Below are 144,179 nucleotides of genomic sequence, written 5' to 3'. Positions count from 1 at the left end.
CAAGTTCGACCACTTAAAAAGATGAGAGGCGTCTGTAATTTACATCATAGGTAGACCTCAACTATGGGAGACAAACTGAGAAAAAAAAATCCAGAAAATCACATTGTCTGTTTTTTTTTCATTTTATTTGCATATTATGGTGGAAAATAAGTATTTGGTCAGAAACAAAATTTCATCTCAATACTTTGTGATATATCCTTTGTTGGCAATGACAGAGGTCAAACGTTTTCTGTAAGTCTTCACAAGGTTGCCACACACTGTTGTTGGTATGTTGGCCCATTCCTCCATGCAGATCTCCTCTAGAGCAGTGATGTTTTTGGCTTTTCGCTTGGCAACACGGACTTTCAACTCCCTCCAAAGGTTTTCTATAGGGTTGAGATCTGGAGACTGGCTAGGCCACTCCAGGACCTTGAAATGCTTCTTACGAAGCCACTCCTTCGTTGCCCTGGCGGTGTGCTTTGGATCATTGTCATGTTGAAAGACCCAGCCACGTTTCATCTTCAATGCCCTTGCTGATGGAAGGAGGTTTGCACTCAAAATCTCACGATACATGGCCCCATTCATTCTTTCATGTACCCGGATCAGTCGTCCTGGCCCCTTTACAGAGAAACAGCCCCAAAGCATGATGTTTCCACCACCATGCTTTACAGTAGGTATGGTGTTTGATGGATGCAACTCAGTATTCTTTTTCCTCCAAACACGACAAGTTGTGTTTCTACCAAACAGTTCCAGTTTGGTTTCATCAGACCATAGGACATTCTCCCAAAACTCCTCTGGATCATCCAAATGCCCTCTAGCAAACTTCAGACGGGCCCGGACATGTACAGGCTTAAGCAGTGGGACACGTCTGGCACTGCAGGATCTGAGTCCATGGTGGCGTAGTGTGTTACTTATGGTAGGCCTTGTTACATTGGTCCCAGCTCTCTGCAGTTCATTCACTAGGTCCCCCCGCGTGGTTCTGGGATTTTTGCTCACCGTTCTTGTGATCATTCTGACCCCACGGGGTGGGATTTTGCATGGAGCACCAGATCGAGGGAGATTATCAGTGGTCTTGTATGTCTTCCATTTTCTAATTATTGCTCCCACAGTTGAATTCTTCACTCCAAGCTGGTTGGCTATTGCAGATTCAGTCTTCCCAGCCTGGTGCAGGGCTACAATTTTGTTTCTGGTGTCCTTTGACAGCTCTTTGGTCTTCACCATAGTGGAGTTTGGAGTCAGACTGTTTGAGGGTGTGCACAGGTGTCTTTTTATACTGATAACAAGTTTAAACAGGTGCCATTTCTACAGGTAATGAGTGGAGGAAAGAGGAGACTCTTAAAGAAGAAGTTACAGGTCTGTGAGAGCTAGAAATCTTGATTGCTTGTTTCTGACCAAATACTTATTTTCCACCATAATATGCAAATAAAATGAAAAAAAACCAGACAATGTGATTTTCTGGATTTTTTTTTCTCAGTTTGTCTCCCATAGTTGAGGTCTACCTATGATGTAAATTACAGACGCCTCTCATCTTTTTAAGTGGTGGAACTTGCACTATTGCTGACTGACTAAATACTTTTTTTCCCCACTGTATGTAGTATGTATGTATGTGTGTTGTATGAATGTAGTATATATGTAGTATGTATGTATTATGTAGTATGTATGTATGTTGTATGTATGTATGTATGTTTGTATGTTGTATGAATGTAGTATATATGTGGTATGTATGTAGTATGTATGTATGTATGTTGTATGAATGTAGTATATCTGTACTATGTATGTATGTTGTATGAATGTAATATATATGAAGTATGTATGTAGTATGTAGTATGTATGTATGTTGTATGCATGTTGTATATGTAGTATGTATGTAGTATGTATGTTTTTTTTTTTTTACATTCAGCACATTAGCCGGATGATGGGACTACTACTGTCCCATCATTAGCTAATAGGTCATTCACTGTCATTGTAGCAGGCATAGCCCGATGGGACTTGAAGTCCCATCAGACGATGCCTGCACACACACACAACCCCCGGCAGGCCTGTACAGACCCCCGGCATGCCTGCTCAGGCCTGTGCGCCTGGACGCAATGGACATACAAAAGGAAAAAAAGAGTTTGAATTGAAGATGCTTGGTTGCTGAGCTATAAAAGTATCACGCTCAAAAATAGCAAGAATGGGGGCGGGCGCGGTCTGAAACCTAAAATGGCTGACCAAGCCAGTGCGTGTGGACACAATGTACCTAGAAAAGTTAATGCTTAAAAAAAAAAGCAATGGGGGTGGGCACGGCACAAAAAAAAAGAAAATTACGTATACAAACATAATAACTTTAGACACAAAACAAAACCTTCCTTTGATGGTGGCAAAAATTCAAAAGGTATGACGGAGGGAAAAATTAAGAAGATCTTGTGAAATCTTCAGATGGAGCCAAAAGTGCAGGTCTAGGAAAATTTCGCTGATGCGTCTTCAACAGGGTCGCTGAAGAAGGACGAATTGCAAATTCAACAAAAAATGCTCTTGTGTGTCAAACGAGAGCAATGTTGGTTTTGACGTAAACCACAGCGCTCCAGAGATATAAACTGAAGCGCTAATACATTCGCTTTAATGATGCCGTCGGCCAATGAGAGCACAGCAGTGACCACCAATCAGTGCTGGGGGGCGTTGAAAAGGAAACGCTGAAGCACGCCCACTGAGGTCGGAATCGGTTACAATTAAGTAGTGTGAAAAGGACTCAACGACCAACGAGGTCGTTATGCAGATCGCTGATCTGTCTTGCGTCGTTGAGGAGATCGGACAGTTTGAAAGCTAACTAACGATCATGTAACGACGCGCCAGCGATCTTTGCCAGGTCGGATCGTTATCGTGATCGCTGGTGCATCGCTATGTGTGAAGGGGCCTTAATTCGCATGTTTCAATGTTTGATTAAATTTCAGTTTCTGCAGTTCGGAGGCTGCGATTAGATCATTAAATGTTAGTTTACACAGACCGTCCGGTGGCCTGTTATGACCGTCAATCAGTGAACTTATATCGATTTGCAGTCATTTGACTGTTTACACAGGTAGAACAAAGCAAACGATGCACGCTGGACGATCAATAGAAGGCTGCCATAGTTCTCAGCATTTCGTCTTGTTTACACCTGACGATGCTATGCAAAGAACCATGATCTTTTATGCTGCACAAAATATCATTTCACCCAATGAACGTTTTTAACCCCTTTCCGACGTGGTCCATAATAATACATCCCTGCGTCCTGGTATTTATGGACACGGGACAGATTATTACGTCCATTAAATCGTATGCGTGTGAATGCCGCCGGGTGCAAGCTGATTCTGACAGCTGATACACAGTACTAAGTGCCAGGAGCAGTCCCACACCACTCCTGCCACTTTAACCCCCTAACTGCTGCGATCGAACTTGATTGCAGCATTCTGGGAGCAGACAGAGGGAATACAGCACCCCTGCCCTTGGATCGGAGGCTCCACAGCGTCATCACGGGGTCCCAATCATTGCCATTATAGCTCGATGTCATCATGATGACATCAGGGTCATCACAGCTAGTAAAGTTGCTAGATGATGCTCAGAGCATGATCAGCAACTTTATCTGTAAGTGCAGAGGCGACAGTTTGCATAGCATGGGGATGCTGCTGTATCTCCATACTATACAGGAGATCAGCCTGCAAAAAATGATAGTACCATAATGGGAAAAAGTAAAAAAGGTTTAAAAAAAATGTTTTAAATAAATGTAAAAAAGAAAAATAGAAATAAAAAATAATAATAAAAAAATACTGCACCCATAAATAAATATTTGTATGAAAAAAAATATAAACAATAAAAGTACACATATTTGTAATCGCCACGTCTGGAACGACCCGACCTATAAAACTGTCCCACTAGTTACCGTAACCTCTTTAGTGAACACCATAAAAAAAGCAAAAAAACAATGATTTGTCATCATATCACCGAACAAAAAGTGGAATAAAACTCGATTAAAAATATGGATGTAAATAAACATGGTACCACTGAAAACGTCATCTTGTTCTGCAAAAAAACAAGCTGCCATGCAGCGCCATCAGCGAAAAATAAAAAAAAGTTATAGCTCTCAGAATAAAGCGATGCATAAAATAGTTTTTATTATCTAAATGTGCCAAAACATTAAAAAAAATATAAATGTGGTATTGCTGTAATCATACTGACCCGAAGAATAAAACGGCCTTACCCATTTTGCCACAAGTGGAACGACATAAATCTCCCCCCCAAAAAAAATCCTGAAGTGTTTTTGTTCATTCTGCCTGCCAAAAATTGGAATAGAAAGCGATCAAAAAATGTCATTTGTCTGAAAATGGTAGCAATAAAAACGTCAACTCGTCCCGCAAAAAACAAGCCCTCACTTGACTCTGTGGGCCAAAATATGGAAAAATTATAGCTCTCAAAATATGGTGATGCAAAAGCTAGTTTTCACAATAAAAAGTGTCTTTTTGTGTGTGACAGTAGCCTAACATAAAAACCTGATATAAATCTGGTATCACTGTAATTGTACCGACCTGAAGAATAAAGTTGCCTAATCACTTTTATCGCATGACGAACGGCGTAAAAAATAGATAAAACCTTCTATTGATTTTTTTCATTCTGCCTTCCAAAGATCGCAGTAAGGCTCGGCGCACATTTGTCCTGCGTTCTGCGCTGAGCGCTAACAACGGGGCTTCCGTGTGAATCTCTGAAAAACGTGATTCAGATGGAACCCTCAGGAGAAGATTCCCTATAATGAGGCAGATGGAGGCACTGTGGATGTTGACTGACCTGTGATCCAGCAGTGTCCGTCTTTTTAGGATTGCATAAAAGTGCAACCAGCAACTCTGTATAGTGAATTGATCTCTCAGGGGTTTCCTCTGAATCACATCACTCAGAAATTTGGATGGAAACCCCAAAGTAAATATTCAGTATAGAGCGCCAGATAAATGTGATCCCAAGCATTATCTAAAATGTTCCCAATAAAAGCTTCAAATTAATCCACAAAAAAGTCAAGTCCCCACTCAGGTCTGTCATCTGTTAATGGAAATATAGGGGGCTTCCATGTTACTGGTAGCACAAAGGCTCTGGAAAAGCAAAATGGCTCCTCCCTCTCCAAAGGAAATCCAGCAAATTCTATGCTCCCAAGTCCCAAATCCAAATGCTCCCCTCCCTTCTGAGTCCCACATCGTACCTAAACCACATATAGTTCCCACATGTTTGGAAATTCTGAAGTGATGAGAGTCCGCCTAACTTACGGGTACATGTCTCTCAAAGCATGGGCTGGGCATAATGTACTGGTGACTACAATGTACTGGACATTACAGCGTACTGGTCACTACAACGGAAGTTTGCAATTTTCACTCTGCATCATTCATTGCTGCTTGTTTCTGGAAAATACCCATGGAGTCAAAATCATCACTACATCTGTAGATAAAATCTCAAAGGAGTATAATTTCCAAAATGGGGTCACTTGAGGGGGATTCTGCTCTCTTGCAATTAGGGGCTCTGTATATGGAGTCCACAAACTGTTCTAGGAAAATCTACGTTCAAGGAGGCAAACAGCGCTCCGTCCCTCCCGAGTTTCTCCATATGGCTAAACAGTACTGTACAGCCACATATGGGGTATTACCACTTTCACTAGAAATTGTGGGACAAATTATGGTGCCATTTGTATCCACTCCTTGTGTGAAAATGTAAAATCTGGGGCTAAAGCAAAATTTTTGTTGTAAAATGTAGTATGGTACAATTTCTCCTATTACCCATATGAAAATGCAAAATTTGGGGCTAAAATAACATCTTTGTGGGGAAAATGTGGTTTTATTATTTTCACGGCTCAACATTATAAACTTCTGTGAAGCACCTGGGGGTTCAATGTGCTCACCACACATCTAGATGAGGGGTCTAGTTTCCAAAATGGTGTCACTCGTGGGGAATTTTCACTGTTTCCGCACATCAGAGGCTCTCCAAACGCGACATGGAGTCCGCCAATTGCTACAGCAAATTTTGCATTCAAAAAATCAAATGGCGCTCCTTCCCTTCCAAGCTCTGCTGTGCTTCCAAACAGTAGTTTTCTCCCTCATGTGGGGTATCGATATGCTCAGGAGAAACTACACAACAAATTTTGGGGTCAATTTTTCCTGTTTCACTTGTCAAAATAAAAAAACATTTGGATCTGAAGTAAATTTTTTAGGAACAAAGTTAAATAATTTTTCTTCCACATTCCAAAAATTAACATTCAGGGTCAATCAACATCTTGAATCTGGTTTTGATGAGCTTGAGGGGTGCAGTGTTTAGAATGGTGTCACTTTTGTGTATTTTCTATCATAGACCCCCCTAATTTTGTTGGAAAAATGAAAAATCACTGGTCAACTTTTAACCCTTATAACTTCCTAACAAAAAAATTCTGGTCCCAAAATTGTGCTGATGTAAAGTAAACATGTGGGAAATGTTATATATTAACTATTTTGTGTGACATATATCTGTGATTTAAGGGCATGAAAATTCAAATTTTGAAAATTGCAAAAATATAAACATTTTCTCCAAATTTCCTTTTTTTTCCACAAATAAACGCAAGTCATATTGAAGAAATTTTACCTTTATCATGAAGTAAAATATGTCACGAAAAACAATCTCAGAATCAGCGGGATCCATTGAAGCATTCCAGAGCTATAACCTCATAAATTGACATTAGTCAGAATTCTAAAAATTGGCCTGGTCATTAACGTGCAAACCACCTTCGGGGAAAAAGGGGTTAACAAAGCTTGTACCCAAATATCTTGCAGTGTAAATGCCCCTTAAAGGTGCAATTATTATACGGGCGACTGTATATTCCCAATACTGATATAAAAACTGGTGAAATGATGATGCAATGCATTGTGAATCCAAATTACAGGCGTATAATAGACACCCCTTTTGTAAAAGGGTATATTGAGGGAATGGCTGTATAATCTGATTTCCGTAAATTTCTGCTGCAAAGCTGGTTCTAATGCGTCCTATTAACCCCTGAGATAAGATGCGCAATGATACAAGCAGAAAGTAGTCTCATTTTAAATCTTATAGTCACCAAAACGTTGACACAATTGAAGTAAAAACAAGCCATTGTGTGAAGCTGTAGATAATTCCATACAGTCTGTCCATTTAATACCGATTAGTAAACAATGTCCATTATTAAACTGCTGCAGGAGACAGGAATACTCCAGAGCCTTCACCTGACAACTAGTATCGATTTCTATTCACAATCCCTAGGAATGTTAATACTGACAACCATCAGCAGGGATTACCACAATAGCTAATTGACACTGCCAATTAAGCTTAACAAAGTCTGCCAATAATAATTTAAGAATAAAGGTGCTGTCACACTTAGCGATGCACCAGCAATCCCGACCAGCGATATGACGCGGTCAGGATCGCTGGTACATCGCTAAGTGGTCGCTAGTGAGCTGCCACACAGGCAGATCTCACCAGCGACATCTCTGGGGACGGGGGTCGCTACTTACCTGTCACACTAGGCGATCCTGCCTTCTCCTGCCTGGCTCCACGCTCGTCGCTCGTCTCTCCACAGGAAGCCCAGCAGGAAGCTGACGACGAGAAACGGTCCAGGATGTTCTCGCGCGATCAGCGATAACCAGCGGGGGAGCGGTCGGAGGTAAGTATCAGACACAGCGATGTCGCTAGCAATATCGCTGCAACGTCACAAAACCTGTGACGTTATAGCGATATTGCTAGCGATATCGCTTAGTGTGACAGGCCCTTAACTGTGGGTATGTTTTTCACCCATCTAATAAAAATAGGTTTAATTATTTCTCAGTGCAATATATTCTGTTTGAACTTTGCTTTTCCTGCACCACAGTAACCAAATATACAAGACAAAAAAAATCACTGTATAAGTGATATACAATGACTTGATATGTGCATTGCTTAACCTGGACAACCTCCTTTTAAAGGGAATCTGCTGTAAGGAGAAGAATCGGGAAGTGGGTACCTGTCCTGTGCCGGGTCCGTAATTGTCGGGGCTGTCTCCTCCGTTGGCCGGGGGAAAGAATAAGAGACTGGACAGACATTTGCACTCAGAAGCAGGGGGTGTGGCTAAGCAGCAGCAGCTACAGCGCGTGCAGAAGCAGTCAGTCTTGGCGGGTACAAGCGCCGCGCAGCAGGGAGAGAAGAGTGGTCCGCTCCTTGAGCACCGGGACTGCGCTGGCCCGCACCCGTGTACTCCCGCTGTCACCAGCGGGGTTTGAGAGAGAGAAGTGTAGTGTGCCCGGTAATTGCCAGTGAGGGAGGTGCCGTGCGCTTCGTGACCGTGAGTACAGCGCATGTGCCACATTGAGAAAACCGGGTACTGGACAGATGTTTACGGCCTACCTGGCCAGTTTAAACCCTACCACTCACGTTGGATCCTTGTTTGCTCCAGCCAGGGCCGGACTGGCCATCTGGCAATTCTGGCAAATGCCAGAAGGGCCTGCCTGGTCATGGGCCTTGTCTGCTACATTGTTAACAGAATCAGTGTTCTCAAAACACCCATACTGTTAAGAGTTGTGACGGAGCACAAAGTCACTGACACCGTCACTTACCCCAGCAGACCACGGTTATCATCAGAAATATGGGTCTTATAGTAAATCTTGCTTTCCTCCATCCAGGGTAATATTAGTAATATATCCCATCTGGTGCTTGGGGACTGGGACGGCATGGACCAGTGTGATTTCAAATGCCAGGACTGAATTTCAGCCCCAGTATGTACCTGGTTCCGGCTACACATGCTTATGATCTAGGGGCTCAGCGGAAGGTGCCAAAGACCGACCGCTGCCAACAGAAGACAGACTGCCATTGCCAGCAGGACCTTTTTAGACAAGCACTGCGCCAGCCGTTATTGGCGCTACTAACTACCAAGTAGTATCTGCAGACTGAGGAACTTCGGACATGATAAGTGTACAAAAGAACTGCCGTTACCTTGTTCATTAACTCTGCATATCCTTTGCAACTGAACTGTTTATTCCTTCTTTTTACTATTCATCTCCCTGCGAGGAGTTAACCCCAGTTCAATTATAACTGTTAAAAATTGTTAAACCTTGCTCTGCCTCCTGTCTGTCACTGTATCTCAACCCTGCTCACACTGTCACCAAGTTTTTTCTGTCAAATCTAACAGCAGCATAATGTAGAGACAGAAGCCCTGATTACAGCGATGTGTCACTTACTGTGCTGTTTATGTAAGGTTCTATCGGGAATGCGGGATGCAGTGATGAGCAGGAGGCAGAGCAAAAGTTAATGGGTTGTTTATAAAGCATTATTATAACAGTGAATACTCCACGCAGGGAGAGGGAGGACAAGGGAGTATAGGTGAATAAAGTGTATACAGTTAAAGAGCAATAGTATGGGTTCAAATAATGGGTTAACTTATCAGTCTGTGATTCCCGGACGGAGGAGGATGGAAAATCCCACGATGACGCCGTAGATGACGCGTGAAGTTGCCAAACTGTTCCCGGAGAAAGAAAACACTGTCTCTTAACGAAGGCGACATATCCTGGTCTTCTCACCCGTATTCTTGAGGTCCTGGAACAGGGTACTGCTCGAGTGGGTATCTGCGACACCGCGATTAGTGAACGAAGTCCCGGAATGGAGGCCGCAATCACGCTACCTGCTTCAGCATGCACTCTTTGGTGAGCACTGTGTCGCGGCCAGGTAGCAGGGACGACAGGAATAATGGTCTCTGGAGGGACACAGTCTGTATGCGCGGGGGATGAGAGAGCGCAAAGCGAGCCTGCTACTTGGCGTCGGTCTCCAGAGAGGGAGTCAACCTTCTCCTGTAACACACATTGTCTTCCCGCCAAAGGCCTGGTTGTGGTGCACTCTGTCCCTTTTATCTCCGCCCCGCCCCCTACTGTCAGGTGCAAAGGTCTCTTCCAGTCAGAAAGTCCTTTCCCCGGCAACAATGGTGACAGTCCCAACAGTTCAGGTCCTGACACAAGAGAGATACCATTAGCCCGGTCCATCTCCCTACATTTACTCAGGCAGACCAAAGCAAGTGATGTGCACTGAGTGATCTGTGTAACACCGTCCCCACTACTGATTGGCAGCTTTTTGCCTATGGACAGTGTACACAGAAAGCTGTCTAAAAGTGGTGTGACCTGAGATATACACAGCTCAACATTCAAAGAAATGGCACATACCAAACCTTGGGACAAATTTCCTTTGAAGCATGCATGGGCTTAATAAACTAGAATGTTGGGAATAAGAAGTCCTTGTGCTGCTGCCTTCTTCTCTGCTCCTCCCATTTGTGGCAGTGTCAGACACAGCCCAATGGAAGACTTAGGGTCCTGTTTCACATAGCGATCCCAACAGCGATACAACCTGGTAAGGATCGCTGGTGCGTCGCTACATGGTCGCTAGTAAGCTGCCAAACAGGCAGATCTCTTCAGCGACGCAGCAACGATCCGGCAATCCGTATAACGACCTCGGCGGTCGTTGGGATCTTGTCACACAGCAGCTTTTCTGACGACTCACGCCTGTGTCCCTGAGTTCTGCGTCGCCAACGAGGTCGCTCATCAGCATCAAACACAGCGATGCATGCTGGCCAGCGGGACGCCAACGATGAAAAATGGCCAAGGACATTTGAGCACGATCAGTGATATCCAGCGGGGGGGCGGTCGCCGCTGCGTGTCACATGTAGCAAGATCGCTGGCGAGGTCGCTGTTGCATCACAAAATCGGTGACGCTTCAGCGATCTCGCTAGCGATCTCGTTATGTGAGATGGGGGCTTTATGCATTTTTTGACGTAAGAGAAAAAAAATACTCCTCTTCTTAAATCATACGTCTCATACACATCTGATCCACCTTTCCTGATGGTATCCTGAGGAAATGCGCCTGAGCGAGGCAAATTTGTGTTCCATGTCAAGCACTGAAAATGCAGGAATCTCTCTAGTATTATTAATAATGAAGTCCTGAAAATAGTATCTAGCTGAAGCAACCCCATGAAAAGGGACAATAAATAAAAGAAACCATGACTGGTTGAGGGAAGGGGCACTCAAAGGCTTTCTTTGTAATTGAGTGGCAGAAGTAGTAATCATGAACACTCTATGAGTATTAGGGAGCAGGACTCATAGACTCTCTCTGAGTGAGTGAGGGAAGGGCTCACAGACTGTCTCAAGTGGGTAAGGAAAGTAGGACTCGCAGGCACTCTCCAAGTGGTTGAGGGAAGCAGGACTCACAGACTCTCTCTGAGTGGGTGAGGGAAGTACTCACAGGCACTCTCTGATTGGATGAGACAAGCAGGGCTCAAATGCATTCTCTGACTAGGTGAGACAAGCAGGGCTCACAGGCACTCTGAGTGAGTGGGTGCGGGAAGCAGAACTCAGGCATTCTCTGAGTGGGTGATGAAAGCAGTTCTCACAGGCACTCTGATTGTGTGAGGGAAGCAGGACTCACGGCACTCTCTTGGTAAGAGAAGCAGGGCTCACAGCCACTCTCTGGGTGAGAGAAACAGGGCTCACAGGCACTCTCTGAGTGGGTGAGAGAAGTTGGACTCACAGGCACTTTCAGAGTGGGTGAGGGAAGCAGGACTCACAGGCACTCTCTGAGTAGGTGAGGGAAGCAAGGCTCACAGGCACTCTCTGAGTGGGAGAAGGAAACAGGATACACAGGCACTCTCAGTGGGTGAGGGAAGCAGGATTAACAGGCACTCTCTGAGTGGGTGAGGGAAGTAGGTCTCACAGACACTTTTGATAAACAGAAATGGAAAAGTATGATCTGCAAATACAAAAAATACAAATGAAAAACTATCCCTCAGCTTTGCAACCACCTTTTATTTTATGCTACCCTCATATGAGTCATATTAGAAACTTGACACGGCTGCTTTCAGGCTCATTTACATAAATGAATAAATCGGACGAGTATAATACGATAAAAAAAATCGGATTGCATTTGGAGCAATGTCATTCAGTGATTCAGTGCTCATCTGCAATTCTTTTTATCAGCTCAGATCGGATTGCGATCAGACTGTTAAAAAAATTGCAGCATACTACAAGTGGATGCAAATTTCAGATCACAATCGCCAATGCAAGTCAATGGATAAGAGAAAAATGGCACAGCACGCAGAACATGCACCCATCTCATAGGAAAGTCGACATTTCATTAGCTGAGTACAGTAAATTCACAGTCTGAACTATCATAATAGAATAGATAAATACTGTAGAATAAAAGAAAAAAATGGCATGTAGTCCCCCTTATTTTTCTTAACCAGCTGAGGGACACCAACATCTGGAGGCTGATATTTGTAGTCTGGAAAGGGGGTAATAAACATGGAGCTTCCCAGGCTATTAATATCAGCTCACAGGCTGATATTAATAGCCTAGGAAGGGGCCATGGATATTGGCACCCTCCCAGACTAAAAGCATCAGACTTCAGCCACCCCAGAAATGGTGCATCCAGTCTTCCCACTTGCCCTGGTGCTGTGGCAAGTGGGGTAATAGGGTTGGGGTTCATGTCAGCATTGTAATGTCAGCTGACATCAACCCCAGGGGTTAGTAATGGAGAGGCGTCAATAAGGCACGCCATTACTAACTCTATAGTAAAATGTAATAAAGACAAACACAGGAAAAAATAAAGTCCTTAAATTGAAATAAAAACTCATCTTTTACTCATTTATTAATAGCCAAAGAAAAATAAAAACACAAAGTAATCCTCACCTGTCCACAGATAATCCCTAAGTGAAGCTGTCCCACAAAGAACTCCAGCTATGCAACCTCCGGATGCGACTGCTCAGCAAGTCAGCCGGAAAACATTGGGACAGCAGCGTGAGATCACTCATGCTGTGTCTAGTGCTGATGTGAGTACAGTCACTGGAGTTCATAGCCGATGAACCCGTTACCTTACTGACTTGACCACTCACATAGTGTTAAAATTTTCATAAGAAAATTTTCTAATGGATGTGACATTTCTGGGGTAGATGAGGGCTAATGTTTGTAGGCTGGGAGGAGGCCAGGCTATTAATATAAGCCCACAGCTGTCTGCCTAGTCTTTGCTGGTTATTAAATATAGGGGGGATTGCGAGCTTATCTATTTTGGCCAAAATATTAACCAATACCTCATTTAATGTATTTATCATATGCATTAATTTTTTGTACTTCATATCATATCGCGTTGCAAGATGCAGCTAGGCCTCTTTCCTTTGGCTTGGTTTAATAGGGCCTCTGTCTCTGTGTGGTGCATATTACAGTGCTGCACAGCCCGCCTGATAAAACTATGGGCGTCACTAATAGGCTGTGAACCTGCGGCATCCTGCTAGTAGGTCATTTGTTCATCAGACAGGGTTTTGGAAAGGCCGCATCTGTATGGTATGTGATTTTTTTTTAATTTTTCATGTTAGCAGTTTTTAAATATAGGGGTCCCCACCCTGTAATTCACTGTCTATTCCAATTGGACTAAAATATAGAATTATAAAACCTAACTTTTAGTGTTTAATTTTAGAATAGATAAACACACAGTATAACATCAATGCAAATGTACAAAAGTACAAAAATACTCTCAGTACACAACTTTGAATGATCCTATTAATGTAACAAGGTATTAGTTGGGCCTATGTATGGTTATTATATTAATATTCTGACCTCAATAACACTGGTCAAATATAACCCCTATTTCACATTTACTTGTTTCATCAAACATAGTTTACTGCCTTGATTCATCAGGGGCTGGCAGTGTGTCACAATAATACTGAAAAGCAATGACCTTGTAATAACCAGTAAAGACTATGCAGACTGCTGTGAGATGATATTAATAGCCAGTGAAGCTCTATGTTTATTACCCCCTCCCCAGGTTACTAAGATCAGCTCTTAGCTATCTGCTTGCCCCCAGCTGGTTAATAAAATTCAGAGGATACCCGCGCCATTTTTTCTTTTATTTATTTAATTTTAAAATAAATACAAGTACAGAAACCTACACACGTAAAGCACTGATTATATTTCTCAAAGACATTTGTCTATCTATCTTGAAATTACAGAGAATTACTGCATGTACAGTCCTGCTCTTTGTTATTGGCACTTCTTTTTTCATAGATTATAAAATATCTTCAGAAATAAATATAAATGTACCAAAGTTATATCCTCAGGATTTTTTAATTAGTGTTCCTAAGTAATACAACAATAAAACATTGTTTTTCAACTTACATGTTGCAAATTCAAAGAATAAACAGAATAAACAGCATGTGCAGTAATAAAGGCACTAGAGATGAGCGACTTTGAATTTTTTAGGGTCGAGTCGGGTTTCATGAAACCCGACTTTCTCAAAAGTCAAGTCAAACGAAATCGGCCAACCATAGAGAAAAGTCGTGAAAAGTCGTGAAACATGAAACCCAATGCAAGTCAATGGGGAGAAAAGTCAGCAGTGAGTGGAGGACTGTAAACACACCTGGCATGAATTTTAACCCTAGAGGTGGCGAAATCTCTCTTCTCTCTCTCTCTTCCTCTCCCTCTCCCTCTCTCTCTCTCCCTCTCCCACTCCCACTCCAGCTACGCTCCTGCTATGCTACGCTCCACTTCTCTCATTGGCTGAAAAAAGTCACGTGCAGGCATTCGGCGAAACCCGACTTTGGCGCTTGGGTCGCCGACCGCATGGCCGACTTCACACTGTGGTCGGGTTTCGTTTCATGAAACCCGACTTTGGCGAAAGTCGGCGACTTTTGAATCTGACCGACCTGTTTCGCTCAACTCTAAAAGGCACCCCTAATTAATACTTGGTTGCCCACCCTTTGGCATTGATGACAGCTTCCAAATGTTTCTTGTACCCATCTGCAAGCTTCTTGCACTTCTCAGCTGGTATTTTCTCTCACTCTTCCTTTGCAGGGATTGAGGTCAGGACTCATTGCTGGCCACTCTAAAAAAGTAAATTTTTTCTTTTTCTACCATTCCTGTCCTGTGTACTTTTGGATGTGTGCTTTGAGTTATTGTCTTGTTGGAGGACCTATGATCTTCATCTTCAACCAAATTTTCTTTCACTGGGTAGGACATTTCACTCTAAAAATTCTTGATAATTCTCTGATTTCATGATTCCTGTGATAAGGTCATTCCCTCCAATACCAAACGCAGCAAAGCAACCCTACAGTATTATGGATCCTCCACCATGCTTAACTGTTGGTAGGGGTAGTGTTCTTTTCCTTATAAGCCTCATTGCACCATCTGTAAGCAAACTGTTGCTTTGCATTGCCAAGTAGCTCTATTTTTGATTAATCTGTCCACAGAAAATTTTCCCAGAAGCATTGTGGTTTGTCAAGGTACTCTTTGGCAAAATTCTGCCTTTGCACATAAAAATCTGGTTTAGTATGCGGCATGTGGTACTTGTTGAAAACACAACCCCAGTCTGTTCCAGGTTGGCCTTCAGGTCTTAGGATGTTTGTTGTGGTGTTTTTTCCATCATTCGCACCAACCTTTGAAGACATCTCTTGTCAATTTTCTTCTTTCCCTCATGTCCAGGGAGGTTCTTGGAGGTTCCATGGTTGACAACATTTTTAAAAACATTGCACACTGTTGAAATTGGGATACCATGGTTTTTGGAGATGGCCTTATACCCTTTGGAAGTCTTGAGTTTGCTAATAATATCTGATATCCTCAGACAGCTCCTTTGTCTTAACCATTGTGAAAAAGGAACAAGGCCTATATACCATCATTCATTGGTGTTGTGTCCCACGAATGGAAACAACCTGTAATGTAAAATTCTCTGTGTTTAGTTTTTCCTCCAATCAACAAAATTCCCTGTTGTTGCTAGGTAGAATTAGACTGTGAGAAAATTGTCCCTGTCCCTCCTGTAGTGGAGCTCTGTATTAGGTTGCTCCTCCCTTCTTCTTCAGTTTAGCCTACAGCAGCCATTACTCAAGATGCATGTGTACTCCCCTGTAAAGTTACTCCTTTTTACCTACTGTCCATTGTAAACTAATACAAGATTTGGAAGAAAACAGCATCGTTTCTCCTGGTCTCTCTACAGTTGCATTGCCAGTGGAGTTAAAACTACTGAGGACGCCTGGTGGTGTAAGTACAAGTTACACCATTATCTAAGAAGCTGATAGTTAGAACACTTGGGATTTACAGCCAGCAGGAAGAATCAGAATAGTAAAAAGGAATAGCTGTGACCAGGAACAGTATAAAGCTGTAATCCAAGAAGAGGATTGTTTATAAGGCTAATGTAAAGCCACAACAGCAACAGCTTACATAGACTGCAGACATTCTGTGCACTTCACATCAGAAAACTGCACAGTGAAAGATTTAACCTGTTACTAAGAACAGTTCAGAGCCTGTAATCCAGAGAAAGGATCCTGTTGTGAACTCATTTTCTGGTCTACCAGTTGTGAGTTCTCATTCTGGGCTCCCTCTGGTGGTAACAGGAGGCAGTGAGGTTGATTTAATTAGTAGAGATCTGCCACCTGATGATGAGGATAACGATTGGATCTCTGGAATCTCAGACTGGATTTAAGACAGCCGACGCCCTATTCAGTTAATGGTGATTCCTTCTGGCTTTTCAGGTCTTGGTTTTCAGCTCTGTTCAAGTCTTCTCAAGCTAAGTGTTTCTGCTAATGTTCACACTTGATTTTGTTGGTCTATTCAGTTTTTTGTGTGGTCAGCCAGCCCCGGCTGGGGCTGTGCTGAATTTCCACTCTTATTTATCTGTATTTGCCCATTTGCTTTTTGTCCCTTATTAGATTGGCCTCTTTTTGCTCTGTCTCAGAATATTTCAGAGTGCTGATATAGTGGGAGAAGTCTAGTGACTTCAGGGTTAATTTTGTTATCAGAAGTGTTGGACATTATTTTTGTAGGGTTTTTTTGGGCAGATTGCAGACAGTGTCTTTCCTTTCCTGTCCTTTCTAGTTAGTTCGGGCCCCATCGTTTGCTCAGCCTATTTTCCTGCCTGTGTTTGTGCCTTCATCTTGTTTCACCGTCAATACATGTGTGGGGGCTATCTATTCCTTTGGGGTCTGCTCTGGGGCAGTTAGTTTTCCCCTTTTCTTGCTTTAGGCTTATTTAGTCCTCCAGCTGTGACGAGGCATCTAGATTCATCGTATGAATGCTCCACGGCTGCTGCTAGTTGTGTGGTTAGGATCAGGGGTCTGCAATCTGCATAGTTACCAACCTCTCTGGTTTTCTGTGACTTAGCTTGTTTAGTTTTCCTCCTCGGTGACCCATTCATAACAGGATCCATCTATAAGCTATTGAGAAGCTGCAGTTTACATAGATTTGTTTTTTGCTCTGAGCTCAGCTTGTTGCAACTTTGTATTGGTCTCCTTGACAACCAGGGGCAGAACAGCCCCCACCCTTGCACTTCTTCCACTCTGTCACAGGCTAAAAGAACCCTTTCACTGCCAGTTCTGCAGCAGCAAGAAATGGAAACAGAACTTCTCACAGTTCGCAGTGAAATATCCAAAAGATCAACCAATCCTACATGGAAAGTCAAAGAGAAGCTAGAATCCACCAAAGGTGATTTGCTACACCACACAACTTCCCTATGGAAAAGAGTACTAGACCAAACTACTGTCTTGACTTGTGCCCAGCTCTCACGAGTTACCACCAGAGGGAGCCCTTGAACAATTGTTCTCTGCATACCAGTCTTATAAAGACACTTGTAAAAAATGCATCTCTACTCTGCTGAAATTAAATATGCAAGAGTCTGTAAAGGAAATCCAGGACTTCCAACAGCTCAATGCCAAACGAGCCTGCACTGTGTGTGACATTATGGACAATACAGAAGCAAAAATCACACAGATGTCAGAAGCTGCATTGCACAGATCCAGGTCTGCTAAGAGCTCAAAGCACTCAGTGAAGTGAAGCTCATCAAGGTACTCAACCCTCAGTGAGCAGTTCATAAGAGCGCATGCTGAAACAGAATCTACAAATGCGCAAGACATTTTCGCTCAAAAGAAATCAGAGATAGAAACGGAATCTGCACGCAAGGAAGCAGAGATGGAAGCAGAGATTGCACGCAAGGAAGCAGAGATGGAAGCTGAATCTGCACGCGAGAAGGTGGAAATGGAAGCCCTGCAGAAGGAAAACGAACATGCAGCAACCGTGGCAAAGCTAAAGGTCTTCGAGCAGGTTCTAGGTGGGAGCCAAGGAGGCAGCCTCAATTCGTACGAACTTGACACAGAAGACCCACTTAAGCACACAAGAAACTACGTGCTGATCCAAACCAATGAACCCCTGACCACAAACATTCCCGTCAACACCGACCTCTCTTTAGAGCATCAGGATGTTGATCCGCCTGCAGCTCCCATCTTTCAAGGTCAGTCCAATGTACCACAAATGTTCAAACCCAAACCTCCTTCATGCATCAATACACGGCCTGACCCTACACCTCAGCAAACGCCATATGCGAACGTCTACATGCAACTTAACATGCTGACAAGGCACTACGTTCCCGAAAACTGTGTTGTTCCAGCAACGCATACAACAGAGATCACATGCCACAAACCGATGGCTGGTTAATATGCCTACGCCACTTCGTATCTTCCCATGTTCTTGAACCAAGAAGCTGTGACCCACGCTAACAGCATCACTCAGCCAGCAAATGCTTCTCCAAAGTCAGAAAGAACATACATGTCCGATTTTGCGAGGTGCATAATACGCCGAGAACTCACCAATACTCGTCTCACAAGGTTCGACGACCAGCCTGAGAATTACAGAGGTTGGAAATGTTCCTTTAAAGTCACAATTAGTGGCCTTGGCATCACTGCTGCTGAAGAGCTGGATCTGCTAATCAGGTGACTTGCACCTCAATCCACAGAGCGGATCAAGAGGTTTAGATCCGTCCACATCAGCAATCCAGCAGCTGGTCTCATGGCTACTTGGGAAAGACTAGAACGTAGCTTTGGCAGTCCTGAAGCCATAGAGAATGCACTGTTTAAGCGTCTACAGGATCTCCCCAAAATATCCAGTAAGGACAGTTCAAAATTCCTAGAGCTCAGCAACCTGCTCCTAAAGCTCCAGTTAGCCAAGGCAGACACGCACCTACCTGGTCTCAGCTACCTGTCTACCGCTCAGGGAGTTAACCCAATAGTTTCTAAGCTGCCATACAATATACAAGAGAAGTGGACCACTATCGGGTCAAAATACAAAAGAGCCAATAAATCCTCTTTTCTTCCATTTTCCTTCTTCTGTGACTTCATCAAGGAGATTGCAGAGTGCAAAACCGACCCCAGCTTCTGCTATGAAGAACCCAGCAGCTCTGCAGCATCCCCTAAGTACAAGAGTTTGTGCTCTCACAACAGTAACCACTGCGGTCCGGTGTCTGCAAAAAAGACAGAAGTTCTGCCTACACCGACATCAGCGCCAGACAAAGGTGAGAAGGTGGAAAATCCGAACCGCCAGTGTCCAGTTCACAAATTGCCACATCCCCTGAAGATGTGCATCAGCTTCAGGAAGAAACCCCTTCAAGAACAAAAGGAGCTCTTGAAGAAGTTTGGAGTATGCTTCAGGTGCAGCGCCTCTACCAAACATCTTGCGAAGGACTGTGTCATCACCATCAATTGTCTAGAGTGCGACAGCGAAGATCACGTACAAGCACTCCATCCATCACAGCCTGACTCTGCGTCTACATATTCTCCTACTACAAGCCATGGCGGGGAGAATTCAGGCCAAGCGACAAGCCAAGTTTTAGTATCTTCCTCATGCACCGAAGTCTGCGGAGAAGGTCTTCGAGACAAGTCCTGCGCGAAAATTTGCCTGGCAAGGGTGTATCGCAAGGATCATCCAGAGAAGACAGTCAAGGTATACGTTAGTCTTGACGACCAGAGCAACAAGTCACTGGCCAGGTCAGAACTCTTCAACTTGTTCGACTTAAAAGGAGACATCTATCCTTACACTTTTGGCACCTGTAGCAGCAATATATAAACCTCTGGAAAAAGGGCTGGTGGCCTCATAATAACTTCTCTTGAGAAGGATGCCATTGAGATACCACTACCCACGCTTGTTGAGTGTAACCAAATTCCATTCAACAGGGAAGAAAGCCCAACGCCAGAAGTAGCTCTTCAGTATCCTCATCTCAGAATGATAGCCAAAGAGATGCCACCCCTGGACGGCAAGGCAGACAACCTAATTCTCCTCGGCAGAGACATTATACGACTGCACAAAATGCATCAACAAATCCACGGACTACTCAATGAACCGTATGCCCAGCACCTCGAGCTAGGCTGGGTTATCATCGGCAATGTCTCTAGTGACCAGACAGAGGATCCAAGCAGCATCTCCTCTTACAAAACGCTTATCACTTCAGGTCACCACGACTTGTTCCCCCTGCCAGACCCACATTATTAATGGACGAAGGAGAAATCAAATGACACTAAATGTCAACAACAAACATCTGACACTTCAAGTCCGCTTGATCCTCGACACTACAACCTCGAGACAACAGCATTCAATTCTTCAACCAAGGACAACAACTCACCACCTACAGAGGAAGACAAGGTGATCATCAAAGTCATGTGCATCAAACCCACTGACGACAACTATAACAGCTGGGTAGATACCTCACTTTCTCTTCCCACAAAGACTGAGTTGCCAAGGAATTCACAGCAAGCAACTGCTAAATTTCCAATCTTTGACGTCTATCTCCATCACAAGCCTGGTCAAGCCGAAGACATGCTAGACTTCAGTGCTCAGAGTGAGAGCCCCTCTCTCAACAGCCTACCTCTTACTGATGGTGCTAGCGTTTGCTGTTGTGAGTTCATTCTCTGTTTCCCCTTCTGAACTCCCTCTGGTGGTGTCGGGAGGTGGTGCGGCTGGTTTGAGCGGGGGAGATCTGCCACCTGAGGATGGGGATGATGATTGGATCTCGGGATTCTCAGATTGGATTTAACACAGCCGACGCCCTATTCAGTTGCTGGTGATTCCTTCTGGCTTGTCAGACCTTGGTTTTCAGCTTTGTTCCAGTCATCTAAAGCTAAGTTTTTCTGCTAATGTTCACACTTGATTTTGTTGGTCAATTCAGTTTTTTGTGTGGCCTGCTAGCCCTGGCTGGGGGCTGAGCTGAATTTCCACTCTTATTTATCAGTATTTTTCCAATTGGCTTTTTGTCCCTTACTAATTCGGTCTCTTTTTGCTCTGTCTCAGAATATTCCAGAGTGCTGATATAGTGGGAGAAGTTTAGTGACTTCAGGGTTATTTTTGCTATCAGAAGTGTTGGACATTATTTTTGTACGTTTTTTGCTGGTTGCAGACAGTGATTTGCCTTTCCTTTCCTTTCTAGTTAGTTTGGGCCCCATCATTTGCTCAGCCTATTTTCCTGCCTGTGTTTGTGCCTTCATCTTGTTTCACCGTCAATACATGTGTGGGGGCTGTCGATTCCTTTGGGGTCTGTCTGCTCTGGGGCAGTTAGTTTTCCCTTTTCTTGCTTTAGGCTTATGTAGTCCTCCGGCCGTGAAGAGGCGTCTAGGAACATCGTAGGCACGCTCCACGGCTACTGCTAGTTGTGTGGTAAGATCAGGGATCTGCAATCTGCATAGTTACCAACTTCTCTGGTTTTCTGTGGCTTAGCTTGTTTTGTTTTTTTTCTCCTCGGTGACCCAATCATAACAGTTTGCCCCACGCAACGCAGCCTCAGCATACTGCCGGATGCTGAACAAGACACATTCACTTCCCAAGCATCACCCTGTGATGAACTTCCTATCGAATGAGGAGCCTTGCCTGTTCAAAACAGCATTTACGGTCCTCCTGGATTCAAAACACCCATCGCAGTTCAAGGCAGGACTTCACTGAGACAGCTCGCTACTCAGGGCATAAACAGGAACACTATGTTGCCATCTCAGAGACAGCAAAGGTGGAAGACAGGGAAGAAGTCCCTAAAGGCCTTACAGCAACTCCAAGTCCTGCATCGCAGTTCTTTAAAGATTCTTTCAACCGTCGTCAAAAGACAAGTCTATGTTTCTTACGACGCATCTACAAAGACTACAGCTGCAGGAGCCTCTCCAAGTGCTTCAGTTTGCTGGCTCCTTCGAACAGGAGTCACATGAATGTAACTTTGTCGCTGGACTCTGCCATGGCGGGGAGCATACCTTTGCATGCTACTGCTGTGCTAGGACACAGGACTATCAGTGTCCAATTGAACTTTAAACTTCCCCTTGTGGACTGGAACTTCTACTGTTGGGTTGGTGGAAGAGTTGGCATATTGCGTCTTCCCCAATCCAAAGATGGGTTTTCTATTGGACTCATTTTTCATTTTTTTTCAACGACTATGTTTTACTATAAGTATGGACTTGATTTCTGCATTACATTGCTTTGTTTTTCTTCTCTCCTCTCATTGCAGGTTTCACATCGAGGGACAGAGTCATCTCCTTATCTCGCACAAGGACTTATGAAATCTGACAATTTCAGATGGAGAGTGTTGTGTCCTACAAATGGGAACAACCTGTAATGTATATTTCTCTGTGTTTAGTTTCTCCTCCAATCAACAAAATTCCCTGTTGTTGCAAGGTAGAATTAGACTGTGAGAAAATTGTCCCTATGTCCCTCCTGTAGTTGAGCTCTGTATTAGGTTGCTCCTCCCTTCTTGTTCAGTTTAGCCTAAAGCAGCCATTACTCAAGATGCATGTGTACTCCCCTGTAAAGATTACTCCTTTTTACCTACTGTCCAATGTAAAATAAAACAAGATTTGGAAGAAAGCTGCATAGTTTCTGCTGGTCTTTGTACAGTTGTATTGCCAGTGGAGTTAAAAAAAAGTACAAGTTACACGATTATCTAAGAAGCTGATAGTTAGAACACTTGGAATTTACAGCCAGCAGGAAGAGTCAGAATAATTGGCTTATTCATGTCACATTGGCACCAACAATTAATGACAGGCGATTCTCATTTGTGATTTACCACAGGTGAGTCAAAATGTGTTTCCATACTAATTTCATGCAAAAGGTCCAATACCAGTGTCACAGCAGCTTTAAGTTTTTCTTTTACTCTCCTTTTGTTTTTTGTTTTAAATTATTATTTACCATTTGCTCTTTTGTATTTAACATGAGTGCTCTATACAAAAAAAACTTTCATGTAATTCATTTTTTTCATGAGATATTCCACATTATGTGCTTAAACTTCATTGGTGCCAATAATGATGAGCAGGACTGTAAAAGCTAATATTGAAAAGGCATTGCATAAGGATTATAAACGAATGTCAGACAGAGGCTACTTGCTAAAAATCGCATTGTACTTACATGACACTAGCATGACACTTGTCCTATTGTGCTAGTGCAAGTTTTACTAGCCTATTTGAGAGCAGCAGGATGAAGGGGAACAGACTCTGATTCTAGTGATATATCATTTCAGTAGTTGCTGCAGTTTTAATTAAAAGCTGTTTTATTTGCTATAGATCCATTGGCCATCTGAATGCTGAACTCTGGATAACAAGAGTGATAATCTCTTGCTGATAAAACAGTGATTTTACAAAAACTAAACTAAGCAGATAAGTAAGGACTCATTCCCACTTGCGATGAAATCGGATGAATGGAATTCAATTGCATTTGGACCAATGTTATTTTATCATTGTGTGTTCATCTGCGTTTTTGTTTTCCAGCTGAGATCCGAACACGATCGGACTGGAAAAATCTTGCAGCATGCTGCAATTGTAATCAGAAATCGGAACGCATCGCGCAATAGAAGCCTATAAGAAAAAGATCGCACAGCACTCGGACCATAAAAGTGCTGTCCGATTTTTACACACCGATCTCCTTGGAAAAGCCGGCAATTCATGTGCCACGTACAGTAAACTCAAAGCGTGACAGGTTAGAATAGAGTGGGGTGATAGTTGGTGGGGTTGATATCACCTATGTATTTTCAGGTGACATCAAGTCCTGAGGTTAGTAATGGAGAGGCGTCATTAAGCTGCCCCCATTAATAGCCCCACAGTCACATTGCATGAAAGCAAGGACACCAAGAAGAAAGTCTTTTAATTGAAAGAATGACACAGACTCCTTTAAGAAATCTTAATCCATACTTACGACCTCGTCCATTCTACTGACGCCCTTGTCATCTGCAAAAGAGTTAAAAATAAAAAACAACAATATTCCTCACCTTTCTACATTCAGATGTAAATTGGTTGCTAGGTGTGAAAATGGTATTGCACTTGCATGAAAAAACGCATGACACTCATCCGACTTTGCAGGAACAAAATTGGATCGATTTTAAAATCGCTAGTGTGACTCCAGCCTAAGTGACAAATCGCTAGTAATGGAGTCTCTTCACCTACATGATGCTGCTCTCAGATTAGGTGGTAAAAACCTTGTGACTGATTCCCTTTAAGCAAGAATGTGACTATGTTGTGGGAATACTTCCGACCTGCAAATATCAAAACTATTTAAAAAATAGGAAGGAACAACCACGGGAAGGGCAGTCTCCAATGAAGGAAACCACCTTTGCCAAAACATGGTATCCATCCACAGACAACTGTTTCGGAGTATTGCCCCTCATCAGTGTGGAATAGGAAACTGGCCAGTAGGAGCAATGCCTAGTAAAAGACTGTGAAAAATGAGGATGAATGAACTCATGGAGATCAACATCCAACACTGCGGAGACACCATCACATGTTTCTCAACGTGGTTGTTCCTTCCCGGGGAAAGACCTGGCTAGTCATTGCTTGCGTTGAGAAACATGTGATGGTGTCTCCGCGGCTTGTGTTTTGCATGTTTTTGCATATTTCCCATAAGGGATGGGGGCATTGCTCTAGAATCACTGTGTTGAGAAACATGTGATGGTGTCTCCGCAGTGTTGGATGTTGATCTCCATGAGTTCATTCATCCTTATTATTGTGCATAGACATAAATGTTGTAGATTTTTTAGCATGCTTGCAACATTTGCACACATTAGCTCCACACCCATAGAAACCTTTGGTTTTTAACCAATTGGTGTCCTGTGAGTTAAGAGAGACAAGGGATCCCTGAAAAGGTTAGAAGATAAAAGTGAACTTAGAGTGGGGGAAAGACATCTCCATGAGTTCATTCATCCTCATTTTGCACAGTCTTTTATTAGGCATTGCTCCTACTAGCCAGTTTCCTACTCCACACTGATGAGGTGCGGAGTTTCCTGAATACCTTGAATGCTGTCTCTTGGCCTTCCAGCATCGCCACTTCGGTGGCTTAAGCTTAAGCTTTTGGGAGATAGCCAGGAGGTTTCGGGGAGGAGACCCTTGGAGTTGTGGACGATGGGAGTTCGACTTCAATTCTCTGGGACCGGTGATAGCCAGGTCAAAAATGGATTCAGGATAGACATCGCTGAAGATAAGAAGTTGCATTTTTCCCTGGGATATTTGGTCAACATGGTGTTTTATGACATCCTGAAGATTCGGAAGTCCGATATAATATGCCTGCAGGAGTTTAGGAGAGAAGGCAGGTATGTACTGGTGCTATCTTTTATGGCGGCTTGCCAGAATTTGTTTACTGCCCTGAAAAATGGAGTGAAAAATTCTTTGCTGGAAGGTCTTATCTTTACTGTGCTGTACTCTAAGGGAGATATCCCACTTGTAGTTTTCATGCACAACCCTTTTGTTTCCCTGGAGGACATTGCTTTATTTTTGAAAAGACATTGCATTTATGTTCAGTACTCCCACAGGGTCCTGAATGGAGAAGGGCTCTGGACCGGGAAGTACAAATTGTTTGTGAGATTTGGGATGGATCCCCAAAGGCCCGGGAGGCATCCATTACCCCCCTCTTAATTTTTCAATTGGGAAAAATACTGTTTTTTTGTTCTTTCCAGATGCCCTGATGTATTGCAGGAGTTGTAAAAATTTCGGGCATACCCAGGATAGTTGCAAGGAGATGCCAACTTGCAGGAATTGCAATGCTTCTGGCCATATTGCAAGAGACTGCACAAATCCTGTTATGTGTAATGCTTGTGGTGAGGAGGGCCATAAGTATCGGGACTGTAAGGCCAGGATCAGTCCTAGGTCTTACGCTGAGGTCTCAGGTGGGGCAGCTGCACCCCCTGCTGCTGTTGTTGACATTCCACAGGTTTCAGACCCGGAACTTATTGAGGAACCTGAAATCATGGATGCACATGAAGAGGCCCTGCCCCAAACGGAGTCTCCCAGCCCAGAGATGGCAGTTTTGGAAGCTACTGATGTTGAATGTGAGCTCCCTCATCAGTCTGATGTCTGTGGGGAGGGGGAGTTGGAGAGTACTCTTGGCAATACCCCCAGTGTATCTTGGTTTGCCACTGAGGAGGAGTTGGCCAGTTGTGGAGATCAAGGTGACTTCAGTCTTGCAAGGTCATCTGATGATGAGAAGCCTGGAAATTCCTGTAAGAAGCCCAGAACGGATTGGGAAGACCCCGGTGAAGTTGGTTTAAGTCCGGTGATTGAACGTAGTTACCCTCAGAATGTCTTCTCTCCTGACACCAATGCTTTTTTAGGCATTCCCGCAGACATAAACAGATTCAAGGAGTTGCAGTTCCAGATGGAAGACGAAAACAGCTGAAGAGGAAGTGGCGTGTTTGTTGTCATGTAAATAACACAGTCATGTTATGGCTCCCCAAGCTGGTTGGGGCATTGCGTCCCTGAATGTCAGGCAAATTAGATCCAAATTCAGGAGGGCAATCGTTCTAGATTATATTAAACAGATGAATGCTCACATCTTTTGTCTTCAGGAATGTGGGATTGTGGATGCTCCAAGCAATAAGGACTGGCCTTACGGACAGCATGTATGGTCTGGCTCATGTGTTAATAGGAATGATGGTGTAGGGATATTAATGGGTAACAGGGAGATTAGTTTAGATAGCTACATGGTGGTAGAGGTGGGTAGATGTATAATTGCACATGTTAGCTATAGGGGGTGGCGGGCTAGAATTATTAATGTGTACTGTCCATCAGGACACGACAGGAAAAAGGACCATCTGGCTCTTTTGGAAAAATTAAGTTTGTTTCTTCCGGGCAAAATGCCTACAGTTTTAGTTGGAGACTTTAATTGCACCACAGAAGGGAATTGTGACATAACTGGTAAAAAGTTATCCAATCTTATTTCTGATTTTTCCCTTCTAGATGCTGCTGCTCTGAAATTTGGCATTCCACCACCGCCAACATACCATGCTGATAGGGGTGGTATTGCATCCAGGATAGATAAAATGTTGTTTTCCAAAAATATGTTGTGTATGAATTTTGAACAAAATGCTGTACCTTTTTCTGATCACGAGTGTTTGAGAGGTGTGTTTAGTGCGATTAATGACAGTGTGTATGGGGGTGGGGTTTGGAAGCTGAATGTAAGATTGTTAGAAGATGAGGATGTGATGAATGAATTAAAAATAAAGTATAAAGAGTGGAGAGTATGTAAGAGGGATTTTGCATGTTTACTGGAACGGTGGGACTGGGTTAAGGTGTGTTGCAAAAAATTCTTCAAAAAGTGGGGCTATAAAAAAGCTGCTATTTATCGGACTAGATTTAATGATTTAAACAGGCGCTTAGACTGGTTAAGGAAGTGTGGAGAAAGTGGCATGGATGTGTCTGATCTGCTGGCTGAGACAAAGAGTGAATTAAAGAGTGTTATGGAGGGAAAGAAATCATCTATCGCAACAAAATAGAACATCTTGAGAAAGATGAAAAGTGCACGAGGTTCTTTTTTAAGAAAATGAATGGGAGAAAGGCTGATATGGATAAAATCCTAGATAGGAATGGTTTGTGTGTGTCAGGTGAGAATGTGATAAAGGAGGTGAATAGGTTCTATAGCAAGTTATATGATAAAAAATGGATTGATTCTGGTCTTGTTTCAGAAGTGCTGAATGGGTTAGAGAACAAGTTGGATAGTGGAGAATGTGATATTTTGAATGAGGACGTAATTATGGAAGAAGTAGAAAATGTGATGAAGAGTGCTAAAAAGAATAAGACACCAGGTAAAGACGGATTGCCGGTAGAATTCTATGTGAAGGCGAGGTATTTTCTGGGTGCTGATTTGACTGAGGTACGTAAGTATATGTGGAAGAGTGGTAAGTTGTGTGAATCAATGAAAGAGGGGGTGGTTGTGCTTGTGCATAAGAAAGGTGAGAGAAAGTGTTTAGAGAATTGGAGACCTATAACATTGCTGAACGCAGATTACAAAATCTATAGCAAATTGTTGGTGAATCTATTGCGTGAGGTGATTGGTAGTATTGTGGATGAGGATCAAGTGTGTGCTGTGCCTGGAAGAAGTATGAGTGATAACTAGAGTTGAGCGAAACGGGTCAAAAAAATTCAAAAGTCGCCGACTTTTGGCAAAGTCGGGTTTCATGAAACGAAACCCGACCCTAGGATGAGGTCGGCCACGAGGTCGGCGACTTACACGCCAAAGTCGCATTTCAAAAGTTTGTTTTGCGCTCTTTTTCAGCCAATCAGGATCCACGGACACTGTGGGCAACGTGATGACATAGGCACGGGTCACCACCATCTTTCAGAAGGGCATGCAAGTGATTGGCTTGCTTTGGTGGGCGTCACAGGGGGTATAAAAGGGCGTGCACGCCGACCGCCATCTTACTTCTGCCGATCTTAGCATAGGGAGAGGTTGCTGCTGATTCTGTAGGGAGAGCGTTAGGCAGGGAAGAAGACAAAAAAACTGCTTCTGCTGCTAGCGATTTGGCCTGCACAACACACCAGTCACTGTGTGTGCAGTGCAAGGGGAGGCTATATAGTGGTGTATCAGTGGTGTTGGTTGTTGGGCTGCCTTAATAATAATAATAATAATAATCTTTATTTATATAGCGCCAACATATTCCGCAGCGCTTTACAGTTGAACAGTTTCAAACACAACAGTCATAAGTAACAACGTTAACAATACAATAATTAAAGCGAAATAAGACGACCCTGCTCGTGGAGCTTACAATCTACAATGAGGTTGGGGAGATACAAAGCACAGGTTTGTATTTACAATGATGTATTTACAATGACGGTCCAGCCATCTTCAGGGGGTGGGGGTTAGATGGAGATAGTGAATGGGCTACACACACACAAACATGACTTTGATTACTGAATGTGATAGGCCGCTCTGAACAAATGTGTTTTGAGCGAGCGCCTAAAACTATGCAAATTGTGGATGGTCCTAAGGCTTCCTGACAGGCTGGCATTGCTGTTTACCCACTGCTCCGCAAACTGATTTTTTAAAAGCAATCCAATCTCCCTTATCCTCTAGTCACTTTGGTCACAGCTGTGCCATCGAGCCTGTCACATAGCGCTCAGATATTCATTGGGCCTCAAACTGCTTTTTTAAAAGCAATCCCAATTTTTTTTCTTTGTCCTGCTGAGAAGAAAAAAAAACTGCTTCTGCTGCTGATAGCAATTTGGCCTGCACAACACACCAGTCACTGTGTGTGCAGTGCAAGGGGAGGCTATATTGTGGTGTATCAGTAGTGTTGGTTGTTGGGCTGCCTTTTAAGGCTTCCTGACAGGCTGGCATTGCTGTTTACCCACTGCTCCGCAAACTGCTTTTTTAAAAGCAATCCAATCTCCCTTATCCTCTAGTCACTTTGGTCACAGCTGTGCCATCGAGCCTGTCACATAGCGCTCAGATATTCATTGGGCCTCACACAATCCAAAAGTGTCCAGTGTCCAAAAGTGTGTGCAGAGATTCAAAATCTCACTTATCCTCTAGTCACTTAGGTCACAGCTGTGCCATCGAGCCTGTCACATAGCACTCAGATATTCATTGGGCCTCACACAATCCAAAAGTGTCCAGTGTCCAAAAGTGTGTGCAGAGATTCAAAATCTCACTTATCCTCTAGTCACTTAGGTCACAGCTGTGCCATCGAGCCTGTCACATAGCGCTCAGATATCAGTGGGCCTCACACAATCCAAAAGTGTCCAGTGTCCAAAAGTGTGTGCAGAGATTCAAAATCTCACTTATCCTCTAGTCACTTAGGTCACAGCTGTGCCATCGAGCCTGTCACATAGCGCTCAGATATCAGTGGGCCTCACACAATCCAAAAGTGTCCAGTGTCCAAAAGTGTGTGCAGAGATTCAAAATCTCACTTATCCTCTAGTCACTTAGGTCACAGCTGTACCATCGAGCCTGTCACATAGTGCTCAGATATTCACTGGGCCTCACACAATCCAAAAGTGTCCAGTGTCCAAAAGTGTGTGCAGAGATTCAAAATCTCACTTATCCTCTAGTCACTTAGGTCACAGCTGTGCCATCGAGCCTGTCTCATAGTGCTCAGATATTCATTGGGCCTCACACAATCCAAAAGTGTCCAGTGTCCAAAAGTGTGTGCAGAGATTCAAAACCTCACTTATCCTCTAGTCACTTAGGTCACAGCTGTGCCATCGAGCCTGTCACACAGTGCTCAGATATTCACTGGGCCTCACACAATCCAAAAGTGTCCAGTGTCCAAAAGTGTGTGCAGAGATTCAAAATCTCACTTATCCTCTAGTCACTTAGGTCACAGCTGTGCCATAGAGCCTGTCTCATAGTGCTCAGATATTCATTGGGCCTCACACAATCCAAAAGTGTCCAGTGTCCAAAAGTGTGTGCAGAGATTCAAAATCTCACTTATCCTCTAGTCACCTAGGTCACAGCTGTGCCATCGAGCCTGTCACATAGCGCTCAGATATTCATTGGGCCTCACACAATCCAAAAGTGTCCAGTGTCCAAAAGTGTGTGCAGAGATTCAAAATCTCACTTATCCTCTAGTCACTTAGGTCACAGCTGTGCCATCGAGCCTGTCTCATAGTGCTCAGATATTCATTGGGCCTCACACAATCCAAAAGTGTCCAGTGTCCAAAAGTGTGTGCAGAGATTCAAAATCTCACTTATCCTCTAGTCACTTAGGTCACAGCTGTGCCATCGAGCCTGTCACATAGCGCTCAGATATTCATTGGGCCTCACACAATCCAAAAGTGTCCAGTGTCCAAAAGTGTGTGCAGAGATTCAAAATCTCACTTATCCTCTAGTTACCTAGGTCACAGCTGTGCCATCGAGCCTGTCACATAGCGCTCAGATATTCATTGGGCCTCACACAATCCAAAAGTGTCCAGTGTCCAAAAGTGTGTGCAGAGATTCAAAATCTCACTTATCCTCTAGTCACTTAGGTCACAGCTGTGCCATCGAGCCTGTCTCATAGTGCTCAGATATTCATTGGGCCTCACGCAATCCAAAAGTGTCCAGTGTCCAAAAGTGTGTGCAGAGATTCAAAATCTCACTTATCCTCTAGTCACTTAGGTCACAGCTGTGCCATCGAGCCTGTCACATAGCGCTCAGATATCAGTGGGCCTCACACAATCCAAAAGTGTCCAGTGTCCAAAAGTGTGTGCAGAGATTCAAAATCTCCCTTATCCTCTAGTCACTTAGGTCACAGCTGTGCCATCGAGCCTGTCACATAGCGCTCAGATATCAGTGGGCCTCACACAATCCAAAAGTGTCCAGTGTCCAAAAGTGTGTGCAGAAATTCAAAATCTCCCCTGTCCTATAGACACCTTGTACCTTGTTTTACATACTATATAGTTTGTTGGATTTTGTCTACATTTCTACCAAAAATGAGGAAGGCTGGTGGAAGAGGCCGTGGAATTGGGCGGGGGTTGGCAGCTGGTAATGATGGTGTTGGTGGTGGATCTGATGGTAGTGGCAAGAGCAAAATAGGACCGAATGCAGGAGGTGTTGAGCCTGCGTCATCGTCTGGCTACATAAGGCCTCGAACGCTTAGTTTTCTAGGAGTTGGCAAACCGCTTTTAAAGCCAGAGCATCAGGAAAAAGTTTTGTCTTACATTGCTGACTCAGCCTCCAGCTCTATCGCCTCCTCTTCTTCAGTTGTAAAAAGTAAAAGCACTGACTGAGTCGTCATTGGAGGCTCATGTTCATGAACCACACCTTTCCTTGTGTCCTTCACCCCAACCAAGATTGAAGGATGACGCAGGCCATACTACTGATTACTCCATGGAGCTGTTTTCACATACCATGCCTGGATTATCAAGTGAAATGGTGAATTACCCAGGCCAAGATGAATCTGACATGGAGTGCACTGATGCACAGCCGCTGATGGATGATTCTGCTGGTACATTCACTCAGAGCACTACATTGTCCTCGCAGTGTACAGAGCCAGATTCTGACCCTGATGAGACTCAGGTGCCCCTTCCCGCTCACTATACCACCATACACGGTGACACAGAGGAAGGTGCACATGACATAGAAGAGGAGGTGATGGATGACCCAGTTGTTGACCCAGATTGGCATCCATTGGTGGAAGAGGGTGCTGCTTCCAATATCTCAGATGAGGAGCATCCACAGCAGACATCGACATCGCAACAGCTGTTATCTGGCAGGCCCGGAGCACTCCAAAGACAGGTTCCAAACATCAAAAGAGTTGCTGGACAGCTTGTCCAGAGGGTCAAAAGATCACAGCGTGCTAGGCCGCAAAATGTCTGCCAAAGTAGGAAGAGTGCAGTGTGGCACTTTTTTGAACAAAATCCTCATGATCAGGCCAAGGTTATCTGTAAGAAGTGCGCAAAGACCTTTAGCCGAGGGAAAAATCTGAAAAATTTGAATACCAGTTGCATGCTTAGACATTTAACCAGCATGCACTTGCAAGCGTGGACACAACACCAAACCTCAAGTGCCACATGTGCAACTGATCACAACGAAGGTAGTCAGCAACGCTACATTGTTTCCCCCACTGTAAGCCCACCGGTTAGCACAGCAGCAAATGTTGAGGTGTCGTTGCAAGGCCACAGCAGTCAGGGAATCCCACTGTTATATCAACGAAAGACTGATTCTAGGCCATCAGAAAGAACACCAACTCCATCACCATCATCAACCCTCTCTCAGTCCGCCCTGTCCACCGCTACTTCCACCATATGCAGCTCTCAAGTCCAGCTCACCCTCCCAGACACTATGAGTAGGTCAAGAAAGTACTCAGTCTCTCATCCGCGTACACTGGGTTTGAACGCCCACATTGCCAAACTAATCTCGTTTGAGATGATGCCCTTTCGGTTGGTGGAAAGCACAGCTTTCCGCGAACTCATGGCCTATGCAGTACCACGCTATGACCTACCCAGTCGCCACTTCTTCTCTCGCAAAGCCATCCCAGCCCTCCACCATCATGTGAAAGACCGCATTGTCCATGCACTCAAGCAGTCAGTGAGCGGAAAGGTGCACCTCACTACTGATGCATGGTCCAGTCGGCATGGCCAGGGCCGTTACGTGTCCATCACTGCGCACTGGGTTAATGTGGTGGATGCAGGGTCCACAGGGGACAGCGGTGGTGGGACAGTGCTGCCTAGCCCACGGTATAGGAAACAGTTGGCTGTAGGCGTTCCACCCTCCTCCTCCTCCTCCTCCTCCAGAAGCGAAAGCTCGTCCACAGAGCGCAGTCGTACGAGCACTCCATCTGCAGCTGCCACTGTTGCACACGATGTGTCCCCCTATCGAGCAGCTAGTGGAAAGCGTCAGCAGGCTGTGTTGCAGATGATGTGTTTGGGCGACAGACACACCGCCGAGGTGCTGGCCGAGTACTTGAAGCGACAAACTGAGTCATGGCTGCGCAGTGTACATCTTGAGGCAGGCAAGGTAGTTAGTGATAACGGCCGTAATTTTGTGGCAGCCATAGCCCTTTCAAAACTCAGCCACATACCTTGCTTGTCTCACACCTTGAACCTGGTGGTGCAGTGCTTCCTCAAAAATTATCCGGAGTTAACAGCCCTGCTCCAGAAGGTGCGAAGACTGTGCGCGCACATCCGCCGGTCGCCTGTACACTCCGTTCGTATGCAGAAGCTGCAGCGATTGCTCCACCTTCCCAACCACCGCCTCATTATCGACATTGCAACAAGGTGGAACTCCACCCTGCACATGGTGGAGCGGCTGTGCGAGCAGAGGCAGGCCATAATGCATTTGTGGGAGGATACACGGCCAGGCACTTTGAGAGCAGACATGGAGTTGACAGGTGTGCAGTGGTCGAAGCTGAAAGACCTCTGTAAAGTCCTTCAGTGTTTTGAGGAATGCACACGGCTGGTAAGCGCAGACGACGCCATCCTAAGCATGAGCATCCCACTTATGCGTCTGCTCATGCAAACTTTGACACACCTTAAGGAGCAGGCGTCTGCAGCCAATGTTGATTAGGCGGAAGAGGAGGAGGGAATCCTTGATGACATTCAGCCATTGTCTGCGCAGGGACCTCTCCTGGACGAGGTGGAGGAAGAAGAGGAGGAGGTGGATGATGATGGGGATGATTACTTAGGGGAGGAGGATGCATCTCGTGGGGCAAGTGAAAATGTTGGCGTGGCAAGGTCTGGTACAGGGTTTGTGCGTGACTGGAGGGATGTGGATTTGCCAGAAAGTGCTCCTCCAACCAGCACTCGCAGTGCATCATTGACACCGGGAACATTGGCCCACATGTCAGATTATGCCTTGCGGATCCTAAAAAGGGACCCCCGCATTGCCAAAATGATGAACGATGACGACTACTGGTTGGCCAGCATCCTGGATCCACGCTATAAAGGCAAATTACAAAACATCATGCCACAGGAGAACCTTGACCTAATATTGGCTAATAAACAAGCAACTCTGGTAAATCGGTTGCTTGAGGCATTCCCAGCACACAGCAGCGGTGATGGTTCTCACACGAGCCGTACGGGCCGGGGGCAGCTTGGCAGAGGTGTTCGTGGTGCACACAGCAGAAGTGGCGTTGGAGACAGGGGTTTCATGACAAAGTTGTGGACTGATTTTTCAAATACCGCTCACACAACTGGTAATACTGCATCGATGGAAAGTGACAGGAGACAGCAGTTGTCAACCATGGTTACAAACTACTTTTCCTCCCATATCGATGTTCTCCCACACAGGTCATTCCCCTTTGACTATTGGGCCGCTAAACTGGACACCTGGCCTGAATTGGCCCAATATGCCTTACAGGAGCTCGCTTGCCCAGCTGCAAGTGTGCTATCGGAAAGAGTCTTCAGTGCAGCTGGATCAATCCTGACAGAAAAAAGGACCCGTCTGTCAACCCAAAATGTGGATGATCTAACTTTCATTAAAATGAACCATGCATGGGTTTCCAAGGATTTTGTCCCACCTTCCCCTGATGACACATAGGGTGACAGAAAAATGGCTTGCTTTGGTCCACCTCTTCCTGGGACTTGACCTATTTTGCCTTTTGCATCAGCTGAATGTCCAACATCAACATATGCCACTTTCTAAAACTCCCTAACTGTGCTGCCTCCCCCCCCCATGGCCGGGGTCACCACCTAGCGCACGACAACGTGCGAGTGCCGTTGCCCTGGACAGGTGGGTAGGCCGACTCTTGGGCGCGGGCACTGGCACAGGGTCCCTCATAGTGCAATCAAGTGTCTCTGACGGTGGTGGTGCACACCCGCCGTCAGACACACCGCTGTACTATGAGGGGCCCAGTGCCAGTACCGACGCCCACGAGTGGGCCCCCCTTGCTTGGGCAGGGCCCCAGCATTTGCAATCTTTACCTCTCCCTGCTCCTCCGCTGTGTAATCTGGGCCGTCAAATCCATACTGTGCCTGACACCGTCTGAGCCTGCCTCCTGAGACATATATTTTGAATGTGTACGCTATCCATACATGTTATCCGGGGATACGGTACCCTTTCTAACCTTTGTGCAATCATGTGCAATCCATACTGGGCCTAACACCGTCTGAGCCTGCCTCCTGAGACATATATTTTGAATTTGTACGCTATCCATACATGTTATCCGGGGATACGGTACCCTTTCTAACCTTTGTGCAATCACATGCAATCCATACTGGGCCTAACACCGTCTGAGCCTGCCTCCTGAGACATATATTTTGAATGTGTACGCTATCCATACATGTTATCCGGGGATAAGGTACCCTTTCTAACCTTTGTGCAATCACGTGCAATCCATACTGGGCCTAACACCGTCTGAGCCTGCCTCCTGAGACATATATTTTGAATGTGTACGCTATCCATACATGTTATCCGGGGATACGGTACCCTTTCTAACCTTTGTGCAATCACGTGCAATCCATACTGGGCCTATCACCGTCTGAGCCTGCCTCCTGAGACATATATTTTGAATGTGTACACTATCCATACATGTTATCCGGGGATACGGTACCCTTTCTAACCTTTGTGCAATCACGTGCAATCCATACTGGGCCTAACACCGTCTGAGCCTGCCTCCTGAGACATATATTTTGAATGTGTACGCTATCCATACATGTTATCCGGGGATACGGTACCCTTTCTAACCTTTGTGCAATCACGTGCAATCCATACTGGGCCTAACACCGTCTGAGCCTGCCTCCTGAGACATATATTTTGAATGTGTACCCTATCCATACATGTTATCTGGGGATACGGTACCCTTTCTAACCTTTGTGCAATCACATGTAATCCATACTGGGCGTGAGAACGGCTGGCGAGCTGTTAAGCAAGCTACAGCACCTGTGGTTTGCACACGTAAGTTTTTCATTTTTTCAGGAATGACGGTTAGGCCTAATTCCGGAACTGCAGTTGACCTGCACTTACTGGGAAATCATTGTTCGCGGGTAATAATTGTAATCAGTGATCCCCATCACTAACGTTGTTCAGCGGGTTATCTGCACCTGTAAGCGACAAACGCTGGCCTTTTCAGTGTAGCGCACATGCAGCCACGGACATGTAAGGGCATGACACACCAGTTATTGGCCAATCTCATGTTCCAGAGCCTCATGTGTCCCTCTAGTAAGCCGGACTCGGACCGCGGGGCATGACGGAGTCTCGTTCGTTAACGGAATTAAGCTTGCAATGTGTGCATCTGTTCTGTAGCTGGCATGGTTGAGGTTTCCCAGGTGGAGTCGAATTTAACCGTAGGCTCCACTCCTGGTGGTGCCCTTCTGGACATTCCTTTAAGGTTCAGCTTTGCAACCATACTGCCCACGTAAAACAAACAATTTGCCTTCATGAACGCTGTTTGGAGGGTCATGACTCGTGGGAATAACGCCGCCCAATCAGTTAACCTGCTAGAGAGATCCTTCGTTGCTCCCAAGCATGACATCACACTCCCTAGGAGGAAGGTAATGCCACTGTGGCGACCGTACTCCTGGGGGCGACACAAGTGCACTGATGCCCAGCCACTGCTCGATGAATCTGCTGGTACATTGACCCAGACCACTACATTCCCCTCGTACGCTACACGGCCTGAATCTGACCCTGATGAAACTCAGGTTACCCTTCCCATATACAGTTCCATCTTACACGGTGACAAAGAGGAAGCTGCAGATGAAAGTGCAGGTTCGGCCCACCCGCCATCAGACACACCACCGTACTATCAGGGGCCCTGTGCCAGTGCCGTCGCCAACGAGTGGGCCCCCCCTGCTTGCTCAGGATCACAGCACTTGCAAGGTTGAAATACTGTGCAGTGAGATGGAAGATGGGGACGAAGAGGAGTCCAGACTAGTACAGGGATTCCTTAGCGAGGAGACTTATTTGATTGTTTTCAATGTTGGGACAGCAATTTTTGGGGAGCACGTTACTCTGGAGAATGATAGATGGGGCCCACCATACACTGGAACATTCCAAAGGTGGACATCAGACACTGGAGCAGCATTTACAGGGCCCATTATACACTAGAGCATTAGAAATGGGGCCCATTATGTTTGGAGCATTATTTGGGCCCATAAGACAGTGGAGCTTCATCCATGGGGACCAACATATACTGTAGCATTATGTGGAGCTCATCATATACTGTTTCAAACATTATATGGGACCAATGATTCTGTATGGAGAAATAGATGGGCCTCGTCATGAGATGTAAAAAGTGAAGTATTTTTCATTGTACTATACCGCTATTTCTCTGCCGTATCGGAGCATGATGAGTTTTGGTATGTGTTAAAGGGGCACTCTTTCGCCCAGGGCACATGAAAACCTGGAGCCAGCCCCCCCCACAACTTTAGCCAAATAACCCCCATTTTTCAGTGCGTAACTTGTATTATGAAGTTAATTAAGGTTGACAAGCTTAAGTAAGAAGAATTGATGCTTTTGGCATTCAAATGGGCACTGTAGGTGTGTTTCCTGTCCTCTTCTCACTGCCGACTTTTATTCCCCATTGACTTACATTGGGTTTCGTGTTTCGGGACGACCCCGACTTTTCCCTATAATCGGACGATCTTGCTCGACCCGACTTTTGGAAAAGTCGGGTTTCACGAAACGAAACGCGACCCTAAAAAACCAAAAGTCGCTCAACTCTAGTGATAACTTATTGTTATTAAGGGATTTGATTGGAGACTGCATGGGAAGGAAACGTAAGTGTATGGTTCTGTCAATTGATTTTGAGAAAGCGTTTGATAAGGTCTCGCATGTGTTTTTGTTTAAAGTTCTGGATAGAATGGGATTTCCTCAAAAATTTGTGAATGGGATAATGTCTTTGTATGATTGTGTGTCAAGTAAGTTTCTTGTTAATGGGTGGTTGAGTGAGAAAGTGAATATTAAGTCTGGTGTAAGGCAGGGGTGTCCCATGTCCCCTGTCTTGTTTGTATGTGTGATTGAACCTCTGTTGTGCTTGGTGAGACATGATAAAATGATGCGAGGTTTGTTGTTACCTGGGAGTGGTGGGAAGCATGTGAAAGTTCTTGGATATATGGATGATGTTGTGGCTGTGAGTGAAAGTGTGGCGTCTATGAGTAGGGTTAAATTGCTTCTGGAGTTTTTCTGTGGTGCATCTGGCTTAATAGTGAATTGGAATAAATGTAGTTTTAAATGTTTTGGGGATGACAGGGTTAAAATGGAGGGGTAAAGTGTGAGGAGGGTGCTATCAAAGTGCTGGGAGTATTATTTAATAAGGACTTGGAAGGTAAGGAGAGCTGGGAGGAGTGTGGATTGCGCATAGAGCGTAAGTTAAATTTTTGGCGACTGAGAGACTTGACCTTGAGTGGTATGATTTTGGTCATAAAAGCGGTGATTCTTCCTATTTTGCTTTTTATTGCAACAGTTTTTCCACCATCACGTAGGAAATAAAAAGAGTGGAAAAGTTAGTTTTTACTTTTTTCTGGAGCAGTAAAATAGAGAAACTTAAGAGAGTCTTTTCAAGGCGTGTCACCATGGTGGCATGGCCTTTCCAAACATTGAGATTTTTCTGGGGCTTCAGTATATCAAAACTGTTGTTATTTTGCTGAATAAAGGAAATAAGGGAGCGTATATGGCAAGTTATTCTGCTGGTTGGATGTTATATGGCTTATGTTGGAGAAAGAGGGATGCTAGAGTGCCTGTTGCTTTCAAGTGTCCGGTCTGGTATGAGGTGATTGAGAAGTTTGTGAGGAAGCATGATTTGCTGAGTGTACCGATGAATGATTTTAGAATGGCTAAGAATGTGATGAAAATAATACGTAAGAATGATGTGGAATGTAATATTGTGGGGTTGAGAGGGAATGAAGTTTCGGTTGCATGGAAGAGTTTGGGAACGCACGGGATGTCTAATAGACAAAGGGATATTGTATGGATGTCCTTGCACAATATTTTGCCTGTGCGACAGGTTCAGAAGAGACGAGGTCTGACCAGAACTGATGTGTGCCCAAGGGAAGGATGTGGTGGATGTGAGACTGTGTGGCATACTATGTGGGACTGTGATTATGCGTGCAGTGTGTGGAAGTGTGTAGGTGGGTTGTGTAAGGAGTTAGCAGGTGTGAGTTTTATTGACTGGCGTGTTGCGATGTTTGGAATTGGTGCATGTGGTCGTGTGAAAAATAGAATCCTATGGTTAATCATGACTTGTGTGATGCAGAGTTTGTGGGATGTGAGGAATTTAGGAATTTTCAAAGAGAAGCATGTATCTGTGAATAAGTGTGTCAGGCTGATCCTTTCTAGATTATACTTGATTTATTAATTAGACAGTGAAGGCGGTGGTGGTTCTGATGCAGAGGGTGTCTGGAAATGTAAAAAATGGCAGCACCTGATCAAATATCAGTGAATTTTAGTGATGTTTATTGATGTTCAGGATGTCTTTTGTGTATACCCTTGGTTTGTTATACTAAAATAAATATGAACCATGATGATGAGAGTTGAAACAACGACGTTTAAGTTGATGAGCTTATATTGAGTTGTTTATAACTAACCTGAATGGTTTTTAAAAAAAAAGAAACAGCTGTCTGTGGATGGATACCATGTTTTGGCATAGGTGGTTTCCTCCATTGGAGACTGCCCTTCCCGTGGTTGTTCCTTCCCGGGGAAAGACATGGCTAGTCATTGCTTGCGTTGAGAAACATGTGATGGTGTCTCCGCGGCTTGTGTTTTGCATGTTTTTGCATATTTCCCATAAGGGATGGGGGCATTGCTCTAGAATCACTGCGTTGAGAAACATGTGATGGTGTCTCCGCAGTGTTGGATGTTGATCTCCATGAGTTCATTCATCCTTATTATTGTGCATAGACATAAATGTTTTAGATTTTTTAGCATGCTTGCAACATTTGCACACATTAGCTCCACACCCATAGAAACCTTTGGTTTTTAACCAATTGGTGTCCTGTGAGTTAAGAGACAAGGGATCCCTGAAAAGGTTAGAAGATAAAAGTGAACTTAGAGTGGGGGCACGTTTAGCAACAAACAAAATAGATTCACTATCTACCAGTGTTTTTAAGATTTTATCTTGACACAGAATGGGCAGATATTTCTTAACTAGATTATGGCCCGATGCTATCGCATCGGGAGGATGCAATAGCATCACACCTCTTGCCATGTTAACCCTCAACACACACACTCCTCTCACCTTTCACCATCTCCACTCACTCTTTCACTCCACATACGACCCCTTCTCTCACTCCATCTCTCATACTCACGCCGTCATCGCCGCTGCTCCACGATCCCCGACATCTTCTTCCGCCGGCGCCATCCTGGATCCAGACGTTGTCCACGCCGGCGACATGTTCTTGCGGCGACGCCATCTTGAGTATCGTGAAATCCGGCGATACTCAAGATGGCGTCGCCGCAAGAACATGTCGCCGGCGTGGAGGACGTCTGGATCCAGGATGGCGCCGGCGGAAGAAGATGTCGGGGATCGTGGATCAGCGGCGATGACGGCGTGAGTATGAGAGACGGAGTGAGAGAAAGGGTCGTATGTGGAGTGAAAGAGTGAGTGGACGTGAGTGGAGATGGTGAAAGGTGAGAGGAGTGTGTGTGATGAGGGTTAACATGGAAAGAGGTGTGCGGTGACGTCACAGGTTACAACTGGACGGAAGTTGTTACAACCGGAAGCTGCTTAGGGCATTTATTATTATAGATGATCGCAACAATATTATGATACTGGGGACTAAAAGATGTAGTAAAAGTAGCTTTATTTGAACCATTACCAAAATTATTGCATTTTGTCTTTTTATTTTTAGAGTGCAGCAAATGGGCTCTCTCCATATTATCTACCAGTTTTTTTTGCTCTTTCCAAATAATAACTGGGATAACCTCGCTCTCTTAATCTGGCGCAGGCTAATCCCGCTTCTTTTTTATAGATAGATTCTTGTGTGCTATTTCTTTTTAGTCGAATCAGTTCACCAAGAGGAATGTTTTTAATAGTATGTTTGGGATGATTGGAATTAGCCGTTAGAATACTGTTACAATACATATTTTTTCTGTATGGTGTGATCAAATCACCTGTTAGAGTCAAGTCCAGAAAATTGGCCGAAAAATTATGTACTGAGCTGGTAAATTTATGGTTGTAGTCATTGGTATCTAGATAGTTGAAAAAATCACTAATAAAAGTATCTCCAAAAACATTTTTATCCCAAATAAACACCAAATCATCTATATATCTTCCTAGCCAGACAATACTATCTTTATAAGGGTTATCATCACAAAAAATGAAATTTTCCTCCCATGTAGCCATAACTATATTAGCAAGGGACGGAGAAAAACGTGCTCCCATGCTAACGCCCTGTGTTTGTAAGAAAAATCTATTATTAAATGAAAAATAGTTGTGTTCAAGGAGAAACTCTATTGCAGAAATAATAAAATTTTGGATGTTTAAGTCATATGAGCTGTACCGATGTAAATAGTACCTAATGCATCTCAGAGCTTTATGATGTGGAATAGAGGGATAAAGTCCCACCACATCACATAACAACCAAACATAATTCTTCTGCCACTGTATTCTCTCCAAGACTCCAACAACATACCTGGAATCCCCAAGAAAACTAGGTGTCAATGGGACTAGAGGTTTCAAAAAATGATCCACCCATTCTCCAAGCCTTTCACTAAAGGAACCTATACCGGAGACTATAGGTCTCATTGGTGGAGGAAAAATTTCCTTATGAACCTTAGGAAGTGAGTGATAAACTGGAATAATGGGATTCTCTACATACAGATACTTCATAATTTTGTTTGTAATGGCACTCGTTCCTAGCCCTTCATGTAACAAGACATTCATTTTTTTATTAAAATCTGATGTAGGATTCTGTCTCAACTCAAGATAAGTACTCATGTCCTCCAAGTCCAGAAGATTAAGTTTCTTGTAAAGACCGGCATTCATAGTCACAACAGCGCCTCCTTTATCTGCTTGCAGAACAAGGAGGTCAGAGTTGTCTTGAAGCTCAGCAATGGATTTCTGTTCAGAAAGGCTAAGATTAAAACTATGTCTGTTTTTTTCCAGATTTTTACTAAGATTTATTAAATCATTCTCTATAGCCTCCTGAAAAAAATCCAGTGCAACTGGTCTTGATTTCACAGGGTTATAATCAGAAAAACACATGTCAAAAGTGTCATTAAGATTAACATAGTCAGACACACTAGTTTCACTCTCCAATTGTCTAAGGTTATTCAAAGACATTTGTTCTTTAAAAGAAGTCATGAAAACCCTATTGTGTAAACTGCGCAAACCACTTGCAGCAGGAAAAACATCATGTTCATGAACCATTGCAGTATCAAAATGCACTTTTAGAGTTAAATTACGTGCAAAACGAGTCACATCAAGAATAGTATCATAAAGATTAAATTTATTAGTAGGAGAAAACCCCAGACCTTTGGAGAGGAGAGCAATTTGAGACTCAGACAGAATACAACCGGATAAATTAAACACCGGAATATTTAATGTTTTTTGTAATTTCTGATTCTCATATGAAAACCTCTTGGATTTATGTTTTCTTCCTCCTCTTCTGCGTTTTCTTGCCTGTTTTTTGACACTGTTTTTTCTTTATGCATGTTTTTATTGGAGGAGCCTTTTTTATTATTTTTCCAGGAAGACAACGTGTTGGTAGAGGTGGTAGACGTATCTGTGGAGTCACCCGATGTTTCTCCAAAGGTGGTATCCAAAATGTCCGGATTATTTCTAAAAGAAACTTTAGATTTTTGAAACCATGGTTTCCGTTTTCTTAAAATAGAAGAAGGATTACTAGTCCAATTATACGCTTTATCATTTTTATAATCATCCAGATCCCGTTGGAATTTCCTTCTTTTAATAGCAATAATATCATTTTCTTTCTTTTTCAAGTTCTTCTGAACACGTTCTTGAAACTTAGAAAAGTCCTCTGAAGATTGCGATTCCTTGATTGCATTTTTTAATTTTTCTATGTCCTCATTCAGTTTGGACAACTCTATATTTTATTCCTCCACAATAAGTGTAACAACCCTGCTGGCATCACTACATGGCCTCCCATCCCCCGCACACCAACTTACTTTCTGCTTCAAGCCATGCTGTGAATTCTGTCTGTTGCCAGCTCTGTGCCTCTGCTCTCCATGTTTCCAGACTGTGTGTATAGGGGGGCGGCGCCTGAACTCTCTGGTTCTTATGCAGTCAGGGTGCACCTGGGTAATCTGTCCCTGACCAATCACCTGGAGCCCTTGACTATTTAGTTTCACCACTTCCACTGAAACATTGCCTGTGCAATGTCTATACTCAGTTAGCTCCTTGCTGCTGAACTAGCCAGGCCCTATTCTGTGTATCTACTTCTCTGTAGGAATACTCTGTCTCGCTTTGTACCTTGTCCGCCTGCCAGGAGGCAGAATATCCTGGCCCTTGAGTCTTGTTCCCTGTACCTTGTCCGTACTCTGTCTGCCTGCCACGAGGCAGAATATCCTGGTCCTTGTGTCTTTGTCCCTGTGTCTCTGTCTGAACTCAGTCTTACCTCTGTCTGTCAGTCTCCTTGTTTGTGGTTCCTTCTCTGCCGTGTCTTTCCTTGTGTCCTCCCTGTCTGTGCATCTGCACCCTCGCAGCTTTATCTGTGTTCCGCACTCCTGCGGCTCTGCCTGTTCCGCACTCCTGCGGCTCTGCCTGCTCCGCACTCCTGCGGCTCTGCCTGCTCCGCACTCCTGCGGCTCTGCCTGCTCCGCACTCCTGTGGCTCTGCCTGCTCCGCACTCCTGCGGCTCTGCCTGTTCCGCACTTCTGCGGCTCTGCCTGTTCCTCACTCCTGCGGCTCTGCCTGTTCCGCACTCCTGCGGCTCTGCCTGTTCCGCACTCCTGCGGCTCTGCCTGCTCCGCACTCCTGCGGCTCTACCTGCATCTCCTGTGTGAATAGGTCCAAACCTGTTCTCTCATCTACCACACCTTCCTGCCTATATCCATACCTGCATCTCCTGTGTGAACAGGTCCAAACCTGTTCTCTCATATACCACTCCTTCCTGCCTATATCCATACCTGCATCTCCTGTGTGAACAGGTCCAAACCTGTTCTCTCATATACCACACCTTCCGGCCTATATCCATACCTCCATCTCCTGTGTGAACAGGTCCAAACCTGTTCTCTCATCTACCACTCCTTCCTGCCTATATCCATACCTGCATCTCCTGTGTGAACAGGTCCAAACCTGTTCTCTCATATACCACACCTTCCGGCCTATATCCATACCTGCATCTCCTGTGTGAACAGGTCCAAACCTGTTCTCTCATCTACCACACCTTCCTGCCTATATCCATACCTGCATCTCCTGTGTGAACAGGTCCAAACCTGTTCTCTCATATACCACTCCTGCTTGCCCTGTGTCTCCAAGCCGTGTCCGCTTGCCCAGTGTCTCCAAGCCGTGTCCAGTGTCTCCAAGCCGTGCCCGCTTGCCCAGTGTCTCCAAGCCGTGCCCGCTTGCCCAGTGTCTCCAAGCCGTGCCCGCTTGCCCAGTGTCTCCAAGCCGTGCCCGCTTGCCCAGTGTCTCCAAGCCGTGTCTCCAAGCCGTGCCTCCAAGCCGTGCCTGCCTGCCAGTGTACCAAGCCGTGCCTGCTTGCCCAGTGTCTCAGCCTGCTTGTCACTCGCACCTGTCCAGGTGTCCTGTTCCCGAGTGGGATCAGCAGCCACAGCCAGACACCACCCTGGAGTGGCACCCGGCAGCTACCTGCCGCACAAGCCTGACCTCACCATCAGAGGCTCCAGTGAAGACCAAGGTAGCTGTCGCAGTCACGCCCCTTCCAGGGTAGTCTGGTCTGTGGCACAGTGGGGCCACAACCCCCGGCTCGCGCCATTCAGCCAAGGCGCGAGCGTGACAATAAGTTTAATCAGACTCAGGGAACAATCACTTAAGATGTTATCCCATTTCTTCTGAAAGGCATTTCCATATGCAGTAGTGGAGTATTTTTTTAATCTCAAGCCTCTAGGAATCATGGCTCTTTCCAAGTAGCCATTTAATGAATTATGATCCCACCATAATCTTTGTTCTTTGGTAAGCAATTGCTCCAGCTTCACCATTTGGGAATCAGGATCATTTAGACAGGGACTTTCCAGATTGTCCTCTGAAAAAATAGCTGCCAATTTATTTAGGCGAGTCTGTTGATTATCCATAGTGAATATTATATCCAATGCTGTCACACCGTTGACCTATAACCAATAAAATTGTTAATATATATATATTTGTCATGCAGAATGTTTGTAATTGCAAAATGCAGATTTATTGATTATACTTAGCACATTGCTGTATGACCCCACATGTTGCTGCACTCTTTGCTCATTTTATACACTACTGTTCAAAAGTTTAGATTCATCTAGAAATTTCCTTATTTTTGAAAGAAAAGCACAGTTTTCTCCAATGAAGCGAACATTAAATGATTCAGAAATACACTCTATACATTGTTAATGTGGTAAATGACTATTCTAGCTGTAAACGTCTGGTTTATAATACAATATCTTCATAGGTGTATAGAGGCCCATTTCCAACAACCATCACTCCAGTGTTCTTATGGGACTTTGTGCTTGCTAACTGTGTAAGAAGGCTAATGGATGGTTAGAATACCCTTGAAAACCCTTCTGCAAGTATGATCGCACAGCTGAAAACAGTTTGGCTGATTAGAGAAGCTATAAACCTGACCTTCCTTTGAGCTAGTTGAGAATCTGGAGCATTACATTTGTTGGTTCCATTAAATTTTCAAAATGGGCAGAAAAAAAAACTTTTATGTGAAATTCGACAGTCTATTCTTGTTCTTAGAAATGAAGGCTATTTTATGCGAGAAATTGCCAAGAAACTGAAGATTTCCTACAGCGGTGTGTACTACTCCCTTCAGAGGAGAGCACAAACAGGCTCTAATCAGAGTAGAAAGAGAAATGGGAGGCCCCGCTGCACAACTGAGCAACAAGACAAGTACATTAGAGTCTGTAGTTTGAGAAATCAACGCCTCACAGGTCCTCAACTAGCAGCTTCATTAAATAGTACACGCAAAACGCCAGTGTAAACGTTTACAGTGAAGAGGCGACTCCGGGATGCTGGCCTTCAGAGCAGAGTGACAAAGAAAAAGCCATATCTGAGACTTGCTAATAAAAGGAAATGATTAATATGGGCAAAAGAACACAGACATTGGACAGAGGAAGATTGGAAAAAAGTGCTATGGACAGACGAATCCAAGTTTGAGGTGTTTGGATCACAAAGAAGAACATTTGTGAGATGCAGAACAGCTGGAAAAGTTGTTGGAAGAGTGCCTGACGCCATCTGTCAAGCATGGTGGAGGTAATGTGATGGTCTGGGGTTGCTTTAGTGCTGGTAAAGTGGGAGATTTGTACAAGGTAAAAGGGATTTTGAATAAGGAAGGCTATCACTCCATTTTGCAATGCCATGCCATACCCTGTAGACAGCACTTGATTGGAGCCAATTTCATCCTTCAACACGACAGTGACCCAAAGCACACCTCCAAGTTATGCAAGAACTATTTAGGGAAGAAGCAGGCAGCTGGTATTTTATCTTTAATGGAGTGCCCAACAAGCCAAGCCAACTGGTGCGGGGGCTTCTGGAAGCATGGGGTGAAATTTCTCCAGATTACCTCAGCAAATTAACAGCTAGAATGCCAAAGGTCTGCAATGCTGCAATTGCTGCAAAGGGAGCATTCTTTGACGAAAGCAAAGTCTGAAGGAGAAAATTATTATTTCAAATAAAAATCTTTTTTTCGAACCTTGTCAATTTCTGGACTAGATTTTAAATTCATTTAAATTCATTTTGGCAACTCATTTGATCAATAAAAGTATCAGTTTTCATGGAAAACACAAAATTGTCTGGGTGACCCCAAACTTTTGAATGGTAGTGTATATACTGTATTATATCATATAATGACCACTGCCATTATATGAAGTTGCCGCACTTGGGATCCACTAACAGATTAGCCAAACAATCTTATCAGAATATTAAGCTAAACCTTGAGTTCAGTTTTTCGCATAGCCGTAAAAGATCCATGTATGAGCTTTGGAAGTGCAGTCTATGTCTTCTTTTCTCCAGTTATGGCAAATGCACACATACAGCATTGGATACTATACTGCACCACATAAAAAATGTAGAGTTTAAACAGGAAAATAAAATTAATGTTTTTTTCTCCTTTAATCATTATTGACTAATCTCTCTTGATTCACCAACCTATTAAAAACTTTGCAGAACAGATGCCAGTACAAGGGTTTTGTTACACGATACAGTCAATGAATGCTGGAGGTACCTGTATGCCATTATCTTTAAGTTTTAGTAGCCCTTTAACTATCAGGGAAATTTAATATGACACACACCATAAACACACGGAAATCGATGACAGCTGCTCAGTGTTCGGTTCTCTGGGAATTTACCGCTGATAGACTTTTTTGTCTTCCTGTGAATTTGCTTGCCTTAGCCATATCTCATGTATCCATTTACTTTATAACACTATAACGCTGATGTGCCCCTATCTTTTCTAAAAAAAGAGTTGATGCCCAGAGACAAATAACAGGTTCTGTTCAATTCCCAAGACAGGCCAGTGTTTATAAAAGCGAAACAGCCAAAGAATCCGGCATCTTTTCAGCCCTTCAGCGATATGAAAAGTTCCGGTATCCTCTTATCTTGCATGCTGTGCTATTTGTGTTCACAAGTTGCAGGTTCTGAAAGTGAAGACAGGACGGAGGAGATAAGAAAAAGACAAAACCATGCTGACAGGATATAAAATAAACAGGATACTGGTTGGTGTGCCATTAAAGAAGGCGAGCCCCTCAAAAATTATTTTAACTGATTTAGCAACATTTGTAGGATATGAAATTTTGTTTTCTAGCTTGCGAAATATAAATGATATCTTATAAGCAATAATGTGCAAAAACCTAATGTACAATCTCAAAAGTTTAATATTTTCTATTTGCATCTTATGTAAAATTCTCTTAGGTTCTCTTTAGCAATAGACAGCAACTACTCATTTGTAAACTGGTGCAGTTACTGACAAAAGTAGTAGTCTATTATAGCAAATGAACATATGACAAGTCAGGCTGTAAACATAAAACAAATGTTTTCCTAGAAAGTGAGTTATTCTTTTTAATGTTCATTTGTTTTTGAATAATCAATCAACTTTCTAAATAGTCTTAATTAAAAATTCTGTAACATTCTGCTGCAAAACACCTGCTCCAGACAGCTCACTCTTTTTCATCAGTGTTAGAGATAGCAGCAGGGAGTGGGTTGTACACAGACTGGAGAGAGCGAAAAGCATATACAGTCTCGGGGAGGGCAAAAAAAAATGGTAAAAAAATAGGGAAGCACATCAAGAGGACATATGTGGAGGATAGAAGCTGTGCTCATATATTTACATATGACGTAATTGGAGGATAGAAGCTGTGCTCATATACGAACATTGAAAACAGCAGCATCTTGGGTACTTAGAAAGCTCACATCCAGCCTATATTACTGGGAGAAATACTCCCACAAGAGAAAAATCTGAAACTTAGATCACACTGCAAACGCCTTATCGAAGGCTCTGAAAATGAATGAAGTCATGAAGATGACTGTAGACTGAAATATTTATTAGCTAGAAGAACATATTGTGGTGTAGAGACCACTATGTCAGCTAGGGGGCGCTGTGTGGGTGTCCCAGGAAGGGCCTACAGGCAAATCCATTGTGGTAATGGGTATAGGATGCGGAATGACCGTTATGTATCCCAAGACCATAGGTGGCCTTGTGATGGAAGCTTGAATATGTGTACTGATAAGCAGAGGTACTGCTGACGTTTCTGTTACAATGTGTCAGGGAAGCCTGTGTGTGGACTGTGTGTGTAATAGAACCTTTAGTGAGGTCATAGCCATGTGATAACCTGTGGGTGTGGTTATGGACCATATAAGGTACCTGAGGTCTAGTCACAGGAGAGCGCATGGATCTGATTGGACCATGTGGAAGGTCCTGGCAGGCCTAGGTGGAGGAAGGTGGGCTACCTTCCTGAAGACCACGTGCTGAGGCTGCTGACCCGGTGAGGCCTATGTATGCTGGCTGTATGTGAGGAGGGATAAGCCTCCTGTGTTTTGCTGAGGCTCCAGGACTGAGCCTGAAGTAATGGACATTTTTATGTTCTTTTCTGCCTAAGCTAGAGGCTATTTTTGGTGATATGCTGATTTATGGTTTATGGCGCAAATAAACTGCATGAACTTTAAAGAAACCTGCCTCTTGACTGTCTCCCGCTGCACCTGAGTGAGTCGAATCCCTACAATTGGTGGAGAATGCGGGCAGCAGTTCCAAGACGCACATGTTGCCGTACTGGCGGCTCTGAGCCAGGAGAGCAGACGGTCTGGAAAACCATGAGTAATACTGACCGGGGTCAGTGAGAAAGAGACTGTGAGTTGTGGGATACTTCTGAAGAGAAGAGGCATCCAGGAACCTGTGTGGCTGACACCAGCAGGTTACGGACAGGAATCCGTGTGGTACTGACCAGGGTCAGTGATAAAGACTGTGTTCCTGGAGGGTTCAGTGAGCAAGGACCTGGTGAGATGTGAGTGTTAGGCAGTCTCAGGCGGAGACGGATGTCCTGAAGAGCACCCGCTGAGCCCCTGGACCTGGTGAGGCCGGTGTGTTGGAAAACCCTGGGAGGAGGGTCAGCTCCCTGAATAGCACCCAGTGCGCCCTGTGAGTTGGACGGTCTCAGGTGGAGACGGTACGTCCTGAGTGGCACACAGACAGGACACGTGAGTTTTTTGTGGTGTGTTTTTTTTCTTTTTCCTCTTTTTCTCTGCAAAACCTGAAGGTGATTGCTGTGGCTCAGAGAGGTCACAAAGGGTTTTTTTTGCAAAGCAGCTTGCTGTGTCTCAGTGGGGTCACGAAGGTGACAAGCGGCTTCTTTTAACTCGGCGGGGTTACGAAGGGGACAAGCGGCTTCCGGTGGATCAGCGGGTCCACGAAGACAGCACAGCAGGAGCTGCGGTGACACCAGCCGCTGTGTGTGAACAGCAGCCAGAGGTGCCGGTGATTTGTGACAGCAGGAGCTGTGGCAGCGCCAGAAGGAACTGGTGTGGTGTCGTGCTTAAAGGGCCAGTACCAGCCCAAAAAGACAAACTGTACTGTGTGAACTGTGGCATAAGAAGTTCTGAAGAATGGTCATGGGGAAATTCCGAAAGGGGCGGTGGCCCAAATCGGGGTGGTAGCCCAGAAAGGGGTGGAGTCCCAGAAGGAGGAGGTGGCCCAAATCGGAGTGGTAGCCCAAAAGGGGGTGGAGTCCCAAAAGGGGGCGGTGACCCAAATTGGAGTGGTTCAGGAATTGACAGCACTGGTTGACTCAGTGGGCATGTCTGGAGTACCGCAGTGTGTGTGTATGAGTTTTGAGGAGTGCGGCATGGATTTTCCGGATAATGACGGACCACAGGTGTGTACTGTGATGCTGCAACGGGAAAGAGCCTCTGGTTGGCTGGACTCAGAGAGTCAGGTGACTCTGACAGGAACTCCTCTCGTTTTCTCTCTGACTGAGAAAAACGTCAGGATTCGCTGTAAACACTGGGTCACGGTGAACTATGCAGTAGACAGAGTAATGTTCGAGGGGACCAAAGGTGGTGCGTGCCAAGGGGGCGGGATACCACGGGACTTAGTCTATGCCTTGGAGAGGGGCTGGGACTTTGTGTTGTTTGATGACATATGGTCGGACGATCGAGACGTTTTGACTGTGGGGCAAGCAGACACTGAGACAGTGACGGCTCCTGACGTGGATAGGTCAGAGGTAGAACTGACCAGAAGAAGAAGCACATCTGCCCAACTGACGGACCTGACGTCTCGTGACAAGACAGATGGTGAACTGGGAGATGAGACGACTGGACTAGACACATTGGTGCTGGACGGTAACTGGAGGGTTCACTCGACTGGTGGGACTGACCCAGTGGTACCCTTTGACGATATAATTAAAGAGGTAGTGGTGAGACACATGCTGGCCAAAAGAGAGCAGGATCGTGAAAAACAGCTGTTAAAGGAGACAGTGGAAGAACATGTCGAATGGGAAAGAGTCCTAAGGCAAGCAGCTGAGCACAGAGTGGATGAGCTAGAGAAGGAAGTCTCTGAGCTCAGAGGTCACCTGTCAGCATGTCAAACTATGAATAAAGCTATAGTGAAGGATATGGAGGTGCTCAGAGAGGCCCAAGAGAAGCATCAACAGGAGATTCTCCGGAGAGAGGATGAGCGTCGCTACCTGGCAGAGGAGCGGGATAAAGTTCTCCAAGAACTCAGAGGAGTAGTAAAAGGTCTTCTGCGGGAGAAGAGCTGGGACAAAGATGTACAGCGGCCGTGCCCAAGTGATAACAAGGCAGAACTGCCAAAGCCCATCTTGGAAAAGGGTCCTGAAGGATGTAAATCTCAGGAAGATGGTGAGCCAAGAGCTGCACAAGACATTCACCCGGTCTTGGCAGATACCTTGAGGGAAGTGTCCGTGGGGAACCCAGAGCCATCTGTCCAGGATGAGAGCAAGTCCACGACCTTCAAGTGCGTGATGGAGGCACCCGAAGACGTGCGAGAAGCATGTGCCAGCGAGGCAGTAAAGGCCTATAGTGTGAACTGGGCACCAGAGACAGACCAGTTGGTGATACTGGCAGAAACGGAAGACACAGAGAAGAGGGTGGATGTCCAGAAGGAGATGCACCTACAATGTCTTCGCACGAAACAGATGCTCGTGCTGCATAATAGGAAAGCTGCTCAACGTCTGGAGCTTGCGAGGAAAGCTCAAAGTCAGCTGGGCTTTGTGGACATAATTCCGGTACCCAGAAATCTGGTGGGGAAAGTCATTGGCAGACTTGGATAGGTGATGCAGGAGATGGTAACTCGATCCAGTGTGAAGAGAGTGAGGATCCCACCTGCTGGGGAAATCCAAGTTGCTGTTGAAGATTACATGGTTCCAGTCATTGTGGTTAGCTCGATGGAAAGCATTGGGAAGCTTCGCATGCTCCTGGAATATCGGGTAGCGTACCTGAAGGAGATAGAGCAGCTAAGACAGGATCGACTGCAGATGAATAAGCAGGTATAGAATGTCAGGTGGCATCCACCTCCAACCCAAGGTGTAAGGACCCGAAGGGATCCTCCAAAAAAATGAAAGGACAGGTAGTCGAAGGCAAGAATGTCGAGAGTCCGCAAGTGGCAGTTCTAATCTTAGGCATGAGACCCGGTGGTGGACGTAGTGACGGAGGATCAGACTCAGACCAACCAGTTAGCCCAACTGGACCTGGGACTCATGACCGTATGAACCAGGAGAGCCAGCCAGTGAGAGAAAGGTCGGGTGACAGAGCGCACTGCAGACAGGTGGAGACTAAAGAGTGTCTGGTCACGCTGACGGACTTTGACGGGAAGGCCAAAGCCCAAGGCCGAGATACTGACCGCTGGGGACGGGGGAGGCCTAACGTAAATATGATGCAGTATGACTACTGAAACTGAGATCGTCCTCTTGACTTGTAGGGCAAGGTGACATGGGTGCCCGGTCTCGAGATCCCTGGGTGATGTCATGTGTTCAACCCCACAAGTTTGAACAGAGGGGGGAGGTATGTGGTGTAGTGACCACTATGTCCGCTAGAGGGCGCTGTGTGGGTGTCCCAGGATGGGCCTACAGGCATATCCATTGTGGTAATGGGTATAGGATGCGGAATGACCGTTATGTATCCCAAGACCATAGGTGGCCTTGTAATGGAAGCTTGAATATGTGTATTGATCAGCAGGGGTACTGCTTTCGTTTCCGTTACAATGTGTCAGGGAAGCCTGTGTGTGGCTGTGTGTGTAATAGGACCTTTAGTGAGGTCATAGCCATGTGATCACCTGTGGGTGTGGTTATGGACCATATAAGGTACCTGAGGTCTAGTCACATGAGAGAGAGTGCATGGATCTGATTGGGCCATGTGGAAAGTCCCGGCAGGCGTAGGTGGAGGAAGGTGGGCTACCTTCCTGAAGACCACGTGCTGAGGCTGCTGACCCGGTGAGGCCTATGTATGCTGGCTGTATGTGAGGAGGGATAAGCCTCCTGTGTTTTGCTGAGGCTCCAGGACTGAACCTGAAGTAATGGACATTTTTATGTTCTTTTCTGCGTAAGCTAGAGGCTATTTTTGGTGATATGCTGATTTATGGTTTAGGACGCAAATAAACTGCATGAACTTTAAAGGAACTTTCCTCTTCATTGTCTCCAGCTGCACCTGAGCGAGTCGAATCCCTACAATATGAAAAATTCAGTCTTCAGCAACAGATTTTTTTTTCTTATTGAACTCCAGTGATCAAAACTTATTTTGGTTGTTAAGTCATTAGACTTTACTTTTTGTGAAATTAGATGATCTTTATGTAGGTGCCATTTCTTTGAGATACACATTAGTATTTTATATATTAATTTTTATTTTACAAAAAGAAAAAGAAAATTCTGGTGGCATTTTATTTTTCTACATGGCTAGAAAGACATACGCTGTACAATTTGTTATAGTCATGATTATACCGAATTAAGTGTGGATGTTTTCCATCAAATTTGTCTGGAAAAAAATGTATAATATTTATTTCTATAACAGCCGTATATTCCGCAGCGCCTTTAAACATTTATTTCAATTCATTTTATTAAATTGTATTATATCACTTTGTATTTTTCCATTTTTATCTATATCTACATGTTACTATATTAGCCTGTATAGTCTGTAGCAGGATAGACATTAGAGCCGCATATTTGCATCATATTTCAAACAACCAAGATATTGGATAACAGGGCATCAATACTCGTATTTCGCATCTCAGACACCTGAGCATTTTTCTTCTTCATTTAAATTTGTCCAAAGGCCTTCCAGACTTGCAGTTTTATAGCCTCTTGCTCTGCTGCAAACTGTGCCAGACTCCTAGAGAATTCTCTTTTTGTTTGGCAATCTTTTTCAACAGCACGGCAATCATATGTACCATCTGCACCCTCACCTGTTGCTGTGCTATTGCAATTAAATATTCCATTATATGTCTTTAAGCTGCAGGAACATAGACTATTTCTACTGTTAGAGATTATTTTGCCATTTTATCTTAGGTTTTGTCTGTTAAGCTACAGTGTGAATGTGCACCTACACAAAACACTTATACAAACAGGTGTGCTGACCCATTTCTTCAGTTTTGCTTTAGTTCCTTGTACTCTGTACATATATGGTGCGTATTCTCCACACACACCCCTCCTCGGTCCTTTTGGGCTGTGTATCTTGTCTATATAGCTTTCCATGGGAAGGTGCAAAATAGACCTGAGTCCTGCTCTGCACCCCTCTTTTGAGGTCTGCTGGCACATAGAGAGGTAAAATACTAGAGATAGGACCATCCTGATTGGGTACACCTTGTCTTGGTGGGATGAATTTGACTCTTTTTTTTAGCAAAATATGTCAACCAAGTACCTGTACTATTTACATGTACTGTTACTATTTACTTGCTTAAGCAAAGGATTTGCTTATTGTTTTTATTCTAGGTTTTGTCTCTTAACGGCCACAATGTAAATGTGCGCCTACACGCTACACTTTTACCAACAGGTGTGCCTGTCCATTTCTTTGGTTTGGATTTTTTTTTTTAAATCAGCAAATCAGACTCTTTTTCATACCATACATAAAAGTTTTACTTTCTCTTTTTAGAGACAAGCTGTTTCAGATGTTTGGGATTCCTGCTCTCATATCTCTATCTAACACATATCCAGAACTTGCAGCAACATGGACGACATAATAGAACAGTGTAGCTGTGAATCCAGCACAGGTGTGACATAAAACAATTACTAGAAAGCAGCAGCAACCTGTGTCTGTGAGTCTCTCACTCTGTCAGTGACCAGAAACCAGGTATTGACTGTAGGAGGAAGATTGCAGTCTTAAGATTTACTAAAGCACAACTGAATTTTGGGATGTATTGGAGAATTCTAGAATTTGAGTTATACTGCCCTCGCTACAAACATTACTTAAATGTCAAGGGGTTTGACTGCTAAAGTGGATATGCAATGGTGCCATAATTTCATTTTAGTTTTAGACTATAACAGTACATAGTAATTTTTTGGTGAGTTGTCCCTATGACATATTGCTCCGTGTGTTTGTGCAGGTGCGGTATGATAACCTCCACATTATTCCAGGATTAAAAAAGCAAAATCTTTAGAGATTACCTCAGAATTATATTTGCATGTGTTTCACAAAATTAAAATAGCCTTAATTAAAGTTCCAGCTCTCGCCTCCCGCGTGGAAAGCATTTTTCGTTTTACAATAAAAGGACCGTGACAGCCTCTTCCTATTAGCTACATTACATCATCACTATCAAAGACCAAAGGAAATTAATTTTGTTTTTAAACTTCTTGGCATCACTGGGTTTCTTTACTTCACCAAACATCTGTTGTTTTTCTATACATGTCACTTGTGAAGTTTCCCCGATGACATTATTCTCACTTGGTCATGCTGTGATGTTTGCGAGTGTAGAAATGTATGCTACCAGTGGGGAATAGTTTTTGCTCACATGCTGTAACCGCAAAAGTCAATGTTATCCTTTTGTCAAGACTACTTCAATAAAGGAACATTATGTAACTTGAAACAATGATGTGCTGTAAACTCCACGTCATACGGGTTGTACAATTCATTCTGACAGCAGACCGTTTTAACCGGCAGGCCTAATTTAAACCCAACACACAGTATACCAGTATCTTCAGAGGTGTGTGATTGCCCTGCTCTTGCAGATAACGAAGACATGAATGGGTTAAATCTTCTCTGCCATGTTAAAAAGATGAAGGATAAATGTAAGGGCTCATACTCACATGCGAGAAACTCAGACGAGTCTCGCATGTCAATATCCGGCACTGCTGCCGGCACATGGATTAGAGCGTTCAGCTGCATAGAAATACATGCAGCCGCACGCTCGAATCCAAGTGCAGTGCCGGGTATTGACATGCGAGACTCGTCCAAGTTTCTCACATGTGAATATGAGCCCTTAGTGGTTTATTTGTCAACATGTTTCGAAATATACATATTTCTTCTTCAGGACAACCACGATTGTGATCGCCCTGCTTTTCACTTATGTGACAAAGAGCTATTCCCTTTTTCACATTTATGTGCAATTGCAATGTTTTCAACCTCTATATTACCACTACTGCTTAGAGTTCTAACTTTATGGGGCATTTTGCATTTAATCCTTTGGTGACTACCCGCTATCTTTTGACAGCAAGCGTTGCATGTCCCTAGTCTTCAGAAACATCTTTTGATGTTGCCACATTAATGCTACTGCAATCTATAGTAATAACCAGCTTGGTTTCCCGGCTGTCAGAGCTGCCCAGGGATGCTGAGTTGAAGATTAAGGGCTCATACTCACTTGCGAGAGACTCGCATGATTCTCGTGCGAGTCTCTCTCATGAAAACCTGGCACTGCCGCCGGCACTCGTACCAGAGCGTGCGACCACATGTATTTCTATGTCGCCACACACTCCGATCCAAGAGCCGGCGGCAGTGCCAGGTTTTCATGCGAGAGACTCGCACGAGAATCATGCGAGTCTCTCACAAGTGAGTATGCCCTAAAACGATTTATATCCACTTGTTCCTTCCTTTTCCACCATTAATAATACTCAATATGCCAAATATAGTGAATAGGAATATTGGCAATGAAGATTGGTCCACCGGACCTGGCTATTTGACAGGTGTCTCCAAGGTATAACAATGCTGATGGGTCTTAGCTAGAGTTGAGCGAAACGGGTCGGTCAGATTAAAAAATAGTCGACTTTAGCTAAAGTCGGGTTTCGCCGATCGAAACCCGACCATAGCATGAGGTCGGCCATGAGGTCGCCGATCAGAGCGCCAAAGTCGCGTTTCAAATAATGCTTCCAGCGCCTTCTCTCAGCCAATGAAGGTGCACGCACACTGTGGGCAACGCGATGACATGGGCAGCGGCCACCACCATCTTAGAGAAGGGCATTCAAGTGATTGGCTGGCTTTGTGTGGCGTCACAGTGGGTATAAAAGGCTGTGACCACCGACCGCCATCTTACTTCTGCCGATCTTAGAATAGGGAGAGGTGCTGCTGCTGATTCTGAACAGGGAGAGCGTTAGGCAGGGAATAAGAAAAAAAAAACTGCTTCTGCTGATAGCGCTTTTCACTGTACAGTTAGTGTGCAGTGAAAGGGGAGGATTTTTGTTGCGTGCAGCAGCGCTGGTGGTGATTAGGCTGCCTTTTAAGGCTACCTGCTAGCTGCATTGCTGTGTGTACACTGCTGTTCAAACTGCTTTTTTCAAAGCACTCCAACTTTTATTATTTTGCCCTGATGAGTTACTGAGCGTTCATTTTTTCACACACCGTATAGCGGTGTACGCTCCTCACACACTACCGTGTACCGGCTGGTATCACGGACAAATAGAAGCTATCTGGGTGTGACTCTGGAAAAAAAAGCCGAGGAGTTTTTCCATTTTTCCAGACCTACACCTTAGAGTGCTGTCCGCTTTTCAAACAGTTTTGTATATCTGCTGTTTAATTACGGTCAAAACTAGACAGAGACAGCATGTGTCAGTCCCTATACAAATAGACGGAGATTGACAATTTTCCATACAGACACCGTATAGCGGTGTACGCTCCTCACACACTACTGTGTACCGGCTGGTATCACGGACAAATAGAAGCTATCTGGGTGTGACTCTGGAAGAAAAAGCCGAGGAGTTTTTCCATTTTTCCAGACCTACACCTTAGAGTGCTGTCCGCTTTTCAAACAGTTTTGTATATCTGCTGTTTAATTACGGTCAAAACTAGACAGAGACAGCATGTGTCAGTCCCTATACAAATAGACGGAGATTGACAATTTTCCATACAGACACCGTATAGCGGTGTACGCTCCTCACACACTACCGTATACCGCCTTGTATCACGGACAAATAGAAGCTATCTGTGTGTGACTCTGGAAAAAAAAGCCGGAGTTTTTCCATTTTTCCAGACCTACACCTTAGAGTGCTGTCCGCTTTTCAAACAGTTTCGTATATCTGCTGTTTGATACGGTCAAAACTAGACAGAGACAGCATGTGTCAGTCCCTATACAAATAGACAGAGATTGACAATTGTCCATACAGACACCGAATAGCAGTGTACGCTCCTCACACACTACCGTGTACTGCCTTGCAGTGTCAGACTGAAGAACACTGGGCCCACTGGAGGAATTGATTCTGAGGGCCCACCTTTGTCCCCCACTGAAGAGCCCCATAGTAACTGCAAGGTTTGCCCTATGAACTCTTCTGAAGGAGAACCCAGGGCCCACTGGAGGATTCTCCGGTTCTCTGGTGGGCCAGTCCAACCCTGCCGCCTTGTATCACGGACAAATAGAAGCTATCTGTATGTGACTCTGGAAGAAAAAGCCGAGGAGTTTTTCCAGACCTACACCTTAGAGTGCTGTCCACTTTTCAAACAGTTTCGTATATCTGCTGTTTGATACTGTCAATACTAGACAGAGACAGCGTGTGTCAGTCGGTATACAAATAGACGAAGATTGACAATTTTCCATACAGACACCTTATAGAGCTGTCCAATTCTCAAACAGTATTGCATATCTGCTGTTCGCAATACAGTCACATCTATACAGAGTCAGCGTGTGTGTGTGAGACACTTCGTCAATACATATATGGAGATGTACGGAGCTGTACACTTCTGATACAGTTCCGTATATCTGCTTGTTGGATTACGGTCCAATACATACTGTGAGAGCGTCTGTGACTAACAAAATATATACGTAGATTTAATTTTTTTAATACACCTTACACAGCTGGACGCTCTCATACAGTACCATCTCTCTGCTGGTATTTTTGGTACATTTTCCCAAACATGAAGAAGTATGGTGGAAGAGTCCGCGGACGTGGGCAGGGGGGGGCAGCTGGTACTGATGGTGGTGGTGCATCGGCTGGTTCTGGCAAAAGCACAATAGCAGCTAAGGCAGGAGGTGTTGAGCCTGCTTCATCGTCTGGCCCAAGAAGGCCTGTAAGGTTGCCTTTTCTTGGAGTAGGAAAACCGCTTTTAAAGCCGGAGCATCAGGAACAGGTTTTGGCGTACATTGCCAAAACAGCCACCAGCTCTATTGCCTCCTCTTCTGAACGTTCGAAACCTGCAAGCACGGAGTCGTCAGTGCAGGGTTCTGGTCAGGAAAAACACCTTTCCTTGTGTCCTTCACCCCCACCAAAAGTTAAGGATGCGGCAACCCACACTTCAGATTGCTCTATAGAACCTCTGATATTCATGCCAAAAGATTGGTGCGTGCCTTTCATCGGGCTCACCCTGATCACCCTGGTGGCGTGGATGAGGGTTCGGTGACCCCTCCTCAAGGGGGAGGTACTGTTATGAGTTCATTTTCCCCTTCACCATTGAGGTCTGATGAACTCCCTCTTCTGGTGAAGGAAGGTAGTGAGGCTGATTACCAAGCAACTGAGCTGGGAGAGGAATTCTAGGAGACCAGTCTGATTCCTGCTCCTCAAAAGCTAAGTTTTCTGCTTTGCCTTTTTGCATTTGTGTTTTGGTTTTAGTTTGCCTTGCTTTTCTGGATTCTGCCATTCCCTGCTGGGGTGAGCTGAATTCCTTTTTTGTCGGTTTGCTCTGTCTTCAGAAAATACCTGAGTACTGACATAGTCTTTTTGAAGCCTAGCGTCTTCAGGGCCTTTTACCCTGTCAGTCTGTTGGCTCTTATTTTGATAGGGTTTTTCGCGGATTGCAGACAGCAGCTTTCCTATCCTGTCCTGTATAGTTAGCTTGGGCCCCATCATTTGCTCAGTCTATCTTTCTATTTGTGTTAGTGTTTTTTCTTCTTGCTTCACCGTCATTATATGTTGGGGGGCTGTCTATTGCTTTGGGGTCTGCTCTGGGGCAGTTTAGATTTCCCTTTCTGTCTTTTGGCTAGGCAGTTCTCCTGCTGTGATCGAGGGGTCTAGGGCATCGTAGGAACCCCCCACGGCTACTGCTATTTGTTGTTGATAGGTTCAGGGATCTGCAATCCAATAGCTGCCAACTTCTCTGGTTTTCTGGACTTAGCTAGCATTTCTGTTTTTGCCTCCTACGGTGACTCATTCATAACAGAATCACAAGCCATACCGCAGATGCTAGGGTACTCAATAGCAGGAAAGAATTTAAAAAAAAAAAAAAGTGTGTATATTTTTTCCTCTATATCTCTGAGGCCGTAGGGGGAATTTTTTTTTCTCTCAATGGAGATAAAGCAATTTTCTGATCGTGTGGAGCAGCTCACTGCGTAAGTGCGGGGAATTTCCGCCTACCTTGCTCATTCACATGCTGCTGAACCAAAGATCCCTACTCCTGATGTGTTTTTTGGGGATCGGTCTAAATTTTTGAATTTCAAAAATAATTGTAAATTATTTTTTGCCTTGAAGCCTAACTCGTCAGGGAGCTCCGCGCAGCAGGTTAAAATTGTCATCTCTTTGCTGCGTGGCGATCCCCAGGATTGGGCGTTTTCTTTGAAACCTGATGATCCTAGTCTGACTAATGTGAACGCATTTTTTCAAGCCTTGGGGTTGTTGTATGACGAACCTAATGCTATTGATCAGGCTGAAAAGACCCTGTTGGCATTGAGCCAGGGTCGAGATTCTGCAGAATTGTACTGTCAAAAATTGCGAAAGTGGGTGGTCCTTACTGCCTGGAATGATAATGCCTTGGCAGCTCTCTTTCGGAAGGGTTTGTCAGAAGCCGTAAAAGATACTATGGTGGGATTTCCTGTTCCCTCTGGTCTGGTCGATTCTATGTCATTAGCCATTCAGGTTGATCGGCGTTTACGTGAACGCAGGACTGCACGAGAGGTGTTGCCACCTGTTGAACAAGTGTCTGAACCTATGCAATGTGATAGAGTTTTGTCCAGGGAGCAACGTCAGGAGTTCAGAAAGCGTAATAAGCTGTGTTTTTTTTGTGGAGATGCCTCGCATATTATTTCTGTCTGTTCTAAACGAGAGAAACGTTTTGCACACACGTTTTCTGTGGGTGGTGTTCAACCTAAGTTTCTTCTGGCAATTACTCTGATCTGCTCCCTGTCCACATTTTCCGCCATGGCTTTTGTGGATTCGGGAGCAGCCCTGAACCTAATGGACTTGGATTTTGCTAAACGTTGTGGATTTCCGATGACACCTCTGCGGACGCCTATCCCTTTGAGGGGGATTGATGCTACTCCTTTGGTGAAAAATAAACCTCAGTTTTGGACCCAGGTGGTAATGCTGGTCTCCCCAAACGATCAAGAAAATTGCAGATTTTTGGTGTTGCATAATTTGCATGATACCATTGTTCTGGGGTTTCCCTGGTTGCAAATTCATAATCCAGTTTTGGATTGGAAATCTGTGTCGGTGGTGAGTTGGGGTTGTCGGTGTGCCCTTAGTGAGGCTCTGGTTTTTTCCACCTCTCCTCAGTCGCATGATGTTCCTGACTATTTGGCGGACTTTTATGATGTATTTAGTGAGAATGAGTCTGCGTCTTTGCCTCCTCATAGGAGTTATGACTGTGCAATTGAACTGAGCCCGGGGTGTAAATTTCCCAAGGGTCGGCTCTTCAATTTATCTGTACCCGAGCAAGAGGCTATGCGATCCTATATTAAGGAGGCGTTGGAGAAGGGTCATATTAGACCATCCTCTTCACCATTAGGTGCTGGGTTTTTTTTCGTGGCCAAAAAGGATGGTTCATTAAGGCCTTGTATTGATTATCGTGCCCTCAACAAAATTACTATTAAATATCAGTATCCGTTACCCCTGATTTCGGATCTATTCTCCAGAGTTAAAGGTGCTTGCTGGTTTACCAAGCTTGACCTCAGGGGGGCGTATAATCTTATCCGCATTAAGCATGGGGATGAATGGAAGACGGCGTTTAATACTCCAGAGGGACATTTTGAGTACCTGGTGATGCCTTTTGGGCTCACTAATGCCCCTTCTGTCTTCCAGTGCTTCATGAATGATATTTTCCGAGACTTTGTGGATAAATTTTTGATTATCTATCTGGATGATATTTTGATCTTCTCCAAGGATTGGGATTCTCATGTGGAACATGTTCGGACTGTGTTCCGGATCTTGAGGGAGAATTCCCTGTATGTCAAAGGATCGAAATGCCTTTTTGGGGTACAGAGGATTTCATTTTTGGGATTTATTTTGTCTCCGTCAACTATTGAAATGGATCCGGCCAAGGTACAGGCCATTTATGATTGGGTTCAGCCCACTTCTTTGAAGGCCCTCCAGAAGTTTTTGGGTTTTGCTAATTTTTATCGGAAATTTATAGCAACATTTTCTAGTATTGCCAAGCCATTGACTGATGTGACTAAGAAGGGTGCTGATGTGTTGAATTGGTCTCCGGAGGCTGTTTCTTCCTTTCAGGAGCTGAAGCGAAGATTCAGTTCTGCCCCGGTTTTGCGGCAACCTGATGTCTCACTCCCGTTCCAGGTAGAGGTGGACGCTTCTGAGATTGGTGCAGGAGCTGTTTTGTCCCAAAAGGATCCTGTAACATCTAAAATGAATCCCTGTGCTTTCTTTTCCCGAAAGTTCTCCCCATCTGAACGTAACTATGATGTGGGGAATCGGGAACTGTTGGCCATGAAATGGGCATTTGAGGAGTGGAGACATTGGTTGGAGGGAGCTAAACATCAAGTCGTGGTCCTCACTGACCACAAGAATTTGATTTACCTGGAGTCGTCCAAACGCTTGAACCCTAGACAGGCTAGATGGGCCTTGTTTTTTACACGTTTTGATTTTGTGGTCTCTTTTCTTCCTGGCACTAAGAATGTCAAGGATGACGCTCTTTCTAGGAGCTTCTTTGCTGATTCTCCTGTGGTGACCAAGCCTGCTACCATCTTAGGCGAAGGGGTAGTTCTTTCTGCCATCTCGCCCGATTTGAGACGTGCTCTGGAAGAGTTCCAGGAGGACAAACCTGAGCGATGTCCCAGTGGAAAGTTGTATGTTCCTGACCAGTGGAAGAAGAGAGTGATGTCTGAAGTTCATTGCTCTGCATTGGCTGGTCATCCAGGTATTTTTGGTACTAGAGATCTGGTGAGTCGGTCTTTTTGGTGGCCCGCCTTGTCTCGTGATGTCAGGAATTTTGTGCAGTCCTGTGGGACTTGCTCCTGGTCTAAACCTTGTTCTCGCTCTAGTGGGTTGTTGATGCCTTTGCCGGTCCCCAGGAGGCCATGGACCCATATTTCGATGGACTTCTTCTCTGATATGCCTGTCTCTCAGAGAATGACTGTTATTTGGGTGATTTGTGATAGGTTCTCTAAGATGGTTCATCTTGTACCACTCCCTAAGTTGCCATCTTCTTCTGAGTTGGTGCCCCTGTTTTTGCAACAGGTGGTTCGCTTGCACGGGATTCCTGAGAACATTGTATCTGACAGAGGAGTTCAGTTTGTGTCTAGATTTTGGAGGACGTTCTGTTCCAAGCTGGGAATTCAGTTGTCCTTCTCCTCTGCGTTTCACCCTCAGACCAATGGGCAGACAGAGAGAACAAACCAGACCTTGGAGTCCTATTTGAGATGTTTTATTTCCGCTGATCAGGATGATTGGGTTTCATTTTTGCCCTTGGTCGAATTTGCTTTAAATAATAGAGCTAGTTCTGCCACTTTGATGTCACCTTTTTTTTGTAACTTTGGGTTTCATCCTCGATTTTCTTCAGGGCAGGTGGAGCCTTCTGCCTGCCCAGGTGTTGACACTGTGGTGGAGAGAATGCACCAGATCTGGGACCAAGTGGTGGATAAGTTATCTTTCTCCCAGGAAAAGGCCCAGCGGTTTTCCAACCGACATAGGACCGTTGGTCCCCAGTTTAAGGTGGGTGATATGGTTTGGTTATCATCAAAAAATATCGCTATGAAGGTAGCTTCTCCTACGTTTAAGCCTACATTTATTGGGCCTTACAAGATTTTGGAGATCATTAATCCGGTCTCTTTTCGGTTGGCTCTTCCTGTCACATTTAAAATCCATAATGTGTTTCATAATTCCTTGTTGAAGAGGTTTGTTGAACCAGTAGTTCCTGGGGTGGCACCTCCGGACCCTGTATTGGTTGAAGGTAACATGGAATATGAGGTAGAGAAGATATTGGATTCCCGTCTAGCTAGACGGAGACTCCAGTATTTGGTTAAGTGGAAGGGTTATGGTCAGGAGGATAATTCCTGGGTCTCTGCCTCTGATATTCATGCCAAAAGATTGGTGCGTGCCTTTCATCGGGCTCACCCTGATCACCCTGGTGGCGTGGATGAGGGTTCGGTGACCCCTCCTCAAGGGGGAGGTACTGTTATGAGTTCATTTTCCCCTTCACCATTGAGGTCTGATGAACTCCCTCTTCTGGTGAAGGAAGGTAGTGAGGCTGATTACCAAGCAACTGAGCTGGGAGAGGATGACTGGGCGACGGGGATCTCTGACTGGATATAAGGCAGCCGACGCCCTTCTGCCTCGCTGGTGATTTCTCTGTGGAATTCTAGGAGACCAGTCTGATTCCTGCTCCTCAAAAGCTAAGTTTTCTGCTTTGCCTTTTTGCATTTGTGTTTTGGTTTTAGTTTGCCTTGCTTTTCTGGATTCTGCCATTCCCTGCTGGGGTGAGCTGAATTCCTTTTTTGTCGGTTTGCTCTGTCTTCAGAAAATACCTGAGTACTGACATAGTCTTTTTGAAGCCTAGCGTCTTCAGGGCCTTTTTCCCTGTCAGTCAGTTGGCTCTTATTTTGATAGGGTTTTTCGCGGATTGCAGACAGCAGCTTTCCTATCCTGTCCTGTCTAGTTAGCTTGGGCCCCATCATTTGCTCAGTCTATCTTTCTATCTGTGTTAGTGTTTTTTCTTCTTGCTTCACCGTCATTATATGTTGGGGGCTGCCTATTGCTTTGGGGTCTGCTCTGGGGCAGTTTAGATTTTCCTTTCTGTCTTTAGGCTAGGCAGTTCTCCGGCTGTGATCGAGGGGTCTAGGGCATCGTAGGAACCCACCATGGCTACTGCTAGTTGTTGTTGATAGGTTCAGGGGTCTGCAATCCGATAGCTGCCAACTTCTCTGGTTTTCTGGACTTAGCTAGCATTTCTGTTTTTGCCTCCTACGGTGACTCATTCATAACAGAGCTCTTTCCACATACCATGTCTGGGTTATCCAGTCAAATCCAGAATTCCGCAGTCCAAGATGAATCTGACATGGAGTGCACTGATGCACAGCCACTGCTAGATGATTCTGCTGGTACATCGACCCAGAGCACTACATTGCCCTTGCAGTCTATTGAGCCAGAATCTGACCCTGATGAAACTCAGGTGCCCCTTCCCGCATACTATAACACCTTACACGGTGACACAGAGGAAGGTAAAGAGGAAGGTGCAGATGACTTTGAAGAGGAGGTGATGGATGACCCAGTTCTTGACCTGGATTGGCATCCATTGGGAAGAAGGGTGGCGCTGGCAATAGTTCAGATAAGGAGAAGGATCCGCAGCAGGCATTGACATCGCAGCAGCGGTTATCTGCCAGGCCCGTAGCTGTCCAAAAACGTGGAACAAAAACTAAAAAGAGTTGCAGGACAGCTTTGCCAGACAGTCAACTTAGCACAGCGTGCAAGGCCAGAAAATGTATACCATAGTAGGAAGAGTGCAGTGTGGCACTTCTTTGTCCTAAATCCTACTGATGAGGCAAAGGTTACCTGTAAGAAGTGCGGAAGGACCTTTAGCCGAGGTAAACAACTCAGAAATTTGAATACCAGTTGCATGCTTAGACATTTAATCAACATGCACTTGCAAGCATGGACGGACTACAAAACCTCAGGTAGCACATGTGCACCTGCTCCGACTGAAGGTAGCCAGCAATGCACCATCGCTTCCCCCACTGTAAGACCACCGCCACCGTTAAGCACACCACCACCACTAAATGTGGAGGTGTCGTCGCAAGGCCAAAGCACTCAGGGAATCACAATGGTTTTGCAACACAACACTGAATCTAGGCCATCACCACCAATACCATCACCAACCCCCTCTCACTCCATCCGGTCCACCGCTACTTCCCCCATATGCAGCTCTCCGGTCCAGCTCACCCTACCAGACACACTGAGTAGGACAAGAAAGTACTCATCCTCTCATCCACATACACTTTGTTTGAACGCCTACATTGCCAAACTTATCTCATTAGAGATGATGCCCTACTGTTTTGTTGAAAGCGAAGCTTTCCGCGACCTCATGGCCTGCGCTGTCCCATGCTATGACCTACCCAGTTGGCACTTCTTTTCTCGAAAAGTCATCCCTGCCCTCCAACGGCATGTGAAAGACTGCATTGTCCATCCACTAAAACAGTCAGTGAGTGGAAAGGTGCACCTCACAACAGATGCATGGACCAGTAGGCATGGCCAGGGCCGTTACGTTTCCATTACTGCGCACTGGGTTAATGTGGTGGATGCAGACTCCACTGGGGACAGCGGTGGTGGAACAGTGCGGCCTAGCCCACGGTATAGGAAACAGTTGGCTATAGGCTTTCGATCCTGCTCCTCTATCAGCGAAAGCTCGTCCACAGAGCGCAGTCGCACGAGCACTCAATCCGCAGCTGGCAGTGTTGCACACAAGGTATCCCACTACCGAACAGCTAGTGGTAAGGATCAGCAGGCTATGTTAAAGCTGATGTCTTTGGGCGACAACAGACACACCGCGGAGGTACTGGCCGACTACTTGCAGCGACAAACTAAGTCATGGCTGGACAGTCTACAGCTTGAGGCAGGCAAGGTAGTCAGTGATAACGGCCGTAATTTTTTGGCAGCCATAGCCCGTGCAAAACTCACACATACAGTCATGGCCAAAAGTATTGACACCCCTGCAATTTTGTCAGATAATACTCAGTTTCTTCCTGAAAATGATTGCAAACACAAATTCTTTGGTATTATCTTCATTTAATTTGTCTTAAATGAAAAAACACAAAAAGAATTGTCCTAATTTGTCCTATTTGCCAAATTGGATATAATTCCACACCAAACATAACAAAGAGGGTGGACAAAAGTATTGGCACTGTTTGAAAAATCATGTGATGCTTCTCTAATTTATGTAATTAACAGCACCTGTAACTTACCTGTGGCACCTAACAGGTGTTGGCAATAACTAAATCACACTTGCAGCCAGTTAACATGGATTAAAGTTGACTCAACCTCTGTCCTGGGTCCTTGTGTGTACTACATTGAGCATGGAGAAAAGAAAGAAGACCAAAGAACTGTCTGAGGACTTGAGAAACCAAATTGTGAGGAAGCATGAGCAATTTCAAGGCTACAAGTCCATCTCCAAAGACCTGAATGTTCCTGTGTCTACCGTGCACAGTGTCATCAAGAAGTTTAAAGCCCATGGCACTGTGGCTAACCTCCCTAGATGTGGCCGGAAAAGAAAAATTGACAAGAGATTTCAACGCAAGATTGTGCGGATGTTGGATAAAGAACCTCCACTAACATCCAAACAAGTTCAAGCTGCCCTGCAGTCCAAGGGTACAACGGTGTCAACCCGTACAATCCGTCGGCGTCTGAATGAAAAGGGACTGTATGGTAGGAGACCCAGGAAGACTCCACTTCTTACCCCGAGACATAAAAAAGCCAGGCTGGAGTTTGCCAAAACTTACCTGAAAAAGCCTAAAACATTTTGGAAGAATGTTCTCTGGTCAGATGAGACAAAAGTAGAGCTTTTAGGGCAAAAGCATCAACATAGAGTTTACAGGAGAAAAAAGAGGCATTCAAAGAAAAGTACACGGTCCCTACAGTCAAACATGGCGGAGGTTCCCTGATGTTTTGGGGTTGCTTTGATGCCTCTGGCACTGGACTGCTTGACCGTGTGCATGGCATTATGAAGTCTGAAGACTACCAACAAATTTTGCAGCATAATGTAGGGCCCAGTGTGAGAAAGCTGGGTCTCCCTCAGAGGTCATGGGTCTTCCAGCAGGACAATGACCCAAAACACACTTCAAAAAGCACTAGAAAATGGTTTGAGAGAAAGCACTGGAGACATCTAAGGTGGCCAGCAATGAGTCCAGACCTGAATCCCATAGAACACCTGTGGAGAGATCTAAAAATGGCAGTTTGGAGAAGGCACCCTTCAAATATCAGGGACCTGGAGTAGTTTGCCAAAGAAGAATGGTCTAAAATTCCAGCACAGCATTGTAAGAAACTCATTGATGGTTACCGGAAGCGGTTGGTCGCAGTTATTTTGGCTAAAGGTTGTGCAACCAAGTATTAAGCTGAGGGTGCCAATACTTTTGTCTGGCCCATTTTTGGAGTTTTGTGTGAAATGATCAATGTTTTGCTTTTTGCTTCATTCTCTTTTGTGTTTTTTCATTTAAGACAAATTAAATCAAGATAATAATACCAAAGAATTTGTGTTTGCAATCATTTTCAGGAAGAAACTGAATATTATCTGACAGAATTGCAGGGGTGTCAATACTTTTGGCCATGACTGTATACCTTGCCTGGCTCACACTTTGAACCTGGTGGTGCAGTGCTTCCTTAATAATTATCCAGAGTTAACATCCCTTCTCCATAAGGTGCGAAGACTGTGGTCGCACATCTGTTGCTCAAACGTCCACTCCACTCGTATGCAGAGGCTGCAGCGATTGCTCCACCTCCCCAAGCACCGCCTAATCATAGACGTTGCAACAAGGTGGAACTCCACCCTGCACATGGTTGAGAGGCTGTGCGAACAGAGGCATGCTGTAATGCATTTGTGGGAGGATACACGGGCAGGCAGTTTGAGGGAAGACATTGAATTGTTGGGTGTGCAGTGGTCAAAGCTGAAAGACCTCTGTAAAGTCCTTCAGTGTTTTGAGGAATGCACACGGCTGGTAAGCGCAGACGACGCCATCATAAGCATGAGCATCCCACTTATGCATTTGCTCATGCAAAGTTTGATGCACATTAAGGATCAGGTGTCTGCAGCGGAGGAGAAGGAGGAGGAGGAGGGAAGCCTTGATGACAGTCAGCCATTGTCTGGTCAGGGAACTGTCCTGGACGAGGTGGAGGAAGAAGAGGAAGAGGAGGAGGAGGATGAGGGGATGATTATTTTGGGCAGGAGGATGCTTCTCAGGGGGCAAAAGAAAATGTTGGCGCTCCAAGGTCAGGTACAGAGTTTGTGCATGACTGTAGGGATGTGGATTTGAAAGAAAGTGCTCCTCCACCCACCACTGGCAGTGCAGCATTGACACCTGGAACACTGGCACACATGTGCGATTATGCCTTGCGGATCCTAAAAAGGGACCTCCGCATTGCCAAAATGATGAGGGATGACGACTACTGGCTGGCTAGCATCCTCGATCCACGCTACAAAAGCTAATTACACAACATCATGCCACAGGAGAACCTAGAGATAATATTGGCTAACAAACAAGCAACTCTGGTAGACCGTTTGTTTGAGGCTTTCCCAGCACACAGCAGTGGTGCTGGTTCTCCCACGAGACGCAGTGGGCACAATGGAAGAGGTGTTCGTGTTGCACACAGCCGAAGTGGCGTTAGAGACAGGGGTTTAATGACCATGTTGTGGAATGATTTCTCAAGTACCGCTCACACGACTGCTAATACTGCATTGATTACAGGAGACAGAAGTTGTCAACTATGGTTACAAACTACTTCTCCTCCCCTATCGATGTTCTCCCTCACAGGTCATTCCCCTTTGACTATTGGGCCTCTAAACTGGACGCCTGGCCTGAATTGGCACAATATGCCTTACAGGAGCTCGCTTGCCCTGCTGCTAGTGTGTTATCTGAAAGAGTCTTCAGTGCTGCTGGATCAATCCTGACAGAAAAAAGGACCCGTCTGTCTACCCAAAATGTTGATGACCTAACCTTCATTAAAATCAACCATGCATGGGTTTCAAAGGATGAAACATAGGTTGCCAGAAAACTGCCTCGCTTTTGCCCTCCTCTTCCTCGGACTTTCCCAATTCAGCCCTTTGCAGCAGCTGAATGTCCAGCCAACACATGAACATATGTCATTTTTTAAACCTCCCTAAGTGGGCTGCCCACCCCCCCAATGTCTGGGGTCAACAACTGGTGCACCCGGGCAAGTGCCGTTGCTCTGAACAGGTGGATGGGCCCACAGATGGCCGACGGCACTGGCACAGGGCCCCTCATAGTACAATACAGTGTCTCTAACGGTGGGGGCGCCCACTCGCCGTCAGACACACCAGCGTTCTATGAAGGGCCCTGTGCCAGTACCGTTGACCACCAGTGTGCCCCCCTGCTTGGTCATGGCCACAGCACTTGCAAGTTGCAATACTTACCTCTCCCTGCTCCACCACTGTGTAGTCTGGGCAGTTAAATCCTTCACAGGGATGGCCACTAGAAATTTGGTTTATTGATCGATGATGGGTAGGATGTAGCTATGGCTTTTCCTGCTGGCCTCTACCTTCAGATGATCAATGGTTACCATTTGTAATGGACGTCAACTTACAAGCGGATGCAGTGGTGCTTTATGATCACTTTTCACAGTTGTGATAGTCACAGACGTGTGACATTCCTGCCACCATTTTTCAATGTCTCCTCTCATGCCAATCCAATAAAATCGTCCACGGTCTGTGGCTTCTGTCTTTTGCACTCCAAAATGACCAGACACATCATGATAGGCAGTGAGGACCATGTCTACATCTCTCCCTATGATCACAGTTTGATGGAGACGAGTAACGGTGATGTGATGCACACTACTGCGATAAAGCAATCCTTTCTTCACAAAGAACCGTTTTCGCTGTCTCCACAGACACAGTAATTGAGGGTCTGCATCGCCTCTGCAACTTCTACAGGGAGGTTTTCCTGCGATGAGTAATTCCCAAATTTCTGCTAACACTCGACTTTCCATCTGTACTTGTATCCATGTAGTTTCCAGTAGCGGAGAGTCTGGACTGGCTTACTGAGATTGAAATATATATGAAGATTTAAAAGTACCACAACACTGTATACTATTGTACGCTTCGACTACCTTTCCCTTTTTCTACTTGTTAAATTCTGGTGTAATACATACTGAGCCTGTGAGTGTCTGTGTCTGACTCCAAAAGTATAGACGGAAATTTAAAATTACCCCTAGACTGGATACACCTGGTATGTGCTGATACAGTACCTTTGTTCAAAATTTTGTATTACGGTATCATCCATTGTGAATGAGCGTGTGTGTGGTTTACGCCTTCTATATATACGGTGAATCGGAGATACCAATTTTTACCCTATACTCGATACAGCTTGTATCTTGTTATACAGTACCTTTGTTCGACATTTAGTATTACGGTCAAATCCATACTAAGTGAGCGTCTGAGACTGACTACGGGACTATGTATACGGAGATTTCAATTGTACCCTATAACATATATACTTGCTATCTTGTTATCTAGTACCTTTTTTACAACATTTTTTATTATGGTCAAACCGAGAGCATCTGAGGGTGACTCCGGAAATATATACCGAGATTTCAAATTTGGCCAACACTGTATACAGTTGTACGCTTGTGTTACATTACCCATTTACAGCTTTTCATATTCTTATGTAATCCATACTGGGCCTGAGAGCGTTTGTGTCTGCCTCCTGAAATGTATACGGAGATTCAGAATGTTTACACTATACTATATATACCTTGTATCTGGTGATACTGTACCCTTTTTCACCTTTTTATTTTATTGGGTAATCCACACTGAGCCTGTGAGCGTCTGTGTATGACTCATGAAATATATACGGAGATTTACTGTTTTCGATAGACTGTATAGAGCTGTATGCTTCTGATACAGTACCATATATCTGCTGGTATTTTGGGTCAATTTTCTAAAACATGAGGAAGTATGGTGGAAGAGGATGTGGACGTGGGCATGGGGGGTCACCTGGTAGTGATGATGGTGGTGGTGCATCTGCTGGTAGTGCCAAAAACACAATAGCAGCTAAGGCAGGAGGTGTTGAGCCTGCATCATGGTGTAGCTCTGGAAGGCCTGGAAGGCTCCGTTTTCTGGGAGTAGGTAGACTGCTTTTAAAGCCGGAGCATCAGGAACTGTTTTTGGCTTACATTGCTGAAACAGCCTCCAGCTCTATCACCTCCTTTTCTGAAGTTTAAAAAAATGCAAGCACTGAGTCGTAAGTGCGGGCTTCTGGTCAGGAGCAACCACTTTCCTTGTGTCCTTCACCCACACCAAAAGTGAAGGATGTGGCAGCACACACTTCAGATTACTCCATGGATCTCTTTTCACATACCATGTCTTGTTTAATTAAAAATGGGGCCCATCATATACTGGAGCATTCCAAATGGGGGACATCTGACACTGGAGCAGTATCTATGGGGCACATGATACACTGGAGCATTAGAAAGGGGGCCCATTATATATGGAGCATTTCTTGGGCCCATAAGACACTGGAGCATCATCCATGAGGCCCATCATATACTGGAGCATTTCAAATGGGGCAGGTCAGACACTGGAGCAACATCTATGGGGCACATGACACACTGGAGCATTAGAAATGGGGCCCATTATATATGGAGCATTATTAGGGCCCATAAGACACTGTAGCATCATCCATGAGGCCCATCATATACTGGAGCATTCCAGATAGGGGACATCAGACACTGGAGCAGCATTCACGGGGCCCATAATACACTGGAGCAATAGAAATGGAGCCCATTATATGTGGAGCATTATTTGGGCCCATAACACACTGGAGCATCATCCATGGGGACCATCATATACTGTAGCATTATGTGGACCTCATCATATACTGTATGGAACATTATATGTGGCCAATTATTCTGTATGGAGAAATATATGGGGCTCATTATTCTGTATGGCGCACAATGTGGTGGCCATAGTATTGTATGGAGTCAGATACTGTCCTTTTTTGAGCTATTGTACAATTTAAAATAGATCAGTCATGTCATGTAAGCAGTGAAGTATGTGTCATTGTACTATGCCTATATTTCTGTGGCGTATCGGAGCATCATGAGTTGTGGTATGTGCTAAAGGGGCGCACTGGCACTCTTTGGCCCAGGGCACACGAAAACCTGGAGCCAGCCCAACCCCCCACAACTTTAGCCAAATAACACCCAGCTTTCAATGCGTAACTAGTATTATGAAGTAAATTAAGGTTGACAAGCTTCAGTAATAAGAATTGATGTTTTTGGCATTGAAATGGGCACTGTAGGTGTGTTTCCTGTTCACCACACACTGCCGACTTTGCTTCCCCATTGACTTGCATTGGGTTTCGTGTTTCAGTCGGCCTCCGACTTTTCCCTATAGTCGGCCGATTTCATTCGACCCGACTTTTGAGAATGTCGGGTTTCATGAAACCCGACTCGACCATAAAAAAAGGCAAAGTCGCTCATCTCTAGTCTTAGCAGACCCCAGTTATGTGTGGTGAAATACTACGCAATAAAACAATTATGTACACCAAAGATCTTATTAGAAAAAAAAACAATAGAAATGTGTTTTTGTTTTTTAGAATAACTTCAACCAGTTATTTAGAATAAACAGTCCAACAAAGAAAAAAGTCTAGAGAAAAAAAACTGTAGACAAATTGCAGCAGTACTTTCCGTGCATCCCCAAACAGTGCAGATAAATTACACAATTTTGCCTGCATAAAAAAGACCTCACACAATCAAGTCAATGAAAGAAGAAAAATTATGGATGGTAAAATGAGAACAGACGAAAAATGCAAACAAAAAAAAAAAGACTATTAGTTATAAATATAAATATTTGCGCTAAGAATAAGATCCTATGGCCCAATAAGAAAAGGAATTGAGAGGAGGACAATTGTATACATATAAAGAGCTGCTAACATCTAAAGGGAGGAGTCAAATAAAGCACACAGTAGCATTAATAGATGTGTGCTTTATTTGTTTATTTATAACTAATAGTCTTGTTACTGTCTGGACAAACAGGGTGGCATTGTCTGTATATTTGCTGCTTAAAGGGCCTGTCACACTAAGCGATATCGCTAGCAATATCGCTATAACGTCACTGGTTTTTGTGACGTTATAGTGATATTGCTAGTGATATCCCTATGTCTGATACTTACCTCCGACCGCTCCCCCGCTGGTTATCGCTGATCGCGCGAAAACGTCCTGGACCGTTTTTCGTCGTCAGCTTCCTGCTGGGCTTCCTGCTGTGGAGACGAGCCACGCGTGGACGCAGGCGGGAGGACGTCAGGATCGCCTCGTCTGACAGGTAAGTAGTGAACCCCGACCCCTGCGATGTCGCTGGTGAGATCTGCCCGTGTGGCAGCTCACTAGCGACCATTTAGCGATGCACCAGCAATCCTGACCGCGTCATATCGCTGGTCGGAATCGCTGGTGCATCGCTAAGTGTGACAGTACCTTAAATATCCTCCACGTAGCGCCTCAGCTTGTTGTGTATCATCATTAAAAAAAAAAAAAGACTGGTTGTTGAAGCCATTTAAAGCTTGATCATTAAGGTGTCAAAGGGATTGTCCAGAGTTAAAGAAAACAAAACAAAAAAATAAAAAAAATAAGCACACACATAAAACACATGGCTACCACAGGTTATGCTCTGCATTGCAGATCTGCTCCATTGACATGAATAGGACTAAACTGCAATTTTACACACACCCTGAGGACAGGTGTAGAGCAGTCTTTGGAAGAAAGCAGCCATGTTTTTGTAATCCTTGACAACCTCAATATTGGAAGCCAATGTTTGTGCCTTAGTCACTACATCAGAATGCAGGTCATATAGGAAATACCAATCAGCAGTACAGTACACTGTAAGAATATGTTTTCTACATCAATCCTGTAATCAATGCATTTTTCACAATAAAATAAATAAAACCAGTATAATAAAAGAAAAGCAACTGTACGCAGAGACCAAAATGTCAAATCCTGTAGTCGGAAGAACAAGAAACCAGCAGAATTTTGAACGCAGCTCTGGATGTAAATAGGGTAGAGGTTGAGTTATGAACCCAAATCAGTACAGGATGAGAAAAAAAATATTTAAAAAGTTACTTAAATTTATATGCAGGCATCACAAGTAAAACTGAAGCGTATCTACAAAGTTAAGTTGTTTTTATTCTTTGACTCATTCTCTATTATTTATGTCGCTTTTTTTAAGATTAGTCTTCCTTAAATAAAATTCTGAGAAAATTTTCACATTTGTATCCAGTCACCTAGAAACAGTTCATTCTCAAATGGATTCCTTGTGAAAAAATAACAAGAACTGTCAAGCGAAAATAACCCCTTTTGGTCTCTGGCTGAAATTTATGATTGCCGCACCAGTACTTTGTTTTAACAGATGGGACTTTATCAGCAAATTATGTGGGCGCTTCACCAACTTCCCAGAGCAATGGAGGAGTGCTTCTGTTTACTTGGGCTCTTATCTTTACTCTCAAAACTGCATCTAAACCACAAATATGCCATTCTTTGCCAGCATAATAGGCAAAGTAACTGGTCTGTGTATTATTATACTTTTATTTTTAGAAGGGTCTGCAAGTTGTATGTACCTGTGCACTCAGAAAAGAAACTCTGGGCGTAAGTTTCTTTTCTGAGTAAGTATTCTGCGCAAGTATACATGGGGTGTCTGTTTAAAAAAAAGCAGACGTAATTCAAGTTCAGGCCTTCGGAAGATTAAATGAGATGCAAGACAGATTATAATGTACTTGTGCTGAACCTCAAACAAAAATCTGTTAAAGATTCCTAATAGGCGCAAGTTTAATGCGCTAATGCTTTCAGGAATGCCTGTATACTTCTTACAACATTTTTCCTTCTCTACACAGGATTTTTTTTCCGAAATCATTTGGACTCCAGAAAGAAATGTGGATTCCTCACACACAACTACATTTTCCATGATGTGGCCTGGTGAGTTGTACTGCCATAGAAGTACAAATGGAAAGAAGACCCTCCATTGAATATTTTCAGTTACTGTCATGTTGCTACGATAAAGCTAAAGTAAAAGAAAGGAGATGTATTATCTTTTTCAAATAAAACCACACGGACCTTCTACCTATTACTCACAAATGCTGCAAAAATAAAACAACTTATCCCATCAGAAATGTGTAAAGTAATTCTAAATGGAACGCACAAAAGAAACTTTTTGTGCAAATTATTTAAAAAATTGCCAAGACGTATTTCACATATTCAACAATTATACACAACCCTATAACATAATGTGCATCGGGCAAAAACACTAGACACGTGGAATCATTACACGTGTGTGATCTCCAGGCTACATGATAATCTGTAAAATATCATGGTCTAGATATACCAAGCTCAATAATATTTTCAACTATTCAACTTCAGCTTTTAATTGCTCTGGTGGGAATGTGTAGGAAAATACCTTTGATTCACAGCACATTGAGGAACGAGGTGAAGAAGACAGTGCTGGTAATAAGACCTCCTTAAATTATGAGGGGCGCCTTTGAAGGTAGTGCTCATTAGGCAAGTTCTTGTGTTCCAATGTATAGCTACAAATGAACGCCGTCAAGTTTCTGCATAGATTAAGGCACAGACCAAAAAGCCCTCATGTCTGTATCTCTGAAACGTGTATTCCGAAGCATGTAGCATTGCTTTTTCCTCAGTACCTTGATCCGCACAACAACATGACATCATGCATCGTTGCACTTGGAACGCTAGTTTGGAATGCAAGAACTTCTTGTCAAGTAAGTGCAACTTTGTGTCATGAAAGGCTACATATACTGTAACTTGTCTGGAGTTGTCCTTTTTATTTAAGAAAAGAGTGGCCAAACTCAGACGGGATTTTTGTAAATAACTCTTATCAGTAAAAGTGCTCAGAAAATCCCCCCTAAAAGATCAGGCTTTCTAGCAAAAATCAGGAACTTCTGGGATCTTGGCATGCAGAGCAGGATCCCACAATCTTCTGTGAGTCTTCTTGCTGACATCATAGTGCAAAGAGTGAGATCAAGTTTTACTTACCGGTTACCCCACGATAACGGCTTTAATGTTGTTACCAAATGATCTTAGGTTTAGTAAATTATGTGCTGTCTGTCATCTCCTGCTCTGTGATCTTGTAACAATTTTTAATGGTACAACACTGCCTGCTGAATCTTGACTATAATTCATCTGTTGCATTGTCCTCAATACTCACTGCTGTAAGTATGGGCCCCGTTACACGCAACGACATCGTTGCAGCGATGTCGAAACGACATCGTTGCGTGTGACACGTAGCAACGATCATCAATCAGTTGGCGGATCGTTAATCGTTGCCTAATGGTCTGGGCCATAAATCTATCCTTGGTCTCCCACTGGGCAGCACACATCGCTGTGTGTGACAGCGAGACACCAATGATCAGCGAGCTCCCAGCGCCATACAGCAGACGCTGGCAGCTGGTATCCAGGGTAAACAGCGGGTAACTAAGCACCGAGCGGCACATAGTTACCCGCTGTTTACCCTGGATACCAGCGTGCTCGCTGGTCCTGATTGGTATAAAGGGTAAACAGCGGGTAACTAAGCACCCTCGCGGCGATTACTTACCCTGGTTCCAGCTCCCAGCGTCTGCTGTATGGCGCTGGGAGCTCGCTGATCGCTGAGATGGAGCCAGGCCTAGTGTCTTTGATTATCTATCCACCCCCAGCTGCTAATTTATCCCAAACCAGCTCTCACAATCCCTCTCACCTGACCCTCTAGTCAGCCCTGTAAATTTAATAGCATCCTAAGCAGTGCACCGTGCATGCATGTGGGGTGCATGTACAGTGCCTTGTGAAAGTATTCGGCTCCCTGGAACTTTTCAACCTTTTCCTTGCATGCTCCAAACATAAAGATACCAAATGTAAATTTTTGGTGAAGAATGAACAACAAGTGGGACACAATTGTGAAGTTGAACGAAATTTATTGGTTATTTTAAATTTTTGTGGAAATACAAAAACTGAAAAGTGGGGCGTGCAATATTATTCGGCCCCTTTAACTTAATACTTTGTTGTGCCTCCTTTTGCTGCGATTACAGCTGCAAGTCACTAGGGTTATGTCTCTATCACTTTTGTACATAGAGAGACTGAAATTCTTGCCCATTCTTCCTTAGTAAACAGTTCGAGCTCAGTGAGGTTTCATGGAGATCGTTTGTGAACAGCAGTTTTCAGCTCTTTCCACAGATTCTCGATTGGATTCAGGTCTGGGCTTTGCCTTGGCCATTCTAACACCCGGATATGTTTATTTGTGAACCATTCCATTGTAGATTTTGCTTTATGTTTGGGATCATTGTATGGTTGGAAGATAAATCTCCATCCCAGTCTCAGGTCTTTTGCAGACTCCAACAGGTTTTCTTCAAGAATGGTCCTGTATTTGGCTCCATCCATCTTCCTATCAATTTTAACCATCTTCCCTGTCCCTGCTGAAGAAATCCAGGCCCAAACCATGATGCTGCCACCACCATGTTTGACAGTGGGGATGGTGTGGATGGTGTGTTCAGGGTGATGAGCTGTGTTGCCTTTACGCCAAACATATCGTTTGGCATTGTTGCCAAAAAGTTCGATTTTGGTTTCATCTGACGAGAGCACCTTCTTCCACATGTTTGGTGTGTCTCCCAGGTGGCTTGTTGCAAAGTTTATACAACACTTTTTATGGATATCTTTGGGAAATGGCTTTCTTCTTGCCACTCTTCCATAAAGGCCAGATTTGTTCAGTGTATGACTGATTGTTGTCCTATGGACAGACTGTCCCACCTCAGCTGTAGATCTCTGCAGTTCATCCAGAGTGATCATAGGCCTCTTGGCTGCATGTCTGATCATTCTTCTCCTTGTTTGAAATGAAAATTTAGAGGGACGGCCGGTTCTGGGGAGTTTTGCAGTGGTATGATACTCCTTCCATTTCAATATGAACGTTTGCACAGTGCTCCTTGGGATGTTTAAAGTTTTTGGAAATCATTTTGTATCCAAATCTGGCTTTAAACTTCTCCACAACAGTATCATTTACCTGCCTGTTAGGTTCCTTGTTCTTCATGATGCTCTCTGTGCTTCAAACGGAACCCTGAAACTATCACAGAGCAGGTGCATTTATACAGAGACTTGATTACACAGGTGGATTTTATTTATCATCATTAGTCATTTAGGACAACATTGGATCATTCAGAGATCCACAGTGAACTTCTGGATTGAGTTTGCTGCCCTGAAAGTAAAGGGGCCGAATAATAATGTGGGACGCCCACACACCCAGGGCGGTGGGGTACTCGGTATCGGGCCCGGTGGATCTCAATGGAAGTTGTCACGGTAGCTGTGACCCAGCCCGTGGCCCTGGGCGCCCATTGTAAATGTTCAGTGTGAATGAATAAGTCGTGACGCCACCTGTGGTGTTCGGCAATGTAGATGTTAGGCCGACGCTGCAGACGGATCCTCTGGGACAGATGGTGTGGTGCAGCAGTGATGGTATAGCCCTTCACAGGCAGGGCTGTAGTTCCAGGGCAGAGTAGATATGGTGACACTTAGATGGTGTAGTGTCAGGCGCAGGGGAGGTAGCAGTGCCGGGCAGGTTGACCCAGGAATAAATGGAGGACACCAGGGCATGTAGTTCCAAAGCTTTACTTACAGTCTGTCGTACCAACAGGTGCCTGCTTCTGTGCCGTGTCCTCCAGATCTGGGACTCAGTCAACCCCCAGGCCAGATGGAATTCTCCTTTCCAACACTCCGCCAACTTGTGCCTTTCTGAACGACTCCTCTTATAGCGCCTTTAGATGAAGTACTCCTAGTACTGAGTTACGCTGGAGTTCCTCCTGTCTGATGTTCCTATGAACTCTACTTGTATGGCAGACATTTTGTCCTGCGGATTTACCTGCGGTTTTCTCTCCAAAATCCGCACACCCAAAAAACTACGTGCGCACATAGCCTTAGTATCCGTACAACCTCGGGGACTGGGCCCCGGCCTTGCGCTTAGAACTTCTAGGAAGGGTTCTCTTCTCACCCACGTCCTCTGTTCTCTTTTACTCCTCACGTTCCGTACTAATCCTTTCTTTCTATGGAGAGTCAAGCTTTCAGTCTATGTTGCTCTCTTTCTCTCTTTCCCGTGCCAGCAGACCCAGATCACTGGGATCTGCTGCAGCACTTCCATCAATCTATCCCTCTCTCTAGGGATCTTCTTCTCTCTCCAACCAACTACTGACTAACTACTCAAACTCTTCCCGCTCCTTGAAATGTAATCTAACTCCACCCACTTCCCAGAACGTTTCGTGTTCCAAGCAGGGAGCCACCAATGGGTGCTTTGCTATACTCCAAGCAGGGAGCCGCCGAAGGTGCTTTGCTACACTACTTTTTGGTGTGGGGTGCAGGTGTTGGAGCGTGGTCAGGAGTCTCCACCTTACCTGGATGGTGGGGCACCACACCTCAGGAGGAGATGCAGTCCCTCTGTGGCGACTGAGCCTCAGGGGCGCCACAAATGCACACCTGTTGTGAGTTCATTTTCCCCTTCACCGTCGATGTCTGATGAACTCCCTCTTCTGGTGAAGGAAGGTAGTGAGGCTGATTACCAAACACCTGATCTGGTAGATGATGACTGGGTAACAGGAAATTCTGACTGGATATAAGGCAGCCGACGCCCTTCTGAGTCGCTGGTGATTTCTCTGCTGGATTCTTGGAGACCAGTCTGATTCCTGCTTCCCAATGATAAGTTTTTGCTCTGCTTTTGAACTTATTAGTTTTGTTTTGTTTACCTTGTTTTTTGGAGTTCAGCCATCCCCGGTCGGGGGTGTGCTGAGTTCCATTTTTGTCTCTGATCAGTTTGTCTCTTTGCTCTGTCTTCAGAATTTACCTGAGTGCTGATATAGTCTTTTTGAAGTCCTAGCGACTTCAGGGCCTGTTTTTCCTATCAGACGGTTGGGACATTTTTTGGTAGGGTTTTTTACGGATTGCAGACAGCAGCTTTTCTATCCTGTCCTTTTTAGTTAGCTTGGGCCCCATCATTTGCTCAACATATCTTTCTATCTGTGTTAGTGTTTTCATCTTGCTTCACCGTCATTATATGTTGGGGGCTGCCTATTGCTTTGGGGTCTGCTCTGGGGCAGTTTAGATTTCCCCTTTCTTTCTTTAGGCCTATTTAGTTCTCCAGCTGTGATCGAGGGGTCTAGGGCATCGTAGGAACCCCCCACGGCTACTGTTAGTTGTTGTGGATAGGATCAGGGGTCTGCAATCCGATAGCTACCAACCTCTCCGGTTTTCTGGACTTAGCTTGTATTTTTGTTTTTTCCTCCTTCGGTGACTCATTCATAACACACACCCCACTTTTCAGAATTTTAATTTCTACAAAAATTTAAAATAACCAATAAATTTCATTCAACTTCACAATTGTGTCCCACTTGTTCTTGACTCTTCAAAAAAAAAAAAAATTTACATTTGGTATCTTTATGTTTGAAGCATGATATGTGGGAAATGGTTGAAGAGTTCCAGGGGGCCGAATACTTTCGCAAGGCACTGTACGTGTCCCTTCAGCAAAGTATCCCTGTAGCTAAGTATCCAGAAGCAGCAGTTAATTCAATTGCAGTTAGTCATGGCAGGAGACAGGTAACCCACACTTTGTACTCCCTTTCAGCCATGAGCTTTATTTCTATCCTCCTGTGTGCCCTTGCCGTCCACATTCACCGTCATTTCCCCTCTCCATCACAACTCATCAACCCCTTTCTATTTCCCTCTCCTATGCCCAGCTCCCATGCACTTCTCACCTTCCTGAATAATCTCAGTCCATCTTGCCCAAAGTCATTTCACAAAAATACATATCACAAATCCAAGAACTACTTGCTTTTTCTACTGCTACTGATTTCAGGGGATATCTCCCCCAACCCTGGTCCACCACCCCTCAACCTCAACCCCTCCCCCACCTCACATTGAAACCTTACTAACTTGATTAACATCAGCTGTACTCCTTCATCTCCCTCTTTTAATTGTGCATTCTGGAATCCACGGTCTATATGCAATAATGTTATGATTGGGTCACCAAGGAGGAAAGCAAGACAAAGCTAAGCCACAGAAAACCAGAGAGGTTGGCAACTAAGCGGATTGCAGACCCCTGATCCTATCCACACACCTAACAGTAGCCGTGGAACGTACCTAGGATGATTCTAAAAAAAAAAGGTGTGGTCAGCTTACCCGTCTGCAAAGCAATCCCCAAGCCTGCCAACGCCCAGCACGGACTGTGGTGAGCATCCACATGAATTAGGAGCAAGAGGAAGAAAAAAAAGTGATCCAGCTGGAGATGGAGGCGGCTGCAATTTACAAAGCTTTATTGGACAACTTAAAAATATGTTGGTTGGTTGATCATGACTAAGACTATTTTTTAGTTGAAACGCGTTGATCTTCTTCACTGGTGTGCTTGGTGTTTGCTATAAGAAATTTTTAAAGAACCAACATATTTTTAAGTTGTCCATTAAAGCTTTGTAAATTGCAGCCGCCTCCGTCTCCAGCTGGATCACTTTTTTTTCTTCCTCTTACGATGATTCTAGATGCCTCGACACAGCCAGAGAACTAAATAAGCCTAAAGCAAGAAAGAGGAAATCTATACTGCCCCAGAGCAGACCCCAAAGGAATAGATAGCCCCCAAACATATATTGCCGGTGAGACAAGATGAAAACACAAACGCAGGCAGGAAAATAGACTGCGCAAACGATGGGGCCCACACTAACTAGATAGGACAGGAAAGGAAAGACTCTGTCTGCAATCACGCAAAAAACCCTGCAAAAAATGCCCAACTTCGCCCACTATATCAGCACTCTGGTATATTCTGAAAGCAGAGGAAAGAGAGGCCAATCTAATAAGGGACAAAAACAAACTGGCACAAACAGTAACATAAGGATGAAAATTCAGCACAGCCCCAGCCGAGGCTGGCTGACCACACAAAAAAATAGACAAAACCAAATCAAATGTTAACAATAGCAAAAGAACACTTAGCTTGAGCATGCAGGGACTGAGCTGGAAACTGAGACCTCAGGAGGCAGGAAAAAATCACCAGCAGGGATAGAGGGAGTCGGCTGTCTTAAATCCAGTCAGAAACTCCAGATGTCCAATCGTCCTCCACATTATCAGGTGGCAGGCCTCTGTTAATTAGATCAGCTCCATTACCTCCTGTAACCACCAGAGGGAGCCCGGAAAGAGAACTCGTGACCCCTCTGTCAATATAACAAGCTCCACTACCCTGACTAGTAACCAGAGGTAGGCCAGAAAGGGAATTCACAACACAATAAGCTTCCTTTCCTGCACAACTACTTCATAAACAACTCTCTTAATCTGTTGTCCCTCACTGAAACCTTGATTCAGAATTCGGACACTATCTCCCCTGCTGCTATTTCCTATGGTGGCTTATATTTTACCCATTCCCTGAGACTCGCAAACAGACTTGGTGGTGGTGTCGGCATACTCCTGTCCCCACAATGCACTTTCCAGGTCATTCCCCAGTTCCATCACTCTCATTCTCTTCCTTTGTGGACAACACATCAGGCTCTTCCACCCCCTCTCCCTATTTGTAGCGGTCATATAGCGTCCCCCAGGCTTACTCACCCACTTCCTTGACCATTTCTCTGCCTGGCTGCCATACTTCATGTCCTCAGAACTACCAACCCTTATCCTGGGAGACTTCGACATCCCCTTTAACAGCCTCACTTCCCGATCTGCATCCCAGCTTCTATCTCTAGCCACTTTTCTTGGCCTCTCACAGCTCTCAACCTCTGAGACACACAAAGACAGTTACACTTCTGATCTAGTCTTTGTCTGAGTCTGTTCAATTTTCTAATTAGATAACTCACCTCTTCCTCTCTCTGACCACAATATTCTCTCCTTCATGCTCACAAATCCTCGCCCACCCCAGCACACTCCCACCTACCACGCATGCAGAAATCTACCAGCCATTAACCCTCATTCACTTACAGACTCCCTACACTCATCACTGTCCCTAGTCTCCTCTTTTTCGTGTCCTGATCTGGCTGTACACCAGTATAATGACACCTTCAGAAGCCCCCTGGACCAAGTAGTTCCCCTCACCCTCAGAATCTCCAATCACAGAGTAAAACAGCCCTGGCTTACATTGCAAACTCCATTTCTCTAGCGATGCTCTAGGAGTGCTGAATGCCTATGGAGGAAAACTCGCACACCAGAAAACTTCATCCACTACAAATTTATGTTAAAGATCTGTAATTCTGCCCTTCACCTTGACAAACAGACCTACTTCACCACCCTGATCTCGTCAATATCTAACAACCCAAAAAAACTTTTTGACACCTTTCACTCCCTCCTCAGTCCAAAAGCACAGGCCCCTATCAGACATCTGTGCTGAAGACCTTGCCTCCCACTTTATAGGGAAAATAGAGACTATCCGTCTGGAAATCCACTCCCAGCCACCAAGTGCTGTGACTCCCATCCCTCGCCGCATCTCCCCTGGCTCACTCTTCACATTTGATTCCATCACAGAAGTCTCCAGGCTCCTCTCTTCTTATCGTCAGACTACATGCACAAATGACCCCATTTCCTCACATCTCCTCCAGTCTCTCTCTCCAGTCGTTACTACCCACCTAACTACAATCTTCAATCTCTTCCTCTCCTCTGGTATTTTCCGCTCTTCCTTCAAACACTCTATCATTACTCCATTATTAAAAAAAAAACCCTCTCTCGACCCATTCTGCACCAATAACTACCGACCAGTCTCCAACCGCCCCTTCATCTCTAAACTCTTGGAGCACCTGGTCAACTCCCTTCTTACCCGTTACCTCTCCACTCACTCTCTCCTAGGTCCATCAGAGTCCGGCTTCAACAGAAACTGCACTCATCAAAGTGACTAACGACCTTCTGTCACCTAAATGTAATGATGACGACTCTCTGCTCATTCTTCTTGACCTCTCTGCAGCCTTCAACATGGTTGACCACCATCTCCTACTCTCCATGCTCCAACCAATAGGCATTAAGGACCATGTTCTCTCCTGGTTCTTTTCCTATCTTTCTAACCACTACTTCAGTGTATAGTTTTCTGTTTCCACTTCGTCTCCTCTTTATCTCATTGTTGGGGTCCCTCAAGGCCCCCTTCTCTTCTCTCTCTACACAGTCCCAATTGGACAGACCATCAGCAGATTTGGGTTTCAGTAACATCTTTATGCTGATGACACACAACTATACATGTCATCCCCTTGCCTTACCCTAGATGTACTACAGAACACCAGTTACTGTCCGTGGTTTCCAATATCATGTCCGCTCTCTATCCGAAACTCAACATTTCCAAAACTGAACTTCTTCTGCTCCCGCTGTCTACTAACCTCTCTAAGTCTGACATCTCTCTCTCCATAGGTGGCACCAAAATAATGCCTAGGTAACAGGTGCATCATCTGCGTGTTATGTTTGACACCAATCTTTCCTTCACCTCTCATATACAATCACTTGCCGGCTCTTGCCACTTACAGTACACCTAAAGAACATCTCTAGAATCCGACCCTTTCTCACCATGGAAACAACAAAAACACTCACTGTTGCTCTGATCCACTCCCACCTAGACTACTGTAATTCTCTATTAATTGGCCTCCCCCTCACTTGACTTTTCCATCTCCAGTCCATGCTTAATGCATGGACCCTGGGGTCCTCCATCTGGCTAATCAGTAATCAAATGCGTCCGCTCTTTACCAGTCATTGCACTGGCTGCCCATTCATTATAGGATCGAATTCAAACTGCTTGTCCTCACCCAAAAAGTTCTCCATAGTGCCCCCTACATCTCCCTCATTTCTGTTAATCCGCCTACCCGCTCATTACGCTCTACAAGTGACTTTCGCCTAACATCTGCACTAATTCATACCTCCCACTCTCAGCTCCAACACTTCTCCCGCATTGTGTCAATCCTCTGGAATGCTCTAACCCCAGAAATTAGGACTATCCACAACTTATACAGTTTCAGTCACTCCTTCAAAACACATTTGTTCAGAGTGGCCTATCACATTCCATAATCAAAGTCCTTTTATGTGTGTGCATGTGTGTAGCCCATTCACTAATCTAAGTGAGAGTAAAGGGCCCATTACACATTGCGATATTGCTAGCAATATCGCTGTAACGTCACCGATTTTGTGACGTAGCATCGATATTGCTAGCGATATCGCTACATGTGATACTTACCTCCGACCGGCTCCCCCGCTGCTCATCGCTGGTCGTGCGAAAACGTCCTGGACCTTTTCTCGTCGGGCGCTTCCTGCTGGGCTTCCTGTGGTGACGCGTGGACGCGGGCGGGAGGACGTCAGGATCGCCGCGTCTGACAGGTAAGTAGTGATCCCCGACCGCTGCTATGTCACTGGTGAGATCTACTTGTGTGGCAGCTCACTAGTGACCACTTAGCGATGCACCAGCGATCCATATCGTTGTCGGGATCGCTGGTGCATCGCTAAGTGTAACGGTACCCTAACCCTCCATCAAACTCCACCGCACACAACAGCACCACAAATATTGGTTAGAGGCCAGCTAATCTCTACCGCACTCCCTCAAAATGGCTGGACCATCATTGTAAATATGCACTTGTACTTTGTGTTTCCCCACATCTCATTGTAGATTATAAGCTCTCACGAGCAGGGTCGTCTTATTTTGCGTTATTATATTATTGTTAACGTTGTTACTTATGACTTGTGTATGAACTTTTAAAATGTAAAGTGCTGCGTAATATGCTATATAAATAAAGATTATTATTATTATTATTATATGATGAAGCCTGATTAGTGCAAAGAGTGAGATCTCATATTTTCATGGCAAGGAGGACTATGGAGTATTGTTGAAATTTCTCTGCTTGCCGTATATCAAAACCAGGAAGTTTGGACCAGACTTTTGCTAGAAAGACAGGTACTTTAGGGACCCTTCTGACAATTTCTGCTTATAAAAAAACAGTGGGTAGCTGCAGACTGTTGATTTTTCTAAAAAAAACACTTCTATAAAAATTGCAGCTCCAGACTGGTGATACGTACTCCTTAAAGAAGACCTGTTACTTGTCAAAAATATGTAATTGTATTACCTTGTGTAAATTCCATCGTTCTCCTAAATGTTGAGTTGTATTTTTTTTCTGTTGCTGCTGCTGCGCCTCTCTGCTCCAGAGATATGGCCTTTCTTGTATGTAAATCTAGTCTTGTTTGTCAATGGGATGAGGTTCTCAATAAAGGTCCCATTACAATTACTGATGCACCAGCGATCCCGACAACAATACGTCCCGGCCAGGATCGCTGGTGCATCGCTAAATGGTCGCTAATGAGCTGCCAAACAGGCAGATCTCACCAGCGACGCAGCAGCCTGTTAGCGGTCGTTACTTACCTGTCAGACGCAGCGATGATGACAACTTCCGCCTGCGTCCATGCATCGCTAATCGGCGCCAGCGGGATGCCAGCGGGATGCCAGCGAAAAGAAAATGGCCCAAGACGTTCGCGCGTGATCAGCGATATCCAGCGGGGGGCCGGGTCGCAGGTACGTGTCACATGTAGCGAGATCGCTAGTGATATTGCTGTTGCGTCACAAAATCAGTGGCGCTTTAGCGATATTGTTAGCGATCTCACTATGTGTGAAGGGGGATTAAGTTTTCCTCAGAGACAAGTTGAAGATCACACTCACTTGGTTAACAAGACTAGATTTACAAACAAGAAAGAGGCGGCCATATCTCAGGAATGGAGCAGGAACAAGAAAAGACCAACAAACAAACAAATAAAATCACCTCCAAATTCAGGAGAACAGCAGCATGTATCTCAGTCAAAGATGACATATTACTGGCAAATGATAAATTATCTTTAAAGCTGAAATTAATAATACATGAATGCATCCTTAAAGCACCACTCCATGAAATGAATAGAAATGTTAGAGTGGTGCTTTAAGGAATTATATTTGTTTCTCCTTTGATTACTGCCATGTTTTTGTGTATTAGATCACTTCTTTTGTGTGTATCCTTGTCATTTTTCAGCTTGTAAAGAAATTATCTGAAATGTTCAGCAACTCTTTGGTGTGGTGCACAATTCATTGTTCCTTCAATACTGGAAGTTTTTACGTTTAAAATGTAATGCGTCACTATTTTATATACAAAACAGCACCGACTGTCAACATCTATGATGTTCTGAAGTGGATAGTCAGTTCAGTATTCAATAATTTTTTAAATTAGATTTTTGGAGCAGAAACATTCCAAAATTCTACCATAGTAGAAAACCTGATTAAATAAACCTGGAAAACTCTCCCTTTTAATTTTTTTTCAAAATCCACTTTGTTGTTTATGACCATTTTATTTTTCTGAAGAGGTTTTATAAAATGCTTGGTGAAAAAAAAAAAGAAAGTGCATGTCACCTATTGTATGTAAATCTAGTCTTGTTTGTCAATGGGATGAGGTTCTCAATAAAGGTCCCGTTACAATTACTGATGCACCAGCGATCCCGACAATGATACGACCCGGTCAGGATCGCTGGTGCATCGCTAAATGGTCGCTAGTGAAAGCGACCATTTGGAGTGGAAGCAGATCCTGAATCCACTCCAAACTAAGCAAGTCAAAAGGATGAAAAAAAAATACTTATAGAAAAAAAGCGTTTGAAAACATCTTCAGAATCACGTGAGGAAAGATTTATTTATACCGGGTGAGTCATAAAGGACGGACGTTTTTAAACTAATCATAAAATCGTTAAATATAAAGGACGGATGTATTTGAAGTGGCTATAACTCACCACCAGGTGGAGGTAGAGATGTGCGGGAGGCGGGGTTATGTTTGTGAGGTGAAAGCATTGTTTTTATTTTAGTTTCAGTTTAAGCTATGGTGCCGTGGACGATAGAACATCGCGTTTTTGCGTACGACAGTTTTGTCAAGAATAATGAGTGTATCACAGCCGTTCAGCGTGAGTTTCGGCGTCATTTCAATATTCACAGAAATCAAGCTGTTCCCGCTCGTAACACTATCCTACGTTGGGTTGAAGCACTCCGTACACGAGGTACACTAATGAACAAACGACCACCGGGGGCTCCACGAACGGCACGTACCCCTGAAAATGTGGAACGCGTCAGGCAAGCCATGCTGCGTAGTCCGAGTCGATCTGCTCGGAAACATTCTTTAGAACTTGCCCTCAGTAATCGTACAGTAAGGCGTATTTTGCATTTAGACCTGCATTTCCACCCCTATAAATTGGCCATTGTGCAACAGTTGGAGCGCGGGGATTACGCAGCGCGACTGAAGTTCGCACATGAGATGGAAGCAATTATTGAGCAAAACGACAACCTTATTTTATTCATGAGTGATGAAGCTCATTTCCATGTCAATGGCATGGTTAATCAGCAGAACTGCCGTTATTGGGCCTATGAAAATCCGAAAGAATTACATGAACGACCGCTGCACAGCCCTAAGGTAACGGTGTGGTGCGCTATGGGCAAATATGGCGTGATCGGTCCGTACTTTTTCGAAGGCGATAATGGCAATACTGTTACCGTGAACTCACAACGTTATATCGCCATGATAAATAACTTCTTTGTTCCTGAGTTACGATGGCAACATATCCCCATCTCTAGTGTGTGGTTTCAACAAGATGGGGCAACGGCCCACACAGCCGGAGCAACAATGAACGTTCTTCGCCCTCTCTTCCCTGGTCGCATCATTTCCAGGTTTGGCGATATTAATTGGCCTCCTAGGTCCCCAGACCTGTCCATGTGCGATTATTACTTATGGGGTCACCTCAAATCACGTGTATACAAGCTTAAGCCTCGATCATTACAAGAACTGAAGGAAGCTATTCGAGTGGAAGTTGCCCAAATCGACAGAGTTGTGTTGGAACGTGTTGATGCCAACTTCCAAGAACGCCTTTGGAAATGCATCACTGATAATGGCCACCACATGGCAGATGTTGTTTTCCACACTTGAATTTGTCAAATGCTATTAGTATACGTAACCAAATCTGTGAATACATTTATATTTAATAAATATTTAACGATTTTATGATTAGTTTAAAAACGTCCGTCCTTTATGACTCACCCGGTAGTTAACATAAATAATTATTATAATGACAACTTAGCATTTTCCACATGAAAAACTTGTCGGATTTTTCTGCCTCAAATAGCACTACATGTGGAAGCCTAGGAGACGGTTCGCTCTCGACCCTTCCCTACAGATGAATGCTCAGCTGAACGTTCATCTGTAGGGACAGGTTGAGAACGAACATAGTATGATGGAGATTTTATATCCATTGGAAAAGTAATCAATATCAGATAAATGGGGGCGACACCCGAAGACCCCCACGAATTAGCTGCACTCCATTCTATCGGGAGCCAGACGTTAGCAGTTGCAAAGCTGATCAGCACAGCTTCATCATCTGTGTAGTGGCCACTGCCAGGTACTGAAGATCCTCTCCTATACATTTGAATAGGGGTGTATCTAGAGTACAAAAGAACACTGGCCACTATGCAGCTGTTGGTTCAGCAACTGCCAAAATCTGGCTGCCATAGGCACTGAGAGCAAATCCCCGATGGGGAGTTCCTGGTGTCTGACACCCCCTGACCTGATATTGATGACCTATCTGCAGGATAAGTCATCAATATAAAGTAGTTGAAGAGCTCTTTAAAGTCATAAGACACAGTTTTATGCTGTATACTTGAATATTAAGATTTGAGAGTCCTCAGTGGTTGATACCTTTTAATGGCTAACTGAAAGGATGGTAACAAATTGCAGCTTTCAAGACTGCTCAGATATCCTCATCAGGCATGGAATAACAAAAACACTGAAGAGTCACATATTTATACATACACAGCACGGCACAGAAATAATGCAACAGATAAGACAGGTGACATGAAGCAGAACTATCATTATGGGAGAGATATAAACAGTTGTGGCCGTAAATATTGGAACAGTTCATAGATAAGGAGTGTGAAAGTTTTATTGCACACAGGGGAGTAAAGACACACCAACTTTTTGATCTGCAAATATTGGTATGGATGGCGGTCCATATACAACTTCTTATAGGATATATCTGGGTGGTGCACAGCTCGAAGTAAAGCATAAATTCAAAAAGTAGGAATAGAAATGCAGCACTCACCCATATACTTTGAATTAAAAGTCCTGTATTCCACACACATAGACATCATTCTTCGCAGCAAGCAGGGGATATAGCAGGGGAGAGGAGAAATGACTACGTACGTTTCGTGCCTTACTCGTAGAAACGTCATTTAAGACGTGATATGCCATAGTCAGTTGTTTCTCCTCTCTCCTGCTTTAACCTGTTTTTAATGGCTTGGCGCGAAGAATGATGTCTATGTGTGTGGAATACAGGACTTTTATTTCAAAGTATATGGGTGATCGCTGCATTTCTCTTCCTACTTTTTGAATGAAAGTTTAATTGTCCTGTGATTGAGGTCTGGTCCATGGTTTCTGTGCCTAGCTGTGCATAAATATGTGATTCTTCAGCTTTTGTGTTTTTCTTTGCCTGATGAAGAGACCTGAGTAGTCTCGAAAGTTGCAATTTGTTACCATCTTTTCAGTTAGGTATGTGGTGTAGTGACCACTGTGTCCGCTAGGGGGCGCTGTGTGGGTGTCCCAGGACGAGTGTACAGGCACATCCAGTGTGGTAACAGGAGCAGGGTCCTAAAGGACCGTTATGTATCCCAAGGTGGGTGGCTTTGGGATGAAGGCTTATGTGCTGATCAGCAGAGCTGATCTTTTGTTCCAATGTGTTAGGGAGAAGCCTTCAGTTGATTGATCTCACCCGTCTCATCAATCACCTACAAACCCACCTAGGGGCGGGTGTCTAAAACGCCATAGTAAAGTATGTGTATGAATGGTTGAAGGACCTGTGATGGGGTCATAGCCATGTGATCAGTGGGCGTGGCTACAGACCATATAAGGAGGCCAGGGTGGGTCACATGAGTGAATGCTTGGACCCGGTTGGTCTGTATGGAAGGTCTCGTCCTAGGAAGATGTGTGCCTTCCTGAGTGCACGTGGGGACGCTGTCTATCATGGCTGCATGTGTCTGAGAGTTCCCAGGAGAGGGAATGAACGTCTGTACTGAGAAGCAGCTATGAGGTAACCCGGACAGGGGATATAACTGTGAGGCTAGAGAGCCTGTGTTCCGGACATAGCAAAGCCTGTGTGACCACAGGATTAACAGAGCGGAGCTCTGTCATGGATGCTATGCTGCTTGGATATGAACTTTCTGTTGCTGTTCATGGTTTTAATAAACCGCATGGACTGTTAGTGTTATATGAGAAACCTGTGCCGGAACTGGTTATTTGGCTGCAAAGCGAGTATACCCTACCTGAATGACAAGCGCTACCTTACAGGTATTAAAAGGTATCAACCACTGAGGACTCTCAATTCTAAATATTCTTCTATCTACTGGCTAACACGGTACAAAGATATATATCTTTCCTGTATGAAGTATTTTACGGTAATTTTAAAGGGAGTTGTCTAACCTACAAAACCTAATTCTTGCTCAAGAAGACCCAGCATACCTGTGCACTACTATAGGAACTTATTGATTTTAATGGATACTTTCTTATATGTCATACCACATAAAAACAACCATAAAAATAGTTGTATTTGTAAGCTGTGCCTCTAGTGTTCTTTCGCATTGATTAACATAAAGAAGTTTCAATGAAGTGTGACCTTAACGCTATTGCTGGACACATGCTGAATAAAAATAAGGATCAGACATGGATATGGCATCAAACTAGTCACATTGCCTAATTCATGCAAAAAGTATTTTGACACAGTAATGTAGGCTGCATTCTTTGAAAGGTGCAGGTACCCTCAACCCTCATCCAACTGTAAAAATGCGATGTTGATACATGAACTCAGTTACATGCCATATATCAAAGTACTTCATGTCACTTAGTGATTTGTATAAAGAGAGAATATAAAAAGAAATACAGTACCAGGTCATGCATGTCAATTTATATACACTGCACCTTGACAACCACACAACCCTAACGTAGATTTACTAGATTTTTGAAACTGTCCATTATATCAGCCACATTAACAATAAATAAATAAATCATGTTCCAATATCGGGTCATCATTAGCCTATACGATGGGTAATTTGTCCTCTTTCAATAAACCATAAGGCAAGCAAACTTAGAACACTTGCATTTATGGGAAAGAGTCCCAGGACTGTCATCTACCTGTGAATTATTACCCATAAAACAAACGATTGAGCATGTTGAGACCAACATTCCCCATCCCTTTCTTTCATAGCTGCCTTCAAGAGAGAGTCAGGACACCCGCCATACATTTTGGACCGGCAGCTTTCCCCACTGCAATTGGCAGATTCAGCCAACACTCTTCTATTGTGTATAGACACATTTAGGTTGTATCCCCACGATCAGGAATAGTAGTGTTTTGGGCGCAGCTTATTTTTCCTGGGTCCAAAATGCTGAATTCTACATTATGCAATTTTTTTTATAAATCAGATAAATTTTTATTACCAGAACTCAAAATTCAAAACAACAGACAATCACAATATTGCCCAAATTAACAGTGTCACCAATTTCAACAATTCCTCCCCTCCCCCTCTATTACATACATGAACAGCAAATGATTGATGATACAGCCTTCGTTCGGGATCATCTTTTCTCCACCCATGGTGTCCACAATGTCTCAAATGTTCTTTCCCCCTTTCTTTTAACATAAATACTCTTATCTATGTTCACAATAGAGTTGGAGTGTCTAAGAAATTCCCTCAGTGTTGGCGGTTCTTCATTTAACCAGTATCTGGCGATTAGTTTCCGCGCAATATATAGTAATCTAGCTGTTGCCACCTTATATTTATCGTGTACCCGAGTCTACTCCACATATCCCAGAATACACACCACAGGATCCCTCTCAGTCCTACAGCTAAATGCTCCCCCAATGGTATTAAGCACTGTTATCCAATATGGGTTCAGTCTTGGACACTGCCATAGCATATGGAGGATCCCTGCCCATTCAGCCTGGCATCGAGGACACTCAGAAGTTTGTCTCAGACCAGCTCTATACAACTGTTCAGGAGTCCTATATACTCTGAAAAGTACATATATCTGCGAGAGTCTGCCCGGTTCACTCAGCGACAGTTGGGGTATTTATTCCATGATCAACTCCCATTTGTCTTCCTCTATCCTTCCCAACTCCTCCTCACATTTTCCTTTTGCTTTAATTGGGTAGTTATTTAAGAAGGTATACGGTACATTAAATCTTCATAAATATCTGACATCCATTGTGACAAGAAGGCAATTAGGAATAGGTGGTATTCTTTGAAGGGAATCAATGAGGTGGGAGGAATCTTTAAGATACGAGTCTAAACCCATAACCTACTTCTGAAGGAAGAGATCTACATAATGGGATAGATTACTCATAATTGAGCCAATGCCGGAAATGATAGGACGTCCAGGAGGGTTAAGCGGGTTCTTATTGATTTTTGGTAGAAAGTAATTAATTAATTTTCATATTAACTGTCAATCCATTTTTGTGGTATACTTGATTGAATGTGGTTGCGGCCTACAGTACGTATGTCAAACCATACAAACGATGCACGCTAGATTGAACAAGCATCGACAGAATATCGGAAATAGCTTTCTCCTGCACAGCCTTTCTAAACATTTTTTTTACTGTGCATCAAAAAAATCAAAAGACTTTGAAACTAACAATTATTGACCACATACGTGATACCGTGGCTGATCGCTTCAACAGTTTAATCAATAGAGAAAGCTTCTGGATATTCAAGCTTGGCACACTTGCCCCTGAAGGTCTGAATTTAACTATTGATAAAGTGACCAGATAACTTTATTTGCCTTTTTATCATCAGTGCGTTTTACTAAGGCTAGTTTCACACTAGCGTTTTGGAGCGCAGCGACGGCCTGCGCACGGCCGCCGCTAAGCCCCGCCCCCTGCCGTGCCCCCGCCGGTAGCTCCGCCCACCGGCGCATGACGCTGCATGCGCCCTGCATCCCCTATCTTTATCACAGGGGGCGCAGGCCGTGCGCAGTATGCGTTTGGCGGCGCATGCGTCCTTTTGACGGTGCGCCGACCTGCGCCAAACGCAACCTGCTGCATTTTGGTTGCGTCGGCGCACCGTCAAAAAGGCGCATGCGCCGCCAAACGCATACTGCGCACGGCCTGCGCCCCCTGTGATAAAGATAGGGGGCGCATGCAGCGTCATGCGCCAGTGGGCGGAGCTACCGGCGGGGCGCGGCAGGGGGCGGGGCTTAGCGGCGGCCGTGCACAGGCCGTCGCTGCGCTCCAAAACGCTAGTGTGAAACTAGCCTTAGATGCCATTTTTTACATGCTTTTATTATTAATATGGGTTCTCGCTTTTTTTGGTCTTTTTACTGGTCTACTAACCTGTTAATAATTTTATTAATTTTTATCTATATTATTTTATTGCTCCTTTTTGCACATTTTATACATTTAAAACTTGTTAAACTCATGCTGTTTTATCTCACGTTTTATATAGGTTGTTTTTATCTCTTTTTTTATAATATATTATAATATATGATGTTATCTTGTCGTAACATGTGACTGTCATAACATGTGACTGTTTTGACTGTTGTGATTGGCTGCTTCCCATATAAATACCCCATCCCCATGTCATTAATAAACTTCCACCTGATGAAGACGGATCTTCCGTCGAAACACGTTGTGGTTTAACCCCATCTCTTGTCTGAGTCTCTTTCCTGCGCTCCTAAGACCATTTTCCATTTTCTCATTCTCACTAGTTCTTGCATGTCCTGTACCTGAACCATGTATTGTATTCCTAGTCTCTTCCAATATTTAAATTCCCCCATTTTATCGAATTCTGGCAATGTTTCATTTTGTCATACCAGGGAAAAATTTATCAAATGCTCCAAACCCCTAGTCTTTTAAATTCCCTCCCAAACTTTATGTATCAGCACTAGAGTGGATTGCAACAATCCCATCCTCCTAAAGATACCTACCTCCAGGCCTAAACCAATGGGTCCCTCCCCAACACCTGAACCAACATCTTTTGTATTGAACCTGTGCCAGTTGCTTCCCTCCACCCCCTCATCTGAGCCTGAGCAGCTAAGTAATAGATCCAAGGGTTCGGAAGCGCCAATCCCCCACCATCCTTGGGCCTCTGCAATATCTCAAGTCTGATCCTCGGCTGCTTTTTCCCTACACAAGATCTTTAAATAGAGTTAATGATATGGAACCATCTTTTGGGAAACCATATGGGGGCATTGTGCAACACGTACAACAGTTGGGACACCAGAATCATCTTAATCAAATTTGGTCTTCCCACCACTGAAAGATGTGATTTACACCAAGCCCCTACTTTACTCCTAATAAATAATAATAATCTTTATTTTTATATAGCGCTAACATATTCCGCAGCGCTTTACAGTTTGCACACATTTTCATCACTGTCCCCAATGGGGCTCACAATCTAAATTCCCTATCAGTATGTCTTTGAAGTGTGGGAGGAAACCGGAGTGCCCAGAGGAAACCCACGCAAACACGGGGAGAACATACAAACTCCTTGCAGATGTTGTCCTTGGTGGGATTCGAACCACTGAGCCACCGTGCTTCCCAACAGTGGAGTTAGGTTCAAGTCCACATACATCAAAAGTGGAGGTGCCACCTGAATGCCCAATATTACGCAATTTAAAAGCATGTGTTTTGGAACTATGCAGATTTACAGGGTCTAATGACAGTCTATTAAAAAAATATGCACAGGAGACTAACCGTCTCCGCTACAGAATTTTACATGCTGTCGCTCAGAAACCCACACAGCAAGTGAGTTTACACACCATTAAATAGAAGCACAATAGGCATTTGATTTCTATAAATCCCATCCACGGTACTTGTAACGTAGAACACATCATTTTGGAAGCAGCAAAAATACACTGGGTCCAAAATGCTGCTATTACTGATCATGGGCACACACCCTTAGAACCGGCAAAGGTAAAATTCACCATTAATTTGTAGGCTAACCTAAATCCAAAGATATATTAATTCCATGGAGTGAGGTGAGATGAATAGCGGCTAAAAACAAGTAGCTCATCTTTATTTTGGAAATAACAGTAGCAAAAAATGCTATAAAGACAACATCAGCAGGATTTGAGTCTGAAAGTCCCCATAAATCAATCCAACTTCTTGTCTATGGGCAGCTAGTCTATATTTGTAGCATCTATGAAGAACTGCTTTGCTTTTGAATTTTTTTTTTCTGATGTTACAGATGATAACACTGAGAGACACACTAGAGGGTGACACTGAGTTTAGATGTGTAGGAATCCAATGGATCTATTAAGTCTCTGAAAGGCTCTTCCCGATCTAATCAATTACTTTTTAATCTAATCCAAAAATAATTGTACCACTTACGTTTGCACTAAGCAGTATTTAGAACCTGCTTAGTGTAAATTTTCAGCAATGTTCCTCAAGATCTCAACGTTGACTCTGGTAGGCTTTTTGAAAAATAGATGCTATAAAAATTGAGTGTGACCTCTAGGAAAGAGAGCGTTATTTTTTTTCCCTACAGTTAGTTGTAATCGGAATAATTGAGTCAGAACACAGCTGCACAAAACTTTCAATTTAAGATGCTTTGATTGATCTGCAATCTGGTCTGCAGCATTATAATTTTTTTTATTTTTCCCATTTGACTAAACTTTTGCACAGAATTGTATTTATATGTATATGAGAGAGAAGAAGGGCTCTCTGGATAGTATGTTGTCTCATTGGTTTGCACTTTTGTTATGTTGCACTCGGATTCTGAGTTCAAATCCCACCTAGGACAGCCACTGAAAAGAGGTCTGCTTGTAGCTGAAGAACTTGTGTCTTCTGTCATCTTTGAAACTATGTTTATTTGTCAAAAGGAGAAAATGAGAATCATCTTTTGTTTAGGAAGAAAGCTAAATTCATTTACTATTTTACTCCCCACCTCTCTTAAGCGACACTTGGTTCTGCAGTGATCTGATTGCCTGTTCCATATTTGCAATATTGAATTATATAGAATGACAGGTTTGTTCCTAGTGGCTGCACAGTTTAGCATTGTTGATTTATAGTTCTGTAGGAGGGTGGACTGATGTGTGGACCTGTCTGATGGAGGAAAGTAAATGTAAATGTGCAATGTATAATGCTTTATTATAATTTATATATGCAGTGTTGTGAAAATTAATTGGTACAAAGCATTTTTTTAAGTAAAATTGTAAGTTGGTTACCAGTCAGTGATTCAAACCAGTTTTAACTGCTTTGAACAGGTGTGAGTGTACAACCTTGAGTAACAAAATGTGGTTTGTCTGGTTTTAGTCAGAAAATAACAGCTAGCTGCCCCCTCAGCTTCAGTTGAGAGCTTGTTTCTGTGAGGAGTGGTTTAGTGTACTTTTTCTCTCAGTGTGATTCGTGCCTGTAAAAATGGATGTTACTCCACGGAAGAGGTCTAGAATTATTACTCTTAATGAACATACAAGTCTGACTGTAAGAGAAATCACTTCCACCGTTGGTATTGAAAAATCTACCGTTTCAAGAATAATTCGCAGACACAATGAAACTGGATTGTTTTCTCCAAAACGAAAAGGGAAATGTGGAAGAAAAAGGAAAACGACACCAAGAACTGATAAAACACTTATCAGAAATAGTAAAATTAATGCAAGAAAAACAAGTAAAGACCTGCAAAGAGACTTGTTCGCTGCAGGTATTGATATTAGCGATTCGACTGTACGGCACAGGCTTCTGGAAGTTGGTCGGAGGGCAACAAAGCCAGTAAAGAAACAACTTCTGACATCTCCAATGAAGGCAAAATGACTTGCATTGGCAAAAAAATATAAATCTTGGACAACTAGCCAGTGGAAAAAGGTAATTTTCAGTGATGAAACCCATCTTTTTGTTCAAGGGTACAGAGCAAGTGTTGTTAGAAGAAGCAAAAATGAACCATTGTGAGCTGAACATATTCATCAAACTATAAAACACCCTCAAAAACTGATGATTTGGGGCTTTTTTTTACAGCTGATGGTACAGGGAGCTTATTTCCTGTCAATGGTATGATGAATTCATCCAAATACATAGTCGTTTTAAAACGTTTTATTGTGCCATTCATGCGTAAATTTGAAGGGACATTCCAACAAGATTTGGCTCCATGCCACAATTCCAAGTGTGTGAAGAAATTCCTGGAAGAAAATAAAGTAAAAGTTCTGGACTGGCCTGGCAATTCACCAGACTTTAATCCTATAGAAAATTTGTGGAGCATTGTAAAGAGACGTCTTGGCAAAATGGACTGTACAACCAAAGAACGCATGATAAACTGTGCCATACAAGTGTGGTTCCATGATGAAGAATTTAAGAATTTGTGCAAAAACTTGGTATAATCAATGCCAAAATGCATTGAACATCTCATATCTGCTAAAGGAGGACATATTTCTTACTAAAATTAGTATGTAAAAGTGCATTACAACATTTTATTATTAAATATTCAAAAATATGTGTTTTTTTGCTTTGTCCCAATTAATTTGCACAAAACTGTATGTGTGGGAAACAGCTAGAATTGATGAGAGACGGTGTAGTACTTGGTTTTGGCCACTAGATGGAGACATAGGGATAGTGAGAAGAGGAACCTAACAGCAGCTGAAGCTAGGAAACACCAAGTCATGGTGGGCAGAGTTACGGGGACTAAGGAGGGGAATTCCCAGGAAAGGGGATAAAAGGAAGGAGAGTCCCAGGGTTAGAGAGATTAGAGAGATCTCTCTCAGGAGGCGAGAGACAGAGAAGAGCTCAGGAGAAGATAGAAGAGAGCAGAGCTCAGGAAAAGATAGAGGAGAGAGGTGGATAGTCAGGGGTGGCCCTGACAGGACAACTGCAGAGCAAAGGACACAGGAAAAAGGAGGCCTGGAGTACCGGATGGCTGGACACCGAAGGGATAGTAAGTGTCACAGCGAGCAGACTTGGCCAGCGGAAGCGCTGTGGCTGTGGGCCTAACGGCAGCCACGGTGAAAGAACCCAGAGGGTTATCGCCAACAGGAGTAGGAGGTGATAGGTACCTGGGCCAATGTGCAGAAGCTGTTGTATTGCTGTGGATGTCAAAGAAGACACTCAATAAAGTGGACCTGATTGAACAAATTCCTGCGTCTGTATCCAGTCTGTTTTGCAGCGAAAAGGGACCACCCTCAGTCGGCACACGTACTACAATTCCTTGGCTCAAACCTCAAACTAACACCTGAAAGAATGTCAGGTTATTTATTTGGCAAAACGAGGGCCTTTAACGCTATTTTTGAAAAATAAATCTTTTAATTTTTAACTTGTGGTGGTATGAAATATTGTACTAGATAGAAGTAATGACTTCTACCCACCTAGGTTGCATAGTGGCTCATTGGTTAATACCTGTTGTTTTGCAGCACTGAGATCCTGGGTTCTAATCCTGTTGAGAAAAACATCTGAAAGTCTGTTTAGTTACTTCTTTATGTAGAAGAAACGACTACCTGCTACCAAAGGTGTCATGGTAGTTCAGTGGTTAGCGCAGGGGCCCTGGATTTGACTCCCACCATGGTTTTTTCTTGAATATATTAATAATTTCTCTAAACAATATGTTTATTTCTTTGTCTAAAGGAGGACATTTATTTTATTTTTAAAAAATAATTATTTCAATGGATTTATTGTTCGTTTGCTTGGTCAAGTTGCAGTACTAGGTTCAAATCTCACCAAGGACAGCTAAAAGCATATGTGGTTATTTCTTTGACATTATATAGAAGAAAGTAACATCACCTACCTAGAGTGGCACAATAGCTGAGTGATTAGTGATGGGGTGAAATATCTTACAACACTGAGTTCTTAAGTTCCAATCTCGCAAAGACAAATGTTTGGTTAATTGTTGTTCCATTTCACAGTGACAACTGAATTGTTTCCACATTTATCTTGAGGTCCTGGGTTCAAATCTAACCAAGAACTTTCCAACTTTTGCTGGTTTTACAGCTTGCTCGATATATTGCATTATATAGAAGAAACAACCATCTCCAAGAAACGGCAGCACAGTGGCTCAGAAGTTAGTGCTGATGCTTTGCAGCACTGAGGTCCACTGATCCCCCAAAGAGTAACACTTGACTACATATAAGCTTCTTCTTTTGATAAGGCAATATTGCATGATATAGAATAAATTACCATCTTCAACCTAGGGGGGATTGTGGATCTGTAGTTTTAGCATTGTTATTTTGCAGCAGTGAGAGTCTGGGTTCAAATCCCACCAAAGACATGTAAAGGGAGCGCCTAAAGGAAATTGTTTTAGCTCCACCAAAAGCAGGAAGACTGGCTAGCTATAGCAGCGGATTTCCCAAAAAAATGCCCAGTTTCCACACTGTATCGGTGTGCTGGAATGGAAGCATATCCAGGTAAAAAAACGGCTTTCTCTGACTCCAAATTTTTTCAATTATAAACATTATTTTCCTATTGTACTAATGGGTATTGTATTGCTGACAGGAATTACAATTTTGTAATGGTCAGTATTTGGGCTTATGGGAGCACATCTCATGGTCGTAAATATGACCCTCACAGCCGTACGGTGCTCCTACAATTTTTTGCGGCCCATTTTTGCAGCCCCATAGAAATCTATTGGGGATGCAAAAATGGGTCTCAAAACCACGGCATGTGTAAAAGAAGCTTTAACAACACAGTTTTTGAAGGATCTTGGTTATTCCAAAAATCTTGAGAAAAGTAACCAGATAATTAGAGACAGGTATGAACTGCAGAGGGATTTCAGTAAAAACGGATGAAGAATTGATCACAGAACATAAAACAATTTTACAGGAGGCATATGGCTGTATGTACAGGACTGAGGGAAAAATACTTTAAAATATAAACTTTTAAAAGATAAAACCCATCACTATTTAGTGGGGAAAAAATATTGCCTGCAAAGTATGAATTTGTTATAAAATAGATAAAACAGAATTATTAGTGAAGAAAAATCTCATATCATCGATCTAGAAGTACATGATGACAGCCTGAGCTGAATGCTGTAGGAAAAATCATCACTGATGTAGGACCAGACTTAACAATGAAACACTAAGAAATTTTAATTTACTTTAATATTTTTTCACCTGCAAAATATCAAGGAGTTGTGTCTTTTTATTTCCTCCTCTCACCCTATTTATGAGCGCAATGGAACAAAATAGCAACTGCACAGGAATTTCAGCTGTCCTGCGCAGTATAGTGACTTAGTGTTTAGCATTAATATTTTGCAGCACTGAGGTCCTGGGTTCAAATCCCACCAAAGACGTGTGGTGATTTATTTTACACTATATAGAAGAATTAAAAATCATCAACTTAAGGTGGCACAGTAGCACACTGTAGCTTTGTAGTCTCTTTTCAACAGCAGCATGTAAATGGCTAGCAGCAGGAATAGTTAAACACAGGGAGTTTATGCTCATGAGTTCTTCTAGTAGAAAAGCATGTACACTGCTCAAAAAAATAAAGGAAACACTTAAACAACAAAATATAACTCCAAGTAAATCAAACTTCTGTGAAATCAAACTGTCCACTTAGGAAGCAACACTGATTGACAATCAATTTCATGTGCTGTTGTGCAAATGGAGTAGACAACAGATGGAAATTATTGGCAATTATCAAGACACCCTCAATAAAGGAGTGGTTCTGCAGGTGGGACCACAGACCTCATCTCAGTACCAATGCTTTTTGGCTGATGTTTTGGTCACTTTTGAATGTTGGTTGTGCTTTCACACTCGTGGTAGCATGAGACGGACTCTGCAACCCACACAAGTGGCTCAGGTAGTGCAGCTCATCCAGGATGGCACATCAATGCGAGCTGTGGCAAGAAGGTTTGCTGTGTCTGCCAGTGTAGTGTCCAGAGGCTGGAGGCGCTACCAAGAGACAGGCCAGTACACCAGGAGACATGGAGGGGGCCGTAGGAGGGCAACAACCCAGCAGCAGGACCGCTACCTCCGCCTTTGTGCAATTAGGAACAGGAGGAGCACTGCCAGAGCCCTGCAAAATAAATGACCTCCAGCAGGCTACAAATGTGCATGTGTCTGCACAAATGGTTAGAAACCAACTTCATGAGGATGGTCTGAGTGCCCGATGTCCACAGTAGGGGGTTGTGTTCACAGCCCAACACTATGCAGGACGCTTGGCATTTGCCCCTGAACACCAGGATTGGTAAATTCGCCACTGGCGCCCTGTGGTCTTCACAGATGAAAGCTGGTTCACACTGAGCACATGTGACAGACATGACAGAGTCTGGAGACACTGTGGAGAGTGATCTGCTGCCTGCAACATCCTTCAGCATGACCGGTTTGGCAGTAAGTCAGTAATGCTGTGAGGTGGCATTTCTTTGGAGGGCCGTACAGCCCTCCATGTGCTCGCCACAGGTAGCATGACTGCCATTAGGTACCGAGATGAAATCCTCAGACCCTTTGTGAGACCATATGCTGGTGCGGATGGCCCTGGGTTCCTTCTAATGCAGGACAATGCCAGACCTCATGTGACTGGAATGTGTCAGCAGTCCCTGATGTAGGCATTGAGCTATGCACTGGCCCGCCCGTTCCCCAGACCTGAATCCGATTGAGCGCATCTGGGACATCATGTCTCGCTCCATCCACCAATGTCATGTTGCACCACAGACTGTCCAGGAGTTGGCAGATGCTTTAGTCCAGGTCTGGCAGGAGATCCCTCAGGAGACCATCCGCCGCCTCATCAGGAGCATTTCTCTTCGTGTATACTCATCAGGAACATGCCCAGACGTCGTAGGGAGGTCATACAGGCACGTGGAGGCCACACACAACACTGAGCATCATTTTGACTTTTTTTAAGGACATTACATTCCACTTTAATTTTGTGTGGGACTCCAAATCCAGGCCTCCATTGGTTAATAAATTTGATTTCCATTGATGATTTTTGTGTGATTTTGTTGTCAGCACATTCAACTTTGTACAGAACAATGTATTCAATGAGAACATATCATTCATTCAGATCTAGGATGTGTTATTTGAGTGTTCCCTTTATTTTTTTTGAGCAGTGTATATTTACTGTATGTGATGAAACAATCAAACATAAAAATAAAGAAACTGCACATCCACAAAGAAAAGCATGACTTTACTTCAAATTGATCGTCCTACTTAAAGGAAACCAAGTATTTGATCTCAGAACAAATCTAGACTCCAAATGAAAGTGGAGACATAGAGTTTTGTGCACTGGCAGGGAAAAATTGCTTTTAAAATACAAGAATTATTAGTTTATTTATCAAGGATGTAAAGAGAAATGTAAATCTCATCTAAAGTTGGTGATCATCCTATGCCTTCATCACTTCTTCTAGTCACTTTTGCACAGTTTTTGAAGGATTTCAGTTCTTCCAAAAATCCTGGAAAACTATGAACTGTGGAGGGATTTCAGAAGAGCAGGACATTATGTTAAAGGAAGAAGGGATTGATCACAGAACAAGTAAAACTATTTATAGGAGGCATACGGTTGTATGTACAGTACTGTGGGGGAAAAACATGCAAAATTTTAGTCCACTCTAAAATTAGAAGTGTTTGTTAGTTTATATGGAGAACAAGAAGTATCTTAATGACAACCTGAGCTGTAGTACCAGACTAAGGCTGGGGTGACACATGCGAGAAACTCGCACGAGTCTCGCATCTTAATACCCAGCACTGTTGCCGGCACTCAAGACCGGAGTGTGCAGCTGCATGTATTTCTATACAGCTGAGCGCTTCGGTCCTGAGTGCTGGCAGCAGTGCCAGGCACTAAGATGCGAGACTCATGCGAGTTTCTCGCATGTGTGACCCCAGCCTTATAAAGCAGATGTTAATATTAACCCCTTCACAACATGCGCCGTACAAGTACTGCATATGTCGTGTCCCTTCCTTTGATATGGGTTCCAGCGCCGAGTCCACATCTTTCCCGGCACAAGGCAGCTGTTTTGAACAGATGATATATGCCCCTAACAGATGCAGGTGGAATTGCGATACACCCACGGCTGTTAACCCGTTAAATGTCGCTGTCAATCTCTGACAGCAGAATTTAATGTGATCGCGCTGGAAGTGCGTCACTAATCCCACTCATCGGCTCCCGTGACTCATGACTGCGGGTCACCGGTGGATTGGCATGACAACCCGGGGTCTGCAGGAGATCCCTGTGGTTGTCATTGCCGGATTGCTATGAGCGCCAACCAGCAAATGAGCATTTCTGCTACACACAGGCGATCTGATCATCGCCTGTATGTAGCAGAGGTGATCATACAACTGCAGCTTCTAGTCTCCAATGAAGACAATTAAAACATGCAAAAAGTAAAAAAAATTAAAAAAATAAAATAAAAGTTCAAATCACCCCCCACTTAAAATAAAACAATAAAAAAATACACATATTTGGTATCGCCGCGTTCAGAATCGCCCGATCTATCAAGCTATAATAAGAGTTAATCCAGTTGGTAAATGGTATAGCGAAAAAAAAGTGAAAAACGCCAGAATTACCTTTCTTTGCTCATTGCAACATTGCATTAAAATGCAATAACGGGCGATCAAAAATTCATATCCAAACCAAAATGGTATAATTAAAAATGTTAGCTCGGAAAGCAAAAAATAAGCCCTCACCCAACCCGAGATCAGGATAAATGGAGATGCTACAGGTCTCGGAAAATGGCGCAATTTTTTTTTAAACAAATTTTGGATTTTTTTCACCATTTAAATAACAAACATGGAAAAAACAAAATCCAAAAAACTGTTGTGGAATTGCACTTTTTTTGTAATTTCACGGCACTTGGGATTTTTTTTCCAGTACACGATAAAACCAATGGTGTCGTTCAAAAGTACAACTCATCCCGCAAAAAACAAGCAATCATAAGGCCATATTGATGGAGAAATAAAAAAGTTATGGCTCTGGGAAGAAGGCGAGCGAAAAACAAACGCAGAAATGAAAAAAGAACTGCGGCATGAAGGGGTTAATTAAATATTTTGCCACTAGTGTTGTTTTACAGACTATTTGTTTGTTCCCATGCAAAATATATCAAAGAGAATCCCCTGGGGGCAGGTCCGGGATGCTGTGCTGAGAGGATGTGCAACAGGAGAGCTCCCTTCAGACACTGCAGATTACAAGGCTCCACAGCCTCATTTCCAGCCAGATTACCATCAGCAATGGGCCCCAGGAGAGCAAGGACCCCGGCACATGCATGAACAGCGTCGGCTGCTCATGCGACACCCCTGTATGCGTTCCTCTTCAGAGAGCCGGCTGATGTGGCTGCTTCACATAAGGAGGAAGGCGAGTCTGGAGGCTCAGACACAGACGAGCTGCCGAACGTAACGGGAGATGGTGAGCCAGCGGGGGGTGAGGTGGACAGATACATGGAGAAGGTTTCACAGCAGCAGGGATTACAGGATGATCTGAAGGAGCAGGGTCCTTTTACAGTGTCCACCTCACAAATTGGCCACTTGGCTTAAAGGAAGCCTGTTACCTCATCTTGCTGCTATAAGATGTGGCCACTGCCTTTAGGGACTTATCTTCAGAATTCTATAATGCTGTAGATAAGCCCTCAGTCTGACCTGAAAGAAATGAAAAACAAGTTTTATTATACTCACCCGGGCGCGGTCCGATCCGATGGGCGTCGCAGGTCCCGGGTCCGGGCGCCTCCCATCTTCATGCAATGTCGTCATCCTGCTTGCTTCGTACCGCGCTTCTGTGGCGCCCCTGAGGCTTCGGTCGCCACAGAGGTACTGCACCTTCTCCTAAGGTGTAGTGCCCCACCATTCAGGTAAGGTGGGAACTCCTGACCACGCTCCACACCTGCATTCCACACACAGGAAATTTCAGTGGGTCCACCTAACAGCTTCAGGCTGGGGGTTAGCAGAGCACCCCTCGTGGAACCCTGCTTCGTAACACGAGATGTGCTGGGAGGCGGGTGGAGTTAGATGATATAAAAGAGAGGGAAAGTGTAGGATTTCAGGTCAGTCTGACAGAGGTCAGTCTGGGAGAGACCCAGAAGGGGTCAGTCTGGGGAGAGACCCAGAGAAGAGAGCAGGCTGACAGCAGGTCTGCCTGAGAGGAGCTCAAGGCGGAGGAAGGCAGTCCGACAGGGGAGGCTGAGGACTGGTCTTAGTGGAACGAGCTTCTCAGGGAAGGAAGAGAAGGAGAAAGAGACGTAGACTGAAGACTACAGATTCCATAAGAGAGAGATAGAACAGATCGGAACGAAGGAGAACATAGAGGAAGAGTGGGTTGGATAGGAACCCTGCCTATAGGTTCTCAGCGCAAAGGCCGGGGCCCGGTCCCCGAGGTTGATTGGATCTTTATATCCGGAAACAGACACCGGAGGAGTAGTGAGCCGCTAACGCCTTACTCCCACCATAGACTTGGGACACAACAGCGAAACGGATAGAGAGCCGGGACTCAGGAGAGGAGTCCCCGAAGCAGGCTACAGCTGTCTGTCATACAAGTAAAGACTAGGAACATCTAGAGAGAGGCATTCCAGGGTAACTAAGTACTGGAGTGCTTCGCACCTAAAGGCGCATTTGAGGAGTCGTTCAGTGAAGGTACATATTGGCGGAGTGTGGAAGGGAGAGTCCTGTCCTGCCTGGAGGTTGGCTGGAGCCCTGACCCGGAGAACACAGTACGGAGGCAGGCAGTTGTGTGAACTGCAAACAGTGAGTAAAGCTTTGGAACCGCATGCTCTGGTGTCCTCCAGTTATTCCTGCATCGCTATACCTGGGTAACAACATCTACACCATCCTGTGCCTCTCCTCATCCATTGCACCTACACTGCCCTGGGACTACAGCTCCACCTGTGGGGAGCTATACCATCTCTGCTGCACCACACCATCAGTCCCAGAGGATCTGTATGCAGCGTTGGCTAACACCTCACTTGCCAAATACCACGGGTGGCGTCACGAACTATACCTATAAACTCTAACACCTTTAACACCACCGCCATTGACATTGGGCGCCCAGGGCCACAGACCGGGTCACCGCTGCTGTGACACATTCCCCTGACACCGGCCCGGTACCGAGTACCCCACGGCCCTGGGGGGGGCGACCCACTCCTGCGCAGGCGTACTGATCTGCCTTGTTGAGGGCAGAGCAAAGAACTGTGTGCAGGCGCTGGGCCCCTCTGACCTTTCCTGGCACCTGTGCACTGCAGTACTTTGCAGGGTAGATCAGTACACCTGCGTAGGAGCGTGGCATGAAGCAAGCAGGATGATATCGCATGAAGATGGGAGGCCCCAGACCCGGGATCTGTGACACCCATCGGACTGAACTGCCCCCAGGTGAGTATAATAAAACTTATTTTTCTTATCTTGCAGGTCAGACCAGGGGCCTATCTACAGCATTATGGAATGTTGTAGATAAGCCCCGAAAGTCAGTGGCAGCATCTTATAGCAGCAAAACAAGGTGACAGGTTCCCTTTAAGGAGATTTTTCTACAGCCTTCAAACTATCTTTAACTCTATCCTTGGAGATCCACTCGCAACACAAATCAAAATGGACAGCGCACACCAAGCCTTACAGCCGAAAGGGTCTACGCCATATCCTTGCAACATCATCTGCTGCCTCCATGACTATGAGGTTAAAGGAAAGATTATGACAAAGGTCAGGTCTCAAAGGGAACTATCCTACATCGACTCGTAATCCAGATATTTCTGGATCTGTCTCGTATTACCCTGCAAAAGAGAAGAATTCTTAAACCTTTACTAATCATTCTGAAGGACATCCGGTTCCCCAACAGGTGGAGTTTACCTTTTGCACTAACAGCTCGTCGTGAAGGAATTTCTGCGAGTGTGTTCTTTGGTGGAGTTGCCAGCTTTTTCTAAAGCCCTTAATCTACAACCTCGTAAAATAGTAACTGGGATGCCTCTCTGCCTTCAAGGGCACCATAGTCACTTTGAACCAAAAAAAGAAGAAAAGATATTAGTGGACCAAGCGTGAGGGGCAATGGCGAAGGAGGTTCCCCTAATAGACCTCTCTGAGCTTACTTTTACTGTAGTAGCGCTTTATTGTAGGGGCTCTTCTCCTGTTGCCTATAGTAGAGATTTTATTCTTGTCTCTTTTCTAGGTACAGGACGGTACTTGCTCACTGCTATGTTGATTATTGTTATTTGTGGAGCTATCTATATGGCGTGCGGAGTTTCTGTGTCTTATAAATATAGATCGAGGTGGGGGGGTGATCTTGCCTTAAGCACTGTTAAGGGGTTTGTTATCCCTTTTGGTTCCCTCTTCTCTCTGCTCGGGTTAAATTTCGGGGCCTACCCCCACAGCATTTTATATTGTGGTTACATTATTTACATTAAATTCCTGATGGGCTCATTTTGTTCCACAAGAGTAACCCCTTGCCAGGAGTTTTTCCTGGGATTATGTTCACTAAAATTTGTACTTTTTCTTAAAAATTGTTTTTGTCTTTGTGTTTCACTAAACTTGTGTGTTTACCATCCCCTTTATAGTTCAACTTGTTCAGATGGAGCAGAAGAAGTCCTGTGAAAGTAAGGTTATCTGGCATATATTAGGAGGTCCTGGACGGGAGATAGGCCCAGGGTCTTCTATATATGTGAGTAGTTCACCCGACACTTGCTGACAGTGGGGTCTTAATTCCCCTAGGAAGAGAAGACATGCCTTGCAGGAGATGAAGTCTCAGAAAGCGGAGGTAGTGTTTCTACAGGAGACACATTTTGACCATAGAGGTACATTTAAGTTTGCACTTAATTCTTTTCTCTGGGCCTACTCAGCATACAATGACAGTAAGAAGGGTGGAGTAGCGATTTTGTTGTCTTCAAATTGTCCACTACTGGTGACTAAAGGTACTGTCACACTTAGCGATGCACCAGCGATCCCGACCAGCGATATGACGCGGTCAGGATCGCTGGTGCATCGCTAAGTGGTCGCTAGTGAGCTGCCACACAGGCAGATCTCACCAGCGACATAGCAGGGGTCGCTACTTACCTGTCAGACGAGGCGATCCTGACGTCCTCCCGCCCGCGTCCACGCATCGCTCGTTGGCGCCACAGGAAGCTGATGACGAGAAACGGTCCAGGACGTTCTTGCGCGATCAGCGATAACCAACGGGGGAGCGGTCGGAGGTAAGTATCAGACATAGCGATATCGCTAGCAATATCGCTATAACATCACAAAAACCAGTATCGTTATAGCGTGATTAGCGTGACAGGCCCTTTAAGCTCATAGCGATCCAGGGGGCAGATTTGTTGTCTTGGAAGCACTTCTGAAGGGTAAGCCAACCATTTTATGCAATATCTATGCACCAAACACAGGTCAGATCTGTTTTCTACAAAAGGTTTTCTCCTTACTTCAGAAATTGCCTCTGTGGCCCTAATAGTGGGTCTCTTTTTCAGAGGTTTTTGATCGACACTCATTGGGGCTGTTTGCCTCCACAAAACCTAGTCAGGTTAGCATTGGAATTTAGGAAATTGATTAGGGCCAACACAATGTTTGATTTATGGAGAATAGAACATGCTAAGGAGAGGGCCACTCTTTTCTCTCCCCACCTCACAGTACACTTACAAGAAAAGATTTTTTGGGGAAATATTTTAACTCTTAGAATGTTGAAAAGGGTGGAGATGGGAAAAATCAATTGGTCCGATCATGCCCCTATACTGCTGGAGCTGAAGTCTTCTCAGCCATTAACTCAGGCCTGCCATTGGTGCCTGAATGAGTTTCTTGTCAAGAACCTCAACAAAGAGCATCTGCCTGACCTTTTACCACCTAAATGATGGCTAGGTTTCTTCTAATTCAATGCTGTGAGAAGCTCATAAGGCAGTAATGAGGTGTCATTGTATTAAAGAGGGTTTCAAATTGAAAAAAAAGCCAAAATTGAATATAATAATGTTTCTTTGCATCTGAAAAGAGAAGAACATAAACTAACTGCATCTCCTTCTCTGCAGGTTTTGAGGAGAATGGTAGAGATTAGGACCAAGCTATGCAAAAGGTAGAGAAACTACTTTTATACACAAAGCAAAAATATTATGAAAAGGGCAATAAAGTGTATACACTTTTAGCTAGACAATTGAAGGAGAGGGCTTCCCCAAGCAATAAAAAGTGAAGATGCACTATACACTACAATCCATCTGACATTTCAAATTTATTTTATAATTTCCATAGTAAATTATATAATCTCCAGGATACCCTTCCTTTGGGTGAGAATAGAAGGGACTCCCTGCTGAAAAATTATTTATCTAATTTAAATTTACCAGTCCAGGATCTTGAAGCAATAAACTCTCTCAATATTCCGGTTACCCAATAGGTAATAGCTGAAATCTTGAAAGACTTTCCTTTGGGAAAGTCTCCTGGCCCAGGCTGGCTGACATATCTTTATTATAAGACTTTAGCAAAGGAGCTGATCCCCGGAGGGCTCTCCCATACCAGATACCCTGTCACATTCATACTTGATACTTATTCCTAAGGTGGGAATAGACCTTTTGGATTGATCTAATTATCGTCCGATAGCCCTATTAAACTCGGACTTGAAAATATTTACCCGTATGTTGGCTAATAGACTTAATCAGTGGGTACCCCTGCTTATTAGTAAGGATCGTGTAGGCTTTGTCCATTTTCACCATGGAGGGGACAACACTAGAAGGGCAATAGATTTGATTGATGTGTCCAACAAAAATAAAGCACAAACGCTTATTTTAAGTTTAGATGCAGAGAAGGCATTTGATCGACTTAACTGGTCTTTCTTGTTTGGAACAGTGAAAACATTTGGTATCTCGGAAGCTTTTTTTTTTTCATCATTAAAGGCATTGTATAGATCCCCATCAGCCTCGATTAAATTGCCCTTTTGCGTCTCCCCTTCTTTTCTCATCTCTAATGGCACGAGGCAGGGATGCCCTCTTTCCTCCCTGCTATACATAATTAGTACAGAGCCTCTAGCGGCAATGATACGTCAAAATCGTAATATCTCAGGGGTGCAAGTCAAGAATAAAGTTTTTAAGACTTCATTATTTGCTGATGACGTTTTACTGACCCTCACTAAACTTCATGTAACACTCCCCAACCTCATAGTCACTTTGAAGGAGTATGGGCAGCTGTTGGGATGTAAATTACATATTTCTAAACCATAGGCTTTACCCTTGAACGTTCTGCCTAATATCCTTGACTATTTAAAAACATACTTTAAATTTAGATGGAAACCAAAGCTATTAAATACTTGGGTTAATCTGTCCTCTTCCTATTACAATTTATAGAATTGTAACTATCCATCTCTTTTTGGAAAGTTGAGGAGTCTATTGACTAAGTGGATACCACTTTTGCTCTCACTAATTGGCCTGACAGCTTCAGTTAAGATGACTCTCGTGCCTAAGGTACTTTATTATTTTGAGACTCTCTCCGTTAAGGTTCCCCTTGGGGAACGTAGGTATCTCCAAGCTGCTATAATGAAGTTCATATGGAGCGAAAGAAGCCACAGAATATTCAAAAGTGTTCTCACATCTTAGAGATCACAAGGGGGCTTGTCTGTTCCAGATATCGTTAAATACTATTGGGTAACACACCTGAGGAGGATTCCTTTGTGGGCTTCATTAAGGGCTTAAGGCCCCGTCTCACTAAGCGATCTCGGTAGCGAGATCGCTGCTGAGTCACAACTTTTGTGACGTAACAGCGATCTCACCAGCGAGATCGCTGTGTGTGACAGCGATCAGCGAGCGGCCCCCCTGCCGGTATCGCTGATCGCTGGAAGAAACCTCTGGACATTTCTTTTGTCGCTGGTCTCCCGCTGGCCAGCACGCATCGCTGTGTGTGACAGGCGGGAGACCAGCGATCAGGTGTAAAAAATAATAAAAAAAATAAAAAATATAGTTATTCTCACCTTCCGACGTTGCGTTCAGCCATCCTGCCTCTCTCCACGCTCCGGTCCCAGTGATCCTTTGCACGAATGACCGCGAGATGTCACGGTCTCGAGGGATAACAAAGTCTCACGGTCATTCGTGCAAAGGATCACTGGGACCGGAGCGTGGAGAGAGGCGGAATGGCTGCGTGGGACGTCGGAAGGTGAGAATAACTATATTTTTTATTTTGATTCTATTTTTTACAGCGATGGCCAGCGATGCCGAGCGCTCGGCATCGCTGTGCTGATCGCTGGTGAAGCTGTCTGTGTGACAACTCACCAGCGATCACATAGCGACTTACCAGCGATCCTGACACCTTGATATCGGTGTCGGGATCGCTGGTAAGTCGCTTAGTGTGACGGGGCCTTTACAATATTAATGGCTTACAATATTTTTCTGGTCTTGCCCTGGGCTGGCTGAATTTTGGGAAAAGGTGAAAACCTTAATACAAAAGGTTCTATGTGTGGAGGCTGAGCTGGATCATGCTACAGTATATACCAACTAAACATTTCCCCTAGAGGGATGGGGAGGAATTCACCCAGCCTGCTGTTACATTTGTTGATGGCAGTTAGATGTTTCACTGCCCTTCATTGGAGACAGACTTCTTCCCCCTCTTATCAGAAGGTTTTGGATAGAATAGTCGACACCCTCAGAATGGAGCACATAGAGCCTAAAGCCCCCGTCACACACAGCGATCTCGCTAGCGAGATCGCTGCTGAGTCACAAGTTTTGTGATGCAACAGCGATCTCACCAGCGAGATCGCTGTGTGTGACACTTACCAGCGACTGGCCCCCCCCGCCGGGTATCGCTGATCGTCCTGGAATGGCCAGGACATTTTTTTGATCGTTGGTCTCCCGCTGGCCAGTACGCATCGCTGCGTGTGGCAGGCGGGAGACCAGCAATCAGCAAGCTGGAGCTGGTAACCAAGGTACACATTGGGTTTCTAAGCAGTGCGCGGCACTTAGAAACCCGATGTGTACCTTGGCTACCAGCTCCCTGCACCAGCGCGCTGGTAACTAAGGTATACAGTGGGTAACTAAGCGACGTGCGTCGCTTGTTACCCGCGTGTCACTGTCCTGATCGCTGGTGAAGCTGCCTGTTTGACAGTTTGACAGCTCACCAGCGATCATGTAGCGACACACCAGCGATCCTGACAAGGTCGTATCGTTGTCGGGAGCGCTGGTAAGTAGCTATGTGTGACGGGGCCCTTATTAAATGTGAGCTTGGACAGATTTCAGACCGTCTGGACTCCCAAGGACTATTTTATGGCCCAAAACAACAGTCAGGAGCATGATGGTTTTTAAACACGTGTCTTCTTCCCTTCCCTATGTGTATGTCTTGTCTTATTTGTGGTTTTATAAGAATTGTAATAGGTGTATGGGGATGGAGTCTTGTTAACTTGGCATCATTCAGAACTGCTGTTGGATTATCATACTTTTTCTGTTCTATTGCACAATATGTTTTGATGCCACTAGGGGGAAATATCTTCCAAGAGTTCATTCTAATTGTATTCCATTCTTACAGATCCTCTAATTTGTAAGCCAAATTATGATTGTTTTGTCTTATTTCTGATTGTAAAATTGTATAAAATTTAATAAAAATTACAGTTATTAAAAAAGAGAGAATCCCCTTTTTCTGCATTCCTCTGAGCCAAATTTATGATAACAAGCACCCCACCAGAATGAGCTCACTAGCAGCTTCTCTGTTATACAGGTAGAGAATTACACTGTGGCCATGTGATCATGTTAAATCAAGATAAAGACATCCAGCCCATAAACGGCAGCACTTCCCAGGACTCACATCCAAAGATGATATTCCATTTTTTTTATTTCATAGGTTAAAAAAGAGATACAATGTGTTTCGGATACAGTGTATATCCTTCATCAGGTATCATAAAAACACAGTACAAATCCTAATAGTATAAAATTCAGTTACACTTATATATAGTAGCAACCTTTTATCCCAGTCTTAGAAAAAAGAGAGTTTGAACGTTGCTTTTTTTTTTTTTTTTTTTCTCTCTCTGGGTTTTTTTTCCATTTGGGTTTTTTTTTTTTGTTTTTTTTTTTTTTTTCTCTTTTCTGTCTTGCATCCATGTTGTCAAGGTTGGATCAATCAGTGGGTGTGTTCCTGAACTGTGTTCCTGAACTTGGTTCACACCTTAAATCAAGTTTCTAAGACTGGGATAAAAGGTTGCTACTATATATAAGTGTAACTGAATTTTATACTATTAGGATTTGTACTGTGTTTTTATGATACCTGATGAAGGATATACACTGTATCCAAAACGCGTTGTATCTCTTTTTTAACCTATGAAATAAAAAAAATGGAATATCATCTTTGGATGTGAGTCCTGGGAAGCGCTGCCGTTTATGGGCTGGATGTCTTTACCTTGATTTACTCATCCTGTGTGAGCCTGAACCTGGCTCTTTCACTTGGATCCATCCGAGGCAAGCTGCAAGCCCTGTCTTCTGAGAAGTATCCCAAAAGGAAGGATTTTTGAGGATACATAATCCAAAGCTATATTAGTCTTCTATCAGGTGAGTGCATAAAATTGTGCACCCTTTAAAGACTGCAATATTGTGTTTACGCACTTAGGGCGCCGCGAATTGTCTGTTCTTCTCTCCCAAACAGGGGTTTTTCTGCATGTGATCATGTTGCATGTGGTTGATCTGATGCAAGTGGTCCATCTGAATGTGGTCTTCTCCTTTACCCCCAAACTAATGATCCAAATGCGCTGAAGACATCACTGTAGGTTTAAGTTCTGATAGCATAGATATTATTAAAGAAATATCCCCAGGACCCTAGTACTGCAAAACAACAGCAGTGACTGCTTAGGTAAGGAGAGCACTGCAGGATATAGAACAAATAACAATATTCGGCCACCATTACAGACCATAAGTTGGGTCTTATTTATGCCATCTAACAAATACCAGGTGAAATAATTGCAACACTATGAATCCAGAACAGACATTGCAGCCTCTCGAGGGCTCATGCTTTGTTTTATTTACTTCATCTGTGTATACATCTTCTATTTATTCAGAGCACATGCTCGCTACAGACACTTGAGTTCTCCAAAGCTGATGAATAATCTAAATAATTGAAGAAAGGCATGTATAAGAGGCCCCGCTGAAGGTCCAAAGAAAACTTCTGAATATTATAAAAATGTGCAGCAATCGTGACACCATCTAGTGGCATACAGTACAATTAGGTAACATTGTAACACTTGTAGACACAATGATTCAGGAAATTATAGCATGCCATAAATCACATAGATACATTTTCCATGCAGGGAATATCTTTTCTTTCCTTGCATTGCTTAAGGTAGTGACATGGAAATAAAAGCTACAAAGTTTTCGAATGTAGGCAGTCACCGTGTCTGTAGGAGGTCCTTCCTTACTTGCTGTCACATATGAAACAATATTTTTTTTTTTATGTGATAAATAAATGCAGGTAATTGAGCAGTTATGTGATCAAGCTATTAGGGCAATCGTCATGTTCAATGTCTGCACTATTTGGTTTCAAAATCGGAGGCTCGCAGCAAGATGCAGAGTGTGCAATCACTCTCATTCAGACACCCATAAAACCTCGTCCATGTTAGGACTGTGGGGCATGGATTGGCTGCGGGTCTTTTGACCTGAATTTGACAGCCTTATAAGTGTATTGGGACAGGAAACTTGTGGCCAGTCCACTCATCATGGTCCATACAGGCATGGACCGTGTTTCATGGACATCTGAATGAGGCTTAAAACTGGTTCTCCACATTACTTGATGTGTATTTGATGCCATTTTTGTCGGACATGTTCATTTTTTAACCAAGTCATAGATCAAAATTACCCACGCAAATCTGTTTGAAAACCCCGGCAAGCACACAGATGGCATCAGTTCATGCAGTCCGTGTGGGGTCCATGAATAAAATTGTAATGGAAAGGTGAAAAATCACTGACAAAACACTGATAGTATAACCTGAAATACTGACCAAACACAGATGAAACTTGGTTCCAAAACACTGATGAACAACAATCAGTGTTTGTACGTACAAGACGTCTGAATGAGGCCTAAGTGACTGTCACTATAATAATGAACCATATAGATCCTATATAACGTGCTGCCATCCAATATCGTACCATGTGAAATCACCAGTGTTTCCTTGCTGGAACAAGATATATGTTTTGCACCATGGCTTTGAACTATAATTCTGATTATTTTTTTTGGTTGCACATTACTTTCTAGTACCCATAATTAACTCCCTGAAACAACAGAAATGTAAAATATGCTACGAATGTGACAGCTAAGTTCATATTTGCAAAGCAATGGACCATAAAACATTGGACTTGTTAGACTAGCGATAATTGGTAAATCTTGTAGACTCTCTGGTTGCACTCACATTCTACTCAAAGCAATTTGCATCCATTATCTGTTATGGAATTTCTTAGTGAAATCATGTTAGATGCGATTAAATGTTGTGAATATTCAGAAAAGACCGATACTACAATAACCACACTCTCAGGTTTATTTTTTAGTTTCATATAGAAAATCTGTTACCTTTATATTATCCAAACCCTTAGTTTAGCTGGGTGGGCATGTGCTATGGGTGCTGAATACTAACAAGTCCCTTTAAACTGAGCTATGGCAGAAAACAAATCAAAGAGACGGATAATACGAATGGTAACAAAAGAGCCCAGAAAAACTTCTAAACAGATTAAAGGTGAACTTCAAGCTCAAGGAACAGCAGTGTCAGATCGCACCATCCGTCGTTTTATGAACTAAAGTGGACTTTATGGGAGACAATCAATGAGGACACCATTGTTGAAAAAAAATCATAAAAAAGCCAGACTGGAATTTGTCAAACTACATGTTGACAAGCCACAAAGCCTCTGGGAGAATGTCCTATGGACAGATGAGACAAAAAGGGAACTTTTGGCAAGGCACATCAGCTCTATGTTCACAGGCAGAAAAAGGAAGCATATCAAGAAAGGAACACTATCCCTACTGTGAAATATGGATAAGGCTCTGTTATGTTCTGGGGCTGCTTTGCTGCATCTAGCACAGGGTGTCTAAAATCTGTGCAAGGTACAACGAAAGCTCAAGACTATCAAAGGATTCTAGAGAGAAATGTGCTGCCCAGTTCAGAAAGCTTGGTCTCAGTCGCAGGTCATGGGTCTTGCAACAGGATAATGACCCAAAACACACAGCTAAAAACACCCAAGAATTGCTAAGAGGAAAACATTGGACTATTCTGAAGTGGCCTTCTATAAGCCCTGACCTAAATCCTATTGAGCATTTTTGGAAAGAGCTGAAACATACCATATGGAAAAGGCAATCTTCAAACACGAGACAACTGGAGCGGTTTGTGTTGTGAACTCATTTTCTGGTTTACCTCTGGCTTCTGGTGAGGGAGGTGGAGCTGGCTGTGTTGACAGAGGAGTCGTGAGTTCTCCATCCGGGCTCCCTCTGGTGGTGACAGCAGGTAATGAAGCTGATCTAAATGGCAGAGACCTGCCACCTGAGGAGGAGGACTGTGATTTGACATCAGGAGTCTCTGACTGGATTTAAGATAGCCGACTCCCTAATTTTGTGCTGGTGATTTTCTCCTGCCCTGAGGTTCTGGTTTCCAGTTCTGTTCCTGCCTTCTCAAGCTAAGTGTGCTCTGCTATTTTTCACATGAGATTTGGTCTGGTTTACTCAGTTTTTGTGGTCAGCCAGCACCTGCTGGCGCTGTGCTGAATTTCCATTCTTATGTCTCTGTTTATGCCAGTTTGCTTTTTGTCCCTGATCAGATTGGTCTCTTTTTGCTCTGTCTTCAGAATATACCAGAGTGCTGATATAGGGAATTGAAGTCTAGCGACTTCAGGGTTTTAGTTATCAGAAAGTGTTGGACATTTTTTGGCAGGGTTTTGTGCGTGATTACAGACAGCATCTTTCCTTTCCTGTCCTTTCTAGTTATGGAGGGCCCCATCGTTTGCTCAGCCTATTTTTCTATCTATGTTTGTGTTTTCATCTTGTCTCACCGACAATACATGTTTGGGGGCTGTCTATTGCTTTGGCGTCTGCTCTGGGGCAGTTTAGATTTCCCCTTTTCTTGCTTTAGGCTTATTTAGTTCTCCGGCTGTGACGAGGCATCTAGGATCATCGTAGGTACGCTCCACAGCTACTGCTAGTTGTGTGCATAGGATCAGGGGTCTGCAATCCACTTAGTTACCAACCTCTCTGGTTTACTGGGGCTTAGCTTGTTTTTGTTTTTCCTCCTCAGTGACTCATTCGTAACAGGTTTGCTCTTGAGGAGTGGGCCAAAATACCTGTCGAAAGGTGCAGAAGTCTCATTGACAGTTACGGGAATCATTTGATTGCAGTGATTGCCTCAAAAGGTTATGCAACAAAATATTAAGTTAAGGGTACCATCATTTCTGTCCAGGTCTATTTCATGAGTTTTATTTTTTTTAAGTTCTGTGGAAGTATGGTTGAAAAGCAATGTCTGACTTTCATTTGTTCATTTTCATATATTTTTTATTTATTATTACTTTTGTCAGATTCAAGTTATTTCTGTGACCATTGTAGGTTTTTCTGTCATTAAATGAGGGGTAACAACAATTTCGACCACATGTGTACAATAGAAAAAGACTGCAGGTGAGGGTAGAAGTTGCTCATATGATAGTGTTGTGGAGCAGGGATTTTGCAGATTGTAGGCTTTTCAGAAAAGAAGGCTTCCAGGTTGAGTTTAAAGGTTTTGATGATGTGGAAGTCTGATTCGTTTGTATAATGAATTCTTGAATATAAGTGATGCATTGAAAAAATGTTGGTTGTGTGAGGAGCAGACAAAAGGAAATGGGTATCGGGAAGACCATAGATCTTCCATGGGGAGGTTTCAAGAGTTTAGGTCAGAGCTGAATTGAGGGGACAGGTTATAAAGTGAAGATGATGTGTGAGGAGGCAGCCAGAGATTAGGTAAAAAATCCATTATGAGGTGAGTGTGAGGTTTTAGAGCAGATATTGTTTGTGAGAATGTATTGAGAAATTAATTCAGAGATGTATTGAGGGGACAGGTGTCATGGGTGTATCAGGTATGACAAGCAGTCATCCTGGATTCAGCTATAGAAGGTCATTGCGATTAGCTCTTTAAGCACCTTATTGATTTTTCCATCTCTGTTATGGAGTGGAAACCTTCTCACTCTAGGACCCAACACTTACCTCCACCTTTTGCCGCTAATTAACACACCCTTGCTGAAGGTTTAAATACCTTCATTCTCTTCAACAATGTGCTGGTGTTAGCTCAATTTCCCTCTGACTGGTTGGAAGTACTAGCGGTCAGCTAGTGTCCTCTTGCAGTACTCTTGGAGGATTGCTGGCATGATATCTCGGTGGACTTCTCAAGCTAAGTGTATCCCCTTGTTTGTCCACCCTCTCTGTCTTTTGTTATAGTGGGGGCTGACTAGTGCTCACCCTGTCTATTCCCTATTGCTAGGGTCAGGCAAGGATTAGGTTCTTGCTCGGCAATAGATGCCGAACCTATTTATGGACATCAGGTGAGACAGGGTGTTGTTAGATTTGCCTAGGGATCTCCACTCCCCCCTTCCCTAGTGTTTGGGCTTCCCCCTCCCTCTCCCAGATGTTGTACATCTTGCTTCTCCCTCACCCATCATGACAACAGATATAGGCTGGAGATTATGTGTGAGGAGCTTATGACAGAAATGTATTGAGGTGACAAGTTATAAACAGAAAATTGTGTGTGGACAGATGGCAGAAAATTATGCCTGATAAGAATGGAAGGGACACTTTATAGACTGGAAATTGTCTGGGTAGGCATTGGAAAATTAGGTCGGACATGTACAGTGGGTACGGAAAGTATTCAGACCCGTTTCAATTTTTTGCTCTTTGTTTCATTGCAGCCATTTGTTAAATTCAAAAAAAGTTCATTTTTTTTCTCATTAATGTACACTCTGCACCCCATCTTGACTGGAAAAAATAGAAATGTAGAAATTTTTGCAAATTTATTACAAAAGAAAAACTGAAATATCACATGGTCTTAAGTATTCAGACCCTTTGCTCAGACACTCATTTAAGTCACATGCTGTCCATTTCATTGTGATCCTCCTTGAGATGGTTCTACTCCTTCATTGGAGTCCAGCTGTGTTTAATTAAACTGATATTACTTGATTTGTAAAGGCACACACCTGTCTTTATATGACCTCACAGTGCATGTCAGACCAAATGAGAATCATGAGGTCAAAGGAACTGGACAAGGAGCTCAGAGACAGAATTGTGGCAAAGCACATATTTGGCCAAGGTTTCAAAAGAATTTCTGCAGTACTCAAGGTTCCTAAGGGCACAGTCGCCTCCATAAACCTTAAATGGAAGACGTTTGGGACCACCAGAAGTTTTCCTAGACCTGGCTGTCCAGCCAAACTGAGCAATCGTTGGAGAAGAGCCTTGGTGAGAGAGGTAAAGAAGAACTCCAAGATCACTGTGGCTAAACTCCACAGATACAGTAGGGAGATGGGAGAAAGTTCCAAAAGTCAACTATCACTGCAGCCCTCCACCAGTCAGGCCTTTATGGCAGAGTGGCCCGATGGAAGCCTCTCCTCAGTGCAAGACATATGAAAGCCTGAATAGAGTTTGCTAAAAAACACATGAAGGACTCTCTGGCTATGAGAAATAAGATTCTCTGGTCTGATGATACAAAGATAGAACTTTTTAGTGATAATTCTAAGCGGTATGTATGGAGAGAACCAGGCACTGATCATCACCTGCCCAATATAATCCCAACAGTGAAACATGGTTGTGGAAGCATCATGCTATGTGGGTGTTTTTCAACTGCAGGGACAGGACAACTGGTTGCAATTTAAGGATACATAAATGTAGCCAAGTACAGAGATATCCTGGATGAAAACCTCTTCCAGAGTGCTCTGGACCTCCAACTGGGCCAAAGGTTCACCTTCCAACAAGACAATGACCCTAAGCACACAGCTAAACTAACAAAGGAGTGGCTTCAGAACAACTCTGTGAACATTCTTGATTGGCCCAGCCAGAGCCCTGACCTAAACTCAATTGATCATCTCTGGAGAGACCGGAAAATGGCTTTCCACCAACGTTCACCATCCAACCTGACGGAACTGGAGAGGATCTGCAAGGAAGAATGGCAGAGGATCCCCAATCCAGGTGTGAAAAACTTGTTTCATCATTCCCAAGAAGACTCATGGCTGTACTAGCTCAAAAGGGTGCTTCTACTCAATACTGAGTAAGGGCGTGTGCACACGCTGCGGATTCTGCTGCGGATCCGCAGCAGTTTCTGCTGCGGTGTACAGTACCATAATATCCTATGGGAAATGGAAACCGCAGTGCAGACGGTGTGGATTTTTCCGTGCGGATTTGCTCCATTGTAGAGGTAATAAACCGCAGGGCAAAACCGCAGGCTAATCCGCAGATAAACCGCAGGTCTTTTGACCTGGAAATTTACCTATGGATTTTGCAAAATCCACGCGGACCAATCCGCAGCGTGTGCACACACCCTAAAGGGTCTGAATACTTATGACCATGTGATTTTTCAGTTTTTCTTTTTTAATAAATTTGCAAAAATTTCCACATTTCTGTTTTTTTCAGTCAAGATGGGGTGCAGCGTATACATTAATGAAAAAAAATGAATTTTTTTGAATTTACCAAATGGCTGCAATGAAACAAAGAGTGAAAAATTTAAAGAGGTCTGAATACTTTCCGTACCCACTGTATGTAGAGGAAGGTTATGAGATGAGATTACATGTGAGGAAGTAGCAGGAGACTGGGTCGTAGATGTATGACGAGAACAGGTTATGGAGTCTTGTAAGTCACTGTCATTATTTTGAGCAGACATCTCTAATCAATGGGTAATCGGTTAAGAGACTGGTGGAGTAGAAAGGTGGATTAGCTGGGAATTGGAACTGAGGGTGAAGGAAAAAAAGAGTTAAACTTTCAGGTAAATGATCGTGTAAATGAATTACGGTTTGGTAAAGTGAAATAGAGCTTAGCTAACCGGAAAGGTATGTAAAATGTTCACATGCTTCTGAACAGGCCTCATTTGATAAAATAACATAGGTGAAAATCTTTAGCCAATCAGATGTCTGATTTACATCTAAAGTAGAAGAAAAGCTTAGTTGCTGATTACCTGATCAAACTCAGTTTAATTTTACAGTCCATGTAAATAAACCTGAAAATTTGGGCTTTGACTCTTTGCAGAACATTAAAGAGAAAGATCATCAAATGTGAGACCTGTCACCAACCCAATGCAGGGATATATCTCCTCAAAGCCCTTAGGCAATATTCATGAACCTATAGCTATTCAATCACTACTAGCCCACTGCAACTTATAGAAGCCCTTTAAACCCCTGTATGACCCTAGGCTTTGAAGGATGCCTTCAGCCCTCCATCACAAGCATCAAAAGGCACATTGGGTATTTCCTTATGTATGGGCCACTGGCCAAGGCTCTCAAATCATTTGCTGACAATGCAATCTACTTTAAAAGTACAATGTTAAACATTCCCCACCATTACAAGCACTTTTTACAGCCCAATTTCCTCTGAAAGTTTTAAAGGAGGGGGAAAAAACAGTAAATGTAGAGAGTATTGCTGGGTTTCATTTAGTAACACAGTTGTAAATAAAAATTATGGACTTCTAAATAATAATCACACCGAAATAAGATCTTCTTTACCTGAGGTGCTTGTGAATAAGGTTTTCTTCTTGGCAGGACTTCAAATTATTAAGATAAGCTAAAAATCTGGTGCATAAACTTATTTAGTTAATTCCCCAGGGAGTAACATTGCAATTGTTTTATAGCACCCAAGTAAATCCATAGTACATTACTATTTTTAATTTTCTTTTATTGGATTTTAAGAATTTAGCATGACATCATTACAATTTGAAGCACCAGGGGAAATCAATTTTTGAGGGGTTGGATTATTGTTTTGAAGGTCATAAGGCTGCTTTTATTTGAAGAAACATAAATAGTAATCACAGATATAAAGTATGGCTTGTGGCACTACAATACAACTTACAAGTATAATGTTTTAAAGGAGTTTGACAATAATCAAAATTTATCACCTATTGACAGGTGGAACCCAAGTAAAACTGTGCAGAGGTTATTATTATTATAATACAAATTATATGCACCCATGTCACCCAAAGCTACCTTTAAGCAGTCGTTACAACCATACTAATCTAAGCAGTTTGTCAAGTCTTAGGTAAATAAAGCTTAAAAGTTCTGCCTTTGTTACTGCTATAATAATCAATCTACAAAGGAAAAATGAAGCAACTTTGCAAATAATCTTTGTTAAAAATTATTTAGCCGTTTTGTGTTGACAGTTCCTATGCAAAATTTTTTGTCTTCATGGTTACAAATTACAAGTTGTACAGTGTTATCCAGCACTCGCGTGTCACTCCATATTCTCCTTTTCATAACCAGCAAATTGGTAAGAATACAAGCAGATTTATTTGTAGAATGACTCAGAGTCCATATTCCTGTACAATAATAGGTTGTTTTCGTTTGTTTTTTCAATCATTATTTTTCGTAATAACTTTTTTTATTTTAGATACACTTAAGTGCTTAAAAAAAGGTCTTAAAATTGAACATAACCTTTACGATGTAACAAAACTTTCCCATGGTTTCAGGACCAAAATCACTCACCGTTTAAGGATTGTCTTGTAAATTGTACGTGTGAATGAAAAATTAACTGCAATATATTTTGAGAGTGCAAAAGTTTCTTTGATTACTCGATCTGGACCAAGTACTTATCCCAGTTCTTCCTATTGGTCCAAGTTCTGTGATTTTCTAGACAGTAGCCCACAGTTATCAAGCAGTTACACGAGTCACTGGTATAAGCTAGTCCTCAAAAAGACATAATTTGTGCAAAGTTATAAATGGAGCAAATTTTATCATTTTTGAGGTTGACAAAAGTTTAAAAAGTGAGCATGAAGTACTAGGAGTGAGTGTGGGGAAACAAGTTTTACAAAGATTTAGTAAGTTTTACACCATATTTTGGTACGAATCAACAACTGCTCATTGAAGATGTATATTTCATTATCTGACAGTCCAAAACTTGGGTTGTCCCTTTTAATAACTTTGGCACAATCTACTACCATGCTTTTTATATAAAATAGCCAGTTTTGATATACCAGCCTCAACTGGTTTATTTAAAAAGGAAATCATGTCAAATGTTTTTACAAGGTGGTTGAAAAAAAAAGTCCCAAAAGACTGAGCAAAAAAATTTAAAAAAGGAAAGATATTAGATTGTTTTAGCTTGGTTATATCACAAATAGTTTGAATGACAAGTCTACTGTATCACTACAGATGAGACTCAAAAATAGCAGTCTATATATGCTGACAATACTCAGACCATTTCACATCCAATATCGTCTCAACTATAAAGTATCCCCCTCCTGCTGTGAAAAACTTTCCCAGAATCTAAACTAATTGTGTCTATCCGGTAAGATTTTATAGTTTCCATGAAAAAACTTAATGTAAATAAAGTTTTCCGCTTTCTCTTGGAGACAGACAACAGGTTTGCTATTTGTTAAAGGGAATCTCTCACCCCATTTTAGCGCTATAAGCTGCAGCCACTGTCATCAGGGGCTTATCTACAACATTCTGTAATGCTGTAGATAAGCCCCCGATGAAACCTGAAAGATAAGAAAAACACGTTAGATTATACTCACCGGGGGGCGTGGTCCAGTGCGGTGGGTGTTGCGGTCCGGTCTGGCGCCTCCCATCTTCATACGATGACGTCCTCCTCCTTGCTTCTCCCTCGGCTCCTGCGCAGGCGTATTTTAAGTACTGCAGTGCGCAGGCGCCGGGAAAGGTCAGAGAGATCCGCCACCTGCGCACTGCAGTACTCTGCTCTGCCCTCAACACATGCGCAGGAGATGAGGGAGAAGCAAGGAGGAGGACATCATCGTATGAAGATGGGAGACGGCGACACCCATCGGACCGGACCGAACACCAGGGTGAGTATAATCTCTTTTTTCTTATCTTTCAGGTTACATTGGGGGCTTATCTACAGCATTACAGAATGCTGTAGATAAGCCCCTGGTGACGGTGCCGGCAGCTGATAGGGCTAAAATGGGGTGACAGATCCCCTTTAATTGCTTCAGCTCCCACAATGCACTGCTCTCTAGTGATATGAAACAATTAGAATTTGGAACTTAGCGTGGAACAAGTGGTAAAAAAAAAATCTTTTGGCATCAGCATCACTAAGGAAATTTTTAATTCAAGCATATGGGAAAATAGTTTAGATTATGGCATTAAATAGATAGGGATTTGGGAGTCGGGACGAAAATTAGGTTGAATTTTGGACCACTCCTTATAAGGGTATGTTTCCACGGTAAGTAAACGCTGCGGGTTGGATGCTGCATACATCCACAGCGTCAAACCCGCAGCGGCGAGATTTTAACATCATAGTGGATGGGATTTCAAGAAATCCCATCTCCACTATGCCTCCGGCATCCCTGCGAAAACGGACATGCAGCGTGTCTTTCCAGAGCACAGCATGTCTATTTATGTTGCGGAGGCGCTCCGTCTCCGCAGCATAAATTTCCCATAGACTATCATTAGATGCGGTAAAATCGCATTATCTTTATACTGTAGTCACATGCGTAATAAGTGCGGGAACGCAGCTTACTATGCATGTGAACTAATTTAAATAATTTCTTACTTTCTGCCACAGTCGGAAGTTAGCGTCCACTGCAGTTCTCACGATGAGCTGAGCTGATCGCGAGAACGGCCATGCACGTGACCGTCGGGGTTATCTCTGGTCATTAGGCAAGTTCTCACAATCAGCTCATCAGCCAATCCTGAGAACTGCAGTGCAGGTGACCACCAGGGACAGAGTTGTCTCCGGTAATCAGCTGCAAGCTCTGCTGTGTCTGGATGTCAGGGGACCTATATCAATGGCCCCTTACCAGCCTGAGATCACCACCCCCAGTTGTGAGCTTTAGTAGGGCTGGTTGTCAAAAATGAGGGGACAACATGCCATTTTCTGTTGGAAGAGCATGGAAAAGTGCCAAAATTGGCGCATCTTTGGATGTGTCAATTGTAGGGTGGCTGCGGGCTGCTATTTTTAGGCTGGTGAGGGCCAAAATCCATGGGTCAGCCTAAGAATGCCAGGCCGCAGCTGTATGCTTTTTCCGTGGCTGGTTAACAAATATAGGGGGACCTCATGCCATTTTTTTTGGAGGGGATCCCACTATTTTTGCTAACCATCCAAGGTAATCAGACTGCTGCGGCCTGGTATTATCAGGCTGGTAATATTCATAGATAATGGATAATGGATCTTTGCCAGCCTGAAATACAAGTCTCCTTAGTCTGCTTTACTCTGGCTGATTAACATATATAGGGGGACCCCACACCATTTTTTTAATTTATTATTTATTAAAAAGAAGGGGACCTCTCTCTGTGCTTTTCTCCACTTCCTGTGTCTTGTACTTCTGGCTGTGTCACAAAATTTATTGTTATGTAAATTAGTACACATGCGTAGTAAGCTGCATTCCCGTACTTAATACGCATGTGACTAGGAAGATAATGCGGCTTCACCGTATCTAATTTACGCAGCGGAGACGGAGCATCTCCACTACATAAATTGACATGCTGTGGTCTGGAGAGACGCACTGCATGTCCATCTCTGCAGATGTGCCGCGGGTGTCTCTGAACGCATAATGGGCATGGGTTTCTTTTGGAATCTCATCCACTATTCTGTAACAGCTGGACGCTGCGGGTTTCATGCTGCAGATGAACACAGCATCCATCCCGCAGTGTTTACTGACCGTGGGAACATACCTCAATATACGTGTATTTGCAAACAGGAAATCACTTTTTTTCCCTTCTCAGAAACTAACTTTCAATTCGCTTTATTTCAAGTGACAAACAAAACGCACGCAATGAAACAACGCATCAAAAGCGCATGCGGAAAAAACGCATGTAAAAAAGGCATCAAAAATGCAGGTGACCTGCCAGTGACCTCAGATGAAGATTTGGTGCAGATTACACCCGCGTCAAATCCTGAGCGATTCCTGATCGTGGAAACAAACACACAGTGTTCGGTACCCAGAGCATGCGTGTGTGCATTTACACATGGACACTTTCTGAGCTCAGATATGCGCACATCAGCAATGCCGCCACGCACACGGTGTGGGTAGATGCATTCTTCCCCCTGACTCCACTCTGCGGACGTCACTCGGTACACTTCCAAGTATCGTAGGGTAGTGGACAACCCCTTTTCATTTTCAGTATATTTGGTTTTGACAATCCATGAAAATGAAGTGGATAGTGGACAACGGATGTCAACAAAGAAGCTAAACCAAGTTCTAGTTGTACTATTCCCCATCAAGGCACACTTCTTCATTGATAATGAATAATTGGTGTATTGCGGAATAGCAGTTACATAGTAGCAGACTGTACAGAATGTGGTTTGAAGTCTCTTGCTACAAATGTATAGATGACACATCTTTTCCGGTCTCTACATCGCTGCTTAGTCGCAGACTTCAACAAATAACTTGCACACGAGATGAAGACAATATGTAAGCAGAAGTCAGTCTTTGATAAATTGACCCCTTTGTGCTTCCTCTAATTGCGCCACATTTCTGCATGCAAGAATGTTTCTGTTTCTATAAGTAAATATGTAACATTCAATCACTTGTGTGTGTGTTTTTATGTAAACTTATATGAGAAAAGTGTTAAACTCAAACATATGACTTCCCATGTAATATACCCACAGTCCGTATGAATGTCTCCATGTAAATAGCTGTCAATAAACACATCTGTTGGAAATGTATTCATTGAATGCCAAGGTCAAAGGTCCAAACTGTTTATTGCCTCATAAACTCAAAAGTAAGTCAATTTATTGTTGAAAGTTGCAGTGGAAGAGCGGCATGTGAAACATGTATTACCCCCTACTCTTGAAGCTAGGATCTGTTCTCCATGTTGTGTGTATTTATTGTACTTGTATAATTTACATAAGAAAGGTCTGTTTTAGGCCATCTTTCAAGCCCATTTAACCAATGCACTCCCATATAATATGTATCAGCCCACAGCATTGTAATCTATTGATGGTATCTCTCAAGGCTAAGTGCACACTGGTAGAATGGGCACTTAACCTAAAGGGCCTTTTGAACAGGGAAGCAATCGACAGAATGATCATTCGAATTAATGTTTGTTCTCCATCACTGCCCAGTACATGGTTTCAGCAACTTTTTTGCCTAGGTAAAATAAACTTTTCAGATTACCAGAAGAAAAGTGGTAATACAAGCTTTTTGTAACATTGGTTTTTTTTTTGGTTTTTTTTTTTAATGGCGGAAAGGCACACATAAATAATATACGTAAGTGGCTGAATCAATGACCTCCGTAGGAAAAGCCATTAATCTTATGTGTTTAGGGGCCTTCTGACTCTCCTCCGATTGGTCAGGGGAGAGAAGGATCCAGATTGTCCAATTTTGGACTGCTATTTCTTTTGATCCCTGAGATGTAAGCCGCAATACCTCCATGATGGAATCACTGACTGGGTAGATGGGGAAATGTGGTAGATATACTATATCTCGACTTAAGCTAAGCATTTGATAAAGTATCTCATACTATCCTTATTAAAAAATGACCAAGTATGGGATTGACAAGGCTACGGTTAGGTGGATTCATAACTTGCTCAGTGATCATACTCAAAGAGTGGTAATAAATGGTTGCACATCCAATTGGAAAAGTGTTTCAAGTGGGGTACTACAAGGCTCTGTCCTGGCCCCAGTGTTGTTCAACATTTTTTATAAATGATCTAGATAAGTAAACTGAATGAAACTAATCAAATTTGCAGACAATGCAAAGCTAGGAGGCATAGCTAACACTAGAGAAGACAGAGAAAGAATTCAGAAGGTTCTAGATAAGCTTAAAAAGAGAGTCGAATGCACCTCCAAAAATCATACAATGATCTAATGCCAGCAGACAACAATATACATAACTGAACATGAGGTTCTTAGTTTAACATTCTGATCAGACTGTATGAAGCCCACTGCCACATCACAGCAAACCTCCTAGTGGGTCCCGACCGCCCTAACGGATCGGAGCCGCGCACCAACCAACGCCACAGCGGCAAAGCACTGGCAGGGCAGACGGCCAGGTGTCTTCAGAATGCACTGCCCCACTAGCACAAAACCACAGCAATAATGGCCGCCAAAAAGCATCAGCACCAAATGAAAGGCGTTCACATCGCCTCCACCGAGCGGAGCAATAGCGAAATGGCGCTGTCGGGGTGAGGACATGGTTCTGGTGGGACTGTCACTGCGCTACATATCAGGTATTTAACCTTTCATTGCCATTGTAGTTGCTTCATTTATACATCCCTGGTTTTCTCGTAGCAGATTACTATGCACACATATCATTATTTAGAGCGCATTAAAGTGCCTTGCAAAAGTATTCGGCTCCCTGGAACATTTCAACCTTTTCCCACATATCATGCTTCAAACATAAAGATACCAAATGTAAATTTTTGGTGAAGAATCAACAAGTGGGACACAATTGTGAAGTTGAACGAAATTTATTGGTTATTTTAAATTGTTGTGGAAATTCAAAAACTGAAAAGTGGGGCGTGCAATATTATTCGGCCCCTTTAACTTAATACTTTGTTGCCCCACCTTTTGCTGCGATTACAGCTGAAAGTCCCTTGGGGTATGTCTCTATCAGTTTTGAACATCGAGAGACTGAAATTCTTGTCCATTCTTCCTTGGCAAACAGCTCAAGCTCAGTGATGTTTGATGGCGATCGTTTGTGAACAGCAATTTTCAGCTCTTTGCACAGATTCTCAATTGGATTCAGGTCTGGACTTTGACTTGGTCATTCTAACACCTGGATATGTTTATTTATGAAGTATTCCATTGTAGATTTTGCTTTATGTTTGGGATCACTGTCTTGTTGGAAGACAAATCTCCTTCCCAGTCTCAGGTCTTTTGCAGACTCCAACAGGTTTTCTTCAAGAATGGTCCTGTATTTGGCTCCATCCATCTTCCTATCAATTTTAACCATCTTCCCTGTCCCTGCTGAAGAAATCCAGGCCCAAACCATGATGCTGCCACCACCATGTTTGACAGTGGGGATGGTGTGGATGGTGTGTTCAGGGTGATGAGCTGTGTTGCCTTTACGCCAAACATATCGTTTGGCATTGTTGCCAAAAAGTTCGATTTTGGTTTCATCTGACGAGAGCACCTTCTTCCACATGTTTGGTGTGTCTCCCAGGTGGCTTGTTGCAAAGTTTATACAACACGTTTTATGGATATCTTTGGGAAAAGGCTTTCTTCTTGCCACTCTTCCATAAAGGCCAGATTTGTTCAGTGTATGACTGATTGTTGATGCTGCCACCATCATGTTTGACAGTGGGGATGGTGTTCAGTAAACAGAGAGAAACAGCAAAATGGCACTCAAGCAAAGTCTACTGACTGGTGGATATATGGATGTCTGAAATCCGGGCGTCTGGGTGATATTCAAAATGGTAAATCCGGTGCTTGCATGACACCACACGTAGTGTAAAGCCAAAAAATGAAGAAAAATGCAGCACTCGTGGAATCCGTTAAAAAACCATAGTCCGTTATTGAATTAGTTGGACAAGGTCAGCATGAGGGCTAGGTACGTGAGAAACATGCAGGGAAAAAGACTACAGCTGTTTCGCGTTACACACGCTTCAACAGGTCCAGATGCATCAGTTACAACGTCATATCCTTTTATAAGGCTTGTAATAAAAAAATTACCATACAACATTTACATATTCAAATTAAAAACAGCAATGAATGCAAAAAAAATTTATTTTTTTTTCTAAACAATGCAAAAAATACATCCAATTTACTGATTGTAAGTTATCAACAAATATATTAAAGCAATATTAGAGGAACAACAGAATAATCTAATCTATCATTTAACCCCAAAGCTCCTTGTGCATTGGTTTCGATAATCCACCTTGATTCACGTTGCAATAATAATTTATTGTGATCACCACCTCCTGGTGGGAATTTTACCACTTGCAAACTTCAAACAAGATGGATTAGATCCATGCGCCTCCTGTACATGCTTAATCAGCCTCAAAGATCCTTTACCTGTTGAAATGGAACGGACATGTTCCTGAAATCGTACAAACATAGGTCTTATTGTCTTCCCTATATAGTAATGAAAGCAAGGACAAAAAACTATATACACCACAAATTTTGTGTTACAAGTAATTAAATCCCATATTCTATGGTGAATAGGACCAATCTGTACAGATTTACCAATTAGATGTTGGTCACAGAAACTTTAATTTTTGCTTTAAACACAGTCCTTTGGATAAGGTTATCCATGCAACGATTCGTAAAAATTGGCATGTATTAAACGCCGACAAGGACCTTAATAAACTATGTAAAATTAAACCTCGTTTTTCCTATAAAAGAACTAACAATCTTTCTGATCTATTAGTGCGCAATCGTGTTTGCAATACACAGGAAACCTGGTTAACTTCTAATGTTCCTAAAGGAAATTTTAAGTTTCTGTGACCAACATTTAATTGGTAAATCTGTACAGATTGGTCCCATTCACCATAGAATACGGGATTTAATTACTTGTAAAACAAAATTTGTGGTGTATATAGTTTTTTGTCCTTGCTTTCATTACTATATAGGGAACATCCTTGGGATGTTTAAAGTTTTGGAAATCATTTTGTATCCAAATCTGGCTTTAAACTTCTCCACAACAGTATCACGGACCTCCCTGTTGTGTTCCATGGTCTTCATGATGCTCTCTGTGCTTCAAACAGAACCCTGAGACTATCACAGAGCAGGTGCATTTATACGGAGACTTGATTACACACAGGTGGATTACATTTATCATCATTAGTCATTTAGGACAACATTGGATAATTCAGAGATCCACAATGAACTTCTGGAGTGAGTTTGCTGCACTGAAAGTAAAAGGGGCCAAATAATATTGCACGTCCCACTTTTCAGTTTTTGCATTTCCACAAAAATTTAAAATAACCAATAAATTTCGTTCAACTTTACAATTGTGTCCCACTTGTTGATTCTTAACCAAAAATTTATGTTTGGTATCTTTATGTTTAAAGCATGATATGTGGGAAGAGGTTGAAAAGTTCCAGGGGGCCGAATTCTTTCGCAAGGCACTGTATATGCACTATTGCACTTTAGGCTTGGATTTGGGATCACCTTACATTGATCTCTATATTATGTGTGGTATATTACTGTTCTGATAAACTTAGGGGACATTTCACATGCTCCATCGTTCTTTGCAACTTTTTTTGCAATCTTTTTTGCATCTATATATTTTTTTAACCCCATTAGTGCACTCAGTATTGTCTGAATACTTTTAATTTTGTCGGTTTAAGAATATACATATAACCTTTGTCAATATTTATGCAAATACTGAGACACACTAACATTCTTGTGAGTTTCAAAATATATGTATATATCTTATTGTCTATTTCTTGTGCAAAAAACTGAGGTACTTACCATATGTCCCTTGATCCGTGTCCTTCCATTTGTGGTTTTCACTTCTTGATGTGATTTTTTATGGATACCTAAATTTTATTCACAATAAAGATTATCTTTGACTAGATGGTGGCACGATTCTATCGCATCGGGTATTCTAGAGTCTCTGTTAAAATAAAAAATATTGATATACTCACCTTCCGACGGCCCCCGGACTCTGTCCCTCCTCTCACCACGCTCCCGGCATCTTCCGGTCCCAGTAATGCTTTGTGCGAAACACTGCTGATGACGTCGCGCTCTCGCAAGAGTGATGTCATCTCCGGCCCTTCTCGCTAGTCATTACTGGGACCGGAAGATGCCGGGAGCGTGCTGAGAGGAGAGACAGAGTCCGCGGGCCGTCAGAAGGTGAGTATATAACTATTTTTTATTTTAACAGAGACTCTAAACTACCCAATGCAATAGAATCGGGCCACCATCTAGTGTATTATACTCATCTTACACCCAGAGCTGCTGTCACTGTTCTGCTGTTACCTAATGTATTGTACTCCAGTTACTCCCAGAGCTGCAGTCACTGTTCTGCTTTTACCTAATGTATTGTAGTCCGCTTTCACCCAGTGCTGCAGTCACCGTTCTGCACTTACCTAATGTATTGTAAGCAAAATACACCCAGAGCTGCACTGTTCTGCTCTTACCTAATGTATTCTACGCAAGTTACACCCAGAGCTGCAGTCACCATTCTAGTCTTACCTAATGTCCTCCTGTTACACCCAGAGCTGCAGTCACTGTTCTGCTGTTACCTAATGTAGTGTACTCCAGTTACACCCAGATCTGCAGTCACTGTTCTGCTGTTACCTAATGTATTGTACTCCAGTTACACCCAGAGCTGCTGTCACTGTTCTGCTGTTATCTAATGTATTGTACTCCAGTTACTCACAGAGCTGCAGTCACTGTTCTGCTTTTACCTATTGTATTGTAGCCCAGTTACACCCAGAGCTGCAGTCACCTTTCTGCTCTTACCTAATGTATTATACTCCTGTTACAGCCAGAGCTGAAGTCACTGTTCAGATCTTACCAAATGCATTGTACTCAAGTTACACCCAGAGCTGCAGTCACTTTTCTGCTCTTACCTAATGTACTCCTGTTACACCCAGAGCTGCAGTCACTGTTCTGCTGTTACCTAATGTAGTGTACTCCAGTTACACCCAGACCTGCAGTCAATGTTCTGCTTTTACCTATTGTATTGTAGTCCAGTTACACCCAGAGCTGCAGTCACCATTTTGCACTTACCTAATGTATTGTATGCTAGTTACACCCAGAGCTGCACTTTTCTGCTCTTACCTAATGTATTGTACACAAGTTACACCCAAAGCTGCAGTCACCGTTCTGCTCTTACCAAATGTCCTCCTGTTACACCCAGAGCTGCAGTCACTGTTCTGCTGTTACCTAATGTAGTGTACTCCAGTTACACCCAGATCTGCAGTCACTGTTCTGCTTTTACCTATTGTATTGTAGTCCAGTTACACCCAGAGCTGCAGTCACCGTTCTGCTCTTACCTAATGTATTATACTCCTGTTACAGCCAGAGCTGCAGTCACTTTTCAGATCTTACCAAATGTATTGTACTCAAGTTACACCCAGAGCTGCAGTCATGTCTCTGCTCTTACCTAATGTACTCCTGTTACACCCAGAGCTGCAGTCACTGTTCTGCTGTTACCTAATGTAGTGTACTCCAGTTACACCCAGCTCGGCAGTCACTGTTCCCTAATGTATTGTAGTCCTGTTACACCCAGAGCTGCAGTCACTGTTCTGCTGTTACCTAGTGTAGTGTACTCCAGTTACACCCAGATCTGCAGTCACTGTTCTGCTTTTACCTAATGTATTGTAGTCCAGTTACACCCAGAGCTGCAGTCACCGTTCTGCACTTACCTAATGTATTGTACGCTAGTTACACCCAGAGCTGCACTGTTCTGCTCTTACCTAATGTATTGTACACAAGTTACACCCAAAGCTGCAGTCACCATTCTGCTCTTACCGAATGTCCTCCTGTTACACCCAGAGCTGCAGTCACTGTTCTGCTGTTACCTAATGTATTGTACTCCAGTTACACCCAGATCTGCTGTCACTGTTCTGCTGTTATCTAATATATTGTACTCCAGTTACTCCCAGAGCTGCAGTCACTGTTCTGCTTTTACCTAATGTATTGTAGTCCAGTTACACGCAGAGCTGCAGTCACCGTTCTGCTCTTACCTAATGTATTATACTCCTGTTACAGCCAGAGCTGCAGTCACTGTTCAGATCTTACCAAATGTATTGTACTCAAGTTACACCCAGAGCTGCAGTCACTGTTCTGCTCTTACCTAATGTATTGTACTCCAGTTACACCGAGAGCTGCAGTCACTGTTCTGCTGTTACCTAATGTATTGTAGTCCAGTTACACCCAGAGCTGCAGTCACCGTTGTTGTTGATTGGTCGCGGCCTAACTGCCGCAACCAATCAGCAAGGCAGGATTTCCATGACAGACAGACAGAATTAGACAATTATATAGTAGAAACTATTCTTGCTCCAGTCATCCTTTTTCTCCATTTATTTTTGGAGTTTGTGTGCAACATTAATGATCTAATGCCGCCAGACAAAAATATACATAACTGAACATGAGGTTCTTAGTTTAACATTCTGATCAGACTGTATGAAGCCCACTGCCACATCACAGCAAACATCGTAGTGGGTCCCTACTGCCTTAACGGATCGGAGCCGCGTACCGACCAACGCCACAGCGGCAATGCACTGGCAGGGCAGACGGCCAGATGTCTTCAGACCGCACTGCCCCACTAGCACAAAGCCACAGAAATAATGGCCACCACAAAGCATCAGCACCAAATGAAAGGAGTCCACATTGTCCCCACCGAGCGGAGCCATGCGTCGGCCACGGCCACAGCGGCAATGCAGATGGCCTGGTGTCTCATAGCACCCATGCTGCAAGACAGAGTCCCCAATACTCCAGACTGCCCAAAACCACAGCAACAATGGCCACCACACAGCACCAACACCAAATGTGAGGAGCAATGAAACTCACCTCCATCAAGCTCTTCAGTGAGAGCAGAAAAGGGCTAGACCCCTTACTTTGCAGTATCCTGATAATTAAATCACCTGTTCCCAATGAGAGGAGTAAGGGGTCTAGCCCATTTCTGCTCTTACTGAAGAGCTGGAGGAAGGTGAGTTTCAGTGCTCCTTTCCTTTGGTGTGTGCGCTGTGTGGTGGCCGCTGTTGCTATGATTTTGTGCTGGTGGGGCTGCGTGGTCTGGAGTTATGGGGGCTCTGTCTTGCAGCATGGAAGCTGTGGGACACCAGGCCATCTGCTCTGTCGGTGCATTGCTGCTGTGGCGGTGATCGGCACTTGGCGCCGCTCCGTTGAGGCTAAAGGGACTCCTTTTGGTGTTGGTGCTGAGTGGCGGCCATTGTGGCTGTGGTTTTGTGCTGGTGGGGTGGCGCGGTCTGGCGATACCAGGCCGTCTGCCCTGCTGGTTCATGGCTGCTGTGGTGGTGGTCAGTGCACAGCTCCGCTCTGTTAGGGTGGTAGGACCCACTACGAGGTTTGCCATGATCAGAATGTTAAACTAAGAACCTCATGTTCATTTATATAAATTTTTGCCTAGTGGCATTAGATCAACGTATGATTTTTGGAGGTGCAGTTCATGCTCCTTTTTTGGTGTTTAGATAAGCTTGAACAATGAGCAGTGACTAATAGAAAGGTATTTAACAGGGAGAAATGCAAGATTCTACATCTGGGCAAGAAAAATGAAAAATACATCTATAGAAAGGGAGGAATAGAAATAAGCAGCATCACAAGAGAAAAAAAACTTGATTATACTAAAAGATCACAGACTGCACATGAGTCAACAGTGTGATGCAGCAACAAAAAGGCAAACACAGTTCTATGATTTATTAAGGGAAGAATAGAGTCTAGATCACGTGAAGTAATTATCCCCCTCTACTCCTTTGGTCAGGCCTCATCTGGAATACTGTGTCCAGTTCTGGGGACCACATTTTAAAAAAGACTTTGAAATACTGGAGCAAGTTCAGAGAAGAGCTACCAGGATGGTGAGCGGACTGCAAAGTATGTCCTATGAAGAATGTTAAAGGATCTGGGAATGTTTAGCTTGCAAAAAAGAAGGCTAAGAGGAGACTTAATAGCTGTAAACACTCGCGCTAAAGTATGTACCTAAAGGGTGAAAGTTTGCAAACCAAATCACATGGAACAGGGTTAGTGGAAATATGTCCCAATAGGACTATGCAGAAGATTAATTACCTTTCTGTAGTAAGCAGTGACTTAAAAAAGCTGAAATCCCGGGGGTAGTGCTTTGTAGGTGAACTGAAGGTCCTTCTCATAATTAGTTCATAGCAGAACAGTCCCTGATACCATAGATCAAGATGAACAGGATTCTAATAGGAGACGTTGTTTTTTGGCCCCCTGAGCGCTCCATAGCGTTCCACAGCCTGTCACGTGATTTATCACGTGACCGTGACGTCACGGAAGGTCCTGCAGCGTCTCTGCACCTTGCCGGCTTTCTCTCTAGCGCGGCGTCTGCCTTACATACAGGCGGCCGCTACAGAGCTACAGATTGGCGTTAGTTACCGGCCGGGACAACGTCTCCTATTAGAATCCCGTTCATCTTGATCTATGGTATCATGGACTGTTCTGCTATGGACTACTTATGAGAAGGACCTTCAGTTCACCTGCCTACAAAGCACCACCCCCAGGATTTCAGCTTTTTTAAGTCACTGCTTACTACAGAAAGGTAATCTTCTGCATAGTCCTATTGGGACATATTTCCACTAACCCTGTTCCATGTGATTTGGTTTGCAAACTTTCACCCTTTAGGTACATAATTTAGCGCGAGTGTTTAAAGCTTTCTTGTTATTGCATTTTTCACTGGACAAATTAAGTGGTTTTTGTCCTTAGAACTTGAGGCTTTTGTAATATATGTATCACGCTTAGCGCCGTTGGGCTTATATTGAGACTTAATAGCTGTCTACTAATATCTGAAGGGCTGTCACAGTGTAGAGAGATCATCATTATTCTCATTTGCACATGGAAACCCGAGAAGCAATGGAATGAAATTGAAAGGTAGAAGTTACAGATTAGATATTAGAAAAAACTTTTTGACAGTGAGGGTATTTGTCATGCCCACAGCCGCAGGCCCGGTTTCTGCTGCGCAGGAAGACCGGCACCTATCTCGCAGCTCCACTGGTACTACTCACCCTGTCCATGGCTCCAGATGATCAGCGGCTCCTTTCTCTGCTAAGAACTTGCATAAAAGGCCCCTGAGGGAGGTGCCTGAACAACGTGTTTATTCTGTGGGATTGTTGCCTCCCATTCAGGCCACACTCTGTTGAGCTTTGCATGCTAAGGCTAGAATTGTCTTTTTACTAATAACTCTGTCTTCTCAGAATCCTCTGTTGGCAGTTTCCTGTCCCGGATCCTTCTGAACACTCCGGTTTCTACCCCAGGATGACCAAAGCTTTCCTCTCGGAACCATCCAGATATCACTGCCGGCTAGATCAGCCTTTCTGAGATTACACAGGACTTCAGGGATTCTCGCCACCTCCTCTATACGGTCTGTACGGGTCATCCCTCTGGTCTGGGTATCGCGCCATTAAGGTCACCTGGTGTTGCGACGTGGGAATCCCTGTATAGGGGTAGACCTTGCCCGGTGCTCCACTACGTGGTTCTGTGTCATGGTCCAGAGGGTGCTTCCCTCAGGCACCTTTTCCATTTGTTTGCTTCCTTTAATAAACATCCTTGGTTTTTTGAAGCTCATTCTCCTGTCTCTTGTGTATCGGGTATACAGCTACCACTGCACCATCAATGGTTAAGTGAGTCGGCTATACATCTTCACGCCCTGTGGGCATAACAGTTTGTTCAGGCCATGGACTCTGCTGATAACCGATACTTAGCCCAAAGAGAGCTGGCTGCGCTTCAACAGAGTCAGGATCAGCTAGTGGTCTTTAAGCAAACCTTGGATACCCACCTGTCTACACTGCAGGCTGCCGAGCCCACCAACGTGACCCAGCTAGCAGAGCTCCATCTGGAACTCAATCATCAACTAGAGATGCAGACCCAACTGTTGGACTACATGACCTCTGTGGAGGACCACTTAACTAAAGTACTGCTGGTTGCTGGTTACCCAGTCCTTCAGCCTCCAGTACTACATCCAATGGTTGTGCCCACTACAGGATCCTGTCCTTGTCTCTGCAAGCCTTCTCGTTACAATGGTGACCCCAAGTTGTGCAGAGGATTTCTCAACCAATGCTTGCTGCATTTTATTTTTTTGCCTCAGCATTATCCGACTGACATGGCCAAGGTGACTTTCCTTGCCTCTCTCCTGGAGGGAGAGGCTTTAGCCTGGTTCAACCCCTTAATGGAGCGGAATGATCCCATTTAGGATAACTCTTGGGTCTCTGCTTCCGATATTCATGCCGAGAGATTGGTTCGTGCTTTTCACCGGGCCCATCCTGATCGGCCTGGTGGTGTAGATGAGGGTTCGGTGACCCCTCCTCAAGGGGGAGGTACTGTTGTGAACTCTCTTGGTCCGACTTTTGAGGCAAGGCTCCCTCTGGTGGATACTGCTGGTAGCGGAGCTGGTCAACATTATGTTAACCCAACAGCTGCAGAGGATAATTGGAGGAGTGGGGGTGACTGGGACTACATAAGCGAGCAGACTTCTCTCAGTGGCTGCTGGTGAAACTCCTTCCTTTGCTTTTGAGGATTTCTGTCTCCTGCCTGATCCTGCATTTTCCAGCTAAGTGTCATTTGCTAAACCCTTTGCATCTGATTTTGCTTTGCTGTCAGGGGTCAGCTTGCTCCCCCTGGGGCTCCTGGCTCCTGCCCTGTATTTTTGTATCTTGTGTTTGTTTGCTCAGTAACCTGCTGTATTAGCCTGTTGCTAGCCGCCAGTTCACACCTGAGTGCTGATATAGTGTGGGCGAGGTTGTGCAAACCTCAGTATTTTTGTACATCAGTCTTCTTGGAATTGTTAGGTTTTTTGCGTGATTGCAGACAGTGCCTTTTCTGTCCTGTCCTCTCTAGTCAGTGTGGGCCCCATCATTTGCTCAGTCTATTTTCTGTCTGTGTTTGTGCTTCATCTTCTCTCACCAACAATATATGTTTGGGGGCTGTCTATTCCTTTGGGGATCTGCTCCGTGGCAGTTTAGATTTCACCTTTCTGTCTTAAGGCTTAGTTTGTCCTCCGGCTGTGACGAGGCGTCTAGGGCATCGTAGGAACGCTCCACGGCTACTGCTAGTTGTGCTGTTAAGATCAGGGGTCTGCAATCCGCTGAGTGACCAACCTCTCTGGTGTCCTGGTGGCATAGCCTATTGCGCTCTCCTCCTCGGTGACCCATTCATAACAGCTGTCTATGTGACAGCTCACAAGCGATCAGCAATCCCATCCATGTCGGATCGTTGGTGGGATCGCTGGGACATCGTTATGTGTAACGGGGCCTTTATTGTAGACAACATAAGCAAAGCTTAGGAAAGTAAACATGGCCCTCTGGGCAAAACAAAGGGACAAAAAACAAAAAAGAAACAGTTCTTATCCTAGCGGGGATCAGTCCGCTCACAGGTTGCAATGCCCAGGGTTCAGATTTAGCACACACTTTACTGGAGTGCTCCCTCTCCAGACAAACACTGAAAGCTCTGGCCATCAGCCATTTAAGCCCAGACCATGTGACTCCTCCATCATGTGACTGATCACATGATACTGACATCACACAGGTCCTATAAGGACTCTGCAGGTGGAGATACGTGGACATCCTCCTACCCGCTCTATGGATGTCCACTAAAACCAGCCCATAACATAACTTTAATTTAATCCTCCCAAAACATAAGTGTGCTGGAGGAAACTGCTCTGGTTTTACATCACTGATGCCATCATGCGCAGTGACACGTATCTCCCCTCCATCCCTTCACCATTGACTCTGTCACAATATACACCGTGTGCAGAATTATTAGGCAAGTTGTATATGAGAGGATTCTTTTTATTATTGAATAACAACTATGTTCTCAATCAACCCAAAAGACTCATAGATATCAAAGCTTAATATTTTTGGAAGTTGAAGTGGTTTTTTTTTTTAGATTTGGCTATCTTTGGAGGATATCTGTTTGTGCAGGTAACTATTACAGTGCAGAATTATTAGGCAACTTAATAAAAACCAAATATATACCCATCTCACTTGTTTATTTTCACCAGGTAAACCAATACAGCAACACAAAATTTAGAAATAAACATTTCTGACATTCAAAAACAAAACAAAAAAAATCAGTGACCAATATAGCAACCTTTCTTTACGATGACACTCAAAAGCCTTCCATCCATAGATTCTGTCAGTTGCTTGATCTGTTTACGATCAACATTGCGTGCCGCAGCCACCACAGCCTCCCTGACACTGTTCGGAGAGGTGTAATGTTTTCACTCCCTGTAGATCTCACATTTTATGAGGGACCACAGGTTCTCTATGGGGTTCAGATCAGGTGAACAAGGGGGCCATGTCATTATTTTTTCTTCTTTTACAACTTTACTGGCCAGCCACGCTGTGGAGTATTTGGATGAAGGTGATGGAGCATTGTCCTGCATGAAAATCATGTTTTTCTTGAATGATACCGACTTCTTCCTGTACCACTGCTTGAAGAAGGTGTCTTTCAGAAACTGCCAGTACGTCTTGAAGTTGAGCTTCACTCCATCCTCAACCCGAAAAGGTCCCACAAGTTCATCTTTGATGATACCAGCCCATACCAGTACCCCACCTCCACCTTGCTGGCGTCTGAGTCGGAGTGGAGCTCTCTGCCCTTTACTGATCCAGCCTTGGGCCTATCCATCTGGACAATCAAGAGTCGCTCTCATTTCATCAGTCCATAAAACCTTAGAAAAATCAGTCTTAAGATATTTCTTGGCCCTGTCTTGAAGTTTTATCTTATGTTTCTTGTTGAAAGGTGGTCGTTTTTCAGCCTTCCTTAGCTTGGCCATGTCCCAGAGTATGGCACACCTTGAGCTTTTTGATACTCCAGTAACGTTGCAGCTCTGAAATATGGCAAAACTGGTGGCAAATGGCATCTTGGCAGCTTCACGCTTGATTTTCCTCAATTCATGGGCAGTTATTTTGCTCCTTTTTTTTTTCAACACGCTTCTTGCGACCCTGTTGGATATTTGCCATGAAATGCTTGATTGTTCGGTGATCACGCTTCAAATGTTTGGCAATTTCAAGACTGCTGCATCCCTCTACAAGACATCTCACAATTTTTGACATTTCAGAGTCCGTCAAATCTTTCTTCGGACCCATTTTGGCAAAGGAAAGGAAGTTGCGTAATAATTAAGCACACCTTATATAGGGTGTTAATGTCATTAGACCACACCCCTCTTCATTACAGAGATGCAAGTCACCCGATTTACATAATTGGCAGTTGACTTTCAAGCCTATACAGCTTGGAGTAGGACAACATGTATAAAAAGGATGATGTGATCAAAATACTCATTTGCCTAATAATTCTGCACCCAGTGTATATTTCTACTGTATATATAGATATAAATATGTGATTAAGATATATAATCAATGCTTTGCATGTGTAACTTTCTGTACATTTTATTAATAAATTATTTTCTGAAAAACATTGGCATGGGATTCCCCGAAATTTTATTAACCAGCAGAGGGAAAGCGGACAGCTGGAGGCCGATGTTTATAGCTTGGAAAGGGGATGATACCCATGGAGCTTTCCAGGATATTAATATCAGCTCATTGCTGTATACTTAGGCTTTACTAGTTATTAAAATGGGGACCCCCCAAAAAAAAATTATATATGGTCCCCCTATAAGGCTATGTGCACACAATGCGCTTTTATATGTTTTCGCTGCGTTTTTTTTACACGCATAAATAGTCCAAAAACGCAATGGAATACTTATGGAAGATAATGCAATGACAATCCTGAAGTGTTGTGTACATGATCAGTAAATTTCCGTCCGTATTTGCAGAGTTTATTTTTTGCAGCATGTCAATTCTTTTTGCATTTCTGCAGCATTTTTGACTCACTGACGTCAATTGAGTCAGTCAAATCTGCAGCAAAAATGCAGGTATAAAAAGGTTTGCGTATTTGCTGCTCATTTGATGCAGATATGCTTCCAAAAACGCAGCAAAATTGTCAAAGGAAATGATGACAGAAGGAGGAAGAGTGTGTGGGCGGAAAATATGTGTGTGAGCTGAGAATATGTGTGTGAAAGAGTGAAGTATGTGTCTGTCAGCGTGAGTTTGTCTGTATCTCTCTGCATGTGTCTGTCTGCATCTGTCTCCGTGTGTCTGTCTGCGTGTCTGTGTATGTGTGTACCCATGTGACGAACAACCCATAGTTATTGTACTTAGGCATCGTCTGATGGGACTACCGTACTACTCCCATCTGGCTTAGTCTTTTGTCACATATACGTAACAGAGACCGCATGAGCCAATGATGGGAGAATAGTCTCATCATCTGGCGCCTGTATTCAATTGTGAAAAAAATCAAAACATTTACATAATTACATACATGTTCACATACAAAATACTCACCGAATGCCTAATCCCCGACGCCTATGTCTCCTGTCCTGCAAGCAATCAAAAATAATAAACCAACATATACTTATCTTTCCGCCGTATTCCATTTAATACTGAATGTCCCACAGCAATCTAACGTGTAGAACAGTCACATCTCACT

General features: G+C 43.8%; 1 long non-coding RNA gene across 1 annotated transcript; it reads right to left on the bottom strand.

Moving 5' to 3' along the window:
• Positions 1-47,562: 47,562 nt before the first annotated feature.
• On the bottom strand, positions 47,563-136,602 carry LOC141092210 (uncharacterized). The gene is made up of 2 exons (XR_012232705.1): positions 136,518-136,602; positions 47,563-48,110 (listed from the first exon to the last, which is right to left on the bottom strand). It is a non-coding gene; the product is annotated as an uncharacterized lncRNA (long non-coding RNA).
• Between the last annotated feature and the right edge of the window lie 7,577 nt (positions 136,603-144,179).

The sequence above is a fragment of the Dendrobates tinctorius genome, unplaced genomic scaffold (assembly GCF_039654945.1).
Source record: "Dendrobates tinctorius isolate UK_male_01 unplaced genomic scaffold, ASM3965494v1 ptg000058l, whole genome shotgun sequence".
Classification (NCBI taxonomy): Eukaryota; Metazoa; Chordata; class Amphibia; order Anura; family Dendrobatidae; genus Dendrobates; species Dendrobates tinctorius.
Note: the sequence above shows the minus strand (reverse complement) of the source record. Positions and strands in the feature narration are given on the sequence as shown.